The sequence below is a fragment of the Rattus norvegicus genome, chromosome 10, assembly GCF_036323735.1.
Source record: "Rattus norvegicus strain BN/NHsdMcwi chromosome 10, GRCr8, whole genome shotgun sequence".
Taxonomy (NCBI): Eukaryota; Metazoa; Chordata; class Mammalia; order Rodentia; family Muridae; genus Rattus; species Rattus norvegicus.
In genome coordinates this window covers 82,372,994-82,501,557 of record NC_086028.1, presented here as the reverse complement: position 1 = coordinate 82,501,557, position 128,564 = coordinate 82,372,994, and the positions used below count along the sequence as shown (strand labels likewise).

At 50.2% G+C, this 128,564-nt stretch overlaps 4 protein-coding genes and 3 long non-coding RNA genes across 45 annotated transcripts; 4 read left to right on the top strand and 3 right to left on the bottom strand.

Annotated features, from left to right (window-relative positions):
- Window positions 1-19,708: 19,708 nt before the first annotated feature.
- LOC108352124 (uncharacterized) lies at window positions 19,709-26,696 on the top strand. Of its 2 annotated transcripts, none has more exons than XR_001840274.3 (3): window positions 19,709-19,890; window positions 25,414-25,857; window positions 26,335-26,696. It is a non-coding gene; the product is annotated as an uncharacterized LOC108352124 (long non-coding RNA). The 2 variants fall into 2 exon arrangements; XR_010055780.1 differs by having other exon boundaries at window positions 19,710-19,890; window positions 25,673-25,857.
- A 159-nt stretch (window positions 26,697-26,855) lies between these two features.
- On the bottom strand, window positions 26,856-74,201 carry LOC102547955 (uncharacterized). Of its 29 annotated transcripts, none has more exons than XR_005490739.2 (11): window positions 74,050-74,185; window positions 73,094-73,357; window positions 65,082-65,215; window positions 62,907-62,974; window positions 59,362-62,154; window positions 58,583-58,647; window positions 57,286-57,479; window positions 56,848-56,987; window positions 37,344-52,159; window positions 30,908-36,655; window positions 26,872-30,023 (listed from the first exon to the last, which is right to left on the bottom strand). It is a non-coding gene; the product is annotated as an uncharacterized LOC102547955 (long non-coding RNA). The 29 variants fall into 29 exon arrangements; XR_010055762.1 differs by having other exon boundaries at window positions 26,885-30,023; window positions 30,908-31,038; window positions 36,356-36,655; ... (1 more) ...; window positions 39,094-52,159; window positions 58,418-62,974; XR_005490745.2 differs by having other exon boundaries at window positions 26,859-30,023; window positions 58,418-59,533.
- On the top strand, window positions 33,975-64,534 carry Sp2 (Sp2 transcription factor). Of its 5 annotated transcripts, none has more exons than XM_063269117.1 (8): window positions 33,975-34,100; window positions 36,125-36,210; window positions 54,361-54,437; window positions 55,837-56,808; window positions 60,156-60,468; window positions 61,709-61,883; window positions 62,020-62,213; window positions 63,279-64,534. In XM_063269117.1, exons 2-8 carry the CDS (start codon window positions 36,132-36,134, stop codon window positions 63,377-63,379), a joined length of 1,911 nt encoding a protein of 636 aa, XP_063125187.1. In that variant the 5' UTR covers window positions 33,975-34,100; window positions 36,125-36,131; the 3' UTR covers window positions 63,380-64,534. The 5 variants fall into 5 exon arrangements, with proteins under 5 accessions (XP_063125187.1, XP_038942006.1, NP_001386551.1 ...); XM_039086078.2 differs by lacking the exon at window positions 33,975-34,100 and adding an exon at window positions 35,760-35,888; NM_001399622.1 differs by lacking the exons at window positions 33,975-34,100; window positions 36,125-36,210 and adding an exon at window positions 39,961-40,018 and having other exon boundaries at window positions 63,279-64,529.
- A 68-nt stretch (window positions 74,202-74,269) lies between the features above and the next one.
- On the top strand, window positions 74,270-80,531 carry Pnpo (pyridoxamine 5'-phosphate oxidase). Of its 2 annotated transcripts, NM_022601.3 has the most exon segments (7): window positions 74,270-74,539; window positions 75,757-75,881; window positions 77,213-77,312; window positions 78,254-78,307; window positions 78,549-78,677; window positions 78,987-79,057; window positions 79,230-80,531. In NM_022601.3, coding segments are annotated over 7 exon segments (786 nt in total). In that variant the 5' UTR covers window positions 74,270-74,401; the 3' UTR covers window positions 79,399-80,531.
- A 2,129-nt stretch (window positions 80,532-82,660) lies between these two features.
- Window positions 82,661-88,624, bottom strand: Prr15l (proline rich 15-like). Its single transcript, NM_001398943.1, has 2 exons — window positions 88,422-88,624; window positions 82,661-83,806 (listed from the first exon to the last, which is right to left on the bottom strand). Exon 2 carries the CDS (start codon window positions 83,775-83,777, stop codon window positions 83,475-83,477), a length of 303 nt encoding a protein of 100 aa, NP_001385872.1. The 5' UTR covers window positions 83,778-83,806; window positions 88,422-88,624; the 3' UTR covers window positions 82,661-83,474.
- Window positions 88,625-90,438: 1,814 nt separating this feature from the next.
- On the bottom strand, window positions 90,439-98,915 carry LOC134480861 (uncharacterized). 2 transcript variants are annotated; one of them, XR_010055777.1, is made up of 3 exons: window positions 98,388-98,915; window positions 94,243-94,404; window positions 90,439-93,423 (listed from the first exon to the last, which is right to left on the bottom strand). It is a non-coding gene; the product is annotated as an uncharacterized LOC134480861 (long non-coding RNA). The 2 variants fall into 2 exon arrangements; XR_010055778.1 differs by having other exon boundaries at window positions 90,439-94,404; window positions 98,540-98,915.
- Cdk5rap3 (CDK5 regulatory subunit associated protein 3) lies at window positions 98,744-110,713 on the top strand. Of its 4 annotated transcripts, XM_063269932.1 has the most exons (15): window positions 98,744-98,889; window positions 100,826-101,659; window positions 101,846-101,891; window positions 104,348-104,479; window positions 104,669-104,769; window positions 105,105-105,153; window positions 105,719-105,897; window positions 106,106-106,242; window positions 106,446-106,590; window positions 106,953-107,060; window positions 107,412-107,490; window positions 108,149-108,237; window positions 109,613-109,818; window positions 110,128-110,299; window positions 110,394-110,713. In XM_063269932.1, the coding sequence occupies exons 2-15, from the start codon at window positions 101,654-101,656 to the stop codon at window positions 110,457-110,459; spliced, it is 1,515 nt and encodes a 504-aa protein (XP_063126002.1). In that variant the 5' UTR covers window positions 98,744-98,889; window positions 100,826-101,653; the 3' UTR covers window positions 110,460-110,713. The 4 variants fall into 4 exon arrangements, with proteins under 4 accessions (XP_063126002.1, XP_063126001.1, NP_077814.2 ...); NM_024488.2 differs by lacking the exon at window positions 98,744-98,889 and having other exon boundaries at window positions 101,557-101,659; XM_039086923.2 differs by lacking the exon at window positions 98,744-98,889 and having other exon boundaries at window positions 101,564-101,659; window positions 104,266-104,479.
- The last annotated feature ends 17,851 nt before the right edge of the window (window positions 110,714-128,564 follow it).

Here is a 128,564-nt window from a genome sequence, read left to right as displayed (position 1 = left end):
TCCCCGGTCCCCACCACTCCGGAGTTAGGGACTTGAACTGGGAGGTTTTTTTTTCCCCCAAGTTCAGAGACCCGTCCCATCCCTTGGAAATCTAACCCGGAGCTGACTCGGTCTAGGCGGGGGACAGGGTTCAGGTCCTGGATGGGACGAAGGACAGAAGGTCCTGGGGAAGCTACCTAGCCTTCTTAGGACAAGCCTGGCTACCAGTGTCTTTGACCCACCTATCCTAGTCCCGCAGTGTTAGAACTGAGTGGAAAAAAGGTTTGAAGACTAAGTTTCAATCCTGCTCACCCCCAGGCCTAGGCCATGAGAATTGTATCTTAGCTACACGGTTGCCCCCTCTCCACCACCACCCTGCGCCAAACTTTCCTGCTCATGGTTTCCTGAGATCCTTCCCCTCTCTGCGGTCACTGGCCTTTCTGGGTGATCACCATGTTCTCAAGGTCTTCCTCAGTTTCCCGCCTCAGTCGTCCCCAGATTCTCTCAATGTACTCTCACCACCTTCCTTTAGGTGGCAAGCCGGGCACCACAGAATTCCACCTCCTAAACCCGCCGTCTTCCTCCCGGTCCAGGTTGCTCAGCCTGCGCCTGACACCCTCGCTGCCGCGCACCGGGATCAGAGGGTTGGGCGGGCACCTGAATGGCCGTGGGAAGGAACATTTCAGCAACGGATTGAACAAGGCTTTTTGTCACTGGCTCTTTCCTAGTCTCAGCTGAGTATAAGTTTAGAGAAAGGTTTTGGATGGCTTGGAAGAAATACGCGTGTAAAGCCACATTCTGGTATATCTTCAGCACATCCACAGAGCCACGACAAAACTAACTAAACAAAACTCTCAAGATCCGAATTGGTGGAAATCCTGAGACACTGCCCCACCCCCAGCTCAGGTGGGTACTAGAGCCCCCTAACTCTCTGCCCTGATGGTCAGATTGGAAGTAGCTCACGTGCCTTTCCCGCCGCCTCCCGAGCCCGCCATTGACCTCCCGAGGTGACTTGACACTTTTTTTTTACCACAGGATTTCAAAGTGATTTTCGTTGTTAGTTTCGCTATCACTGTTGGCTTTCCCTAGGCACGTTTTACAGTCAAGTTCTGAGAGTTCTGAATTTAGGTGATTTAATCTCTCTCTCTCTCTCTCTCTCTCTCTCTCTCTCTCTCTCTCTCTCTCTCTCTCCCCCTCTCCCTCTCCCTCTCCCTCTCCCTCTCCCTCTCCCTCTCCCTCTCCCTCTCCCTCTCTCTCCCTCTCTCTCCCTCTCTCTCCTTTTTGAACTTGGGTCTCTGTAGCCCAGGCTGGCGTCACTCAGGTGCTCATGCTGGCCTCGAACATACAGAGATCTTCCAGCCTCAACTTGCAAAATTCTAGGATCACAGGTTCTCATTTTATTCCGAATAGTTTACCTGCCCCCTGTTCCCGTTTGAGACGCTTTGAAACAGCTTAACTGAGTCCACGAGGCTTCTGAACATCCATGTACGTGGATAGTTTTTTCCCCAAGGTTTTTTGTTTGCTCATTTGTTTTGTTTTGTTGCACACCTTCCTAGCGGTCAGTGCTCTAACCATTTGAACACCTTTGCATTGACTAAAACTGGGGTCCTTAGCCTGGATAACCTGGATACAGTCTGTGAGGCTTTCCTGGGGCTTAAATAAATTGTGCCTAAGAGAGCAAATTCTGCGAGGTCCCTGCTAGAAACAGAATAAACCCTTAATCATTTTTAAAATAAATTTGTTATGTGCGCAGAGTAAAGCACATTCACAAAGCCCTCTGGACTAGAAATTCAAGAACCTAAGTTCTGAACCGAGCCCCGCATCTACTCCAGTGGTCCTGGAGGATTAGATTTTCCTGTGCCCGTTCTAAATCTGTGCTTCTTCGATTGACCTGGGAGTGATAGACATTTGGAAATGGAAGGCACATTAGGGAGAGATTGGTAATCAGTCAGGAGTTTCCTCTTCCCTGTCTTTGGGATTGCATAACGTAGTCTTAAGAATCCCTTTGGCTCCCTGTGTCCAAATTCACATTTTTTTTTTTATCAACACGGTTGCCCCACCCAGCCTCCAAATCCCGACTGGTGGGGTTTGAATTCTCAGTTCATAGTTACCTCCAGAGCTGGGTTAGAGGTTCATCATGTGGGAAGCAGAGCCTGACCTGGGTGAGTATGGCTCCTGGGGTAACACTAATTAGATCTCTCTCTATTCCAGGCTCCCTCCCCAGTAGGCTGTCATCTGTTGCGTCTACTGTAACCAGTGGTGTGTGAGTCTCAACCCATTTGGGGGTCTCGTTTCAGATATCCTGCACATCAGATATTTATATTATGATTCCATAACAGTAGCAAAATTACAGTTATAAAGCAACTAATAATAATTTTATGGTTGGGGGCCACCACAGCATGAGGAATTGTATTAAAGGGTGGCAGCATCAGGGAGGTTCAGAAACACTGTTCTACTGCTCTTCGGTCCAGGCAGGCATGAGATAACACCAGTCTAAGGTCATCTCAAATCCACATATCCATTTACAGGTGCCAGACTACCCCAGGTTCGCCTTAACACTGCTCCATCCTGGGGCAAAGACTCTGCCACTGTGTGTGGCTTATCTGTATGAGATTCCTGTAGGGAGGTTGCTTCTATGCCTTAGCCATTCCACCTCTCTGTCCTGCCTGTCTCTCTCTCAGACATCCTAGACTTCACTCCCTAGCTTCCAACTCATTCTATTCCCCACTTGCTGGATGTTTCCCTACCAAATGACAGCAGGTGATGTAATATTGTCTTGATACCAAGGTTACCCTAGCCCCGTTCTCATCCTGACTCAAAACTGAATGGAGATGTGCCCAGAACATGGTTCACTGCTATTTCTTTCTTTCGTTCTCTCAAAGTCTTAGATAGATTTTCCCAAGTCTCTGGCTCCTGTAACCTGCCAGCCCTCATCTCAATTATCTTTTATTGTAAGTGATTCATGCCATGCCTATAGCAGCCTCCTTGGCTGGTGCGTTCATCAGAAGCAGCATTTATTTACTTAATACCTAATATGTGTACCCCTGGTCTTACTCCTCACAAACACCCCTAATTCCTAGGGAATGATTATTGCTGCCATTCCCACTGTACAGAAGAGGAAGCCAAGGATCCAAGACGCTGAATGCCCAAGATTACAGACATCTTAAGAGACACAAGAGGAAACTGAGTCCAGATAAGTACAGTTCCAAAGCCCACACCCCACATTCTACCTGCTATTCTATCTGGCTTCACTCTGACAGAAAATGATGACCCTGGGGGTTGCCTGTATACCGTGAGGGGCTGGAGAGGCAGCTCGGTTGGTACGAGCTTAGCATGTATGTCCCCTTGGGTTCAGTCCCCAGCACCAAATAAAACTGGGTGTGGTGAGGAACACTGGGGAGGCAGAGGCAGGGGCTCAGGAGCTTAAGTTCATCCTCAGATATATAGTAAGTTTAAGGCCAGCCTGGGCTACCTGAAACCCTGTCTATAACACAACAACAACAACAACAACAACAACAACAACAACAACAACAAAATTGTTCTAACAGTAAAAATTATCTAATCAAAGTACTGATAGGAAAACTGAATCCTTCGACAGGGAGACAAGTAACTCAAAGTCATCCAGCAAGTTAGAGGCACAGAAGGCTAGAACCTATCTTTTAGTTTCTGGGTTCTTGGTTCCTCACTATTTCCTACTACCTGTGTCTCCCAAACTTCAAGCTGGTGACACCAGCTCTTTCTTCTGTTACTGTCGACTCTCCCAGACTCCTGGAAAACCAGGCAGAGTCAGATATGGGGTCAGACAGTTTTATTCATTCTTCATTTATTTAAAAGACATTGAGCGTCTACTAGGGCCAAGCACTGTGCTGAGTACGGATTCATTGATAAATCCATATGTCACTAGCAATTATTTGTTTTCGATCTAAAGGATGAGCCCCTCTTAGAACAGCATTGTGTGTGTGTGTGTGCGCATGTGTGTGTGTGTGTATGCATGTGTACACCTCTGTGAATCTTCTCCTTTGTGAACCTTGTTCTTCATGGCTCTGTGTGTGTGTGTGTGTGTGTGTGCATGTGTGTGTGCGTGTATAAACCTCTGTGAATCTTCTCCCCTTTATGTGTACAGTGCTCTTCCTTTATAATCTCTGCAGGTGTTTTTCATGGCTTTGTGTGTGTGTGTGTGTGTGCCTGTGCGTGCGTTTGTGTGCATTCATGTGTGTGTGTGTGTGTGTGTGTGTGTGTGCATGTGTATGTGCACCCTGTATGTGTATTCATATTCACTCAGACTTTCTCTCAAACTGAAGTCCCCAGTCTTGAACCCCTGCTCTACACCTTGCCCAGCTCTCAGCCCAACCCACTCCAAAGACCTCCCAGGGATCCTTTCTGGTCCTCCCCCAACCCCCTCTCCCTTTTATCTCCCTTCTTAAATTGAGAAAAGGTATCAAGCTTTCCAGACCCCACTCTATAATCTCTTTAAAGTGGAGACCTGGTCTTCTTTGCAGAGGTCCCTGTCCTAGAAAGGGGGTAGCCTTGCTTACCGGTCCATGGAGCCCAGAGCTAGCAGCAGCAGTGAGGGGCACGTGGGGCGACAGGAGAGGAAGGCTTTATAAAGGAGGTGCAGTTAGAACCAAAGAGGGAGGTGGGAGAACAAGCAGGATGCTGCCAAGTCCTCACGGCCTCAGAAGCTTTTAGGATAATCCAGGAAATAGTGGCCTGATTCTCATGGGGGGAGTGGTAGTGGAGGAGATCTGAGTCTCTCCGGGCTGCCAGGAAAGGAAGCTTTCAGCTGGAAAAGGCAGCTGGGGGTGGGGGCTGAGTGCTGCACAGGACTTCCATCCCCAGGGTCCAGGGTGGACAGTGGGAGACGGACCAAGTGGTTCTTGTGGGATGGAGGAAATGAGTACATTGCTGGGGGTGGGGGGGCATTGGTGGGGCTGGAACTCTCTGAATCCCAGCCTCCCCTTCTCCCCCCACCCCTGCCTCCCCCTCCCTGCCTCCCTGAGCTTTTGAGGTTTTTCTTCCATTGACTTGAACTTGGTGGGAAAGAAAAGAAGTTCTACCGTTTAAGACCCAAAACACACACACACACACACACACACACACACACACACACACACACACACACACACACACAGCTCCAAGCCAGTCTTTCCCCAAATACCCCTAACTAGAGTTCTGGTTTTCTGGTTACTCTGACTGGTCTTGCTTCCTTCCACGAGCCTGTTCTCACCACCCCAACCCCCAGAGTAATTTCTATCTATTTTGTTCGAATCCCAACTTGGAACCCCCCAGGAGAAGCCAATGTAAAACTTTTTGAGCCTGGTATCCCATTCTCAAGTAAACGAGAAGCCCCTCTTTCTCACTGATCAGGGACTGGGTGGCTTGGGATAGACCAAGTGTGTCCTAAGGTTAGAGTTGAAGTCCACCATGGACTTTTACAGACAGCAGGCCACCCGGATCCACCGGAAAGCAAAGAGACAGAGACCGGAAAGACAGCAAGGGCCTGGAGGTGAATCCAGAGGCCCTCCCCCAGCCCCTGCAGTTTACAGGAGCCTAATTTAGGGTGTCCCATTGGCTGACTGGAGTATGTCCTGGAGCAGAGAGTGAGACTCAAGACCAGGAAGAAAAAAGGAGAATAAACAGAAGGCTGTCTTTCTGAAGCTCTGAACTGGGCATGCTGACCCACATAGGAGAACAGCCTGGGGCCTTACCATAGGACATGACCCATTCCCGACTACAGGTCCCCTAGGCACTGACGACCCCCTCTTTCGCACATGTATGCACTGAACCTAGTATCTCAAGGCTTGCTTGCCACCTCCCTCCCAGAAGTGAGCCAGGGAACCCCCACCCTAACTCCTCCCCCTCCATCTCCTCCCAGCAATCTCCAGACTGGGGATTCCCAGTCTGTTCATTAGCTTTTCAGTAATTATTGAGTAAAGTCCCCGGCAGGTTCTTCCTCTCCCCATTTCAGAGATGAGAAAACTGAGGTGGTAGAAAGCCACCCATCAAGCAGGAGAGAATAAAAGTGATGGGGGACCTGGGAGGCAAAGCCACACCTTCAGTCCTCGGCAAAATTAAGAAGACAGGGCCAGCACAGAGGGGGTGGTGTGGCAAGACCCAAGCTGGCTCCAGGGAGGGGCTTCCCTGTCCCTCCCCACCTTCCAGCCTAGAAAATCCCAGTGTGTGGGGGGGAGGCGTGCAGGAGACCACACAGGTGGAGTAAATAAAGTTAATACAGGAGTATTATCACCAGGGCATTTCCTCATGGATAAATGTCTGAAATACCAAAGGATGCCTCCAAATTATAGTTAATTACAGAGTTGATTTGCATAAATTATAAGGTGAGCATACAAATTCTTTCAATCGGTTCCATATGCTTAGGTAGCAGGTCCAGTCCAGAAGAAGGGAGAATCTGGGGCTGGGGGGATTTGAGAGGCATAAGGATTGCAGCTCTGGGCTTAGACCTGCAGGGCCAGCATATCTTCCCCCAAGGCCAGTGGAGCAGGAGCAGAGGTGTAAAGAAGGGTCTGGTGGGGAGGGAAGTAATGAACCCAGTCAGGACCCTGATTGCCAGGAGACCCCTATCTTCCCTTTCCACTTCTCCCAACCATGTGTCTTCTCCACCACCATTGGGATTGAGGTAGGATGGGCTCCATGGGGTTCAAAGGTAAACAGTGGGGCATTAACAATACTCTGGAATCAGCCCTCACCCTCAGCTCCCTTTCTGTCTTCAGGGAAGGACTGTGGAAGGAGCTGGAGGAAGCGAAAGACCAGCAGGGTTAATGGTAGATTTGGTCTGGTCCCGAGGTAATGTTCAGCTCCCACTAAAGCCAGCCCCAGCTCGCTCCTGGAGCCAACCTTCCGCTGCCTACACCTTCCAGGTGGCTCCTAGGTAGCTCAGACACCCAGACTCTTGTCTCCAGAGCCTGGGCCCATTTCCCCTGAGTTTGCCTCCTGTCCCCCTCCCTCCACCCCACCTGCTAAGACTCTGCTTCCTTCTCCAGCTCTCTAATTTGTCCCTCCCTCTCTCCCTCCCTCCACCCCATCATCAGCCCCAGAGGCTGATCTCCAATTCATCTCTGCTCTCTCCTCATTACCCAGCCCCCATGACCTGGCATCTGAGGCTCTCCCTGCATTCAGGGGGACCTTCTTTCCCACTCCCTGGCTGATTGTCTCCAGCCCACAGACCTCTCTCTTGCCTGCTTGTCTCTGAGATTCCTCCACATGCCTGCCCCAAAGGGGGAACGACTAGATTAGCTGGGGAGGGGGGTGAAGGGTGACAGTGGAGTCCATGCTGAAGTCCCCCAGGGGCGTGTGGGTGGAAAGTCACTGTCCTCTCTTCTAGTCTCAGATGGCTAGAGGTGAAGAAAGCTAACAGTGCCTGGCATTTTCTATGTCTTAATTATTTGCTAAATGAATAAATTAAGAGGAACTGAACCATGTCCTGGGGAAATTTTAGGGAAATGCCAACTTGCTACTTGAGGAACTTTAGTTACTAGATGAGTTTCTGGGGTCTCTTGTGGGATCTCTCTGTCTCTCTGTGTCTCTTTGTCTCTCATCTCTCCTTGCTGGGGACAGAACACCAGGTCTGATCAAGCACCTCAACCACTGACCCCCAACCCCTTCTATGGGTTATCTGTCACCTTTATGTCCACTACCTAAACTGTCCTGCAAACCAGACCAAATGAAAAGGCCAGGTTGATTATCCTAAAATGCTACTCCCTTCCTGTTCACTAAACCATCCAGTGCTCTCCTGTGCTGCGATACCGAAGACTCTAATGTCCGGCCTTAACACCTCTGCAGTGCTTGGCTTCCTCTGGTTCCTACTAAAAACCCAATGGCCCTAGCTGGCTGGATCCACTGATGTTCTCCAACACACCCGGCCTTAGATCTGTGACTATCTGCCCTTGCCACCCATCCTTGCCTGGGGAAAGCCCACCATCCTCCAAGCTCCAGGCTCCAAGTCTGCTTCTCTAGGATTCGGCCCTTATCCAAGCATCAGTGGCCTACTCCTGGAATTTCCTTAGCTGCATTGTCTTATACTCTGTTCCCATGGGGCTGTTGCCTTATCTTCCATTCTGGTTGCAGCTCCTTGGGGGCAAGAACTATCTCTCCATACCACACAGGCCTCCTTCCAGGACCTTTTGTTGTGAAGGAAGTGGAGAAGATGTGGCCAAGAGACAGAGAAAGGTCTCCCTGTGACCCAAGCTTCTAAAAGCCCCTCAGTCAGAGAAGGTGGGTGGGGGATGGCTAAAGAAGTCTGGGGCAGATGCACGGACACAGCGGGGTTCTGAAACCTAGAGAGCGATGTGAAAGTGGACCTGCAGCCTCCCTGGTCTCCCTTATCGAGCTAACATCACGTGATGGAGGCAGAAGGACCCAGAGGCTATCAGGGACAGACCTGGTTGGTGGAGGTCTGGAGGTTGAAACCCTCCATGTTGTTAGAGGTGAATGGATGATCTGGGATAAAGGGTAGCAGCCAAGGAGAAGTCAAATCATTTCCCCCTCTGGATAAATTAAAATTCTTCTCCTAACGGTGGATAAATATTGATCATGCCATGGTGCAGCTCAAAATTTTCACTATTTCCCCATTGTCGACAAGAGAAGCTTACTCTTTGACCTAGAGTTTAAGTACCATTCCCCCATCTGCCTCCAGGCTATTGTCTAGCCATATTCCTTCTGCCCTGCTCACCACTGTTCAGTCACAGGGACATTCGTCCCATGCTTATTGACTGTGTGCTTCTGCACCCTACAGTGTCCCTTATATGGCATCCACTCCCCCATTTATCTTTAGGTCTCTGTTGGATGAGCCTAGATAGGGGCCTTGAAACTCACGTCATCGTGTTCCACATTCCCATGTCTTCCCACACCCCTGTACCCCACTCCTGTGAAGCCTTTCCCAGTCTCTCCCGCCAAAACTCCAGAGCTGTCTGATGGCTGATCTGACAGAAGGTGAGCTAATTGAGCGACTAACTCTGCTAGCCTTTGGATCTCCGTGGCTGACATTGGGTGCGCAAGTAACAGCTCTGAGCTCCTTTGGAGTGAATGGGCTCCCTTTATAGAGCATAAGGGCCCGCCAAGTCAGAGGTTGGTGGAACCTTTTCTATGAATCTTTTTGTTACAGCCACCTGTAGGGGCTTCGCTTCCTGTTAATGCACCAGTCGCACCCTATGCTGTGCCCGGTCCCAAGACAGTCTGGGTCGTAACCAGCAAGGCAGAGTCACCAACCTGCATCCAGAGTCCACCCAGAGACCCCCTGAGCTGGATCCCAGGCAGAATCAATTAAAGGGGAGTTGGGTATCAGGAGCTGGCAGGCAGAGTGGGCCAGGGAGGGGAGATCGGGCAGTGCGCTGCAAAGGGGCCGGCCTCATTGTTGTGGTCTGTCTGGGAGATTCCTCCCCTTTTTAATTTGCTTCCTGATTGAGGGGTTGGCTCTGCTTGCCCAGCTCCCCCGTCATTATCTGCTGCCGGTGGCTCAGGTGCTGGCGAGCCTGGCGTGGCCCCTAGGTTATTACCTGGAGCTCTGGGGGTGGCACAGGCTGCCCCTCTGGCCGGGGTGGGGGCCTGTCTGGAATCTGCCCGGGTCCTACCACCCACGGGGTAGCCATCTTAATGTCTGCCACGGTGGACACATTCACACCGTTGCAGAGCTGTTTGGATGGGTCCTCGGTAACTTCCGAGTGTAGAAACTTAACCTACAGAATCGAGTCAGGACTTGGAGCCAGATGAGAATTGGGCAATAAAGTATCCCCAAAAGTACAAGCCATTCCTCAAAAGTTAGGAAAACATCCTGAAGTTAGACATACGGAAGAACTTCCCGGCCATACTAGGAAATGAAGCTTGGTAGTTCCTATCCAGAGTCAGCCCTATTCTTCCGGAAAACTGAGAGAAAAGCTGTGGATCTAAAGACCTAGGATACCTAGAAACCATCTAGGAATTCCCTTTGGGGCAGTGTCAAAGGAATTCGGGCCTCTCATCTTGTTTCCTGAAGCATCAGCCTTTACCTCGACGTGTCTAGAAACTTACTGTCGAGAACACCCTTATCTCTCAGTCCCCAGAGCTGCAGAGATCTGCTCAACCCCTGGACCTGGGGCTCCTATGACGAGTGATGCTATCAGGACAGACAGGAAGTGCTGAATTAGAGACACAGGTTTGTTGTTTTAGAAGGTGCTCTGGGCCAAGCCGTGGTGCCAGGTTGGAGCCTGCTACCTGCCCCCGCTCTGCCACATTAACCTGCCTTTCACACCTTCCAGCCAGGCTGTGCCTGGAGATCCATTGAGGATAGAGACAGGATATGGGAGACACACGAGGAAAGGGTTAATCAAGTGGTTCTTTTCTCCCATCAGCCCAAGGGTCATGGTATCACTTCTGATTCAGAAGGGCATTTAGTCATTCACACCACAATCTTATTAAGTGCTTTCCTTCTCTGTTCCAGGCATGCGCTGGGCACAGCCCCCGCCCTGTGGCCAGCCAGCAGGCTCCCTAGGAGTAAGCTGTACACAGGCAGGTTCTGCTTATGACTCTGCTCACAGGGCTCTGAACAGGGGCTGAACTCTCTGGGTATTGACTGGAGGAGGAAAGGATGGGTGGAGGGAAGACTAGGCAGAAGAGGGTCCTCTTGATTTTCCGAGCCGTTGAACTTTTTGTTTTTAATTTATTTATTTTTGTTCTTTTTTTTTTTTTTTTTTTTTTTTTTGGTTCTTTTTTTCCGGAGCTGGGGACCCAACCCAGGGCCTTGCGCTTCCTAGGCAAGCGCTCTACCACTGAGCTAAATCCCCAGCCCCAATTTATTTATTTTTGAGACAGTTCTACCTACACAACTCCAAGCTGCTCTGGAACTCAGCGCCTAGACCTTCTGAGTGTTAAGATTATAGCTGTATACACCACTGTGGGGTGTGTGCGTGTGTGTGTGCGTGTGTGTGTGTGTGTGTATGTGTGTGTGTGTGTGTGTGTGTGTGTGTGTGTGTGTATACCCAACCTTGGACTTTTTTTTTACTCCCATGTTTGTCTGTCCGATGACCAAGAAGGGGGGCCAGGAGAGGACATCAGACCCCTTGGGACTGGAGTTACAAGACTTAGTAATAAGACTGGGGGGTTGTGAGCCACCATGGGGTGCTGGGAATGGAATTCAGGCCCTCTGGAAGAGCAGCCAGTGCTCTTAACCACTGAGCCATCTCTCTAGTCCTTGGACTTCTTTCTTCTTTTCTTTTTCTTTCTTTTTTTTTTTCTTTTTTCTTTTTCCAGAGCTGGGGACCGAACCCAGGGCCTTGCACTTGCTAGGCAAGCGTTCTACCACTGAGCTAAATCCCCAACCCCTTTCTCTTTCTTTTTTAATCAACCCTGGCTAGCCTGACTTTCTTCAGGTAGACCAGGCTGACCTTGAACTCAGACCTGTCAGTCTATCTCACCACCGCTAGATTAAAGCATGTGCTTCCATGCCCAGGCAGAAATGAGTTCTTCTTTTTTTCTTTTTTCTTTTTTTTCTTTTTTTTTTGGTTCTTTTTTTCGGATCTGGGGACCGAACCCAGGGCCTTGCATTTCCTAGGCAAGTGCTCTACCACTGAGCTAAATCCCCAACCAAGAAATGAGTTTTTCTTTCTTTCTTCCTTTCTTCCTTTCTTCCTTTCTCCCTTCTTTTCTTCCTTCCTTCCTTCCTTTCCTTCTTTCTTTCTTTCTTTCCTTCTTTCTTTCTTTCTTTCTTTTGTTCTTTTGTTTTTCTGGGACAGGATTTCTCTGTGTAGCCCTGGCTGTCCTGGAACTCACATTGTAGACCAGGTTGGCCTCAAACTCAGAGATCTGCCTGCCTCTCCCTCCTGAATGCTGGGATCAAAGGTGTGTGCCGTCACTATCTGGCAGCTCTGGACTTCTTAGTGCACAGATGTTCCATGATTGTATCCTCACCATCCTTCCTACAACCAAGCTATTCTTTTCTTCAGTTCTAAGGATTGAACCCAGGGCCTTGCATTTGTTAGGCAAGTGTACTACCACTGACCACTGAGCTACACCACCTGCCCTTCAGATGCATCTTTGAGTCTTTCTTTCTCTTTCTTTCTTCATTTCTCTTCCTTCCTTCCTTTCTTTCTTTCTTTCTTTCTTTCTTTTTTCTCTTCCTCCTCCTCTTCCTCCCTCTCCCCCTCCTCCTTTTAATGTTTTCTTATAGTCTCTTTATATAGCTCTTGCTATCCTCATTATGTAGACCAAAGAGCTTCCGGGGATCTGTCTGTCTCTGCCTCCTAAATACCGGGATTATTATTATGCTGAGTGTCTGTGCTATCAAATGTGGCTCCTCTTTTTTTTTTATTAAAAATGAAAACAAACAAACAAAAAACTGTGACAGGATTTCATGCAGCCCAGGCTTTCTTGAATTTGATATATAGCAAAGGTTAGCCCTGAACTCCCAATCCTCTATCCCTCACTTCCTAAATGCTGGGGCTATAAGCATGACCACCGTGCCCAGTTTTATGCAGTGCTGGGCTCTAACACAAGATTTCATGCCTGCTAAACAGCCACTCTGTCAGTTGAGTTTCACCCAAGTCCCATCCTTGACACCAGTCAGTGGCTGTAACCCAGTCTCTTGCCCGGAGGCCCAGGGACTTAAGTTCTGGGTTGCTGCCTCAAAGGATGAGGAAGGAGAACCAATCATTTGGTGTGGGTAGGCCACATAGGAAAGCTCCTTCAAGGTATTAAAACACTGGGGTCCCCCAAAGCCCTGGAGCAAGCTGCTCTCCTGGCCCTGGCATGCTGCCTCCCTCTTCCTCCCTGATGGTGCCAGGTAGGGCTTCAGGCATGGCAGAGGCTGAACCGAGAGCCACCCCACCTTGTTCCTGTGGCTCCATCCCCTCATCCACACCCAAGAGGCGAAGATCCTAGGGCAGTTGGCATCTAACAGCCTGGCATCAATTCATGCCAACAGCTTGGAAGCAGAGGTAATTAGAAGGGGGGGGGAGAGAAGGAGAAGGAAGGCAAGCTCCAGAGAGAAACCTTCTCCTGCCCGCCTCAGGGCAAACTACTTCAAACGAATTCGTTTCGCTCTTGTGAAACTGAAGACAATTTCCTTTTCTGTCATAAAACAAATTATTGCTCATCAGGAGCACTGGGCTCCTCTTTCCCTCTGAGAGTTTCTCCTGCTACTGTACAGGGCTGAGGATGTGCGGGCAGATGTGGAGAAATCTGGGAAACAGGCTGGGTATGAGAGGGGATTCTGGGAACCCCCTGCACGGAGGTGGGAGAAGGGTGTGGCCTTCACTCAGGAGTTAGACTGAAGTCACAGTGTCCCCCTCTTCCTCCTCCTCCTCCACTGACCAAGGAAAGGGTCCAAGAAGGCACCTCTAGTCCCGCCCACCAACACCGGATGGGATTCCAGGTGGTCCTCCCGTCTGTCCTCCTACCTGAGGCACCTGCTCACGGTGTGGAGACGTGGGGACAGAAACAGGAGAAATGGAGGGACATGCCAAATATCACTCAGCGAAGTAATTAATGAAAGGATTAGAGCCCCGTGGGTTCTCTTCCAGGCTGAGACTCAAGGGTGCCTGAGGACTTCTGCAGGCATGAGACTCTGTGTGGTTTGTGTGTCAGTAAATACAAACCCTACTGCTAGGCAAGCAGGGGTCCAGAAAGTGAAACCCAGTGGTCCAGGCTCCCTCTGTCCCTAGCCATCTGCCCTTGCAAGGGGAGGTGGGGTGTCACCTCTTCTAGCCTTGGCTTTTCTCTGCTCTTCTGATGAACCCCCCCCCCCCACCTGCCCCTCTTTCTTCGCTTCTCCATCCCAGGAAACTCCTACAGCTCCTTTTCTCTACTCAGATCCCCAAGTGCAGAACTCAGGGGATACATCTCTCACCTCACCTGTCATTCTCTGGAGAATGCCTTGGGTCTCTCTGCTCACTGATCCCATGCCATGGATCCATGGTCATCCTGGACATCGGAGGGAAATGCCAAAGTTTCTGTCCTTGCAGGGACCTCTGACTGGGGTGGAGGAAGAGGCAGGCCTATTCTTAGAGAATATCTGGTTCACCTAAGCAAGCCTGGTCTCTGCCATCCCCCAGGAGAGAACTAGCAGATGTTTGCTGGGAAGAGGCCAACAGTGGGCTCTCTACTTAAAAGTTCCCACAGCATCAGGGCCAGAAACAGGCCAGGAGATTCGAGGAGGAGAAAATTCAAGCCACAGAATTCTTAGAGACAAGCAGGAAGATGGACCCAAGCCAAAGAGACCTAAAGGTTCCTGGGAAGAGGCTGGTAACCAGGATATAGGAGGCACATCCCTGCCAGATGTGGGGCTGACAGACAAACCACCTCTCCAGCCATATAGAGACCCAACTTCCAGCCAGGCCAAATGAAGAAATACTTGGGAAGAGTTATAGACCCCCGAGCGGCCAGCCATTATTGTAAACACAGGCTGGGGGTGGCATCTGGGACAGGAGGGAGACAGAAGTCATCTTGTTGACTTCTCAGTGCCCAGCAGTGTGCCTCTCTTCCTTCCCAACCCACCGACCAGCACTTTGGAAAAGTGGGGGCTCATGGCAACTCCTCCAAAAGTCCTTGCTTGTACTTAACTACAGTTCTTTGGGTGGCCACTGGAGGCTTGGTAAGGAAAAAAAAAAAAAAAAAAAGCTAGAAGAAAGCTGAAAGTGGCTGGGAGGAGATGAGCTGAGGGCAGGGCCGGGAGAGGGATCTGTCCGGGCGAAGACGCCGGCTCATCGGACACGCCACGCTGGAAATCAGAATCTGCGAATCTGCGGTGGGAATGGGCCGGGCTGGCAGGAATAAAGGATGAAAGGGAGGTGTGTGGCGGCCTGGGACACACCCACCCACCACTGACGTACTTCAGTGGCCAGTGACCTCAGCTGGCTCGTCTGTCAGACCCCATCTCACTGGGCTGGAGTGGATCACCCAGCCCCCAGCCCCCAAACAAGACCTGAAAACATTTGAGAAAGTCACGAATGTCCCGAGAGCCAGGACGATGGCCTTTCCTACAGCTAGCCAGAGCCATGGGAGGAGAGATCTCGAGAGTGGCGTGAAGGACTATGGGGTGGCCACAATCTCAGCAACCCCCAGACTGAGGGTATGCGATCTCTTTCGGCAGTTACACACATACACAGCAATGGGCCAGGGTCAGCCTGGGATAGAGAAGATGGAAGGTAGAGAGCCCCAAAACCACTAATGGCCGAATGCTGACCTTCACACACAGTGAATCCAGAATCGTGCTTCCCATCCACAGACATTTGACCACGGGTCAACACAGTCACCTGGTCCCATCATCCCTATGGAGACCCTGTTCTCCTCAGCCAGGAAGAGAATAGAGGATGGTGGTGGTACCCACTGTCTGCCACTTGCCCTGCCTGGGAAGGTGATGGCCTCTTCTGATGTTTCCTCTCTCTGCTTTGAAGTGAGGTACCCGGGGAAAGAAGAATTCCCTGACTGGGAACCATATGCCCTTCTGCAGATCCTCTGCTGTAGCCATACTCAGGAGTTTGTTCCCACCAACAGCACCTCACACACACAGCAGAGTAGAGCGTCCTGTGCTGTCACACATGTAGACCCTCAGCCACCCCTGTAGGCACATTAGCATACCCCTTCACCCAGCCACATACTCCACAGACCATCACTCACCCAGGAGAGGCCCACCCTGATCCCAATACAGACAGACACTCTGGACATGACTGGTTCCTTACAGGCCCTGGGTAAAAACAGGAACACAGCATACTCCCCTCATTGTGTCTCATAAATTCATAATCTTACGGTAGCACTGGGCCTTGTCACCCAAAGACACACAGGGTTCCGAGATCATCCCCCTCATTCCTGTGCCTCTACTGCGCGCTCTCTGGTCTCACGGGGTCAACTGGTGTGGTGAAGTCATAGGCATTGGGCTGATACAGAAGCACAGATAGGTCGGCATGGTACCATGAGATTTTCAGTCACGAGTGGATTGTTGGTGTACTGAGGCTGTGTGTGTGTGTGTGTGTGTGTGTGTGCCCACGTGTGTGCGCGCAGGGTGGGGGGTGTGTGCGGAACTCTGTAACCTTCTTGGGTAATCTTCATACATGCATACACACACAGGCCCTTCCTAGAATTCAGGGCCACTTGTCACTAGAGGAGCCTCTAATTGTCAGGTGCCGCCAGGGTTTTAGGATCAGGCAGAGAGGAGGGAGGGAAGGGCTCCTGAGGCAGGGGGCTTGGGAGCTGGGGGTGGGGGGGGCTGGCTCCAGTGCCCTCTCCTCCACTCTGCAGGTGTAATTAGCCCTGGCAGATGAAAGGGCGTCTTTGAAAGCGGTTGAGATCCTTGTCTGTCAGCAGGGCGCTCTGGGTGGCATCGGCAGCTTATCCTGAAACCACACACGGCACCAGAGCCGGGCTGTCTGGGTGCTGCCCAGGAGGCAGAGGGGCAGACCCTAAAGGGAGTGTGCCCCCTGACTCCTCATTCCCCAATATCTGGGCCTCGGACTCCCTGCCTCTGAACCAGGATCAGAACCAGGAGTCCTCTAGAGCTTGGCATTGCCACTCCCAATAGTCTGATGTCCCATGCCTGGAGCCTGAAGGGACAAGCTGCTCCTTCCCCTCCCCATAAAGCTGGACAGGAGGCCAAGGACAATGGCCCTAGGCAGTCCTTTCATCCTGAGATCTCAAAGCGCCATCTAATTAACCCCGCCCAGGTCGGGGACTTCCTCTGGAGTCCCTTTGGAGGGGTGTGGTCTGGGACCAGCAGTTCCCAGATCTCTGCTTGGATAGGAGCCTCAGGAATCCCAGGTACCCTGTGTTCCCTCTATTTGGGATCTGGGAGTCTTGGAGCAATAAAGTGGGAGTGCCCACTCCAAGATCTGAAAAGGGGCAGCATTGGGGGAGTCTGAGTTTGAGACTCTGGGTGTGTGTGCTATGAGGGTTCTCTTGAGCTCCTAGCCCTCGTGTTCCAGATGAGTTAAGGTCAAACACAGGATGTCTCTCACAACCTGTGCAGGACGCCAGGTAGAAGGAATGAGCATGTGCTGGATTCCAGTTATGGAAGATCAAAAGTAGTAAAGAAGCCACCGCTAATCTATACCCTTTGAAGTCGGAATACAGGCTCCTTCTTGGGGGCTTAAGTAACCTGAGGGGCCAGCACAGCACGGTGAGGCCTTGGTAATGGAGTTGAGTGGGGGTTACTGTCTGGGTGTGTCCACTTTGTGAAAACCTCTTCTGTGGTGTGTGTTTGGGGTGGGGGGTGTGGAACCCAGGGCTCGAGCCGGCTGAACACACAATCGATCACAAGCTGTACCCCAAGCCCGTTCACACTTATGGCTTAGCGGTCACACAGATGTGACACTTTTCCGTACATACCATAGGTCCACAGACATTTACACCAAAAAGACTTTTACAGGTGGAGCCAAGACTGCATTGTGAGTTTTTAAAGGGACTCTTTCCCATCGCCCTCTGTGAGGCCAAAGGGAGGAAACTGAGGGGATCAAATCGAGGCAAATGGTAAGCCTGAATTCCTCCTTTTCCACTGAGCCATACTGCCAACACAACAATAACGCCAATTTCCTCTTCCTCATCCTTTTTTCTTTTTGCTCTCCTTCTTTTTCTCTTTATTTTTATTAATATATATATGTATATATATATGTATATATATATTCGAGAAGTGGCAGTGCATGCTTTAATCCCAGCACTCTGGAAGCAGAGGCAGGCAGATCTCTGAGTTTGCGGCCAGCTTGGTCTACAGAGTGAGTTCTAGGACAGCCAGGGATATATGGAGAAACCCTGCCTCAGAAAAAAAAAAAAAAAACTTTACAAAAATGTATGCGAGTGCTTGAGTGTATACATGTGTACCATGTGCCTGTTTGATACCTGCCCAGTCCAGAGAACACTGTTGAATCCCCTGTAACTGGAATTACAGATGGCTGTGAGTACCCTGTGGATGTTGGGCTCCTCTTGCCTCTGCTGCCTTGGTGCTGGGACTATAGGCTTGTACCATGTGCCTACTTTGTGCATTGTTGGAGATCAACCCCCACCCCACCCCCAGCCTCGTGTGTAGGAGGTTGTTCACTGTTGTATAGGATGGATACAGGGCCCTGTATTGCACTCAGCGTGGACACACTATCTCTCCTACTTTGGGGAAAGCGGATGGGTGCTTTGATGTTAAAAGGATGCCAGCCCTCCTTGGCCCCACCTCCTCTATCTGCTTCCCAAATCCTCAATCGTCCAGTCTGGGTGTCACCCTCTTCTCTCCATTGTCAGCTCTGTCCCTTTCATCTCCCTCTTCTGCTCCAGGGCCTAAAAGAGGAGAGGCGAAGGGTGTTTGTAAAGGATCCACATGTCCCCACCTCATCTAGTGACATCCCTGCTTGTCTTTCCTCAACCCAGGAAAAGGACTGGAACATGACTTTCCTCCCCTGCACAGAGAGAGGTGTCTTTGAGCTGGACTTCCTGATAACCTGGGCATGGAAAAGTGACACCTTCAGGGGTTCTCAGCTTGTTGGGTTCACACTGCAAAGAACCCTAATTCCCACGCAGGAGTGGGCTGCAGGCACCTGCTCCAGATATCAAATTTTTAAAACCTCTGGTATGTTTTGTTTCTTATTTGGCATCCCAGAATTCACAGCTGTTCCAGACACGGACACCCTGCCTATTCTGTGTCTCTTGAGGAAGGGTCATCCCTTTCAGACTCTGAACTCCATGGCCACTTCTGTGCTCAGTTTACCTTCATTGGATGAATGGGACCTTCCATAGTTTTCTGACAAATTCCAACTCCCTGAATATATCACCCATAAACACAGTGAGAGGGACCATTCCTCGGTGAGCATTCTCCTTCGGGAGTCCACAGCCCTCTTCAGTACTCATAAGCACCAAGTGAATCTGATCCACAGTGAGGCAGTCATAAATGCTTTGTGGATGAATGAACTGGTCCTAAGCTTGGAAAGTGCTTGCAGACATCGGTCCTACACCTGTATCACTTATGTTTTGTAGATGTTCTAGTCCCAGAAGAGAGGAACGGTTCCCTACCCTATACCCCAGCCCTATTGTGATTTGCAACTGTCTCTTCATAATTAAAGAGTCCTGGCTGGCTGGATTATGGAGGTGCACACCTTTATTCCCAGCCTTCAGGAAGCAGAAGCAGGCAGAGTTCTGTGAGTCTAGGTCAGCCAGGGCCACTCAGTGAGACCTCTAGCAAACAAACAAACAAAAACAAATGTTTTTGCTCAACCTGTTGCTTCTTGAAGTCCCTTCCCCCTTTTTTCAATTTCATCGGCCCATCACCAAGTAGACTCAATATTTAATAAAACATGACAAGAACAGAGCTTGCTCTGTCGATCTATTTCTTGCTTCCTCTGCATTGGTCTGCGTGTGCCTTGGGCTCCCTCCTTGTGTCTTTTGCATGGCTTTTTGGAGGAGTCTTTGTTTTTCGAGAGCCCCTCAGCTTTGTGATTTTCTGGAGGCACGAGTGTGTTCACAGGCACTCTTTCTCCCCATTACGTCTCTTTCCTTTATAGCAAACAGGTGGCTGGGACAAAGGAAAAGGGGGGGCGGGTGTTTGGCTGGGGTGTGTTTTCCTAGGTATCAGGGTCGTAAGGAGCTCCAGCCTTAACTGGGAACTGGCCCCGACAGGTGCAGCTGCTGTCCAGATGTTGCGCAAATCGCAAAGCGATGCGCGTGCCCCGGACCCAATTTCTCAGTCAGCTCCGGAGAAGACCCAAGTGGGAACTGTTGCATTCAGATTAGAAATACCCTGTCCTGCCGTGCTTTCCCCCAGACAGACAGTGTGTGTGTGTGTGTGTGTGTGTGTGTGTGTGTGTGTGTGTGTGTGTGTGTGTGTGTGTGTTTTGCAGGGGGTTGAGGTTGGGCGGGAGAGGGGTGCAGAAACGTTCTCTGCTGGGAAAGGACAACTTGGACCGGGAGGGAGTTGCCTGCGTCTGGGCCGCGGGGGAGCAGCAGGCCGGCCAGGCGGGGGTGAGTAAGGCCCAGCGGACGCAGGAGGCTCAGTGGCGGCGGCGGCGGCGGCGATGGGGAGGAGGGTAATTACGCAGGGAGGCTCTCGCCACAGCACGTCCCCACAAATGAGAGGCCCCGGGCCCCAGACACCACACAACAAAGCAGGAGGCAATTATTTGGCTCCAGTGGGAGGGGACAGCTCTTCGCCGGCCCACTGCAGCCGAACACCCCGGCCTTGCAGAGGGCGCGGCGGGTTGGGGTTCAGGGTCCACTCTCACCCTTCCTGGAGGGCAGCGGTCAGGGCAGGGCCACTGTCAAGTAGCTCTTCCCCGGGGGTCTCCGCTAGGGAAAGGCAGAGAGGTCCTGCGGAGCGCCCGAGAGCCAGCCCCCGAGTCTCCCACCAGGTCTAAGGAGGCTTCCTGGGATCCGCTCTGGAAAGTGAGGAAGTCGGTGGACCCAGGCCTTAGGAAGGACCTAAGGAAATCTGGTTGGTCTTGGGGAAGCTAGTGGCCAATTTATGAACCCACTTTCTCCAGCTTATGGCCACACAAGGGGCAGCCAAGAGGCTCTCGAGCAGGTGGGGAAACCACAGCCTAGAGAGCAGGAGCCAGGGAGATTCCTGAGAGCACGAGGCCTGGAATTCACACAATTGACATGCAAATCACATGCAAATTTACCTTCTCTTTTCTTTCATCCTTAATCTTTAAATCAAGCTCTTGTGGGAGAAAGCCCCCTTCCTCCCTGGTCCCTGCTTGCTTTGCCATTGTCCATCTATCCACCCATCCATCCATCCATCCATCCATCCATCCATCCATCCCTACCAAAATACTGCAAACCCTGTCAGCACCAGGCCTCTCTGAGAAGAACTTCCCCTCTTTAGATGAAAGCCCAAAGTACAGATGGGGAAAAAGAGGCCTTAAGAGATTAAGGTACTTTCCCCTGCTCAAACAGCCCACCCTGAGGATGACAGGCTTCTGGAACCTTCTGACAATAGCCCTAGGTTAGGTTATCAAAGCATATGCCAGCTGGAGGGGGAAGGGCACTGGGAGTCTTGAAGTCTGGTTTCTGGTTTCCGTTTTGTGGTTAGCTGCTAGGTGATCTCGAGCACGTTGCCTTTCTTCTCTGAGCCTGTTTCTCTAAATGCCAAGTGGACATCTCTGGGGAGTGGGCGGGAGGGGGGGCTCCTACGTGAAATCCTCTCCTGTATCATCACCCTCCAGCATTGCTACCAAGAGGCCCCTTGAGTCTACTGCCCCACTTTACCCTCCCCGCTACAGAGGATGAACCCCCTCACCTCTCAAGTCCTGTCCTTATCTTCAGAACCATGCTCAAGGTGGGTACGGTGACTCAACCTGTAATTGCAGCTCTCTGGAGACTGAGGCAGGAGAATCACTGCATTTTTGGCCAGCCGGGCCTACAGATGGCTCCATGGATAAGAGCACTGGCTGCTCTTCCAGTAGACCAGGGGCCGAGCCTCCGCATGCACACAGGGTGCACAAACGTACACAGAAGCAAAAAACTCAATGCAGAAGTAAAAATCTTGTTTTGTTTGTTGGTTTGTGCTTGGATCATCTCCTGGAAGCCTCCTTTGGTTACCCCTCTGGATTCTGGCTACTCTTGTGTGTCAAGTGCCCTCTGTGTAAAAGGCTCTCTCGTGCTCAGTGCTTGCCTTGGAACACCTAACTTACTGGCAACATTACACCCCCCTGCCACCCCGCTGGAGGCCGACCTGTCTTTCCCATTAGACTCTGACCCTCCCAAAGATGCAGGTTAGGCCTTTCGCAAATACTAGAGCTCTCTCAGAGAGCAGAGTTCCCACCAGGGTAGGATTGTGACTCCATCACCAGGGCAGGACTTTTCCTCCAGGCTGAGGACTCTCTCTTCTCCACCTGCTCCAAGCAGGTTCCATAGGAGCCATTCCACAGGCAAAGGCACCTGACCACCACGTGCCTCTGCCTTCCTAGGTCCTCCACTGACCCTGACAGTTTCTCTAGCTTTCCTCCCAACTCCATTTTCAGGCTTCTGCCACTATTAAAGCTTTTTGCAATCTTTCTCTCCTGGCGAGGAGTGATTCTGTCCCTTTCTTCAGGGAATTCTGTCCTGGCATCTACCTCCCCCTCCCCTTCTCCCACCCCTCCCCCTTTCCTCCTCCTCCTCCTTCCCCCTCCCCTCCCCCCTCCCTCTACCTCCTCCCCCCCTCCCTTTCCCTCCTCTTCCTCCCCCGCCCCTAGCCTGCTTCCTCCTTCATCCCTCTCTAGGGCCTCAAGGCAAGCATTTGCCCTCTGCCATGTAGGTGCATTCCTGGGCTTGACTCCCAGGCTCCCATGGGACTGAGAATCCTGTTCATCCTCCTACACCACCCCCAGAGTGCTTAGGTCCCAGGCCTCCTGGGGCCTAAGGTACTGGGTCTCCTGAGGCTGTCTGTATACCCAGTGCCCTTTCTGCTCCAGAGACCTGCTCCAGCTGCAGGCGTCTCCCAGGGTTTTCCCGCCCCCACATCTTCTCTGTCTTGCCCCCGGGGGAGGCTCCCTACCTAAATTCATTTACATTTGTTGGTCCAGCCCAAGCAAATTAATGTAAATGCAATGCAAACAAAATGTATAACCCTAAGTGGTTCTGACCTATGAGGGCTTCTCTTAGGAAAAGCTCCCTTTTTCTCCGTTGCGGGAACCCATCCAATATTCCAGGAGACAGGGGCTTAGAGGGAAAAGCAACTTGGTTATGCAGTCCTCGCTGGGATGCCTTGGCCTTTAGAAAATATCGAAGCGCAGGACCTGAGCTGTGCAATAGCTATGCTGTCTTGCCCTTTGACCTTGTTCAACTTTTCTTTTCTTTTTTTTTTTTTTTTTTTTTTTTCCCCCGGAGCTGGGGACCGAACCCAGGGCCTTGCGCTTCCTAGGTAAGCGCTCTACCACTGACCTAAATCCCCAGCCCTCAACTTTTCTTTCACAAAGTTTGAGTAGTTTTCTTGAAGATTTTCACCTTCCCTGGCTGACACTGAGGTCAGGGGTGGCACATTCTGACACTGTCACGTGATCAGAAAGCAGAGACTTGGAAATATGTGGTAGATTTTGGAGGTTCTTAGAAAAGCCAGAGTGTGGGGTAGAAGGACTGGACACTGCCTAGAAATGTATTTAACTGGGCTAGGAGCTGAGGCAGCAGGATCATGACTTTGAAACTTTGGATTATCTTGTAAGAAGCTGGTTTCAAAAAGCCTAAACTAGGAGCTGGAGAGATGGCTCAGCAGTCAAGAGCATTTGTTCTTGCAGAGGACCCAAGTTGTGTGCCCAGTACCTACATAACTCCAACTCCAGGGGATCTAGGGTTCTCTTCTGGTCCTCTTGGATACCTTCATGTACGCACGTGCGTACTCACAGGCACACGTAAACATGAATAAGATCAGTTAATTCTTTTTTTAAAAAAACATTTATTTACTTTATTTATATGAGTACACTTTCACTGCCTTCAGACACACCAGAAGAGAGCATCGGATCCCATTACAGATGGTTTCGAGCCACCATGTGGTTGCTGGGAATTGAACTCAGGACCTTCGGAAGAGCAGTCAGTGCTCTTAACCACTGAGCTGTCTCTCCAGCCCCCCAGTTAATTCTTTTAAAAACGGATATTTAATAAATACCCACTGTGTCCTAGATGCTGAGCAGTGCACTAGGCATCAAGCAAGCCTGGTAGCCTTTATCTAGGACAACTGGCTCAATGCTCCCAGAATGCATCGGGATGCTCATCAGAACCTGAGTTCCCAAGTCCCTCTTGATTCAGTAGGAATCAGCTGAGCATCTCCCTTCAATTTTCCAATGAGGCAGGGGGCCAGTGGCCCAAGAGAGCTCTGGGGCCTGTCCTGGAGCTAAGAACAAGGAGGCAGAAAGCAGAGGTAGGGTTCTAGAAAGAGGGGTCAATTGGGGTGGGAGGTGGCACGCAGGATCTTCATAGATTTGCCTTGCATTCAGGGTACCTGGCAGCCAGTTGATTCCTGCCCAGCATGACCCTGGAAGGGTCATGGCGAAGCACATTCCCCTAGGTTCAGGAAGGCTGAGCGCCAGCGGAAAGACTTGGCAGAGATTTCAGGCCACGCATTCCCTAGGGCATCCTTTGACCCCCCAGGGCCCAGAAGCATCCTGGAGCCGGTGTTTAAGTTGAGAGAGATGCGTCTTCAAGGAAGAGCTCTGCAGAACCAGAACTGGAGGTGCAGAAGGAGGGGAAGGGATGGGGGGAGGGAGGGAGGCCAGCCCTCCTTCCAGCGCCTGGCATTTGATGCCTGGGCTGCTGAGACATCTCCTCTACCGGAAACTCAAGGCCAGACAGATAAACACAGATGGAAGGAGAGACTCGGGCTGCTTTATTTATGGGCTGGTGACAGGCCCTCTCCTGTCTCAGTCACTAATCTACCGAGCGGAAGAGACATCCTACCCCCTTGCCACCCTCTTCCCTCCTGCCTGAGACTGGGGCTCAGACAGGCTCCAGGCCTCCCCAGTGTGGGCCTTTAGAGCCAGCTCCTGTGGCCTGCCTGTCTAAGGGCTCAGGAGATCCCCTGCCTCCCCCCCCAACCCCCAGCAGAAGAGACAGCTAGTTCTGCCCTGTTTTGCGTGGGTTCTTAGGACTGCTGGGGAAGTTCACCCCTTACATATTTGGAGACAAGAAGATGCCTCCAGCCTTAGCTCTGGAATTCCTTCGGAAGTTGCACAGTTTACCTGCCTTCGCTTGAAAAATCCCTGAGGAACCTCTCTAGGTTGTCCTAGCTTGGGTCCACCCAGAGCAGGGGGCATAGAGGTTGTGATGTCCTAGTTATGAAAGCCCTGACCCCTGGGTGCTTCCTTCTAATTTATACACCACTTAGCAGCAAGTGAAGGGATCTCTGGGATCTGTGTTAATTTCCCTTTTTCTCTACCTCCACTTTCTCCCTGAACTTCCTAAACCTGCTCCTGGCTCTTTCTGGGGAAGGGTGACTCTCTGGATAGCTGGGGAAGAGCCCTAGTGGGACCCAATGCCTTCTCTCAGCTACAGAAGAGCATCTTCTGGCTCCCTCTCCTACGCCCTGCACCCATCTATGTAGGTCCTCCATGATGTCTCTTATCCAGGCTTACCCCAGATCTCTGGAGTGGGGGAGGAGATTCCACTCTGCCTTATGGAAAGATTGGGTCTCTTGGGCTCCAAGGTCAGAGGTCAGAAGGCACCCAAAGGGCAGGAAAAAAGAAGAGGTCAGAGAAGGGGCAGATCTGTACCTGTCAGTGGTTTTGAGGCTGGACACTTGGAGTCTTTAAGAGATTCCCCAGAGATTCGGGGATTTGGCTCCTAGGATCAGACTGCCCGGCTCCCTGACTCACTGTGGCCAGACCAGGACTGGGACCTGCTCAACTTGCCTCTCTCTCTTTCCTATTTAAGTGACTTTGGGTCATCCCTAGGACAGGAAGGATCTTCACCAATATGACAGGCTTCCCCTGTTGTTTCATCCCTCCCTCCCTCCCTCCTTCCCTCTCCCTTTTCTTTTTCTCCCTCCCCTGATGTTTATACCTTGCCTCAACACAGAAGCCCATGCCTAGGAAAAGGGAGTGACTTGGAATCCTAAATCAGAAGTCTCAAGCAATTTCTCTTTTGGATAATGTCATCATTTGGGGGTAATCAACAACATTCACACGCCTCTCCTCTCTAAATGCCATTTGAAGTCTCCTCTGAGAGGCTCTCCTGCAGTAAACAGCTTGGCTTCTCCCTCAAGCATTCTACTCAGTCCCTGTCTGCTCTGGTCTCTCAGCTGATGACTCAGGGAGGATGTTTGTTACCCCCTCAGACTGAGGGATCTCTGTGGTCAAGAACCATGCTCCCTGCTTCTGGCTGGATCCCTGCAAGGATCTCCACAGACCTCTAAGAGTCTGAGCCCAGGACCCGGCCTGGTGGCTGGGAAGCCAATGGGAAGCCTATTCATCTCTGGACTCAGGGTTGTTACCTGCAAATATCACTCCAAAGGTATGCCAGGTAAGACTAGCCCGAGCAGCTTAGCTTGATGAAAAACAAAAGCCCGAAGGGTGGCTCGGTTGACAAAGTGTGCGCTGTACTAACATGGAGACCTATAGTTCAAGCCTGAGAACCCAGTATGGGGGAGGAGGCGGGAGGGGGCCTGCAGTCAACGGGATCCCTGACGCTCACTGCTCAGCCAGCCGGCTCAACTGGTGAGCTCCAGTTCCATGATAGAGCCTGTCTCGGAAAAAATACACAGTGGGGAATGATTGAGGGAGACACCATTGTTGATCTCTGACCTCCACATCCATGTCCTGTGAGTGCTTCCTTTGTAAGCAGGAAGACCCTCCTGAGTCTCAATTCTCAGAACCCATGTAAAGCCAAGAACCCATGTTGCTGTGTGCCAAGGGTGTGGTGGGAGACAGGAAGGCTGTAACTGTAGCTCAATGTAAAGTGTTTTCCTAACATGTATGACATCTTGGGTTCAATCCTCAGGACGACAATGATGATGACAACAATGGTGATGATGATGATGGTGCTGGTGATGATGGAGGAGAAGAAGAAGAAGAAGAAGAAGAAGAAGAAGAAGAAGAAGAAGAAGAAGAAGAAGAAGAAGAAGAAGAAGAAGAAGAAGAAGAAGAAGAAGAAGAAGAAGAAGAAGAAGAAATAATAAAAAAGATAGGCCCCACTGGGTGGTGGTGCTGTATGTCTTTAATCCCAATACTTGGGAGGAGACAGAGGCAGGAGGATTTCTATGAGTTTGAGGCTGGCCTGGTCTACAGTGAGAGTTGCAAGACAATCAGCACCACATAGAGAAATCCTGTCTCAAAAATAAAAATAAGTCTTTCGATGTTCAACTTTCCTAATCTTATTTGCTTTTTTTCCCTTTTATTTTCCCTAAGACCTAGGATGGAGAGAGGGCACTGCCATATATATATATATATATATATATATATATATATATATATATATATATAATCTCTTGAGTGCTGCCTTCTCCTCTCACCTGCTTGTCAGGCTGCCTGAGGACCCAGGCTCCATGCCAAGTGTCATGTGTTTAGCCCTACCTTGTCCTTCCTCAGGGATGAACTGGCTGAAGAGGCAATACCTCTCCTGAACAGCAGTCACTAGTCTCTAGCCATAGCCACCTCCCCACTACCTAGGGGAGATGAAGGTATTTGAAACAGCTTGTGGACTACCGTGAACCTTGTCTACCTGTGATAGGGAAGGTGGGTGTGTGCTTAGTCCAGGTATATTTTTACTTCCTTGTCCCTTCCCCTCCTTCAGCTAACTTTGGAATCCACAGTCTGGGACAGATCATGGCCTCCATAGACCTGCCTGTGTCCCGACTCTTACAACAAACTGGATGGGCACATCACGCTAGAAGAACCATCCTCCATGCCCCTTGGTCTTCTGAAGCACAGAACCACTTGGTCTACCCACAGTGCATGCTCAGGAGGAAGCCTGGGCTACTCACAGCTCCCCTTGGAACTGACAGACTCAACATAGCCACAGGGTTCTCGACCACAGACCTGCTCAGAGCCTCCAGGTTGGCTAGAACCCCCTATGTTGCCAGAAGCTAGGGGTTTTTCAGGCATGGTTGCCAAGGTCCAGAAATCTGGGTTCCCTTCATGTCGCCCCTACACACAAAGAGAGCAAGAGTCTTCCTGGTCACAAGAAGGTTCAAACTCTCAGGGTTCACAAGTTCAGATGAAATACTACTGCATTCACTGGGAAGGAGATGGGAGCTCTGACAGGTCATGGCTGTCCTTCCCAACCAGGATGTGGGCTCTTAAGGCCACTGTCCATGGACCAGATGAGCCACTCACTGTGGACATAGCTTTGCCCTACACAACTGAGAGAAGGGGAGCAGGCAAAAGGGGCAGAGCCCTCTCTTTTTATTTTTTTCCCTCAGATTTTATTTTATGTGTGTGTGTGTTTTGCCTGCACGCCTGTATGTGCACCATATATGTGTGCCTGGTGTCTGTACAGGTGAGTTGAGGAGGTCAGGTCCCTCTAGAACTGGATGGTGGTAAGTCACCATGTAGGTTCTGGGAACCAAACCCAGGTCCTCTGCAGGAGTAACAAATATTCTTATCAGGTTGGTCATCTCACCAGCCCCTAGTCCTCTCTTGAGAAGACATTTTCTTTTGTTTTGGCTGTTATTGATTTTTGTTTGTTTATTTGTTTGTTTGTTTTGAGGCAGAGTTTCACTGGGTAGCCCTGGCATTCTGGAACCCTCTTTGGAGACCAGGCTAGCCTCACGCTCACAGAGATCTGCCCACCTCTGCCTCTACATCTCAAGTGCTGGGATTAAAGGTATGTATTAACACGGCCTGGCTTAGAAGCCTCTTTAACCAAATGAGCCTAGCCAGCCCTATCCTGGAAAGAAATTGAGACAATTCCTCTGCCTGGGTTACAAACGACAAGAGGAACCCTGGACACAGGGGGACTCTTGCTACAGACAGTATTTGCATAGGCCTATGAACCTCCAGACCCCAGCTTTCTTCCAGAGACCTTCTTGCTGATCTCACGTGGGCTGCGCAGGCCGGAAGCAGTCAAGTGGCGGGGACGATCTTAAAGGTATCTTGGAATTCCATCCTATCCCATTTCCTCTTGTTCCTCCCAGCCAAGCTCTGAGGATTATGACAGCGTGGGCAATAAAAAGTGCCTAATTGGTTGTTGTCCAGCCGAGGCTGCTCCCCGTTTCCCTGGGCGGGGGTGGAAACCGGCTGAGTCAGCTTCACTTTTGCTCTTGCCCAGTCGCTGGTGGTTGCTGGGCACTAGCGGTAGCACAGGAGCTGTGGGAAGCAACCTGGATGCGGAGAGACGACATCTTGGCAGGCTTCTCCAATGCCCAGGGCCATCCCTACTGGCTTCTGTAGGAGGTGAGGAGAGGTGCAGGGGAACCCCTTTCCAGAGCCTTGCTAGGAGAACTTCTTGCAGTGAAGGACAGAAACCCGAAGCCTGGGAACCCTGACTCCTGTGGCTCATCCTGCCGCGTGATTCCTACGTAATCTCACCACATGCCCAGCCTCTCCTTTGAACCAAGGGTGAAAGGAACTGAGGGAAAACGCAACAAAACAAACAAAGAAACCAAAACACACACACACACACACACACACACACACACACACACACACACACACGCACGTGGAGTCTTTGGTGTAGCGTCGCACCTACAGTAGTGTGTCAATAATGAATGTCACACACTGGCACCGCGGAGCTACAGCCTCGGCCCTCATGGGCGCTGACTTGAGCTGCATTGGGAGTGAGGCAACAGGATGTAGGTCAGCTGATCTGGAAACGGCAGGTGTGATGCCCTGTGAGATGACTTCCGGCTCAGACCGGGGTTTCCCAGCATCCTCTCTTCTGTCAGGGAGATCTCTATAAGCCAGATGGTTCATGAGCCCCTGGGGCCGTATCTTCCTCCAGCCCTTTCACCACAGAGATCTCTTTCCCACAGACCACCTCTTCAGCATGAAAACCACTCTCGCCTTTCCACACCTGGTTCTAGGAAGGGTAGAGCTAGGCACCAGCCTCCTACCTTCTAGGTTCCCTCCCCTCCTCACCTCCCCTGTCCGGGCTGCATTCTCTTCCCAGGGACATTTGAACACAGTGTTCCCAGCTGGAGACGCCCAGCTCCTTTTGCTCCCCTCATTGCTTTCGGCAGCACGACACTGGGGTGCAACTGCATTTCTCTCATGCCTGGGCCCTGGTATCAACCCAGTACTTGCCACCCATCCAGGGTGAGGATCTGGGCTTTCCCATCAGACTTGGAAGTTAAGAACTGTGCTTTGGACCTGCTGTGCTGGCATTCCCCTTCAATTCCAGCACTCGGGAGGCAGAGGCAGGGGGAGCTCTTAGTTCACGGCCAGCCTGCTCTACATAGCAAATTCTAGGACAGCCAGGTCACAGATAGAGAAACCCTGTCTTTCTTTCTTTCTTCCTTTCTTCCTTTCTTCCTTTCTTCCTTTCTTCGTTTCTTCCTTTATTTATTTATTTATTTATTTATTTATTTATTTATTATAACTACACTGTAGCTGACACCAGAAGAGGGCATCGGTTCTCATTACAGATGGTTGTGAGCCACCATGTGGTTGCTGGGAATTGAACTCAGGTCCTCTGGAAGAGCAGTCAGTACTCCTAACTGCTGAGCCGTCTCTCCAGCCCTGAAACCCTGTCTTAAAACAAACAAAACAAACAAAAACAATGAAATGTAAAATAAAACAAAATGGCTTTGGGCAGGTGTGATGTGGTATGCAGCTGTACCCTAGCACTTGGGAGGCTAAGACAGGATTGCCACAACATTGAAGCCAGCCTGGGCTACATAAAAAAAAGACCATCTCAAAGCACAAACCGCCTCATCCCTGACTCCATCAGAGCAGGCATCAGTGTGAGCCACCATTACCGTCTTTCCCACTCTTTGGGTTTCCTACTTGGATCCAGGAAAACAGCAGTCTGTGGGCTGTTTGCCACCCTCAACTGCTGCACCTGGGGGCTTGGCAGGTGGAGCGCCACCTGTCTCAGGAGGCTCAGGTGGATGCTGGCAACTGGCCACTAGAGACCCCCGGAAGGCCTTCCAGTGCTGGCAGTTGGAAAGAGACCATTCCATCACAGGTTCTAAGAGCAATGTGGCAGTGGCCGACGCCGATGGTCAGAGAGGGTCCCTTCTCAAAGGCTTCTGTTCCCTGCCTCTGTTCTGTAGGATCTTGGGGGAAACAGAGGCTCGCTGGTAGAGTGTGGAGTGGGAGGGACTAAGCTTGGCCCACAGAGGGGCAGCGAAGATTTATGGGGCTGGATTTTTACTGGCTGGGGAGAGGCCCCAGGCAGGAGCCATGGAGCCTGCCAGAAGCAACACATGCATCAAACCTCCCTGACATGAAAGTCTGAGTAGCAGCTCAGCGCCACCCCCCCAGCCTGTGGGTGGTGAGAGATTTACAGATCTTGCACAAGGCCTGGAGGGGCCAAGGAGCTGCAAGGCCACTTTAGAGTCAGAACAGCTCCCCACCAAGGCCTTCACCTTTCTCCTCTAGGAAAAAAAAAAAAAAAAAAAAAACTTACTCACCCGATAGAACAGGTTGGAGCTGCCAGGACGATGGCTATCGCTTTATTTGGGATCCCGCCCCCTGGAGACGAGGTGGCTCCCAACTTCCTCCATTCCTTGGACTCTCTTCTCTGCCCTCAGGTCAGGGAGAACTGTGGAGGGCATGGTGGATGAGGGACAAGTGACTTCTCAAGGGGTCTTCCCTGTAGTCTGGCAGGCTAGACAGAACTTCTGGGCTCAGATTTATCAAATTGTCACGGCCCCGTCTCCCACATACCCAGACTATGTGTGAGCTGACATGGGACTTGAACATCCTAGAGGAGTCCCAGTGCTTAGGCAACATACTTTCAGAGTGTGTGTGGGAGATGGGGGGCGGGGGTTGGGGGAAGGTACCTCTCTAGGAGGGAGAAGGGTCCAGAGGGCAAGACAGAGATGTGAAAATGTACACAATCTCTGGCTTGGTGGTGTCTCACAATTCAGTCAGAGTCTGAAAATGCTCTAAGGGACTCTGCCCCATGGAGGGTTAAACCCAGATCCCCCTTCTTATTCAGCTAACCTTGGCTGTCCAGGTTTCTCCTAGGACAGACCCCTACTTTGTCCACATCCAAGGAAGCTCTCCAAGGGCTTGTCTTTACTGGGGGCAACTGAACTTTTAGAGAGTTTTACCATCTCCCAGACTCCATCCCCACCTGCATTGAGAAGCCCAGGACCTCAGCCGGGGATGGGGGATGTACACTGCTAACCACTTAAAAGGGCAGGTGAGCATCTCTGGAACAGGTGAGGACCCAGAGCCTTTGAACAGAAGAGGGTGGGGCCTCTGTCTGAGGCTGCTAGGAAACCATGAGCCAGGGCTTTCAGCCTGTATCACTGGGTTGTGGAGGCACCATGAAGCTGGTCCCTTCCTTTCCCCAGCTGAACTTTTCTCCCCACCTGAGTCCAGACTTCTGAGAGAGTCCTGCTGCTGTGGGGACAGAGATCTGAGTAATGTCTCAAGTGCCTACAAGGCTGGGTGGACTTGCCCACTGTCAGGTCCTACCCGGTGTGGTCAGTGGCCACTCCCCAGGGACAGGCCAGGGAATGTAGGGAAAGGATTGAAGTTAAGCAGAAACCCAGCCCAACGGGGTACGAAGGAGAAAAGCCCAGTGTGGGGAGAAAGCACTCAAAGTAGCTGCCTAAAGTTTCCTTCTGCTGGAAGGGGGTCCACACTCTGAAGGAAAAGGAAGTCAGGGAGGAAAGGTGGCTTTGCTCCCATGGCCCCCTCCCCCTGCCACCAGCTTCTCACTAGAGTGGGCCGGGCTGGTCAGGACCTGCCTCCTGCCTGCCTTCCTCCGCAGCAGGTCGAGGGAAAATTGCTCCCCGTGTTACTGCCTCTTGATTTTTTGAAGCCAGATCAAAGGTGGGACCCAGCTGGGAGCCCTAGTAAAGTCTCAGCACTGTGGAGCCTTGGAGTTTCAGAGGTGAAACTAGGAAGCAGGGGAGGGCCCATCGCAGGCTTGGCAGAGGTCAGAGGCCAGAGGGAGAGTGGGAAGGGACCTGGGGCAGGAGTAAGCTAGCTGGTGGGCGGGGGCCCGGCCAGGAGCAGCAATTTAAAGGCTCCAAGCAGAGCGGAGGCTTTGGCTGGCATTGTTGTCCTTTCAGTATAATGACCCTCAACACCCTCAGTGGCCAGGACAAGCAGAAGCTTCTCTCCAGCCCAGAGTCCCACCCTTCCATCACTGTCTCGTTCCGTCACCAGTACTTTTCATAACAGCAAATTCTCAGCTTAGGGCACCTAACCGTTCTCAGCCAGCGGCAAACAGCAGATTGGTCTGCTTCCTGAACTTGGTACAGACCGAAAAGATATTTAGGTCTCATTTTTATGGAGTTGGGGGTTAAACCCTCGCAAATGCAGGTAAACGCGAGTCCTTTCCTTTTTCTCAATCTTTTATATTGGTCTCCTTATGTAGCACAGACTAGGCTGAAACTCATGATCTGTTGTTGCCTGAGTACTAGAGTGCTAGGTGGGCTGCCCGCACAGCACACTCTTCCTCACGGTCTCAGATCCCTCCCAGGTGAGCCGTATGACTGTGCTCATCCTTTGAAAGGTTGTTTTGATTGATTTATTTATTTATAATTTATTTCATGGATATTGGTGTCTTGCCTGCTTATGCACCTGTGCGAGTGTGTGAGTTACAGTGAGCCACCCTGTGGGTTGCTGGAAATTAAATCTGGATGCTCTGGAGGAGCAGTCAGTGCGCGTAACCTCTCAGCCATCTCTCCAGCTCCCTTCGGAAGTCTTCTTGTTTCCCCTGCCTTCTCCTTCTCCCTAAGGTCTGACCTGTCTCTCTTCTTGCTAGGAACTGCCTTGTTGTCTTCTAGCACTGTGGTACGGAAGAGGTTAACTGTCTTGTTATAGCTGCTCTGAAGATCTATCCCTCAGGGGGCTGGGAGATGACAGTGGACAGAGTACTTGCAGCCTAAGCGTGAGGCCCCGAGTTCAGATCTCTAGCACCCATGTCAAAAACAGAGGGTGGTAGCACACATTTATAACCTGGGTACTAGGAAGGTGGTGACAGAGGGGTTTACTGGCCTGACTGGCTGAACCTCCAGGTTCCAGTTCAGTGAGAGACTCTGTCAAGAACTGAGATGGAGGGGCTGGAGCGATGGCTCAGAGGTTAAGAGCACTGACCGCTCTTCCAGAGGTCCTGAGTTCAAATCCCAGCAACCACACGGTTCTCAGCAACCATCTGTAATGGGATCTGATGCCCGTCTTCTAGTGTGTCTGAAGACAGCTACAGTGTTGTTCGTGTACATTAAATAAATATTTAAAAAAAGAACTGAGGTGGACAGTGACTGAGGACAACCTCCACTTCTTATGACACACGCGTGCGTGCGCACACACGTGCACACACGTGCACACACACACGCACACAGAGAAGGCATGCCCTATGCCTTTTTTGTAGGGAGATGCTGGTGTTGGGGGTGGACAGATGTGTGTGTAGGGGGTGCGTCCTGAGACCCTACCTTCCTTTTTTCAACAGTCCTGACTAGAACCATGAAAGCCTGGGAGCCATGCCCATCAGGAATGACCATGTCTTCGATGGGCTTCCACTGCCCGCTGGCTAAACCTTCTTTCCCTAAGGCCTCTGATCTCAGCACTGCAGGCAGCTAGCCTTTGCCCAAGTCCTGAGTCTTCCTGCACTGAGGTGACGGCTAGGCAGAGCCGGGATGGGCGGTGAGTATGTACGTGTGTGTGGATATGGTTCTGGGTACAGAGGAAAGGACAAGAGCGCCATTCTACAAATTATGCTATTGCCAATTCACTATGACCTCAGCCAACTCCAGCATCTTCTCGGGCCTCGGTTTCCCCTGGTCATAAAATATGGGGTTAATTGTCTCTTCTAGGGAAGCTGGAAGGGTTAATTGGGCAATGGCTCTGAAGAGAAGGAGATCTATAAATACAAGGGATCATTAGAGGATATTTCACAGCCGTTTTGTGGCTCCGATGGTATTATTAATATGATCACTGTTATTGTTATCACCACTGTCGCCCACTTCCCGAGTCTCTGCCAGCTGGGTCCTGCTTCTAGGTGACGGGGCTCTGCCAGTAGCCTCTGTGACCCCACCCTCGGACCCTTCAGGAGGTTTTTTCATTGTGGCTTTACAGAGAGGGGCCATGCTTGCTTAGCAAATGCGGCACGATTTTCAGTCCAGGGATTCCTCTGGTCTGCTGTGGGAGGCCTGGACTCTTGGGAGGACTGCTGGCTCTGTGGAAATGTGCTCATGGTTAGAAGAGGGCCAGTAGGAGCTGAATTGGAGGAGCTTGAGGTAGATGGTGTTTTCTGAGGTGCCAGAGACTGGAGGATGGAAACGTGCTCTCTTGAGGAGGTCAATGGTTCTTCTTAAAGGAATCTCTTTGTAGGGGGGGGGGGTCCTAGTATTCTCACAGCCTGGGATGAAGGAGGGCCCAGGCTGGCCAATAGTAGGCCCTGAATAGCCACCTGGTTATCTGTATTTCCTGCTTAGGGCAGGTTAAACCACGGTCAGGGGCTTCCGAAATGCCTTGGGTGCCCTCTGGCGGCAACACATGAAAGGTGCAGAGGCCCAAGGCCTGCCCAAGAAGCACCTCCTCCTGCCCTTCCTTCTGGAAGTGGTGCAGATCCCACCCAGGAAGGATAGGAAGAAGCAGGCAAGAAGGAAGAACCCTATGGGAGGGATGGCTGGAATGCCCTTGCTGGGAGGTTCTGTGGCAGTTGGCCAGCAGCCATCGACCCGGGAGTCAGGGCAAGGGACAGAAGTGGTATCCCTGGGTTTGCAACAAGGGCGGTTGGTGGCTGTATGTGTGTACCGGGATGCAGAGTGGGGGGAGCTAGAATATAAAAGGGAGTCCACCTTTGGCATTCCTGGAAGACTGGAGTGGCAGAGACCATAGAAATCATGGAGGAGAGGGGGAAAAAAAAAAAAGAACCATGGTTCACCCAAGCCCAGGGTTTTCCCATCAAGCCACTGTCAGTGTTTATGCATTGGGGCGTTAGGGGTGTCTGGGAGGGCCTCCCCCTTAGGTGGAGAGAAGATGAAGAAAGAAAACCAGAGGAGGGAAAGGAAGAGGCAGAAGTTTTGGGGAGCATCCTCAGAAGCCTGATGTGGCTCTAATGGAAGGATTATCCTGTCGAGCTTGGGCCGTAGGAGAGGGTGTGACCCAGTGTGGAGCCCAAGGCTGCCTGCCCTTAGACAAAGGCTGCTGGGACATGTTTCTAGACCATAGGCCAAGCGCAATGTTGAGCCCTGCGGATCTTTCTGTAGGAAGCCCTTGAAGCTATCTGCAGCTTTCTGGGGACAGAGAATGCGACTCCATGAGCCTCCTTCAGTGCGCTCAGCAGCCCTGGGGAGTCTGCATAGACAGGGGCGGGTGGCCACATGCAGAAGAGAGCAGGGAGGGCTGGGAAGTTGGGAGAGCACAGAAGGGCTCCACAGGAAGCTGAAGCTGGGGAAGACATGGAGCAAGCCGAACCTGAGGAGAAAAGTGAGTGAAGGCTGTGAGAAGCGCTCAAAGGACCGCCAAGGGCTGTGCATCTACTATTGGGCACTGTGCTGGGAGTTGGGGGGCATGCAGTGGAGGTCGAGGTAAACACAGGCTGTAAGCGGTGGAGAACAAGTAACTTTGCACGCTAGAAATGGGGACAAGTGGAAACGTGGATTAGGAGGGAGCTCGAAGCGGCTGGAGGCAGCACTGACACAACCTGCTTCCGGACCCATCAGGGACAAGATGGCGTCCTGCTCTGGGCGATGTGAGCAGACACAGCGGGAACCACCTAACCACCTTTGCTCTTCAAATGCCACTACAGGTAGGGTGGAACAAGGAGATATTGAGGGAGGGAGGGAGGGAGGGAGGGAGGGAGGGAGGGAGGGAGGGAGGGAGGGAGGAAGGGGCCCGAGCGGATTGGCTCAGGGCCTTTGGTGAAGAAATGTTTTTGTGCCTTGCTTACATACATGGAGTTTCTGAGGGTCTTCTCCATACAGGTGCTTGGTCCCACCCTAGGGACTGACTTCCTGGGGTGAGACAGGAGCCCAACTTCAGAACAGGTGAAAGCTTTCTTCGGAGTCTGACATATTGTCCAGAGTCTGGAGATGTGGCTCAGTGGTTAGGAGGACTTGCTTTGCATGCACAAGGCTCTGTGTTCGGTCCCCCAGTATAGAAAACACATGGCTGGGGAGAAATCAGGCATACTGGGACCTGCTGCCTAGTCTTCTCTTCCTTCTCTCGGGAGAGAACAACTTGGAAATGGAGATCTGTGAGGAAAAAAATGTGTGTGAGTAATAAACCTTAAAACAAAACACACACACACACACACACACACACACACACACGCCTTTAATCCCAGCACTCGGAAGACAGAGGCAGGTGGGTTTCTGTGAGGATGAGGCCAGCCTGATCTACAGAGTGAGTTCTAGGACAGCCAGGGCTACACAAAGAAACCTTGTCTGGAGAAACGAAAAACGAGTAATCAAAACCCCAAATAACAAAGAACTTGACAGGCTTTAAAAGGGCTGAATCGGGGTTGGGGATTTAGCTCAGTGGTAGAGCGCTTGCCTAGGAAGCGCAAGGCCCTGGGTTCGATCCCCAGCTCCGGGAAAAAAAAAAAAAAAAAAAGGGCTGAATCATTCAGTTCAAAACTAATGGTACCTTTTGTGCCTGCGAGCCTACTAGCACTTGAGAGGTAGAGGCAGGAAGATCATGAGTTCTGGGCAAGGCTATTTGAGATCCTGTCCCCAAAACAACTAACCACCCAACCATGAAACTACTGGTGAATTCAAGGTTTCCTCGCTGTCTCCCACACACACTCTCCATGTGTTCTTCACGATAGGGCCTCTGGGAAGGATAGAGCTAGCTACCTCCAGGTTCCATCCTAGAAGAGGTCTCCACCCAGCAGGAGAGTCAGCCCCACCTCCCCACCAAAACCCCTGCACCCTAATGCACCTGAGTCACTGAATCCGGGCGGAGTCCTTGGCTACAAGGCAAAGCCAGCCAAACTGGAAACGCGCCTGGGAACAGAATGTCTGGGCTGAACAAGTCTTATGCAGATGTAAGTGTTCGCAAAGTGATTCATGAACGGACTCCATTTCCCGATCATCGCCTGTAGAAGCGCAGGTTCTTCCACTGTTGCTCAGTCCCTTAGGGCAGTCATGAGGAGAATGGAGCTCAGTGGTAGAGACTGCCTCCGTCGGACGTGGGAGGCCCTGGGCTTGATCCCTAGCACTGAAACAAACAGGAGTAGAAGAGTGGGAGAAGGGAGCCTTTCATATAGGCCAGTCAGTGACAGTCCAGGGCAGCACAGGCTGGGCGGGAGTGAAGAGACCAGATTTGGATCAGGGCCTTTAAGGCGTTCACCACTACAAAGGAAAGGCCTACCTAAGAAGAAAGGGAACTCCTTAGGAAAAGACCTATGTGTTTAGAGACTGTGATTAAGGAATCAAAGAAAGTAGGGAAAGACATGAAAGACAAGAGTGTGGAGGGTATGTGTAAGGGGGAAGGACCCGGCTCAAGCAGAAACCTTTGATTTTATACAGGACAGAGGCCCAAGGAAGGAATGGCGTATGGGCATTCCTGTGCACGCCGAGGCCAGAGCAGGACATACACTGTCCTGCTCTGTTGCTGTGTTTCCCAAAGCCTGGAGCAAGGTTGGCGGCCGGCCAACTGCAGCCAGTCTCTGTCACAACCTCACAAGGGAGGGATGGGGTTTCAGATGCTGAAGTCCAGCTTCTCGCCTGGGTTCTGAGTTCAGGCCTCTTGCTCGTGCTTGAGCAGCGAGTGACATCTTCCCAGCCCCAAGGGAAGGATTTTAGCTACAACACGGGTAGCATCTGATGGCTGGTGTTTCGAAAACAAACCAGAGAGAGGTAGATTGGTGATTCCGAATTACTACATTCTAACCACTTGGCTCTTTACTGCTTGTTTGTTTTTGTGTTTGTGGTTTTTTGTTTAGTGTGTGGGGTGGATTTTGGCTTTGTTGGTGTGTGTGTGTGTGTGTGTGTGTGTGTGTGTGTGTGGTTTTTACTTTAGACAGGGTCTCTCCATGTAGTCCAAGCTATCCTGGAACTCACTCTGTAAACCAGCCTGGCCTCAAACTCAGAGATCTGCTTGCCTCTGCCTCCCTGGTGCGATTAAAGGCCTGGGCTACTGACACCCAGCTTGGCTCTTTTATTTTGCTATCACTTTAGCTCAACAACCTTTCCTTCGAAGTGACAGGAAGGAAAGAAGGAAAAGGAAGATACAAGAGGCTAAGAGAAAACCAAATGGGAGCGGAGGAGCTCAAATGATTAGTTCATGCTTGGTGCTGGGCATTGGATCCTCAGCACCACAAAAGGTCCAACTCAGACCCCAGCAGGGATGTGTGTCTTATCTACCTGTGATCAATGTCTCTCAAATGCTGACTTGGGAAGCTTTGTTATGCTCTTAGAACAAAGTTTACCGGATGTAAAACATTTTTTCTCACTGTGGGTTAAAATAACAAAACAAAACAAAACAAAACAAAAACCAGGAAGGGTACTACTGAGGCGGAGGTGTAAGTGCTCTGGCTTCAACAGGCGTCTAAGGGTTCACTGCAGGTGGGGTGTGGGGTTTCCTGCCCTCGCAGGTCTGAAGGCAGTGTGAATTCCCTCTCGATGCCACGCGAAGCCTGCCCAAGTTAGTCGTTCGCAGAGGGCCTGGAAGAGAAAGATAAACCTACCTGGGGTGCTTGTCAAGCACAGCACCTCATTCGGGAGGAAATGAGGCAGAGACCGAGCAGGACTCCAGCGTGCAATTCCGCCCACCTGAGACGCAGGTTAAAATACAGTTTCTAGGCACCCCCGAGAAGTGGCAAATGTGATTAGGGACGACCCTAGGAATCTGCTTTTGATATAGGCTCAGACATGCCCTTCTGAAGCCGAGTGGATCAGGGAAGCTCTGTGAAACATTAGTGAAGATTAACAGGGGCTTGAGTTGACATGACAGTCCCCTTTAGGAAGTCCCAGGTAACCCAACTCCCGCCAGGTCATCGACTCTCCACAGGTGACGGTGGGCGAGGGGTTGAGGTGAAGGCGATGCTCTCACCGGGCGCTGGGCACCGGGTACCCGATGGCTACACTAGAGCCTCTCCATGCCAGACTGTATTAAGAGATGTATAAGCTCTTTATGGGGCATTTCACAGTAGCACTTCTGATTGGCTTTAGGGCAGATCTATCACTCATCTTCTGGGTTAGAGGTGGGTGGAAGGTCAATTCCGACCAATACAGAAACACTTCTCAGCTAAGCCCCTCCTCATCCAGCTTCCTGTTGCTGTCCATCAACCTCCTAACAGGCGGGACTTTGCCTCCCGCCAGTTGGCTAAAGGATACGTCGTTCATTCCTCAGTTAATTTCCGGTTGGTGACTACTACCGTCTATCAGTGACACTTCGTAGCTCTATTGGCCAGACCAACGTCACTCTAGATGCTTCCCAGTGATTGGTTAAAAATGCTGTCGGTCCCCAATGTACCGAGCGCTTATTGGTAAGAGCTGCCGTCGCTCGGGCGGTGGCGGGCTCCGGGATTGGCGGGTGCTAGGCGGGCGGTGTCAGGCTCTCGGTGGCGGCGGAGGCGGCGGAGGCCAGGGAGGAAGATGTCGTAATGAGCGGTGGGTCCTGGCGTCTGCCGGCGGCGTCTTCCCGGCCCTCAAGGGTCGGGAAGACGGGCAGAGGCCTCGGGGAGGGGAGGCCGGAACCGGGGGTGCCCCCCTGGGACTGGGACTGGCTCCGGGGCCCGGCTACGGGAGGGGCGGGGGAGGAAGGATTCCCGCCCGGAGGAGGAGCGCGGCTGGCCGGCCGGGCGGAGGCACCCGGAAGGGGGCGTTAGACTCCCCGCCCCTCGGAGCCCCGGGCGGGAGGGCGGCGCTTCCGGGGCTGGCAGAAGGCGCGGGCAGCGGGGCGAGCCTGGTACCCCTCCTTCGCCCCTTTGCCCGGGTCCCGCCGGGCCTTCAGCCTGCGCCCGAGTTTGCTCCATGCAGGCGGCAGACGCCCCCTCGGGCTCGTCCTGTGGGCAGCCAAGGCTTGAAATCTAGGTGGTGCCAGTCAAATGGGCCCTGCTGGTCTGAGCTGCAGCCTGCTGGCCGGGCCACCGCAGTCCCAGACGGTGTCAGGACGAGAGGGAACTCCCTAGGCAGTTGACTGCTAAGTGAAAAACCGACTGTTAATGTTTATACCTGGACCCTTGAGCCTGCGGCTAGGTGTCTGCAAGCTCTTGGAATTTTAGAAGTTTGAGAACTTGTTGACAGAGCTCCCAGACTATGGCCCGATGCCCCTTGGGGGGGGGGGGTGGGGCAAAAATGCACTGGAATTCCAAGAAAGCGTAGGCGCTATCGCTCGTAAAGAGATGACCTAAGAAATAAAATAGATGTTCGCTTTCTTCCTCCATCCGCGTTGCTGGCTTAATGGCGCTCAGCTTCTTCCCTTCCTTTTTAGGTTTCTTTCCCAGTGCCTTTCTAATTTTAGTAGAAAAGGAAGTGTCTTCTGCCCTGGGCATTTGAGAAACCTGTCCTCACTACATTCCTTGGTTTTGGTTCTAACAGTCTGTCATGATCAATCGTTTCATAATTAACTTGATCCAGGGGAACTCCGTTTGGTTTTTCTCCTGAACTTTCCTCCTTTTTAGGAGGTTACTGGATCATTCATTACCTATCAAAAAGGTTTGGGTCTGTGGAGGCCTGTCAAAGAGGAGAGAAGCAGACCATAGCTGTGAGCCACAAATTGGCCCGAGGTCTCCTTTATACAGATTTCATTGCAGAAAGGCGATTAACGTTTCAGTGTGTGCTGGCAGGAACGGTCTACAGCTGTTTCATGCTGTGCCCTAGAAGGTCCTGGGCATTATAGAGGACAGAGCCCTGAGTTGACCCCCACCCTCTGTGGTGATGAAGGTTGAATCTTGATTGTCACAAATGTTAGACAAGCATCTCTCTGGCTGAGTTGTCTCGTCAGCATAGAGCTGTCTTGGATGGGATTTTTAGAGCTAGAAGGGTTAGGGTGAGCCAGTCCACGGTGAACTGGCAGAGGGAATGAGGGAGCCCAGACCACAGTAGCATTTTCCATTATTGACACAAAGAAGTCCATTGTCTGTGGTGATGAATGTAAGTGCAGTGTCTTGTTTTCTTTTAAGGACAGTGAACGGAGCTGATCTCAGAACCTTTCAGTGGGGCTTATGTCAGTGTTGCAGTGACTTCTTATTTAGGTGGCAGGGAGTTGAAACACGGTCTTGCTATGAAGCCCTGGTTGTCGAGTATTCGTCCTGTGATCTGTTAGGCCTTGAACTTGAGATCCCTGTGCTTTAGCATCTGCTTGGTCTCTAGTGACCAGACAGACATCAGTACCAGTCAGCATGAATTATCTTTGCCTGAGGTGATCGACGAGTTGTCTACTTCTAGTCCTTCTGCTTGGTTGTACAGAGATTTCTTCTTTGGTTAAACCCATCAGCCATAAGGAAGAATAAGCTTCTCTGACACTGTTAGGAGCTCCCAAGCGAGGCTGCTAAAGACACAGACTCTTTGCCAAAGAAAACTAACTAGGATTTGTCCATAACTGGGTCTTTCCCGGGCACCAGCTGCTCTGAGGGGAAGAGTTTGACATCTCAGCTGATATCACAGAGACAGCCTCTACTTAGATTGGATCTAAACTCTGGGCCAGGATCACTGAGAAGGCCCAGTGGGTAGACACTTGCTGCCAAGTCTGATTACCTGAGTTCAATCCCTGTATCCCACCTGGAAGGAGAGAAACAACTTCAACACTGTTATGATGCACACAGACACACACACAGACACACACACAGACACACACACACACACACACACACACACAGGAGGGAGGGAGAGAGAGAGAGAGAGAGAGAGCGCGAGAGCGCAAAACCAATACATGTATTAAAAAAATAGCAAAAAATTTGGGCCTGTCAAAGCGAAGAGAAGCAGTGAAAAGATTATATGGCAGATGTTTGGGTAAAAAGTCCGTGACTTTCCAGCAGGTAGGGAAGTTAGTAAGCAAGTTAGCTAGTATTTTGGTTTTGAATATCTTAGTTCTTCTGGTGGTTAAGTGTTTTGGAGAAGTTATAGTCTTTTGTACCAAGCAGTGACAGTCTGACCGTCAATGGATATGTGGCAATCCCCGAGCTTTCTTTAAGCAAGTGTTGCCCAACTGTGGCCCTTAGAACAGTGCTTAAAGTTTCTTACAGCCACCTAGTAAACCGTAGCAGTTTTCTAGACCCTGAGCTCTCCCATTTCTACAGAAATGGCATGTTTTTTCCTACGTTTCCTTCAGTCCCATCGCTTCTGTGTTCTGTCTACACTCAAACTGCAGCCTTGGCTTGCAGACACAGAAAACATCAGCCATTATTTTAGATCAAGCGGATGATGGCCACAGAGTAGAAGAGGCAGAGACCTGGCTGTAAAAGTTGTATGGAGTGTTGTGAGCACGTCTGATTGACTGCATCATGTGGCCTAATTTTAAGCCTTGTTGGGCTATGAACTTGGAGTGATCTGTTAGGTCATATACTTCCTTATACGTTTACTGAGTGGCATGTCTGGACTCTGTCTTTGGATGATTTAAAGGATTTGTGAACTTCTTAGGATATTCTAAACCAGGAACCCAGGCTGGGGATGGTTGATGCACCCAATCCTAATGTATTCGAGCTTAAGGCAGGAAGATTGAGAGTTCAAGTCCAGCCTAGGTTACTTAGTGAGTTGCAGGCTAACCTGGGCATAGCAAGACCTTGTCTCAAATGAAGAAACAAACACCAGGAATTCTTTAGCCACAGGGTGGGCCAAATAAGTGGTGTGCTGAGAACTGCATCACACAGGTGCTTCTGTGTACTGCTGTCCCTGCGTGGCCCACCTCCCTCCTGTACTTCTTCCTCTGTTCCTCCCACAGCCAGTGCTGAGGCCTTTGTTTCTGAAATGTAGTTGCAGTTGTGCCTCTCAGGGAGCTGACTTCATAACCAGCAGATGTTTCCGTGAGCAGCTTTCCTAAGGTCCCCGTGCAGAAGGGTCATGGGTTTTTGGAGCCTGGTGGGAAGGGAAAAGTGGCTGAAAGTATGGAGCACACCAGGCTAAGTAAGAATGGGGCTTGGGGGTCATTCTTGAGGAGAAGCTCTCTGATGTTGTGGTAGATTTGTTCCAGTTGACAAATGGTGAAGGAGTAAACTTTTTCTACTGCTTCATGGGACCCTGGAGGTAAAAAACAAAATACCAGAGCAAGCTCAGAATCGGCACCAGCATCTCGGGGCAGCCAGACCTCTCAGTATGTTTCTGGAAGGCACTCCGTCACTGTCACAAGCATCACTGTGCCTCTCCTCGGGGTGCACTCCAGGCTGGCATGCTCTCAGATGAGCCATTGCTTGGTGCAGGGGTTGCAGATGAGCAAAGTATTCCATCTTGCTGCTTTTCTGTGTACCCCAGAGAGAGCTCTTGGCAGCACTGAGACATCACTGTCATATCACTACACAAGCTTGCTTGGAAGCCCAGCGTTGGAGTCAGATGATGTGCATCTCATCTCTTAGCTCCCTGTTTCAGCATCAAGATGGCTTGCTGGGCCGGGCCAGCGGCTGCTACGTTACAGTGCAGAGGCTCAGCTTGGGTGGCCAAGGCTAAGTCCTTTGAGACGCCAGTTTGCCTATGGGTGGTGATTTAGGCCCTTCAGGTGCCATTCATGTCAGCCACGGAGTGAAATTGGGAAGAATTAGCAATCACTGCATGTTTCTAAATGTCTTTCTAGAACTTGCTCGTTGGGATTGTCACCTCCTTGTGGGTTTGGTAAAATCACAGAGTGGCTCCTCTTGAGACTAGGAATAGGGATTAGGAAATAGCTAGTAGGTCACCCGATTAGAAGTGAAATAGTTCTGCCTCTGGTTTATGTTTAATTAGAAGTAGGAGGGACAAAAACAACAAACCAAAAACCAGACACCCAGGTTTTAGAAGAGTGAGTACAAGTGAGCCTTCCCCTCTCCAGGGAAGGGAAGCCGCTACTCATTTCAGAGCTGATCCTGGCCTGGAGGAGCTGAGTGACTCATGGAGACACTGCTGAAGCAAAAAAAGGCAGCTCGTCTGTGTTTAAGGAAATTCTTGGGGATGACTCCTGCTTTTATTTCTCCTGTTCTCTACAACAGAATTCTGAGTCCCAGTAGTCTTTTTGTTTTTCCTAAGATTTATTCGTTTATTCTATGAATGTATAGTCCACTGAAGACTGTAGCTGTCTTCAGATGCACCAGAAGAGGGTATTGAATCCCATTACAGATGGTTGTTCTTAATTGGAAAGGCTTTTCATGATTTCCTGGGGCTGCTTCCCATCATCCCATTGCCCCCAAATTGATGCCTTGTTACCCAGGCCACAAGCAAACTAGGAATGACAGCAGCCATGCTTGGAAGAAAATAATTCAGAATGAGACAGAAGAGTGTTCACATTTAGACGTTCTCATGGTCTGACCGATGTCCCCCCATGCGTGCGCTAACTGGAAATGGTAGAAGTGTAGCCTGGAGCTGTAGTGCTATCTGTGGGGTTGACGTACTTGCACTGAAGTGTTTGACCTGCTACATACAGCTCATATAGGCACGGCCACACTTAACTGTATTGAGTACTGGGGATGGGACTGGGGCTTGGTGCACTTTAGCACTGAGCCACACCCCAGCCCTCCTTGGTTTCTAAACTCCATTTAACATCACTTCCTCTGCATTCCTTCAGGATTCATTTATTCACGAATTTATTAAGCAAATATATAAAGCTCCAACTGTGTGCTAAGTTCTAGAGGTACATCAGTGAGGAAAAGAGAAACCCTTGCCTTTAGGAAATTTGCATTCTTAATAAGACAGTAATTAAGTAACTAATGAGTACTTGCTGGGAAGTGGTAAGTGCTAGGGATAAAAATAGAGAGGGAGGGAGGGGGGAGGAAAGGAGGGAAAATGTGTGGGAGAGGCAGTTTCCACAGGGCGTTCAGGGATGCCTTAAGATGGGGACTTCATGGAACCCTGAAAGTGATGGGCATTGTTGAACCAGTTCTGTCTAGAGTGAGGGAGAAGGCTGAACCCAAGCAGATGTGGCGGCAAGCAGAAGAACCTGGCACAAGGGCCCAGGAACTTTGGAGAGGACAGGAAGTCAGGTCACATAGACCTGTGCGTGGTGGTTGGAGCTCTGCTGTCTGATGGGATGCTCTTGATGGCCTCTGAACAGAGTAGTGGTGTGGCTTCATGTATGTTTGATGTGTTGAGAACAGACTGGCAGATCAGTGGCTTCTCAGCTGCCCAGGTACAGATGTGGATTTAGGTGATTTAGGTGTTGAGATGGAAGCTTCATGTTTGGAATGTGGTTTGAAGTTAGAGCTAGAAGTGTTTGTTCCCACATGTGGAAAAAAACAAAATCAAAGATAAGTCCAAGGTCTTAGGGTTGGGCAGCCGGAAGGATGGGGTTAGCATTTGCTGCAGTGGGGAATATTTGAAGAAGCATGGAATTAGGAGCTATAAGAAACACGATTCAGGGCTGCATATATTCAAGATGCCCATTAGTATGTTCAAGTGAGAACGTCAGCAGCAGGCAGAAGGCAAAGGCTGGAGACGGAAACTCGAGTCATCATTATAGAGACTGTGCAGCGATTGTATTGAAAGCCATGAGAGGGGTTGGGGATTTAGCTCAGTGGTAGAGCGCTTGCCTAGGAAGCGCAAGGCCCTGGGTTCGGTCCCCAGCTCCAAAAAAAAAAAAAAAAAAAAAAAAAAAGGAAAGCCATGAGAGTTGGAGAAATCACCAGAAAACATATAAGACAGAAATATAGGTCCTGAAGTGGAGTCTGGGGCTTAGAATGTAATTGCCTAGAATTTGAAAAGAGAGGAAAAATCATCAGAGATTTAGAAGTAACCTGCAGGGTAGGAGGCTGTCGTGGGAACCATAAAATAACTATTTCTAGGACCAAGAACAGTCAGCTGTCCGATCACAAATAGATGAGGGCTCAGGTCTAGGAGTTAGCAGTTAAATTCAGTAATACGAGGTCTGGTAGCATTAGCAAGTTTGGTTGGATGAATGAGTTAGTCCAGCCTCACTGGAGCAAGTTGAGGAATGACTGTGGGGAGTAACTAGAAACACCTAGTGCAGAGCCTCCTGGCCTTAGGATGAAGCTATTTCTTGCATAGTTTTTTTGTTTGTTGTTTTTTCAAGAAGGGTTTTATTGTATAGCCCTAGCTGTCCTGGACTCTCTTTGTAGGCCAGACTAACCTCGAACTCACAGAAATCTGCCTGCCTTTACCTTCTGAGTGCTGGAATTAAAGGTGTTCAGCACCATACCTGGCTTCCTTGGATAGATTTAAAGTAAACTGAAAAGACTGGAAGTTAAACATGCATTTTACTATATCTAACCTTCCAGTACGTTACATTGGTTTAAAAACCAGTGTAGCGATGTCCGTCTGTATTTACAGCACTACGGACGTGGAGGTGGAGGAGCAGGAATTCAGGGTTATCCTGGGGTTCACAGTGAATTGGAGGCCAGCTTGAACTTTTTGAGACATTATCGCAAAAACCAAAGACTGCGTAGGTTTGCTGAGAGTCGGACAAAGTCATTTACCACAAAGTATTTTATAACGAAATGTATATCACGTAACTTACTGAATACTGTACTAAAAGCAGCAGACACCATTATGAGTATGCTTTCGTGTGCTCTGATGTTGAAAAGTTAGGTTGGAAGCCTGCCGGTTAGCTTAGTGCTTCCAGGGGTTAGCCTGTCATGTCAGGCTGTCTGACAACATGGGTTCAGTCCCAGCACCCACATGAGGGAAGGAGGGAAACACCTTCCAAAAGGTGTTCTCTGACCTCCACCTGGTGGCCATGGCATATGTGTAGCCATACACAAATGTGCACCCATGTACACAGAAATAAAATGTGTTTAAGATGTAAAAAATAAAAAAGGTAAGTTGAACCACAGGAGTAAGGAGTCAAACTACTTGGTGACTGAGGAGTTTGAGAGGTTAGGAAGCACCGCTCAGAAAGGAAGGGTAACTTCTTTTCTTTTTTTTTTTTTCTTTTTTTCTTTTTTTCGGAGCTGGGGACCGAACCCAGGGCCTTGCATTTGCTAGGCAAGCGCTCTACCACTTAGCTAAATCCCCAACCCCTGGAAGGGTAACTTCTTGATAAAGTCCTATGTACATCCCAGGGTCATGGCTGAGTGGTGGGGTCAGGGTTGGGATGGAGAGATCTGTTCTCTCCTTTTGGCCTGTGGCATTAGTAGCCTCTGCTCAGAGTTCTGCAATGAAAGGCGTGAACGTCATCTTCCTGTGTGAGATTGCTGGGTGTTCAGTTTTCCGGACAGCCCAGCCCAGCTTGCTCCCTCCACCCTCCATCCAGGCTGATTCATTCACCAGTTTCCCTGGAGGTCCAGTTTTGTTCTTTAAAACCAGCCGTGGCTTGCTTTTCCCTCACCAGCTCTGAATTCTTCCAGGCTAGGCAACTGGGAAAACCTGGCCTTAGGAACTGCTTTACTGGCTTCTGGCCCAGCCAGACTGACCAAAATAGCCACCAGAAGGACTGTTTGTGCAGAGCGAAATTCCTACTAGGGAAATACCATAGTGGAGGGCTAAGGAAGCCATAGCTGGGAAGGATTTAAAAAAAAAAAAATAACGGCCCAGTAGCCTAGGGTCCAAGTGTGGACTTTGAGCCAGTCCATCCTAGGACAGCCTGATAACCAGGGCTCAGGGTCCTTCCTGTTAATGTCGGCCAGAGAAAGCCCACCCACCCCTCCAGCATAGAGCCACCTAAGCTCCCTACTCTATGGTGAGGCCAGCTTTGCCAAGGGTGCCACAGGAGTGCGCACTGGCACCCAACAAGGTCATCTGCTTCTGGAGAGTAAGTGAGAAACAACCTTTAGGGATTCTAAATGGCCAAAGGGACAGTGCTGGCTTCAGGCTCAGGAGAGAGAATGGCAGACAAGGAGGGAGGAGGCTGGGTGCTTGGTTCCTCTCAGCTTATCAGTGGAGCTTCCGCAAACTAAGGGGGAGGTGTAGTCAGGGGAGAGGCTGGGTAGGGCTCCGAGTTTAGTCTTCCCAAAGTGACCTGACTGGATAGAGTGGGCCAGAGGTTGAAAGCTGCCCTGGAGGCTGAGGGTGGGAGTTCTGCCTGAGCTGAGAGGTCATTTAAGCAAGGACCATGCCATGGATTAGCGAACAGAAAGGAGAGAAACTGGTACCAAGAATGACGAGGCCCCAACTGTCCACCAGGAGGGTAATGCTCAGGGTCCTGCTGACATTACAACCACACATTCCAAAGACTATTCTTCCTCCTCTCCCAGAACTGTACCAGGAACCAGAGCTGGTATCAGCAGTTCAGTGAAGACCAGCACAGCTTACTCAGAAGAGCAGGTCCTTACCCCATCCATACCTTAGGCCTGCTCTCACTGTAATGGGTGCTGGATGCTAGCAAAGTCCTGACTTCATCTCAGTCCAGAAAGGATCCCAAAGACATGATATACCTGTTACAAAATGGCTGTCAATAAATTTTGCTAGGGAGGAAAATGAAAACTGGCCTAAAGGTCCAAGCATCAGCTAGAAAGGACAGAAGAGCCGTAAGCAAGGGAAGGGCAGCAGAGATAAGCTCCTGGGATCCAAAGGGAGGGCCATGGAGGCTGGGAGGGAAGAACAAACCGGTCAGGAGGGAGTGCTCTGGGTTGGGAGTGTCTGGCCGACCCAGGGAAGGGCCACTGAGGGCTGGGCTGAACACAGACCTGGGAATGAACCCGTGGAAGCTGTCTGAAGCCATGTGAACAGACACAGTCCCCTAAGGAAAGAGATCTTGGGTGAGAAGGGACACTTGTTGAAGAATGTCAGTATTTTAGTGATGGAGTGAATTGGCAGGGGGGCAGCCATGAGCGAGGTCTGGTGACCTGGTAGAAGCAGCCCGCAGAGTGGAGGGAGGTTTGGAGAGGACAGCAGGGGGCGAAGGCTGTACTAGAGGGATATGAGGGAGGCAGATGCTATGAGGAGTCTGGGAATTAGGTGCTTTTCTGTCAGCTTTGGGTTCTGTCGAGTCCCTCAGTTACCTGATACTCCTTCCTCCTTGCCACCTTATTCAGCCCCTCAGGACTTCTTGGGGCCGAGATGTGCTGGTCATTTTGCTTGTATCAAAGATGACTGCCAGCCTTCAGCCTGGAGACTTAGGGAGTGTTAGCGGAAATGAATTAATAATAAGATCCAGATTCTACAGCTGAGAGACGTGCATGCTTTTTCTTTCAAGAATATTTGGTAAGGGTGTGAGATATGGTTCAGTGGAGGATAAGGTGATTGCTGCCGAACTTGATAACCAGGGTTCAGTACCTGGAGAACCCACGTGGTGGAAAGAACTGGTTCCAAATTGTTCTGTAACTTTCATATGTGTTCAAACACACACAAAATAAATAAATGTAAAAAAGGAGAAATATACAGTAATTCTTATTACCTATATTGCTAAATTGTAGGTTTCAGCGACCACATACCGTGGGATTATTAAAAAATGTTGGATGAGCTGGAAATAGTTCACATATATATATAGCATTTGCCGTACATATGTGAGACCCTGGGTCCGGCCCTCACACAGAAAGAAAACTGTGTAGTGTAGTGGAAGTGGTGTGAAGCAATTGCAGAATTACATGTGAGCCCCTCTGCGGCTTTCTGTTCCACTCGGTGCTTTCAGTGGTGTGGAGGAAGGGTCAAGCATGACTTGCATCCACATTACAAATTCTTTTTTTTTTTTTTTTTTCCTTTTTCTTTTTCTTTTTTTCAGAGCTGGGGACCGAACCCAGGGCCTTGCATTTGCTAGGCAAGCGCTCTACCACTGAGCTAAATCCCCAACCCCCACATTACAAATTCTAAACACAGGGTTCCAGACGAAGAGAGGCTGCTCGGAGAATCTGCGGGTGTGTCTCTCCTTAACCACATCCACTTACACACCAACCAGAAGTACTTCTCTCTTTCCTTCTCTTTCTCTTTCCAGAATACAATTCTGCAGTGGCAGGGAAATGTTTCTCCCATTTGATTGCCCAGGGACCACACAAAGCTCTCAGTGACAGTAGGAGACACCCATAGTGGTTTTAGACTAAAGAAGTATTTTGAGAGCCAGCTGGGGAGGAAAATGCAACTAAGATGAGGCATGCAGCCGGGAGCAGCAGCCCGCAGCCTCAGCGGGAGAGCAGTTCCCCTCTGACCCAGTGGCTCTCAACCTTCCTAGTTCTGTGACCAGTTGACATGGTTCCTAAGTGTGGGGATTGCTAACCATAAAATTATTTTGTTGCCACTTCATAACTGTAATTTTGCTATTATGGATTATAATGCACATATCTGATATGCAGAATATCTGGTGTGAGGCTCCTATGAAAGGGCCAATTGACACCCCTTCAGAGGGGTCATGACCCACAGGTTGAGAACTCTGAGCCCAACCAGGTTTCCAAACTGATTGATCCAGGGCTACAGAGGGAGAGAGGTGATTAGGAAGCCGGTGAGGAAGTCCTGGTCTGTCTTTGCTACACTTCCTTTTACTCTGCTCCACTGCATGCCTCTGTGTTTCATAATGCAGGAAGGGCATCATCATTCACCAAGCTTTGTTAAGTAAACGAATCTTGAGAGCCTCCTAGGAGACCGACTGCCTGCCTTCCTGGCCCTGCCAGCAGCTAACTTGTCCTATGCTTTTATCAGCACAACATGGTCTGAAAATGCTTAGTTTGTTTGTTCTGTTTTACGTGCTAGGTATGTAACCAAGGCCCTTGTACATGCTAGGCAGGGTCCCTCTCACCTGATCTCCCTTGCATCTCAGAAGGATAACATTTGAAAGAAAGTTTAGTCCAACTTTTTACCCCACTTCTCTGTCCCAACTCCAACAGAATATACACCTTGTCTCTGGTTAAACAATTTTAGAGAAAGGGAAACATCACCTCCAGAGGCATGCAAAGGTATCTTTGAGTTAAACAGAAACCTGGCTTCTTGAACATCCACACAGGTGGCATGGTTTTGTTCTTTGGACTTACAGAGTAAGTACCATGGTCAGAAGCTTGAAAGTCTCTCACTGGAAATACCCCTAAGAGTGGGCCCAAGTCTCCAAATATAGCCCAGTGTGGGGAATACTATATGAGGAACGTTATTTTTCTTACCTATAATTGAATTTTTTAGTTTTTCTTAAATAGTTTTTGTTAACTAAACATGCATGCTTTAAATTCCAGCAGTCAGAGGCTAGACTAATGTGATACTCAGTAAGTAAATAATTAAAATAAGATGACAATTACCAGAAGGAAAACATGTCAGTAAAAAGACCCAGGATGCCTGTGGTCCCTGGTCCTGAGCCCAGGCTGACTTGGAGGTACCTTGGCTTATACCCACCACCCTTAGCCCCAAGTAAGATGATCACCCAGCCTTCATTTCCTCTTTCTTGTTCACAAAAATACTATGAGCATTTCAGTGTCAGTTGAAACAAAATGCATGGTGCCTGCTTTTTGCCGATGACTCCATCTAGAACCTTTAAAAGCAACTGGCTGTGCCTACAGGACTGGTTTTTGCAACTGCATACTTTTATTTGCAGCTGTCCCTTCATGGCTACAGTGATTCTGCAGAGATCTGTGTCTGTGATGTCCTAGAATCTACGTGTCCACTTTGCAAGAGCCGTCTGTCCTCTGGTTTCACAGTTGGCAGCCTCTGCAGGATCTCCCTTGCTCTGCAGCATTTCACGGGCTTGGAGCCTGGTGACCACTGAAGGCACTGTGTTGCTTCCTGGCCAGCCTGTCTGTTTCTCTTTACCCTTTATCTTTCAGGGACCTGGGGGGAAAAAAAAACATGAATGGTTATGCTCTCTCCCTGACCTCTGTCCTCACTAGACTCCTGACATGGGCTCAATTCCTGAGCTTTTGTCCCTCGAATCTCCCACACATCCTTCCCTATCTCTCTGTTTCCTGGAATTTGCTTTCCTAATGTCTGAGACACAGCCTGACTTCCCAGTTGCTTTGCCTTAGTGATGTGAGTCTATCATGGCGGTGTCTTTCACCCCGAACTTTTAGACTTCCATTTTTCCTTTGTTTTTGTTTTTGTTTTGGAAATGGGCTCAGTGTGTAACCCTGGCTGGCCCGGAACTCACTATGTAGACCAGGCTGGCTTCAAACTCTGAGAGATCCACTTTCCTCTGCCTCCCATGTGCTGTGCTGAGATTAAAGGTGTGTACCACCACATCAGCCTCTTGTTTGCCCTTTATCTGTTTAAAATTTTATATGTATGGGATTTTCTTTTCCTGCATGAATGTTTTACACCATTTGTGTATGTGCAGTGTGCACTGGAGGCCAGAAGGGGGCATCGTATCCCTTGGAACTGGAGTCACAGAGGATTGTGATCACCATGTGGGTGCTGGGAATTGAACATGGCTCTTCTAGAAGAATAGCCAGTGCTAACCACTGAACCATCTCTCCAGCTCCCAATCTTGTTTACCTTTTAAATCAAACTTAAGTGCAAGGTAGAATTTCCTTTCTTAGTTTCTCCCTTATTAAAAGCAAGTGGCTGGGCTTGGTGGCACACACCTGTAATCCAGCCCTCGACAGGGTAACGAATGAGTTCCAGGCCAACCTGGGACGTAGTGCAAGACCTCTGTCTCCAAGTAGAAGGAACACTTAAAGACTGTAAGAGGATACAGTGACCCTTAGTTCCCGAGGGAGATCAGCTCCAGGAGCTCTGGAGATACCAGAATCCATGGATGGTTTATCAAGACCTTTATGTAATGGGTAGAGCTCACACATCTCCTGCATGTCTTACATCAACTGCAGGTCATGTAGCACCAACATTTTTTGATGCATGGTTGATTGAATCTGTGGCTACAAACCTGTGGGTATGGAGGTCAACTATCCCAACTGTGGGGAAATGAGGAAATGCAGTAAAATGAGAAAAATTCTGCCAGCTATTACTATAAATACACAAAAATGAAATTCACTCACTGTTCAACTTTTTTTTTAAAAAAGATTTATTTTATGTGAGTACACTTTCTTCAGACACACCAGAAGAGGGCATCAGATCCCATGACAGATAGGTGTGAGCTACCATGTGGTGTCTGGGATTTGAACTCAGGACCTCTGGGAGAGCAGTCAGTGCTCTAACCACTGAGCCATCCCTCCAGCCCTCACTGTTCATTCTTGTGTGTAGTTGTTGGCTGTGTAGTCTGTGACCTACATATCAGTTCGTATCATATCAGTTGTTCTGTGTAAAGGTGTAAATCCACCTAAAGCAGTGCTTCTCACCTTCCTGACGCTGTGACCCTTTAATACAGTCCTCATGTTGTGGGAATCCCTGGACATTAAATTATTTTTGTCTGCCACTCCACAGCCTTTACGTTGCTACTGTCACGAAGTGCAACGTAAATACTTTTGGAGAGAGAGGCTTGCCAAATGGGTCCTGGCCCATAGGTTGAGAACTGCCGACTTAAAGGATTTGCCATCTACTGGTTCCTAGGGGCCCTTGTGTCTGGGTGTGAAGGTTGTGCAGACAGCCTTTAGAATAGGACAGGAGTGTCCTGCTGCTCAGGAATGCTGGCCTAGCCTTTCCTCACTCCCAGACTAGTTTGCTTTTAGCTTCAGCTGGATTGAGCTGGTAGCCTTAGCACAAGACTTGGCTAGAGGCTCTGCCCCAGGAGGAGATTCAGAATCAGAGGGCTACCAGTGTCCACCAGGGGGCACTCTGGACTCACCACAGCCAGTCCTGACACAGGAGTCTCCCAGTTTTCCCAGTCTTAGACACTTGTGGGGACAATGTGAGAAGGCAGGCCTGGCCTGAATGGATGAGTGTAAGCAAAGCAGAAGTCACCCAGACAAACCCCGGGCTGTGATGCTAGATGCTAGAAAGCCCAGGGCCTTGCAGGAAATGCTGTTAACCTGTTGGAAAAGCAGCAACAGAGGCAAAAAAAAAAAAAAAAAGCTGAGGCAAGGGGCCTTGGTTTCTCTTCAGGTGTTTGTTTTTATATCGCTCCATCTTTCTCCCGACAGATTCACAGATGAGCATGGCCGCCACTGCTGCTGTCAGTCCCAGTGACTACCTGCAGCCTGCTGCCGCTGCTACCCAGGCAAGTGCACAGTGGGCTCTGAGGCAGGGCCAGAGCCTGGGTGGGTTACTGAAGTGGGTTTTCTAGCTCACTCAGACCTGTCCTGCAGACACCCAGGGAGATTTGCTTATTCTCATTTCTGAACTAATCAGGCAAAATGAGCAGTGTTAGACTTGGCCCCTGGTGGCCGGGGCCACGGCTGTTAATAGAGTCTTTGCTGCACATTGATGAGTACCTGAGTTCAAGCCCAAGTACCCATGTCAAAGCTGAGCTGGGCTTGGTAGTACACACCTGTAATCCTAGCACCAGAGAGGCAGACACAGAGCCGCCACTGAGGTGCACTGGTCAACTAGTCTTGCCCAGTCAGTAAGTTTAAGATTCAGTAGGAGACCCTGCCTCAAAAATTAAAGTAAGGGAGATGGAGAGACGCTCAGTGGCTTAAGAGCACTGGCTGCTTTTCCAGAGGACCGGGTTTGATATGGCAACTCAGACTCCATTATCAAGTGATCTGATGCCCTCTCTGGCCTCTGAGAGCATCAAGTACAAGTACTTGAGTGATACATAGACACACACGTAGGCAAAACACCCAAATACATAAATAAACAATTTCGCAAACAGGGTAGAGTCATAGAGTAAGAATTTAACCTTAGGGACTGGAGAGATGGCTCAGTGGTTAAGAGCACTGAGTGCTCCTCCAAAGGTCCTGAGTTCAAATCCCAGCAACCACATGGTGGCTCACAACCATCTGTAATGAGATCTAATGCTCTCTTCTGGTGTGTCTGAAGATAGCTACAGTGTACTTATATATAATAAATTACAAAAAGAAAAAAAAGGAAAAAAAAGAATGACTCAATAAACTGGGAGATTTAAAAAAAAAGAAAGAAGGGGCTGGGGATTTAGCTCAGTGGTAGAGCGCTTGCCTAGGAAGCACAAGGCCCTGGGTTCGGTCCCCAGCTCCGAAAAAAAGACCAAAAAAAAAAAAAAAAAGAAAAAGAAAAAAAGAATTTAACCTTAGGCTCTGGCCTCCACACACACTGACTCAGATATACCTATGTCCTTCACACACATACGTGGATTCAACACACTCCAGAACACAACCAGAAACCCCTTACGAGAGCGAGTTCATATGCTCTCCCTCCCTGTGCTGAGTTGGTAGACATCTGATGCCTGGGTGTGTACCTATCCCTGCCAACACTGGGCCAGCAAGGCCTGTGGGAGAACAGCCTATGCTGTTGGTCTGTCATGTCCAGGGCTACTGCGTGCGTGCGTGTGTGTGTGTGTGTGTGTGTGTGTGTGCATGCGTGTTAGTTTGCCACAGGGGTGGGGAAGAACTCATAGGGTTGGGGAGCTGCTGAGAAGAGAGGATGACAAATCTAGCTAGTGGACTCATCTCACTCCTTACTTCTGCTGATTTTTGCAGGACTCCCAGCCGTCTCCCTTGGCTCTGCTTGCTGCAACATGTAGCAAAATTGGCCCCCCAGCTGTTGAAGCTGCAGTGACACCTCCTGCTCCCCCCCAACCTACCCCAAGGAAACTGGTCCCTATCAAACCCGCCCCTCTCCCTCTCAGTCCCTGCAAGAATAGCTTTAGCATCTTGTCATCTAAAGGAAATATACTTCAGATTCAGGGCTCCCAGCTGAGCGCCTCCTACCCTGGAGGGCAGTTTGTGTTTGCGATCCAGAACCCCACTCTGATCAACAAAGGGAGCCGATCAAATGCAAGTATCCAGTACCAAGTCCCTCAGATTCAAGGGAACAGTTCCCAGACCATCCAGGTGCAGCCCAATCTCACCAACCAGATCCAGATCATCCCAGGCACCAACCAAGCCATCATCACCCCGTCAACATCCGGTCATAAGCCTGTCCCCATCAAGCCAGCTCCTGTCCAGAAATCAAATACGACCACCACCCCTGTGCAGAGCGGGGCCAACGTGGTGAAACTGACAGGTGGGGGTGGCAACATGACGCTCACCCTGCCACTCAACAACCTGGTGAACACCAGCGATATTGGGGCCCCTGCTCAGCTCCTCACTGAGAGCCCCCCGACCCCACTGTCTAAGACTAACAAAAAAGCTAGGAAGAAGAGCCTTCCTGTGTCACAGCCCTCAGTAGCTGTGGCTGAACAGGTGGAGACGGTACTGATCGAGACCACAGCAGAGAACATCATCCAGGCAGGAAACAACCTGCTGATCGTCCAGAGCCCTGGTGGGGGCCAGCCCGCTGTGGTCCAGCAAGTCCAGGTGGTGCCACCCAAGGCCGAGCAGCAACAGGTGGTCCAGATCCCCCAGCAGGCACTGCGGGTGGTGCAGGCTGCCTCTGCCACCCTCCCCACCGTTCCCCAGAAGCCCTCCCAGAACTTTCAGATCCAGACAACTGAACCAACACCAACCCAGGTACCACAGCCCCTCTCCCTTCCCTCCCTCTCTGCTCACCCCTTTGGCTTGCTTTTGAAACAGAGGCAGATCAGCAGCAGATCTGATGGGAAGCTGGAGTCACCATCATTTGGGGTGGCAGGAAATGGCTTCTGCCCTGAGATCTCTTCAGGTCTTAGGCCAAGTAGACATAGTTCCCTCTGTAGAAAGCAGATGGAACAGGGAAAACTGGTCTGTTTTTTCTTTCCTTATGGAGTAGCTCTGGGGCCATAACAGGCTAGATATGTATACTTTCATAATAAAGTATTTTTATTGTAAGATTACATATAACGGCAAGAGTGAGAATTTGAGCCAGAACCATAGAATTTGGTGTAAAGTAAGAAAGTTCAGGAGGAAAAAAATGCTGGCCACTGCTAATGACAAGAAAAATAACAGGTGCAGCCAGACCTTTTTCCTTTTTTGAGACAGGGTCTCCCTGTGTCCCAGGTAGGCCTTTACCTCACTGCACAGCCAAAGCTGGCTTCAAACTTGGAATCCTCCTGCTGCAGCCTCAGTGCTGGGATTACAAGTGAGCTCTATCCTTGCTTCTCTCCACCTCTGCTTCTCCCTGAGAGATGGTTTCTTGTGCTTCATTCATTGTGTGTGCACGTGGGCATGTGAGTATGCGTTTTCCCCTTCAGTCTAGACTCCTCCTGAAGGAGAAAACAAACTTGTTTTCCCGACCCTGTCATTCCACTCAACATGATGACCTCTGGTTTCTTGGAGTACGTTCACAGCTGCTTCTACTTCTGCAGCTGTCAAGGCAGCTGGCCATTCTGCCAGCTGTTCAACTCTTGTCTTTTTAGCTGCCAAGTGACCGCCACCTTGCTGCTTTGTAGTCTGCCCTGCCAGCTGTGCGCAGCTGCTCCTGTCACTTTACAATGTCTGCTGCCCCTTCCTTCCTTCCTTCCTTCCTTCCTTCCTTCCTTCCTTCCTTCCTTCCAGCCAGGCCGGCCTCAGACTCAGAGATCTGACTGCCTCTGCCTCCTGAGGGCTGGGATTAAAAGCTTGCACCACCATGCCCAGTTGCTGCTCCTTTCTGTTACCAGCTCAGCCCACTGTAAAGCAGACAGGAACAGACAGAGCCTAAGGTTGCTCAAGGCAGACAGGGCAGTAAAGGAGACTCCAGCACCGTGGGAGTCAAACTCCGTTCCCCAGTGTCTCTGGATCCCATTACAGATGGTTGTGAGCCAACAGATTGTTGGTGCTGGGAAATGATCGTGAGAAGGAGTGCTCAAATGAACGTTTAAAAGTTGACCCAGGGACTGGAAAGATGGCTCAGCGGTTAAGAGCACCGACTGCGGGGCTGGGGATTTAGCTCAGTGGTAGAGCGCTTACCTAGGAAGCGCAAGGCCCTGGGTTCGGTCCCCAGCTCCGAAAAAAAGAACCAAAAAAAAAAAAGCACCGACTGCTCTTTCCAGAGGTCCTGAGTTCAATTCCCAGCAACCACATGGTGGCTCACAACCATCTGTAATGAGATCTGATGCCCTCTTCTGGTGTGTCTGAAGATAGCAACAGTGTACTCATATACATAAAATAAATATTAAAAATATTTTTTAAAAAAAGTTGAGTTAGGTGCAGTGGTGCACACCTGTAGCCATATTCAGAAGGCTGAGGCAGGACTGACATGTGTGTTACCAGGCCCAGTGATTTTAGCAGACTTGAGCAATGTTCATCATGGGGCTGGAGAGCTGGGTCATGGTTCAGAAACTGGCTGCTTTTTCCAGAGGCTCCAAGTTTGATTCCCAGCACTCACATGTTGGTTGTCAACCAGCTGTAACTCCACTCCCAGAGGACTCAGCGTCCTCTTGTGGTCTCCATCTGCACACATGTGATAACAGACATGTAGACAACACATCCACACAGCATGGTAATAAAAATCAAGCAGTGCCTAGCACCCAGCACCCACCCAAGGAGAGCGACCCCCCACCTGACTCAGGCTGTCAGAGCTTAGCAAAAGGGAAGACAGAAACGGACAGGTCCTCTCCTCCCGCCCCCCCCCCCGCCCCCCGGTTAGTGAGCCTGTTTACTACCTCAGAAAGAATGAGTACATGGCAACATGCTACAGATTGGGGAAGATATGAGGCCTCTGTATGTATTGAGGGATGGCAGGTTTATATGTTGTCACTTAACTAAAAGCAGTCTTCAGTAACCAGGAATTAAAAATATCCCCAATTAAAATCACAGTTTTACAAAGGATTTTTTTTTCCTGGATCATTTAAGCATAAACTGCCACCATGGTCGTCCTCCCACTTCCAAGTGCTTTAATTCTCCCACACAAGCACAGTCCCTGTACACATCGCATCCATCAAGCCTGAAACTCACTAGTGAAATGCTGGTGTCCAATGGGGAGGCACCACTCAGGTTTCCTGCATGCTTTGCTTAGTAATTCCAGCACTGCCCATGGGCTCTGTCCACCTCATGTACAGTAGTCACACGTCTCTGGTCAATCTCTCTTTCAGGAATAGTTCCTCACACCCCCACCACCATGAAGCTGGAGTTTAACCCAGGGCTTCGAGGATCGGCACTTTTTACCTTGACAGTCATGGCCTTGCTGCTTTCGAAGGCCACAGGCAGTTGTTTCACAAAATGTCCTTGAGTTTATGTGACATTCCCATGAGCGTGCTCACAGAAGGGTGTGCGCTGTGCCAAAGCAGTTCAAGAGTTCTGTTTGTCCTATTGTTGGTGACAGTTACAGTGGCAGAGCCTGACAAAGGAGAGAAGCAATGATCCTCTATATCTAATTATGAACTTGTTTTTCTTTCTTTTTTTTTTTTTTCCGGAGCTGGGGACCGAACCCAGGGCCTCTCTACCACTGAGCTAAATCCCTAACCCCTTCTTTTTTTTTAAGATTTATTTTTATATATGAGAGTACACTGTAGCTGTCTTCAGACACACCAGAAGAGAGCAGTGGATCCCATTACAGATGGTTGTGAGCCGCCATTGTTGGTGCTGGGAAATGTGGAACCTCTGGAAGAGCAGCCATTACTCTTAGCCACTGGTCCACCTCTGCAGCCCCCTCCTTTTAAAAGATAATTTTGCTTTGTGGTTAAGCTGGCCTCCATGTGACCGTAGCCCATGCTGGTGTTGTGCTTTTTTACTAGTCTTCCGATTTTGAGATTTAGCAGTTAATATTTTTCCATGCTAAGCAGAGTAAAGGTTGGGTTACAGGTCAGTGACCACTCATGCCAGTTTAGTGTAGGGCATCATTGGCCTTGTCAAGCATCAGTAGTGCATAAATATGTTCTTGGGCTTGATGAGATGACAGAGGTGTCCCAGCCCTCCCTTGGACAAGGTCATGCTGCCAACTCTTTTCTCTGGCCCCTCAGGTTTATATCCGTACACCTTCTGGTGAGGTACAGACGGTCCTTGTCCAGGACAGCCCCCCAGCAACAGCTGCAACCACGTCAACCGTCTCCTGTAGCAGCCCGGCGCTCCGAGCTCCCCATCTGAGTGGCTCCAGCAAAAAGCATTCGGCTGCAATTCTCCGAAAAGAGCGACCCCTGCCAAAGATTGCACCTGCTGGGAGCATCATCAGCCTGAACGCTGCACAGCTGGCAGCAGCTGCTCAGGCCATGCAGACCATCAACATCAATGGTGTCCAAGTCCAGGGTGTGCCTGTCACCATCACCAACACTGGCGGTGAGAGAGAGTCCTGAAGCCAGGAGGGCCCTGCAGCCGGGCTTTGCACTCAGCCTATGGGAATCCCAGCCAGGCCCCTGGGATCTCCAGTGTCAGCCATGAGGATGCTGGCCATCCGAGATGATGCCTGGTGTTTGCCTGGTCCCCTCCTGCCTCAGGGCACATCTGTGTGTATTGTCTTCACAGTTGGTCCTTACTGTGAGATAGCAAGTCACATGACCACATGATAACTGCAGATGCTGAATATGATGGAGAAAACAGATGTGTTCAATAATATACAAACTCAGTTTATTTGGCTGGTTACTTGCCCAGCTCAGGTGACTAAGGACCATGCCTTGTAAAGGAAGTCAGGCTTTTCGGGGGCAAGGGATGTGTGTTTTGAGACAAGGTTTCTCTGTAGTCCTGGCTGTCTGGAACTCACTATAGATCAGAACAGCATCTGCCTCCTGAGCGCTGTGATTAAAGGCCTGTGCCAGTACGGTCCACTCAGGACAGCTGAAGGAGGGCGGTTGCTGTTGAGCGTGGGAGGCAGGGAAAGCTGTCCCAGGCAGCAGGACAGCTTGTACTGCACAAGAGCTGATGATCTGTGCTGTGAGTGCAGCCCTGAGAAGAAGAGGGAGGGGCCTGGGAGATGATGGCTCAGTGCTTAGCTGTGTTTAATTCCCAGCACCCATGGTGGCTCCCAACAGTCTCTAGCTAGTCCCACAGGATCTAATGCCCTTTTCTGGTATGTAGACATACATACAGACAAAACATCCATATGCATAAATATATAAGTAAATCTTAGAGTTAAGAGGAGAGAGGGCGACTGAAGCCGCCTGGCAAAGCAGGCTGCATTCTGCACCTGGGAGCCGCTCAGCTTCCCGGGTAGCAAGAGATCATGGCCTTCCCCATCCCTAGTGAACTTCTAGCAGTTTATGTATTTGGTTTGTCCACTTTTAGGAGACACAGAGAGAGAGGACAAAGAAGCCTAGAGTGATTTCTCCAAAGCCCATGAACAAAACTTCTTAGGCAAGTTTGCCTCTAGCGGAGTAGAATCTCAGGGAAGCCTCTGGCCCTCACTGCCCTCCAGTGTATTAGGCCCCATGATTCTTCAGAGAGAGAGAGAGAGAGAGAGAGAGAGAGGAAGAAGAAGAGGAGGAGGAGAGGAGAGAGAGAGAGAGAGAGAGAGAGAGAGAGAGAGAGAGAGAAGGGCTAGCCTGGGCTTCCTTTCCTGAACATGCCCTTCTTTTTCCCACAGGACAGCAACAGCTGACAGTGCAGAATGTTTCTGGAAACAACCTGACCATCAGTGGGCTGAGCCCCACCCAGATCCAGCTGCAGATGGAGCAGGCCCTGGCCGGAGAGGCCCAGCCTGGGGAGAAACGGCGGCGCATGGCCTGCACATGTCCCAACTGCAAGGACGGGGAGAAGAGGTAATATGCTCGACCCAAGCCAAACCCACACCCGCTCCACAGTTCACTCAGTGGGACAGGTCTTGACCTGACCTCCCATGGCTTCTCTCCCTTCCCTCTTCCCCTTCATTCCCCTACTCTAAACCCAACCCCTCAGGTCTGGGGAGCAGGGCAAGAAGAAGCATGTGTGTCACATCCCGGACTGTGGAAAGACTTTCCGGAAGACGTCCTTGCTTCGGGCCCATGTCCGCCTGCACACTGGCGAGCGACCCTTTGTCTGCAACTGGTTCTTCTGTGGAAAGAGGTTCACACGGAGTGACGAACTCCAGCGGCATGCTCGCACACACACAGGTCAGTTCCCCCATGCCCCGTCTGGCACCCTTGCTCGTTTGGGAGCTTCTACACTGTCCACACTACCCAACCCCGAAACAGAACCCCCAAGCAGTGAAGTGCGCCCGGTGCCGTGCTAGCATTTTCCGGTAGGTTAGTCCCAGTAAGGCCTTGGGGGTTACCTCGTGACATCCACTTTGCTGAGGCTTGGGCAAGTGGCTAGTGGTGATGCGCCAGTTTGGCTTAGGACTTGAGGTCCTTCTGGCTCAGCCTCTCTACGGCACGGTAAACTAAGCCCCCAAGCTTGCCTCCCCTCTTGGCCTGCCCCTCTTTGCTTTGGAGAGGGGGCAATAATAAGATTTAGCTAAGTGCTCCGGGCTGCCCTGGCAGCAGTCCTGCCTCAGACTTCCAGCTGTTGGGATTACAGTATGAATCACCACACCCAGCTTCTTTTAAAGCATTTTGCCCTGTAGCCTAGGTTCACCTTAACTCATGGCACTTCTCCTATCTCCTAAATGCTGAGATTACAGGCCTGCTCCAACATGCCTGGCCTACTGAAACCTGCCTCGATGGCACCCTAAGTTTGCTATGAAGGTTGCTGTCACTATTACGTGCTCTAATGCACACTACAGAAAGTGCCACACCATAGAAGACCACTCTATAGAAGGTGCCTTAAAGTTGTCCTGGGCATGCCCAGTGGTCCACAGGGCTCACCTTGCTGAGCAGACACAGGGTGGGTCACTGTGGTCCAGTCAGTGGGTGCTCAGGACTGAGATGTCTTCCTGCAAGAGGAAGGTGTTGATCAAGGTTTAAAGTCCACCGGACAGTCTAGAATGGAGCAGGTACACAGACTCAAGGACAGCAGCCTGGGCAAGGACCGAGGAACAGGCTGGAGCGAGGTAGATTAGGTAGGGTAGATGGGGCAGAGAGGTGTGGCCAGTAGACAGCAGGAGGGGCTGTTAGCAGAGTGTGGAGACAAGGCTGAGGTGGGTTCCCAGGGGCTCTCACGGTCTGGGGCTTTTCCTTTCTCAGCCTGGGGCAGGGACGCTGCATCTCTCTTTGGTAACAGTTACTTCTTCTTCTCAGGGGACAAGCGCTTTGAGTGTGCCCAATGTCAGAAGCGCTTCATGAGGAGTGACCACCTCACCAAGCATTACAAGACCCACCTAGGCACGAAGGGCTTGTAAGGCCAACTGAGGCAGGAGGCCCTGAAGATGGAAACCATCCCCCCATCTGATTGGCCCTGGGTCCGTGATGGACAGGTGCCACAATTGCCCTGGGCAGCCCTCACCCCACTCCTGTTCTGTGGCTGTGTCCCCACAGGGAGGGACTCTATTCCTGTGTTCTTCTCCTTCCAAAGGCTCTGCCCTTCTTACCATGAGCTCCTGGCCTACCCAGGCTATGGACACAGGCCATGCCCAATGAGACGTTCTAAACCAGGACGCGTGGGGACCCTTATTTCCAAAGGAAAAACATACATTTCACTCCGTCGAGGAGCAAAGTGAGCCCCCTATCCCCACCCCACCCCACCCCCCTCCTCAACACTGCCGAGTCCCATTGTGCCATGCCCCCCTCCCCCCCACTGTGCCTCCTTGTCCCCCTCAATTAACTCCTCCCGGGCTGCTAGGGACACCCCGGGGCCCTGTACCCGGCCTCCCACTGACACCCACCTCTGTGGAAGTGGGAGGCTGCCTCCACTCCACTGCCCAGCCCCACCACGGCTCTCCTCCAGACATTCCAACTTCCTATGAAAGGTCAGATGCCGAGGACCCCACCCCTCTTTTCTACGGAGAACGTTGCCTTATACTCAACTTCAGATGATGAACACTGTGTACGTGTGCTTTAAAGACATTTTATTTCATTGCTCCTTCCCTCTTTGCTAGTCGCCTCCCCGCCTGCGTTCAGCTTAGGGATGGGGGCAATGCTGAGCATAGGAGGTCTCTCTCTCTCTCTCTGTCTCTCTCTCTCTGGTATTTTTTTCTCACTTTAACAATTCTTTTCTAAATGACACATTTCAACTCAAATCTGGACTCACATGAAAACACCTCCCATCCTGACCCCGTCCACGCCTTCATCACCCTACCTGCCCAAGCTCCATTGTGTACAGTGTATATTGTATAATAGACGATTGTGTCTACGACATGTTTTAAAAAACATATTGCTTGTTATTTTTGAGGCTTTTAAATTAAACAGAAATCCAACTTTATTTTTTGTTGTAACTGCTTGAGGATGTTTTATTAATTAAGTGAAGGTTTGTTATCCTTTATTAACGATGTATTTTGTTGGTCAGTACTGGGCTGACAAAGGGTTTCTTGCTAATAAATTTAGTTGCCCGAGGCAAAGTCTGCGTTTGGCAGTTGGGCTTCCTTTGTCTGTTATGTCAGAGGTCTTACAGAAGGAGCTGCTGAGGAGGGAGCGGTGGACTCAATTTACCCTCTTGGTCCTGGTCCCAAAGGAGCCCAGCTCTCAGAGCACCTCTGGGGACTTCCAGAGCCCAGAGACTAATGCAGTCTCTGCTCTCCTGAGCTGGCCGACTATTGTACCTCCCGCCCCAGCCCTGAGGAAAGCACTTGCTTCACAGTCAGAAGCCAGAGTCAAGAGCCTTGGCCCACAAGGTTGGGTTTGCAGAAAACACTGTTCCCACAGAGTGGGAGTGGGAGGTCTTGGACCGGATAGACAGGCTCCTCAGGGTTTGAGTAGGGTTGCAGAGCGGAAGTTGTGTTGAGGACCCTTTCATTCTGGCAGAACTACAGAGAAGTCAGGGATTGTGGTTTATTCAGATTTAAAACTCAAGTGTGCAAGCCTTGGCGGTCTGAGAAGCAGCAGCCAGGCTGGAGGAAGAGGCCAGTCTGCCTCAGACATGTAGGAAACTGGACTCTTTCTACTTACCCTCAGAGCAGCCAGGACCGCAGCTCCTGAGCGCTGAGGCTTCTGCGCTGCCATCCTGTCACCAGGCCTCACACTCTATCCTTGTCGCCAGCACTGCCAACAGCTCTTCCCCAGAGCCAGTCAGCCCCACGTTGCTGAAAAATAAAACAGACACAGGCCTCAGATGGATCCAGGCTCTCTGCCCTCCATCACTTCAGCAGCAGCAGAGGGCAACCTTTCTGCCCAATCTCAAGCCCTGTGGGCAACATTAGACTAACAGCTGATCACCCTGGCACAGAAGCCTCATCAGCCCACCAGCCTGCATCTCAGTGTGGCCTTGGCACTGGGAAAGCCTTGCTGGGGCATATTGATCAGTTGACCTTTTTTTCTGCCTCAGGCACAAGGCTTACTCTTCCCTGGGGGCTGACCCCAAGTTCTCCATGTTATGCTGAGCTGACTCCTTTGCTTTTGTAAACAAAATGGTGTCAGTCCTCAGCTATGTGGAAGCAAGCTGGCGTGTGGGAGTTCCCTTCTCAGGAGCCATGCAGCCATTGCTAGCTATGGGATGCTACCTGTCTCTCACAGGATGCCTCAGTGTTTTGTTCACGATTTATTATTTTAGATTATGTTTAGGGGTGTGTGTGTGTGTGTGTGTGTGTGTGTGTGTGTGCGTGCACATGGGTGTAGGTGTCCTCAGGCCGGCGTTGGATACCCTAGAGCTGGAGGTAGACAGCTGCGAGCCTGTGGACTGAACCCAGGTCCTCAGGAAGAACAGCATGAGCTCTAAACCACTGGGCCATCTCTCCAGCCCCTGGATGCCTGCATTTTACAAGGAGAACAGGTTTCATCTTGCAATGATGAGGTCAAGTAGTAGGAAGACTTTCACTTGGGAAGATGGCTTAGTGGGTAAAGTGTTCGTTGGGCAGGCCTGAGAACCTGAGTTCAATCCCGCGCCAAAACTCAAGCCTGGTGATGTGTGTGTTATCCCAGTCCTGGGATGCAGACACAGGCAGACCCCTGGGACTGACTAATCAGCCAGCCTACCCCAATCTCCAAGTCGGGTCCAAATGAGAGAGAAGCTGCCTCAAAAACCAAGGTGGACATCTCCTAAATAAAAACATTTATGTTGACCCCTGGCTTGTATACTTTTTGCAACTGTGTAAGCACACAAGCACACACAAGCACGCACATACACACACACACACACACACACACACACACACACACACACACACACACACACACCAGATACTTGCTGGGGCCCTTGATTACAGGCTAGGTACAAGCCATACCTACAAGTTTAAGGGGACCCCTACAACTCATGGTGGCTCCTCTGCCTGGTTCCTTTCTTAGGTCATCTGTCCCAAAGCTCCCACTCCCATCCTTGCCTCTCGACACTGCAGCTCATTAGCCCAAGCACCAGGACCACTTCCTAGAGAAGGGGTAGCAAAGACCCACTTCCTGAAGGCAAACTCAAGCAATGTACTATTTTGTTCTGTTTCCTTTTGTTTGGAGACAGTTTCACTGTATAGAGCTCATGGGTCCTGAACTTAAGATCCCCCATGGGGCTGGGGATTTAGCTCAGTGGTAGAGCGCTTACCTAGGAAGCGCAAGGCCCTGGGTTCGGTCCCCAGCTCCGAAAAAAAGAACCAAAAAAAAAAAAAAAGATCCCCCACCACCTCAGACATTTGCTACCATATAAAGTCTTCTGTTTTGCTTTTAAATAAGCATTTTGTCTGCATGCATCTGTACCACATGCGTGCAGTGCCCACAAAGGCCAGAAGAGGGCACTGGATCCCCCTGGAACTGGAGTTCCAAGTAGGTGCTGGGAACTAAACCCTGGTCCAGTGCAAGAGCAGCCAGTGCTTTCCGCTGTCGAGCCATTTCTTCCCCCAACCCCCTTTTTAATTGGAAAACCTTTTTTTTTTTTTTTGGTTCTTTTTTTTGGAGCTGGTGACCGAACCCAGGGCCTTGCACTTCCTAGGCAAGCGCTCTACCACTGAGCTAAATCCCCAACCCCTAATTGGCAAACCTTTTAAACTACCCTGTCTGTCTTTTTAGTGCCTTTGTGTATTAGTTACTACTGTGGCTGCAACAAAGGACCTGAGCTTAAGGAAGGATCTGTTTTGGCTCAGGGTTTGAGGGAACAGAGTTATCAGGATAGGGAGCTGGTACCGGTCACACTGAGCTTCTAGTCAGGAAGCAGAGAGAGACAAACACCAGTGCTCAGATGGTCTTCTTCAGATACACCTCTCCAGGAACTCTGCCTGATTCTAAAGTTAGCCAAGTTAGCAAGATTAACCATCACCTCTGATCAACTTGACACTCAAACGCATCACTCTATAACATCCTACCTCTATTATATGAAGGCGTCTAAGCCATCTCTAAAAAGTCTCCAAAGTTTTAACAGTTCTAACATCAAAAGTCTATGTTGCCTCCATTGAAACTCAGGAAGTCTCTTAACTGTGAGGCGCTGTGAGATAGAAAATGAGCCATATATTTCCAACATAAAAGGTAAACTCCCTCATTCCAAAAGGGAGGCCTGAGGGAAGCACAGGGAACAATCAAACCGAAGTAAGAGTGACATCCAACACAGAACACCCAAAGCTTGCTAGGCAGCGGTGGTGGCGCACACCTTTAATCCCAGCACTCAGGAGGCAGAGGCAGGTGGATCTCTGAGTTCAAGACCAGCCTGGTCTACAGATCAAGTTCCAGGACAGCCAGGGCTACACAGAGAAACCCTGCCTTGGAGGTTGGGGGAGAGAGAAACAAAAGGAGGAGGACAAGGAAGAAGAAAAGACAAGGAAGAGAAAGGAAAAAACCCCGCAGATCCACACTCAGCATCTGGGACTCTTGGTAACATCATCTAGGCTCCAACTCTGCTGCCTAAATCACACAAAGCCTCTCTTTTGGGCCTGGCTCCACTTCACGCCTGCAGCTTTCCTCATTCAATGTCTCATAGTCCTAGGATCTCCAGCATCCCAGGGTCTCCACTGTAACTTAGGCCTCACCTCCACATCATCATGCAATGGCCTCTCGGAGCCTCCTTGTAGGGAGCCAACCCTACCACACAGTGCCTGCCTTGAGGAGCTGTCAGGAACACTGGTGCAAGTCTCCTTGACCTTGGAACTCTTGCATTTTGCATGTCTGCAAAGCCACACAGCAGTGCTGCTAACTATGCTCTTGCCCTCACTGCCACAGCTGCCGCTGGCCTCTGTGCATGTTGGTGGTCTGGGGAAACCCTTCCCAAGCAGCAAACTCACTTCAAGCTTTCTTCTTTCAAATGAATGTGCATTTCCTAACTTGGAACCTTTGGTGGTCAGGCTTGTGCCCTCGGCGAACCTGTCCTATGGCAGAGTGAGATTTCTCTAGTTAATTTAACAGTTTGTCCGAGGTACTGTTTTATTCCTGTGAAGAGAAACCATGACCAAGGCAGCTCATAGAAAAGAAAACATTTAACCGGGGGCTTGCTTACGCTTTTAGAGGGTTAGTCCTTGATCATCATAGCAGGAAGCCGACAGGAATGGTATTGGGGTAGTAGCCGAGTTTTACATCCTGATCTTCACACAACGGGTAGAGGGAGAGGGACACTGGGCCTGGTATGGGCTTTTGAATCCCACCCCCAGTAGCACACCTCTCCCAACAAGGCCACACCTCCTAATCCTTCCCAAACAGTTCCACTAACTGGGACCCAAGCCTTCAAGCATATGACCATTTTCATTCAATCCACCACACAGTTAATCCAGTTTATGTAGCAGCTGCTTTTCCCTCTCTCTGCATCTGCCCTGTCCACAATTTATTCACCTCCCCCGTTTTCTTCAACAAACTGAACATTTTCCACATACTTCTGACTAAGAGCAAGATGTTTTGCTGTCTTAAAACATGGCCTTTAAATTCAGTTCCACTTAAATTTTCAAGGTATGGGCAGAAAGCGGCCGATTTCACTTATTTATTTACATATTTATTCATTTTACTATAATGGAATGTGAATGGTCTCTAGCAGGCAGATTTTATTATTTGTTCATTTATTTATTTTGCTGTGCTGTGATGTGAGTGGTCTCTGAACAAGAGGCTCCTTGTCTCTGCAAACACCCATAAACAGGGTTAGCAGTCTGCCTACTGGCGTTCAGTCCTCCATTCTCTACAGAGCACGCTAAGGTTCTCCTTAGCCTCCTGCTCGCTTACATGATGGAAACGGGTACTGGTCATCAATGTGCACACTTGTCCCCAACTTTCTCTGAAGCCTCACATTCTATGACCTGCCGACACTCAGTTTCAAGCCACATGCTTGCAATCCCAGAACTTAGGAAGTAGAGGAATGAAGGCCAGGAATGAAAGGCTAGCCTTGGCTACACAGAAGTCAAGGCTAGTCTGCGTGAGACCCTGTCTAAATCTATAAAATAAATAAATAACCTGGTAGTGGTGGCACACACCTTTAATCCCAGAACTCAGAAGGCAGAGACAGGCAGATCTCTGTGAGTTCCAGGTTAGCCTGGTCTACGGCCTGAATTCCAGGGCAGCCAGGGCTCCACAGAGAAATCCTGCCTCAAAAAAAAAAAAAAAAAAAGTAAAATAAAATAAAAAACAAACAAACAGAAAGAAAGAAACAAGAGTCTCTCCTGGACCAGGAATGTAACTCAGTTGGTAGAGTATTTACCCAAAACTCACAGGTTCAATCGTGCCACCGTGAAATAACGAAAAACAAACTTAGTCTCTTCCTAATTTCCAGGACCTAGAAGAGCTAACTAAGGACAGGCACAAGGTGACCTCTCCCTAGTGTTGAAGGCTTCAGGGTCAAAGGGCTCCATCTACCTTCCCTTAAACAGCATCTTTGAGGTGCTCACAGCAATGCAAACTCCAGGGTCTTATCAGGCATCTTATACACTGTCGCACAGACAGACAGTTGCCTCATCATCGCAGGAGCCCTCAGGACATCGGCCCCAAGCCTATAAGCTACTGATGACTGGGAGGTCACAGTAAGGGACCACCTAGGCGCTCTAAGAGATGGAAGGAAAATGAGCTAGGGGCTGGCATCTCCCTCTGCCCTGCAGAGCTCAGACAGATACCACCGGATTAACATCCCTCAGAACGCCAGGCGAAAGGCTCAATGGCAGAGGCTTCTGCACACCGTCCTTAGAAAAACTCCTCCTGCCCAAGGTCTGGCTTCCAGACCAGTCTGTCGCACCATTACCACAACAGTGGGAATCCCTTTAGTTCCCTGGACCACAACGCAGTTTACAGATGGAGTGCAGCTAGGTCTGGGTCCCTTACTCCACCTCAGAGAAGCTCCTAGGCTCGTGGACATTACCAGCCACATTGAATGAACACCACAGACTGAGTCTGAGGGAGCTATCGAGCTGTATCAGGAAAGGCTTAACCACAAAGCCCCACAGGGACGGCACTGACAAGGTCTGGCCTTCGCACGTACGACCCAAGCAAGTCCCCAAACTAGGGCCTCCGACAAGCTACTGGGAGGGAGCCGGGAGAGCAGCCACCTACTGGTAGGAAGTCAACCTTCATTCACCCTTCCATGGGACTTGTCCCTCTAAGCTTAATTCATCAAGGCTGAGACTTCCTGGATCTTTAGAGGCCTAGCTGATGAAGTCATTTTTTTCCCAAAACTTCTCCAACTGATAAGCAGCAGCACTCACACAGCCTAAAGTCCTGGCGAGCTGATCCTTCTCAGTATTTATACATTAGCCACTGCCCCCGCCCCTCACTCCCTTGTCATCCACTTGGTCGCCAGAGTCTGGAGGCAGAGGCAGGTGGATCTCTGTGAGTTTGAGGCCAGTCTGGTCCATAAAGTGGGCTGCACAGAGAAACCCTATCTTAAAAAGCCAAAAATAGATAGATAGATAGACAGACAGACAGACAGACAGACATATAGGTGTGCTGGGCATGGTGGTACATGATTATAATCTCAGTACTAAGGAGGTAGAGGCAGAAGGATGTCTGTAAGTTTATTGTCAGCCTGATGTACACAGCAAGTTCCAGAAAAGACAGAGGAGCTATACAATGATAAATGGTCTGTGTTTTTTTTTTTTTTTTAAAAAAAAAAAAAAAGAAAGAAAAAGAAAAGAAAACCTTAGAGGCACATGGTCAGGACACAGCCCCTGAACCCTCAACTCTGCTTCATCCTGAGAAAGCAGTGAAGTTCTCTGTGCGATGCCATTTTCCAAGACACTGCTTATTGAGTTAGGCCTGTCTCAAGAAAACAAAACTAATACAAAGTCGGAGGGTGGCAAATACAGTGCCAGTTCCAAAAACAACGAAAGGGGGCATCTCCAGGACTTTGTCCTGCCTCTGGTTGTGCACCCCAGCTTTGCAGTTTAGACACCAAATCCCACTTAGCAGAAAAGCAAAACACAAGCCTACTTGTTAACTCCCAGATGAAAGGAAAAGACAGGAAAGGAGTCAACAGCAAACTTCCCTAGACTGTTGCCAAGGAAGAGAGGCTGCTGGAATCCAGCTCTTGTTCCTTTCCCATCGGGTTTGGCTTGGTTTCTATGGAGCCTGGTGGAATCCAGATCCTGGTGCATGGGATGCAAGCGCTCTGCCACTGGGCTACACCCCCAGCCCTTTCTTAATAAAGCCTCTCTTAGGAGACAAATTCTTGCTCAGCTGCCCGGGCTGACCTCAAACTCATAATCCTCCTGCTTCAGCCTCTTAGATAGCAGGCTAGCAGGCACATCCCACCACATCTGCCCCTCCCCCCAACCAAGGTCTTTTTTTTTTTTTTTTTTTAAAGATTTATTATACGTAAGTACACTGTAGCTGTCTTCAGACACACGAGAAGAGGGCATCAGATCCCTTTACAGATGGTTGTGAGCCACCATGTGGTTGCTGGGAATTGAACTCAGGACCTCTGGAAGAGCAGTCAGTGCTCTTAACCACTGAGCCAGATCTCCAGCCCCCAACCAAGGTCTTAAACAAAAACACCACAAACCTAGACTACTAGCCACACAATGTCATAATATATACAATTAGAAACACTGCGTCTAAAAAATGGGCCGTTACCTTCAGAGGTGGGACTTGTGTTCCCCAAGGAGTGGCAGGTTGCTGCTTGAGTATCTCACCTGCTTCTCACTGCCTGGCTTCAGCAGCATCTCATGGTTCCAAGGTGCATGGTCCCAGATGCACCTGCCGTTACTGGCCACCTTCCCTCTTCCTGAACACCTGTTCCACTGCCCCTCTGGTAAATACCCTTTAAGACAGTTCTAGGATGAACTGTCAGCTCCCAGGACGAATGAAGCCTTTCTGCACTGATTGTCCCACTTTGGTTTGGGTTTTCCTTTGTCTAACAGGAATATGCTAACCACCCGCTATCCTCTCTGACTCATAGACCTGCCACTGTGGACAGGAACCATGCTACGGCCTTCACTTTGGTACTATAAGACCTGGCTCAATGCCTGGCCTAAAGGCAGTCTCTGGTAAACGTTTATTGAATGGATAGACTATGTAAGTACACATCCCATGGTTATTTTTTTCCCCTTTTAAGGCAGCGCTCACTGTGCAGGTGGTCTTAATCTCATGATCCTTTCCCTCTGTCTCCCAAGGGCCGGAGCCACAGGTGTGTGGCGCCACATACAGCTCATGCTCTTGTTTTTGAAGTCTTAGTACCTATGAAGCCCTAGCTCCAAGGTAAGAGGAAGCAGGAACAAAAAAAAAAGGAGTGAACCTTATAAAGGATGCTAATGACTACTTTAGTCAACTGCAAGAGCCAGACAACTCTCCCCATCGTGATAATGGAAGGAAACGACGATGGCACCAAAAATTCCCACCAGTGAAGAACTCACAGATTCATCAGATTCATATAATTTCCCCCCCCCCCCTCTCTCTCTCTGAGACAGGATCTTAGGAGTCTAGGCTAGCCAAGGCTGGCCTTAAATGAAGTGCTGGGATGACAGGCATGCACCACTTTGCCCAGCAAGCTTTGTCTTGTTTCTGTGTAGCAGGTTCCATTGGCTCAAGCTGTAAACACAGGATGATCACTCCCACTGCAGACACCTAGGTAGGGCAAGAAGGTCTCTTACCTGGCACAGTGCTAGGTGCCTGTCTACATGGCTCTTGTGGCTCCCACTCCAGATGCTGGTAGACACCAAGGCTATATAGAGCCATTTCCACCACAGGCTGCTCCAGCCGGATCAAAGCCAGCATGAGCACTGTCAGGGTTTCCTACTTCTCTCTCAGCCGTACATCCACAGCCTGAAGTCAGTTTGCCGGCACCGCACCTGTCCCTGGTATTCTGGATTGGCTACTGCTGTCTCTCATTGACTAAGAATTATGCCTCCCACTACCTAGAAAGGAAAAAAAATAAAATAAAAACAACAAAAACATTAAGAAGTAAATAACCGGGGTTGGGGATTTAGCTCAGTGGTAGAGCGCTTGCCTAACAAATGCAAGGCCCTGGGTTGGGTCCCCAGCTCCGAAAAAAAAAAAAAAAAAAGAAAAAAAAGAAAAGTAAATAACCAAGTTAAAAGAGGCTTGGGAAAGGGACATCTGTTAGAGTGGTGGCTAGTATTCGCACCATCGCCCAGAAAAAGGATGCTCTGTGGCCAGTCCAACCCTTAGGAAAGGGTTCCAAGGTCTAAGGGAAAACCAATCTGCTCTGGGATAGCCTGATTCCAATTTCCACCCTTCTCACTTCAGTGTCTCCTCCTGACCCCAGAGCACTTCCCCAGCCCCCAGAGTATCAGCCCACCACCACAACCCTCAGCACCTGTGGTCTGCAAGGCAGTTTCAGCCTCTCCTTACTCCCCTCAAGCCACAATCTTCTCCCTCAGTCTCTCCCTCTGTGTCCCCATCACCTTTGCTTCAGAGTCTGGCCCCAACACCATGTTTGCTTCCCCAGTCTTCGAACCTCCGCTGCCAGAAGGTGATTCCTGCCCATCTTCAGTAGCCCACCACAAGCCCGCCACTTTATGCAGACCCCTTCCTCTCCAGCCCCGGGCCTTCGCCCCGCCCCCGCCTTGGCTGCGGTCCCCTATACCTTTAACAAACCTCCACGTGCTTGTTAACGGCGGTGACAGCATTTCCTTGTCTCTCTGCTCCCGCCCCTGGAGGCGCTGCTCATTGGCTGCTGGCTTCCTCCATTCCCGCTCTAATTGGTCTCGCTTACAGGAAACTCAAACCAATGAACTCTCCGCGCATCTATAGCCGTGCTCTGGTCCTGGACAGCTATTGGCTGATCCTGGGCACCTTGGTTCCGACAACTTAGGACTTAGTAGCTTGTCTGGGCCACTGGCAAATTCTTCCTTCCCAGGCTAGACACACAGGCTGAGCAATTGGTTCCGAACCCAGAGGAACCCAGGCGACGCTAGGTCACGTGGCCGACTGCTTACATGACCTGCGGGCTGCTGAGCGTCACTGTGACGTTCAGGAGACCTGCGAAGTGGCCCGGCTACTTCCGTCACCTGTGCTGTCGGGGTGCTGTCATGGACCTGGGACCGATGCGCAAGAGTTACCGCGGGGACCGAGAGGTGCTGCCGCCGGGACACGGAAAGGGGGTGTCCCTAAATCATCTACCAAAGGGTTGGAGGAGCGCCTGTGGTCTCAGGGGCCACTTACAAGGCAATAGGATTTAGAGGTCACCCTGATGGGAGAAGGAGGTTTCAGAGAAAACCACTGGGGAGGACCTCAGGGGAAACGCGGATTAACATGTACTCATAGGTCCCTTGTTGCAGTGGTACTGATAGTGGATACTGACTTCAGAGCCCCCCTGTGTTGGAACCCAGCCCTTTTCTGATTTTATCGTCACGGGCAATTTATGCTCTCTGGGCCTCAGTTTACTCACCTGTAAAGTGATAATACTTACTTCACAAGGATTCTGTGGGTTTAGGGGGTTTTCTAATTTTTCTGTTTTTATACATTTAGAGTGTGCATGTGTTTGTACATGTACGTCAGGGAACAACTTTTAGGAGTTGTTTTTTCCTTCCATCACGTAGGTCACCAGGAATGAACTCAGGTCGTCTGGTTTGGTGGCAGATGCCTTTACCTGCTGAGCCATCTCACCAGCCTGTAGTTAGGCATTTGTAAAATGCTTAAAACAATCATAAATGTGGTATACAATAATAAAGGAGTGGAAGGTGGGCTTGTATCTCAGTTTGGTAGTCTTGCCTAGTGTACAGGAGGGTTCTGGATTCTACCCTTAGCTCCAAATGAACTAGGCATGGTGAATCCAGAGTTCAGGGTCCTTCTGCTACACAGTGAGTTCAAAGCTAACCTGGAAGCTCTTCATTTTAATCTCCGTCAGCATTCCCCTCACCGGGGGGGGGGGGGGGGTGTCTTCTCCCTCCTCAGGTCAGGGACCAAGAGATCAGGTTCAGAACTGAGGTCCAGAATTACAGTGCTTGTTCGTGAACATTTGCAGGAGTGTTTGACTGAAATGTAGGCTTTCGTGAAACCTTAGAATTACTTCATAAAAATGAGGTGACCCACAGGTACTTCAGCACCCCCCATCCCTGGTTCATCCCTCCCTTGTTAGGAGACTCAGACTTTCAGGCCATTTTATACCTGTTTCATCGTCTGTAAATGGCCACAGAACCTACTTCCTGGCTAGTGTTTTGTTTGTTTTTTCTTTCTCAAGGTCTTCTCTAGGAAGGCTAAATGCATTTACATTTGAAAAGCACCTCAAGCCATTACCAGGCACGAAGTAAACATTGTATGCTCATTCAATGAAGTCAAATTCTCTTTCTAGGCATTTGAGGAGGCTCATCTGACCTCTCTGGATCCCATGAAGCAGTTTGCTTCCTGGTTCGAGGAGGCTGTTCAATGTCCAGATATAGGAGAAGCCAATGCTATGTGTCTGGCTACCTGCACCAGGTATGCACAGCCAGGGGTCCCTGTGTGGGTGGCTCCAGATGGCCTTGGAGAGACCCAAATTAGGTGCTCTCAACATTATTCTATCTTCAGTCCCGTTATTAAAGCCATAGTCTTCTCTGAGCCCCAGTAAACCACTCGATAACTGGTAAACCGAAGCCAGATCACTGCGTACTCTCTAGTGATGAGATGCAGTTCCTTATACACTTACACATCTTGATCACTGATTTATCCACTCACAACCCTTGGTCCCCCTCAGACTCCTATCTGCTCAAGCCCTGTCTTCCCCTTTGGAGCTAAATCTGCTGGTTCTGCCCCTGAGGCCCTGTTCCCTCTCTTGAAACCTAGCGTGGGATTTACCAATCAGTCTTACCCTCTGAGAAATCTCTAAGGTTAGGTAGGCTCTTACTCAGCTTCTCTTGTCCCTTCTCACTAAAGCACCAGGTATCAAGATGGGGCTTTGACACTCTCTGTTACTCAGGGCTCTGAGCAGAGGACCGTGCACCTTTGCGAGATCCATTGGTTCGATGTGTTGTCGTTGGTCAAGTCTCTTCCAGCATTAACAAGGTTTTCATCAGTGTCATGGCAAAGGTTTATGGGCTAGGTGGCTTAGGTGCCAGAAGTCACACTTCGGGAGGCTAGAAGTCCAAGAGCAAGTAGTTATCAAGGGTGATGTCTGGTGATGCCTCTGAAGATAGCCGCCCCCTCACTGTGTTCTCAAGTGACCTTTGAGAGACCACCCACTCTGTCGTCATCGTCGTCTTCTTCTTCTTCTTCTTCTTCTTCTTCTTCTTCTTCTTCTTCTTCTTCTTCTTCTTCTTCTTCCTCTTCCTCTTCCTCTTCCTCTTCCTCTTCCTCTTCCTCTTCCTCTTCTTCTTCTTCTTCTTCTTCTTCTTCTTCTTCTTCTTCTTCTTCTTCTTCTTCTTCCTTCTCTCTCTCTCTCTCTCTCTCTCTCTCTCTCTCCTTACAAAGACACCAGTCTTACTGGATTAGAGAGAGTCCCACCCCACGGACCACATTTAATTTTCATTGCCTCCCTAAAACCTCTGTCTTCCAAAAACAATCACACAGTGGTTAGAGCAGTGCGCCATACATCCCTTAGGGGGATATCACGCTTATACCTCCTGGACAAGTTCCCAAGGGCATTGTTTGAGGGCATTGGACCCCACAGCTCAACTCTCTGCCTTTTTTCCTTTTCAGTTTATGTCCACGCGTTTGTTTACGTGATTTACACAGTTGATATTTGCCGTGATAAGGGGGCGTGGCTGAAGGGGCTGCTCAGGGGGTGAGAACACTGGAATGGGTTCTGACCTGGTGCTCTGCTGTGCCCCCAGAGACGGAAAACCCTCTGCCCGCATGCTGCTGCTGAAGGGCTTTGGCAAGGATGGCTTCCGCTTCTTCACTAACTACGAGAGTCGGAAGGGGAAAGAGCTGGTGAGGGTCAGGGTAAATCCTCCCAGGGTGGACAGGGCTAGCCTCGGCCCTGGCTTACATCATCCCTGCTCAGGATCCCTCCCAGGGAGTCCAGGCCTTTGCATTGTGAATGTATAAACCACGCCCACCTCCATGTCTGCTACCCAATCAGCACCTGTTCCTTCAGGTCTGTGAGGTCCCACGTTAGAGAAGCCTTCCTTACCTAACACTGTGCTGGCACCTGGCACTGTCTGCCAGCGGTGCACCTTACAGCATCGCTTTGTGTGCGTGTACACACATACACACACACACACACACACACACACACGTACATATGTATTTTGTATTTTTTTGTTTCCAGTCATGCATCTGTTTACTTGATTACATGATTGACACTTGTCCCCTCTGCTACACTGTAAGCTCTATTGAGCAAAGGTTGCCACTTTAATCTGTTTTGTCCCCAACACCTGTTGTAAGGTATACAGGAGTTGGCATTTCACATGCATTTGGTCAAGCCACGCCAAGGTGCATTTCACATCGACTCTCAAAACCCATGTGTGAGCTGGGTGTGGTGGTTCATGCCTCCCCGGTATTCGAGGAGGCTGAGGCAGGAGGATTAGCACAAATTTAAGGCAGTCTACGCTACAGAGTAGGACCCTGTGCCAAAAACAAAAACAGAAATCTTCAAAACCACAATTATGGTGATTGGAATGGCCGAGCCTCACACTGGAGTTAACCTGGCTTACACCCAGCTCTACCACTGGCTGTGTAAAATTCTGCATGTTACTTAGCCCCTGAGGGCCTGACTTCAGGTGTGTCACAGGAGGCTCGCCTTTGAGGGTTTGAAAGAGATGTAACAGTGACTGCATCTGTTGATGGTATCCAGGGAATCTTGCACCTTCCTCCTACGTGCAGGAAGTGTTGATTTCCCATGGTACCTATGGCTTTTCTCTTGTTTCCAGGACTCTAACCCCTTTGCCTCTCTTGTCTTCTATTGGGAGCCCCTGAACCGTCAGGTGAGTGACTGTCCCCATGAAGACTTCCAGTGGGCTAGGTGGGCAGGGGTGAATTTAAAAATGAATGAAGAAATCCTATTCTGCCTAGGCCTGTCCACTCTGCCTCTCACAGAGCTTTCAGAGAGTCTAGTTGGGGCTGGGAGTGTTGGGGCAGCTGATAGAACGGTGAGAAACGGGACCTGTGCTGGTAGAAAGGGTTAGTAGTGTCAAACATCACCTAGCCAGGTTCATCCACGAACAGGTGCGTGTGGAAGGCCCAGTGAAGAAACTGCCGGAGAAGGAGGCTGAGAACTACTTCCATTCCCGGCCCAAGAGCAGCCAGATTGGGGCTGTGGTCAGTCGCCAGAGTTCTGTGATCCCCGATCGGGAGGTAAATAGGGCTCCTGTGTGAACCTCTTGATGAGCCAGGCCTTTAGCTCATCCCCAGAGGCTGTCTCCAGGAGTTGCCAGGGTCCTGTCAAACTCCCAGAAAAGGATGATGTCCCTAGGGGAGAGGAGCAGGGGATGATGGGAAACAGGCCTCCTCTGTCTGCCCTCCTCTTGACCAGTCCTCAGTCTACTTTCATCATCCCCTGTCACTAACACCCGGCCTGGCTCCTGCCCCAGAGCCTATGTTTGTAAGTCCTTAAGTGGATCATTTCCCGTGCCTGGCTCTTCCTCTCTCTTCTTCTTTGAACAGTACCTGAGAAAGAAAAATGAGGAACTGGGGCAGCTCTACCGGGAACAAGAGGTGCCCAAGCCAGAGTACTGGTAAGTGATACCTATCTTGGTGACCATCCAGAAAGGGACCCTGTGGCCCTGTCTGTGGAATTATAGATATTGTTTTCTGAGAAGCCCTCAGTTGTATCCCAGGAGCTCCCTGCAAGAGAGCTTGGGGATCAGAGGGGAGGTGGGCACAGTAAACCTCTGCTTCTTCCCATAGGGGTGGCTACATCCTATATCCCCAAGTGATGGAGTTCTGGCAAGGCCAAACCAACCGCCTGCATGACCGTATTGTCTTCCGTCGAGGCCTGGCAACAGGAGACTCCCCTCTGGGACCCATGACCCACCACGGGGAGGAAGACTGGGTGTATGAGAGACTTGCACCTTGACACTGGACTCCAGAATGTTGGGGGATCATCATAGGGAAGAGTGGGGGAAGGGAAGGAAAAAAATGGAAGCCAGGTATACCTTCTGTGTGTGTGTGTGTATGTGAGACATTGGGTTTAAACCTCGCTCACACTAGGTAACACTTTACCACTGAGATAAAGTCCCAGCATTTTTTCTTACTACCTTTTATTTTAAGACTAAGTTGCTTAGTCTGGCCCTGAACTCACTGTGTATACATCCCAGACAAGTCTTGGCTTTGAGTTCCTCCCCTCAGTCCCTTGAGTAGCAGTATTATAGGCTTGTGCCACCAGGCCCAGTTCTAGTCCTGTTTTTAAGAAGCCCATTGCCTTTGTTTTTTTTTTTTTTTTTTTCCTTCGGGGCTGGGGACTGAACCCAGGACCTTGCGCTTCCTAGGCAAGCGCTCTACCACTGAGCCAAATCCCCAACCCGCCCATTGCCTTTGCCTTTGTTAACCCTTCTACCTGCATTTCTCCAGGACTCACCCTCAAGTTCTCTGAACTCGGGATCGGTTTAGTGGCTGGAACAGAGCGCAGTAGTGTTGTAGAGAGTCACAAGTAGCAAAGAGTCTCATAATTATTCCCTTGATTTTGCTCCTGGTTTGGGGGGACGCCCGTCTTGGGAGCTGCAGCTGGTCTAACTCTGTTTCCAGTAACAGACTAATCAGGCCGCAGATATACAAGGGCTCGCTGGCTATGGAAAGGAGCCAGACCATGTTTGCTGTGACTCAGACAAACCATTATATGTTCTGGTTGGCCTTGAACTTGTTACTCTGGACTCCTGTCTTCTTTTGACTTTGTGGCTGTGTGCTTTAGCCTCTGTCACTGACAAAAGCTTCTCCCAAGGCAACTCTGTCCTGTGTTGTTCCCCCATGTAAGCCTGGGTCCAGGAAGGACATTGACCCTGTGGCCATCGACCAGGCACCCTCACACCTACCTCACCCCTTTTGCTGACATGCCATGGACTGTGACTTTATTAGTATATGTAGATGAGTTGATGAGAAGTGTTGTACCCCATCGCTGTTAGGGGGCTGTGTGTGCCCCCCCCAGACTTTTGCAGTGTGATCTCAGCTGTCAGTCCCAGTGTACAAGTGTGTAATAAAAACTTGTCAGCCGTATGTGATATTAATGTTTAACCTGCACCACAGCAGACAGGATAGTTGGGGAGTCAATTTACAGGCCTCTTCTGCTTGGATCCAGCAGAGGGAGCACAGTGGCTTGTCCCTTACTGGGCAGTGGTGGCCAGTATCGGGCAGCCTCTGTGCCTCCCCCTCCCTCCGCTTGGGTTGCTTCCCAGTGAAACTGTGGTTGATAACCGTAGCCTCTCCCCGTCTCCTGCCCATATTTACACTCTCAGTTCCTCCTCCTAGCGGCTCCTACAAGTGTGCAGCTGCCTTGCTTGGGACTCCCTGGGGCAGCTGGATCTCTCTCGACATCCAGGCCTCCAATTTAGGGGACATGCACTGTCTCCCTGGAAGATTCTTGCAGAGATCTTTCTGGGACTCTGGTGCTGCATATAAAAAGTTTAGAGACCAGGGAGCCCATGAAAGGAAGTGTTTGGGATACAGCATAGCAGTAGAGTATTTCTCTAGCATGTGTAAAAGATAGAAGCCAGGCAGCATAGATCATCCTGCCTGTAATCCCAACACTTGGGAGGCAGGATTGGGAGGACTGTAGTGTGTCAGTCTGGGCTACAAAGTGAGTTGCAAGCCAACCTGGGCTGCAGTGAGAGCTCCTGCCTTAAGCAAAACAAATGAATCTATGCCTAGTACCCATCTTCATTCCCTACCTGAGGTTAAGTAATCTTGGGATAGGCTGTTGCGAAAGGGACCTATGATGTAGATCCTAGAGGACACCCAGCCGATGGGCTAACCTAGGTTGGCGCTCTCCCATTGGTTCCAAAGCCTGTACATTCCCCTTGGTGACAGTCACCTCCCAGTGGCCCAAGACAAACTTTCTTGCCTCATCCCAGTCCCATTCTGTACACGATAACCGATAGTTCCTGCCCGTGCCACACCAACAGACAAGTGACATTCAAGAATAGAAGGTGCTGGGTGGGCAGGGCATAGTGGTTCATACAAACAGAGCAGCTCTCTTTAGCCAAGTGCCTGATGTCTCTGACCCTAGCTGGAAGAGTACTTGCCTCGGTGATGGGGGATTAGAAAGACACTGTCATAAGCAATGGACAAGGTAGCTAACAGCAAAGTTGTAAGATTGAGGGACGTCTCAGCTCCTTCTGGGGGACCTTATGAACTGAGTAGTGAGACCCAGAAAGTTCTGGGGAGAAGGGAAGGGTGCAAAGGCCAAGGTAAAGGCAGGGCATTGAGTCTACTTTCTGTTCAGCCCCTGGTCTGCCTCCCTTATCCCCTGGCCTGGGCGAGGCACCTAACAAAGGTCTCCTTGTATAGGTATGTTTGTCTTGGCAATAGACTTCCTCAGCAACAGCTCCCTAGGGTGGGGTGTCCCAGCACACTTTGAAGAGTTGACCCAAAAACTGCTGGACCACATAGCAGAATAGCCACCTTGCTCTTTCCCTGGTCCCAACATGAGCTCCAAAGATTTGGATGGTGGGTTTTTTTGTTTTTTGTTTGTTTTTATGGTTGTTTGGGTTTTTTTGTTTTTTTGTTTTGTTTTGGTTTGGTTTGGTTCTTTCCAGTTCTCAGGCCCTGTAGCTTGAGCAAGAACAAGACTTAACATTACAGGGTGAGAACTCTCTCCTAGTCCTTAAACTAAAGCAGTCGGGATGGGAGCATCCTGTAAGAAAAGGAGGAGGAAGGAAACGGTCTGCAGCCCTGAGGAAGGAGCTTTTGGTGTGTTTCTTGAGATAGGGCCTTGTTGTATACCCCAGGATGACCTTTGAACCTGCAATCCTGCTCCCACCCCCTGGAGAGCTGAGGTCACAGAGATTCGCTCTCATACCTGACTAAAGAGAAGTCTCTCTTTGATGTTCCCACCCTCATTATGGTGGCACCAGAGTTTAAATCTAGGTCCCAAACTGAGCCCCTGAGAATGTCGGAGACTTTGGGTCTGTTACCAAAGGTCTGCCCCCACTCTTACAGCCCGCTCGGCCTCTCTGTTGTCTTTCTCCCCTGCTGTGTTTGATGATGGAATTACTAACACAGTAACACGCTGTCACACTTAGGGGCTCCTTCCTAAAGTTTGAAGGGCCAAAAGGTCCACTCACATGAAGGTAGGGGCGTGGAAAATCCATCTGCATTCATGTGAGATAAGAGTGTAAACGAGACCATGGGTTCTACAGCCTTGTTTATTCCTAATAAATCTACTTTTCCAACAAAATTCAAGGCTCCAGGATTCAGTCCTGGAGATCATCTATCTTAAATACTATCAGGGAAGGAGTGGGGAAACCCATCCACTCCTCCCGTTTGGACCCTTGGGCTGGCCAGTGAGGCCTCAGTTTGGGGGTATGTAATTCAGCACCCACACAAGTGGTAGTCAAGGTAAGAACTCAGGAGGATTTCTGGTCTGGCCTTCAGTAGCGCCCCAGGGAGTGCCCGTGTCCTTCGCCCCTCCACTCTTGGGAGCAAAGTTCCAGGAAGTTTGCTCCTTGAGTTAAGAGGTGATCTCAAGTTTAACAACTCTGCCTCTGGCGCCAAGGAAACCAAGGTCACGTGACTTCCGGAAACTCTGCTCTCCTTGGATTGGTCCAGGGAACAGTCACCGGATGTGAAAGTAGAGGGAGTAGTGATTCAAATTCACCCATGACCCCCTGGCCCAGGGAAAGAATGGGTGGAGTCCACCATGTTCTCTGCCTATTCTGTGCCATGCCACCTCCCTGTGAGCCAAGCCACTGTGTCAAGGAAAGCAGTACTTCTAGGTCACGATTTTCATGCTGGCCCAGAGTGCCTTTGTATGTGATCATGAGGAGGAGGCTCTTCATAAAACTGGGGCACACAAATACAAACCTAAGAACCGGGTGTTCCTGCCAGCAGGGATCAACCACCACCGTGGCTGTGACCAAAGAGGCCAGCGTGGCAAGCTCCTGCCTCAGACCCCACCAGTGGCAGGGAGCAGGGCGGCACTATTGTCTTCTTCCGCTGCCTTCATTGTCCTTTGTTCTCCCTGTCATCAAAGAGGGTGGGGTTCTCTGCCAACATGGCCCGGACTCTTTTTTTCTCTTTGAAGCGGCCTGAGTTGGAGACTTTGACATGCTTGCCTTTGGTGTTCTTGTCCACAATCTTCTCCAGGCGGCTGTTAAAGTCGCTGTGAGGATCTCCTGCATCAGGTCCTGTGGGCTCTGCACCTCCCTCTGTTTGAGCATAGGTGTCGGGGATTTCGTAGAGCACTTTGGGAGTGGATTTTTTTTTCCGGAGGAAGGTCAGCTTCCACCAACCAACCTCAGTCATGGCGGTTCCTAAACCCAAGGCGGAGCTTTCTGTTGGACCAAATATGGGAGAGACAAACTCAGTAGGTGGAAATAGCCCAGCCCTGTCTAGGCTCATTCCTAGTTACTGGATATTTTAAGAGATAGAGGCAGGATTGCTGGTTAACGCCTATGATCCCAGCACAGAGGCTGAGCTGGAAGGGTTGTGAACTGGATGGAGGCCAGCCTGGGCTACATAGTGAAGGCCTGTCCAAAAAAAAAAAAAAAGTAAAACTATTGAAAATATGGGGTTGGGGATTTAGCTCAGTGGTAGAGCGCTTGCCTAACAAGCGCAAGGCCCTGGGTTCGGTCCCCAGTTCCGAAAAAAAAAAAAGAAAGAAAGAAAATGTATTGAAGGTAGGACAGAAGGGCTGGAAAAAGAGCTTTCAAAGCAGCCATGAACAGAAAAGACACTGAGCTAGGCAGAGGGACAATGAGATAACCCTACCCCATGGCCTCACGAAGCAGCAGAGAGAGCTTTGAAGTCCTTCCAAGTATACAGGTTAGAGAAACCCCTTGCCTAGCCACACTTATTCTGGTCTTTGCCACCATGACCAAGTCCTTCCCGCCACTGCCCAGTGTTGGCAGACCGTTGACAGGTCACACGGGCATAAAAAGCATAACAAAATGAAATAGAATTTGGTATAGTTCCAGCCATTCGTCATTCCCAACAGTAATGACCAAGTCTTTCCTGAGGAGAGGGCTGCTGCCATTTAGCACTGGGAAATCCTGGGCTCTTGACGTCTAGCCAAGTTCCGTCTCTAGGTCTCAGTGTGTTTATCCATCCCATGCAACCCTGACATTCAGCCTGACCACCACTGCCCGTCTACACAGGTAGACCTGCTTTACAGAGCAAAACTTAGGAGGTGGGATAATCGTTGGTGCACCACCAGGCTGCCATAGCACAGGTGACTGAAGAGAGGTAAAGATTCACAAGGCAGTGGTGGGGCCTGTGAGATGCTACCCTCATGGATTGTACTGTACGGCTAAGGTGGGACCGGGGGTTGAAATCCAAGCTTCTCTACTCATGAGCCATGTGTCCAGACCTGGAGAAATCTCTACCCAGGCCTCGTCTTTTATTAATTCCCACAAATTATCCTGTCCTGTGCTTATGAGCCACAGGACAGCCTGGGAACGAAGCTCTCTGGCATTGCTAATGTCTGCAGCATGGAAGACAGGCAGAGGGGGCGGACGCCTGGAGGAACTAACCTCTACAAGAGAGGTGACTGACATAAGGGAAGGCAGCTCCGTGCCCGGAGAGGTTAGCAGCCTGGTCTTATGAACCTAGGCCTGCACTAGGCTAATTCTAGGAAGGAGGTCTCATAATGGTGAGTTCTAGACCAACAGCCCAGGCTGTGAAGTGAGACTCTGTCTCAAACAAAAACCAAAACGGAAATGTATTTTTTTCTAAAAGTTGATGATGGAAAAATCCAGGGGGCATAGCTAAGTTATAGAGCTTTTGCCATGTAGGTACTGGGAATCGAACCCGGGTCCTCTGGAAGAGAGCAGCCAGTGCCCTTAACTGAGGAAATGTCTCTGCAGCCCAAATCCCCCAGTCCTAATGGTCTTCAATGCCTTTTATAAAATCACCAGAAAGAAAGGTGCAAATTGAATAGTAGGTGTTTTTTTTTGTTTGTTTGTTTGTTTGTTTGTTTGTTTTTCTTTTTCTTTTTTTCGGAGCTGGGGACCGAACCCAGGGCCTTGCGCTTGCTAGGCAAGCGCTCTACCACTGAGCTAAATCCCCAACCCCTGTTTGTTTGTTTTTAAAGATTTATTTTTATTTTATCTATATCCACACCAGAAGAAGCATCAAATCCGATTACAGATGGTTGTGAGCCACCATGTGGTTGCTGGGAATTGAACTCAGGACCTCTGGAAGAGCAGTCAGTGCTCTTAACCGCTGAGCCATCTCTCCATCCCTTTTTGTTTGTTTTTAATGAAGAAGAAATATAGGGTACTGCTTTCTGCCCTTCTGGCGCTCTGTTTCCATAATTCCCATAATGCATACGAGTATTTGGGGTGAGGAGAGCACATCAAATTCAGGAAAAAAAAAAAAAAAAAAAAAAAGGAAGACATTGGCCTAGGCTGAAACAAGCTGAACACCTCTTGCTGCTGTCCCTGTGGTGTCTCCTGCCCCTCTGCACACTGCCCCCCCCAGCCCCGAGGCTCTCCTATTACTTTATCCAGGAAGCAGACGCCCACTGCCCACTCTACCCCTTCAGCTGGGCTCAAGTGACAGAAGCTCAAAAGAGATCTCCTACTTAGAGCATGGGGGAGCGGGGAAGAGGGCTGGACGGTACTTCCAGGCGCCTGAAGAGCTGAGAGCACCAAGGGACAGCCTGAGAGGTTTGTCTTGGCAGCGTGCCTCGCCTGGGCTTAGCACAGCCTTGCACAGGACTTGGTGTTCCAAAGTGGGTTACTGGAAGGAGCTGTGGGAGGGCAAGGGAGGAGGGCGAGAGGGCCACTCAGTGGCTGCCTTGCCAACCCAGCACGGCCCACCTAGCACTGCCCATCTGGAAGCTGCCAGAGGCTTGGAGAATGGAGGGATGGCTGGTCCAGTTCCTGTATCTACTCTAAGCACCTGATCTCCTAGCCCTACATTGGGAAACGGACTTCAGCCCATGGCAGTTGAAATGTAACCATTTAAACAACTTGTACTGCATATCAAGATGGCATTCCCAGAGCCTACCTCTCCTTCAAGTAGAGGGAGACGCAGGTCACAAGGAACTGACTAGAAGATGGTAAATGAGAACAGTTTGGTGCCTTCCTTGGTGCCCTGCGACCTGGACTTGTACCCTGAACACACACACACACACACACACACACACACTCACTCTCTCTCTCTCTCCCTCCCTTCCTCCCTCTTCCCCTCCCTCCCCCCGGCCCCCTCTCTGACACAGGGTTTCTCTGTATAATAGAATATCCCTGGCTGTCCTGGAACTTGATTTTATCAGGCTGGACTCGAACTCACGGAGATCCTCTGCCTTCCTGATGCTGGGATTAAAAGCATGTGCCACCACCATCCAGACAATACCCTGAACTCTTGAGGATGCTCTTTGCTGGCCTTTGTTTGTCCTCTCTGCCCAGGACACTTAAACACTTGAACAAAAGTGTTTGTCCCTGGAGGCAAGCCTAACCTATGCAAATCTGAATTGGAAAAACATAAATTTATGGATTACTCTTTGTTTTTCATAATAACTCAGCTCCAAGAGCCATTAGTCCCCACAGAAGACAGTATAAAATCTGCCTGGGCTGGTGGCACCCTCCTTTAATCCTAGCTCTCAGGGGGCAGAGACAGCAGGATCTCGGAGTTGAAGTTCAGCTTGCTCCACATACAGAACTCCAGAACAGTTAGGACCACGTAAAGAACTTGTCTGCCAGGGCAGCAGAGGTGTAGTCCATCCATCCCAGCACTCAGGAATGAGGCAGAGGCTGGTGGCTCTCTGAGTTCGAGGCCAGCCTGGTCTACAGAGAGAGTTCCAGGACAGCCAGGGCTACGCAGAGAAACTCTGTCTCTAAAAAACGAGAGAGAGGGAGAGAGAGAGAGAGAGAGAGAGAGAGAGAGAGAGAGAGACTAAAGACAAAGAACATGTTGTTATAAGTCAGGTCTGGTGGTACACACTTGTAATCTCTTAGGCAAGAGACCAGTGAGTTCAAAGTCAGCCTGATTTACCTAATAAGTTTGAGTTCCGCCTGGCCTCCAGAGTGTGATCCTGGGTTCAAACCAAACCAAACCTAGCTAGCTAACCAACCAACCAAGAAGCGCCATGGTGTGTAAGTGCCCCAGATCTCCAGAGTTGTAAAGAGTAAAATGTTTCTAGCCACATGCCCATGAGTGATAGTGGAAAGCCAGGGATGGGGGTGGGGGGTAGGGGTTGGGGGCGGGGGCACCTGGTGCTGGAAACACAGATCTTGCATGTGGTGAGAGCTGCTAATGCTAACACACAGCTCAGAGATGCCAGGTTCAGGGCTAGGCCCTTGCCCTAGGCCTTGCAATCGTGGGATAAGGGAAATCAGGCCCCAAGGATGCCAGCTCCAAACTGCTGTTTGTGTAGCTCCAGGGCTCATGAAAGGCCTTTATGAGACAATTGGCCACCTCCTGCCTTGGGAGGCTAGCACCAGGACATACTCATACGCACCCGAGACAGGTCTCATCACCCCCACTGGAGCACTTTCTCAAGGGTTTTGCCCAGCTCCTTCTGAGTTGGCCAAGTTAACCATTGACTGAGGCAGAGGTGGAGGTGCAGGGGAGAGAGGAAGGGAGTCAGCTCTGTATTGTGGAACCTGCTCCCCTCCCTCTGTAAGGCCCCCAATGGCCCTCGACTACCCTGAATGAGACTGGACAGGAAGTGGGAGACGTTTCTACCAGATAGCCAGACACATGCACGGTCCAGGTTGTGGGCCCGAGGGGACCGTCTCGAGCTGAGTAAGAGTGTATGTACATACATATTGAAACTTTCTCAGCAGGAATTCTTTTGGAGGCCTGGACCTGCTCCAAGAGTCCAGTGAGGTGAGACTGCATGAAGTCAGAGTCTGCTGAGCTTTTCCACCATGGAGGCATGAGTGGGAAACCCTGGCCAGAACCTATGTCTAGGTTTCCCCACCCACCAGTCCCTGCCGCCTGTACCTGTAATCCGGACTGCTATGGGCTGGAGACGCGACTTTCCCTAGAGGAGTTGAGTGTAGGAGCTGACCAGGCAGGTGAGACTGGAGGAGGAGAGGGTGTCTCCAGGGTGTCGCGCTGGCCAGACTCAGCCGGGAGAGGTGGGTAGGAGCAGCTGCAGGGCAGGTGAAAGAGACAGGTGCAGAAGCAGGTACCTGCTTGCTGCGTGTGCTGCGGCTCCAGGAGTCAAGGTGAACCTGAAACCCGGCCCCGCCCAGCTAAGTAAACAGAAGCAGAGGCTGGCTCAGGGTGATGAATATTCATCACCCCAGAAACCCAATCCCAGTGCCCCTGCATCCACCCAGAAGCCAGGGTCCTCCTGGGATCACCAAGCTAGAGGACGGAATCCCAAGGGACGTCTGGGATTGGGACGCACGGGAGCCTCTCTCCTCAGTTTTCCAGCTCTTTAGTGTCTGGTTGCACTCTGGAACCATCGCCAAAGCCTCTCCCACCCGTTTTATCTTCCAAAGAGGCTTAGACCCCCTCTCCGGTATGGGCCACCATTTGGACGTTGCCAAGGCACACAAGAGAAAGGGTTAAGGGCTATAGCAGGCTGGGCATCCCAGCTCCCTTTGAACTCCCGGGGTTGAAACCAGTCTCTGGTTGAACTGGTTAGCAGACCGGTTCCCAGGCTGTCTGCTCTCCCCCACCCAGAGCTCCTCTGCAGGCAAGGGGACTGGGATTCCCTCCTGACTTGGTTCAAGATCTCACTAGAGGAAAAGGGGGCAGACAGGTGTGTGGACAAGGCTTTAGACCCCTCACATAGCCTCTTCCTGCTCAGAGGTGGGTTATGGAAAGGGGGGGTTAAAATAACATGCCAGAGCCAGGTGTTATGTAACCCCAGGACTCAGGAGGCTGAGGCAGGAAAATTACAAGTTCAAGGTCAGCCTGGGCCACAGAGGGAAACTGTCTCAAAATATTGAAAGTTGGGGTTGGGGATTTAGCTCAGTGGTAGAGCGCTTGCCTAGCAAGCGCAAAGCCCTGGGTTCAGTCCCCAGCTCTGAAGAAAAAGAAAAAAAGAAAAAAAATATTGAAAGTACACAAAGAATTTCCAATGGGCAGGTGTTTCTCAGACTCCCAAAACGTGTAGAGATAGAAGAGGAAGAGTAAGAGGAGGAAGGGAAGGGGAGGAGGAGGGGGAGGAGGGGAGGAGGGAGGAGGAGGTGTGGTGATAGGTATAGCAAACAGAAAGGTAGACTGTGTACACAGTCACCTCCCACAAACCCACCTCGGCCTGGCTGCTGGCCCTGGGGAGTGTTGTCGGGTGGCTGCCCCGAGGCACCCAGGCCTTCAGATGGTTATTTCTCCAGAGTGAGACACAGCTGCTGCATCTCCAGGGTTCTCACAGCTTCTTGTACCCAATATATTCACAGATGCGTCCCTTCCTCTCTGGACCGGGTATGTGTGCCCAGTACAGAGCAAGGTACTAGGACTAAAAAAGGAAGCATAAAACTTCCCATTACCCTAGCTCCAACCCCAGGCTATGTTTTGACTCTGACCAGCTAACTCTCAAGTCTTCTCCATCTCCAGCCTTGCTTCTGATAGGTCCAGCAGCTTCCTCCTCTCTTCCTTCCTCCTCCTCTTTCTCTTCTTCCTCCTCCTCTTCATTCCCCCTCTTCCTCTTTCTCCTCCTCTTTCTCCTCCTCCTCCTTTTCCTCCTCTTCCTCCTCCCCCTCCCCCTCTCCCCCTCCTCCTCCTCTTCTTGCCTCGGATCCTATTCCTCTCATCCTTAATAGCCCTTGGATGGACAGACTTTCAAAAGCTTCCCATCCCATAAGCTGTGCTGGAGCTCCCTTGCCCCAGGTTTTCTTAAGGAGAAATCTCTAGAACGGCAGTTCTTTACCTGTGTGGGTTGAGACTCCTTTGGGAGTCACATATCAGGCACCCTGCACAGTAGCAGAATCACAATTAAGAAGTAGCAACAAGGGGCTGGGGATTTAGCTCAGTGGTAGAGCTCTTACCTAGGAAGCACAAGGCCCTGGGTTCAGTCCCCAGCTCCGAAAAAAAAAAAAGAACCAAAAAAAAAAAAAAAAAAAAAAAAAGAAGCAGCAACAAGGGGTTGGGGATTTAGCTCAGTGGTAGAGCGCTTACCTAGGAAGCGCAAGGCCCTGGGTTCGATCCCCAGCTCTGAAAAAAAGAACCAAAAAAAAAAAAAGAAAAAAGAAGTAGCAACAAAATAACTTTAGGGTTGGGGGTGGGGGTCACTACAACGGGAGGAACTGCATTAAAGGGTGGAAGTGTTAGGAAGGTTGTGAAGCAGTGTTATAGCTTTTCAGATCCTTTCCCATCCTCCCCACCCAACTCTCCTGAGCCCAGGCTCTTCTTCACCCACCCTAATGGGTATGAGGTTTACCTAAGGAGGTGAATTCAGGAGCACCAGCCAGGCTCTGAGCTCGGCATAGCTTCCTTGCCCACTCAGTTCCCCAAGACAAACTCCTATTCATCCCTCAAAACATGAACTAATCATCACATCTCCCAGAAGAGCAAGGGTTTTCTTTTACTCCATAGAGGTTGTGCATATATTTTTGCTGAGTAAGAGATAGATAACAAGATTGATAATGTATACATGTGTGTGCCCACACACAAGTAAATAATACCATATAGTAAGCTGCACTACTGTTACTCTGCCTTATAAAAATATTAGCTCCTTAAGCCCAGAAAGACATATCACCAACATCACCAATATAGCTGATGCACAGTAGGACTTTTTTTTCCTTTTTTGAAATAGGATCTCACTATGTGCCTCTAGCTGTCCAGGAATTCACTATGTAGACCAGGCTGGCCTCGAACTCACAAAGATATACCTGCCTCTACCTCCCACAAGCGCTGGGATTAAAGGTGTAGGCCACTGTGCCCAGCAACGTAGTATGACTTTAAAGGCATTAGTGAGAAAAGGAAACATGACTGTTATCTGCAGGAGCTCTCCCAGCAGCCACTTGCTCATCTCGAGGAGCATCTTGGTCTTCGAGGAAGAAGAGGAAGAGGAGAAGGGGAGGAGGAGGAGAAAGAGGAGAGGAGGGGGGAGGAGGAAGAGGAAGAGGAGGAGGGAGAGGGAGGAGGAGGAAGAGGAAGAGGGGGAGGAGGAGGAAGAGGAGGGGGAGGATGAGGAGGAGGAGGAGATCCTGTGAATTTGGCCTCTGCAGTTCTATACAGCTGACTTGCTCTCGGTTTTTCTTCTCCAGGGGTGAGGGGTGTGGGAGTTTGAGGGTGTTATTTTGCAAGGTTCCCCTGTCTCTAGTGCAAGGCCCACACGATTGTCTTAGTAAGGCATCCACAGCTTTCTAGGTGGATCACTTTAAGAATTCCCAGGCTAGGGTTGGGGATTTAGCTCAGTGGTAGAGCGCTTGCCTAGGAAGCGCAAGGCCCTGGGTTCGGTCCCCAGCTCCGAAAAAAAAAAAAAAAAAAAAAAAGAATTCCCAGGCTATCATCTTCCCAGAAGACAATAGAAGCTAAAAACCTGCAGTTCAGACTTTGGGAAGACAGTAGGATCAGGTGAGGTGCACTTTGGCCTGTGGGTAGTCTGCCCCAGTCTGCTCACCAGTTCCCATCGCTGTAGGAAAGGGTCTTGTCCTCTATGACAGGTCTGCCTTCCTCCTACCTCTGTGGTGTTTGAAGCATGGGGGAGGTACAGACCCTACTCTTCTGGCTCTACAGTGAAGATGGAACCCCTCATGAGAACTGCAGTGTCAGGCCTGCCTGTGCCGACCTCTGCTGAAGGGCAGGCAGGTGCAGGCTCTTCCTTCTGGAAAGATCGGACTCTGAGAAGCCAGGCCCACCTTGTGGCCTTCAGGACACTTATTCTAGAAGGTGGACATCACTACTCTCTTTCACTGCTATGTAAAACTCAGCACTGTTAAAGTACATCTCTGAAAACTAGGTTCAAGTATAATGTGCCCTACACAGCCAACACTGTGTGCTTTTAGAAATGTGTCCTTCCTGAGGTAAGTTCACCAAGGGAGAGCTGAAGACCTGGGCAGCAATGAACACCCATTAGATATCAAATCTAGCCTCGTCAGACATTTTCCTGAGCTCTGTCCAGGCAACAGAAATTGGTTCTAGGGATATTTTATAAGAGAAAGAAGAGGGGAACTGTGTTACCCCTCTTTTCCTAGGTAACTGGAGCTTCTGAGAGAGTGCAGGGCCTGGCACACATGACCAACAGAGAAAGGCGGAAGAGACCGGATCTTGAGGTTACTTAGCTTGGCCCATGTCACAAGCACAGAGAACAAAGATCAATTTCTGATGGGCCACACCTAGGGCAGCTGGGAGGCAGGGCAGGGATAGCATCTGCTGCCTTCTGGTCTGAGGTGGGCAGTGGAGTTACAATGTGGGCAACAGGTTCCTTTCTCCTATGGCGATGCAGGAGGCTTGGGTGCTCTTCCAGATGACCTCCACTTCCCAAATGGGAATTTGTGTCCTCTCAACACCTCACAGGTAGATTCTGTTATATATTATATATATAATACATATATATATATATTCCCAGTATATATATATATATATATATATATATATATATATATCCTCAATAACTTTTTTTTTCATACTAGAGATTGAGCTTAGGACTTCTACCACTGAGCAATGTCCCCAGTATTGTTCTCTTGGTTGTTGATTTTGTTGTTTTGTATTTTATTTTTTGAAGCCAGAGTACTTACTTTGTGACTAATTGTCATAACCCTCAAGATGAAGCCGAAGCTGCAATGGCCACTGGTTTAGGTGTTAAACCTTCATGGAGTCCATGTCTGATCTGTGCCAGACAACCGGTCTGCCCCATTCTCCAGTCACTGTGGTGTCTAGTCTCTTAGTGGCACTCCGGTAATACGTTCTCTCGTGCTTGGCATGGGACCCGTGTTTGTTGCAGTTTGACTCTTGAAAGTGGTGGGCCTCAGAGCCATAGCAACTGCACAACGGTGGGTGCGGCTTTTACAAATTCTTCCCAAGAGTTGCTCATCCCATCTTCCTTCTGCTGCCGAGGTCATAAAGGTTAAAAGAGAAAGCAGGTACTCCAGCTGTCTGTCTTTTTCTTTCTTTTGTTTATTTTAAGACGGGCTCTCACTAAATTGAACAGGCTGATTGTAACTCTCTTAGTAGCCCGGGTGGGACTTGAACTCGAGACTTGAACTCATTTCAGTCTCGAGTTGCCAGGATTACAAGCTTGTGCCACATAAGCCTGACTCCCACTTACATGTTGCCCAATTGTTATTCCTAGTATCTATCATCTATGGCGGTCACAATGAGGTCACCACAAACTTATCTTGCATGTCCCATCATAAATAGATTCCCCTATAGATATGGAAGGTCAGAAGTCCAAAACCAGTTCCAGAGGGCCACATCAAGGACTTGGCAGGATCATGATCTTCCCAGTGAGCTCTGCTCCCAGCACCCACCAGCTTTAGTGACACTCAGCTAGCCTGGCCTGTGACTACTCTGACTCATATTGCCTCCTTCACTCAACAGAGTCTCACTATGTAGTTGAAGCTGGCCTAGACATCCCCCTGCCTCGTGCTAGGGTTATGGGCTTGTGCCACTCTGCCCATCATGCCACCCTTTCTGGCTCAGCTCCCTCTGCACACTGAGAACACTCAGCACAGCCCTTAGGACTCGCCCCAGTGAGCCCCAATTATCTCCTTATCTCAAGGTCGTCAGTGTAAACACATCAGCAAAGATGTCTCTTTCCAAATAACATCACTATTGCATGCTCCAGGGGGTGGATGTAGATATCTTTGGATTCACTTCTCGGTGTGCCCCATCTTTCATTCTGCAGGCTAACTTTGCATTTTCCAACCTGTGGCAGACACTGTGCCTTGAGGTCCTCCACCAAGGAGAGATTTGCTGACAAGCCTGGGAATGTGGCTAGCAGCTGGCAACCAGTTAAGACTCCTTTGGGATCTCCTAGGCCACAGGAAGCATCAGTTCAGAGGCCATGTTCTTCTGGGAACATTTGTGTCTATAAGGGAAAAAATTAGTTATTTCATCCCCACAAAGGGCGCTCTGAGGGATAACTCACCCCTGAGCTCCCCCCCCCCCCCCCCCCGCCTCCACCTGCAGCCCAGTTGCTTTGTCAGACTGGCAGTCCCTACCACAGTGCCTAGAGGCACACACATAGTCCTAGTATTCAGAAGGCTGAGGAAATACTGTTGAGTGTTTGAAGCTAGTTAAGTGTGGTCTACATGACAAGATCCTGTCTCAAACAAACAAACAAAACAACAACAAAACCCACAAGATCCAGCCAGTAACGGTAGTGAATGCCTGTAATTCAAATGCTTGGGAAGTAGGAGATCAGGACTTCAAGAATCACCTCAGGGCCAGCACTGTTGGTTACACTCTCAATCACCACACTTAGAAGGCAGAGGCAGGTGGATCTTTATATAGCAAAACCTTGTCCCAAAAGGGGGGGGGGAATCACACTCAAAGTCTAGAGAGATGACTCAGAGGTTAAGAACACTGGATGCTCTCCTAAAGGAGCCAGGTTTGGTCCCCCACACCCGCAAGCAGCTTACAATGAATTGTAACTCCACATCCAGAGGGTCAGACACCCTCTTCTAGCCTCTGAGGACACTGTATGCGTTCGAGACCAGCCTAGTCTATAGAGTGAGTTCCAGGACAGTCAGGGCTACACAGAGAAACCCTGTCTTGAAAAATCAAAACCAAACCAAACCAAACCAAAAACAAAAAAATCTAAACTAAACCAACCAATCAAGCAAACAAAACAGATGTACAAGTGTACAAGGTTTGAGATCAGCCCAGGTAGACTACTTGAGACCATGTTTCAAAAGGGAAAGAAAGAAAGAAAGAAAGAAAGAAAGAAAGAAAGAAAGAAAGAAAGAAAGAAAGAAAGAAAACGATCCCAGGAAACACTCTTGCACTCCTGAAAAAGGCCACTTGCTTCTGGAGTACAGTCTGTGTCACAGACATGGCTGTTTTCCAAGACCATAGAAGTGAATAGTATCTTTGTGTCTCTTGTATTCGAGTTCCCTGGTGTGCTATATTGATGACTGTCCCAACATTCTTGTCCACCTCAAACCCCAGAATACAACCCTGTTTGAAAATTGTCTTTCTCAGATGTATTTAGTTAAGATGCAGTCACACTGATAAGCCCTGAATCCAAAGCCTTGGGTCCTTGTGGGAAAATAGACACAGAGGCACACGGAAGGTCTACCACACAGGCTAAGGAGGGCATCAAGGCCAGGGGCAAGGCCCACAGGCCACTGCCAGAGGCAAGGGAGGCACAGGACAGCTTGTCTCCCACGAACCAGATGGACTGATACCATGATTTCCAGCATCTGTCGTAATCTGCTGTATTACCACTTAAAAAAACAATACACCTGGTTTCTTGTAAGGTTGGACGTCTCACATAGGTATTTACTGGACATTTGGGCTTCATGTGCGTAGAAGTGATCCTTGATGTAGAAAGTCTGCACTTGTATTCGTGGGCAGGGGGTGGTTGTGGAGGAGGAGGTGGTGGAAGAGGAGGAGGAGGAAGAGGAGGAAGAGGAGGAAGAGGAGGTGAAGAGGAGGCGAAGAGGAGGAGGTAGTGGTGGAAGAGGAAGAGGAGGAGGAAGAGGAAGAGGAAGAAGAGGAGGAAAAGAAGGAAGAGGAGGAGAGGAAACCCATTTACAGATTGTTCGATCTTTTGGACTTTCTACAGTCCTTGGGACCTGCTGTTTACTGGGTGGAGTCTCGTGTTCACAGGATTCAATTTCAGCCCAACTGTTGGCCTGAGGCTCCTCTTCATGACCTATCTTTACAACCTTTTCCAACATCATTTCCCTCTGTTTCTCTGGGTGATAGTTCAGATTTCTACTCCCCTTGTGCTCTGAGCATGCTCCACAGTTGGTCCGTCTGGGATTACTTAAGCCCCTTTGATAAATGGACACAGCCCAAGGGTGGATTCCTAAATTATAGAGTGTGGCAGGCCCATCACACAGAACACTGTATTTTTTCCAGGGCTAGAACTGTGTCTTGTGTTGAAGGCCTCAGCAGTGGTCCTTGGCAGATGTGGGCTGCGTGAGAACGGAGGCTGATGGTCAGGTGGCTTAGTGACTTTTCTTCCTCTCAGCAGACTATATTCACTCCCCTGTCACAATGAAGGTGCAGAAATAAACACAGTGTTGTAGTTGAGAGGAGGTAGACAGGGCCAAGTTCATGAGGCCACTCAGGCATGGAAGGCACAGTCAACCAAGACATTCAGGGTACAGTAGAAGCCCTAAGGACAACTCAGCTGACTGACTCTGTGTGGCCCTTGTGAACCCATGCTAACCTGGGAAACTAACCATCCCCAATTTCTTCCCAATTCCCCACTCTCTGACTCCTAAGAGGCTCATGAGGCAGTTGGCTCTGTATCCTGACCTACCAAGGGGAGGGAAAGGGAGCTGGGGACCTTGAAGTCCTTTCCCCTAGAACATGAATCACAACCGCCATTAAAACCTCTGTGTAAACAGCACACCCTTGTTCATCCTTCCTTCTTCTCTGAGCAACTATCACTGCCTGGCAGGCTATGGAGGTGAACAAGTCTGAAACCTTCCCACCGGTGCTCATAGGTCAGCTGAGGGCTAAACTGAAAACAGTAACAACGTAACAACGTGAAGATAACACCCCAGACAGCAAGATGCCCAGACTTAGGGCTACTAAGTTTCCAGGGCTTCCAAGAAGATTCATTCATTCATTCATTCATTCATTCATTTATATTTCTCTCTCTCTCCCCTCTCTCTTTTTTTTCTTTTTTCTTTTTTTTTTTTTTCCGGAGCTGGGGACTGAACCCAGGGCCTTGCGCTTCCTAGGCAAGCGCTCTACCACTGAGCTAAATCCCCAACCCCTCTCCCCACTCTCTTTCTTCCTCTCTTTCCTTTCTCCTCTCTCTCCCACTTTCTCTTTCTTTTTCTCTCTTTTCTTCCCTCTCTTTCCCTCTCTCTTCCCCATCATTCACACTTACACACACACTCACACTCAGTCACACACACACACACACACACACACACACACACACACACACACACACACCAGTTTGCAGACCATAAATGTCATTTGGATGTCAAAAGTAAAGCCTTGGGGTTGGGGATTTAGCTCAGTGGTAGAGCGCTTGCCTAAGAAGCGCAAGGCCCTGGGTTCGGTCCCCAGCTCCGAAAAAAAGAACCAAAAAAAAAAAAAAAAAAAAAAGTAAAGCCTCATTTTACAGATATTTTTTTTTTCAAGATAAGCCGTGGGCACTGGTCCAAAACCTGGTGTGGTGAGGAAGAACCTTGTAAGTCAGAAGGGATTTCAAGGTGACAGCACCAAGTCTGACGAAGCAACCAGGGAGAAAGTGAAAATCACTCTGAAGGCAAATGGAGGGCACAGAGATGGCCACTGCAGCTAAACCAGCAGGGCAGGCGAAGGATGGGCACCGGTGTGTCACACGGAGAGCAAGAGTGGACGCTAAGGAGATTTGACATGACCTGGGTTTGAATCCCAGCCTCCCCAGGACCAGGTGTGTTGACGGTGGACGAGTAATCATCTAAGCTTTGGCTCCCTCACCTTTAACTTAGCTACTAATGGACTCCGCCCTGTCCGTGAGTTGTTTTATGGATCAAATTAGATACAGCTTATAAAACCATCGGTTCTACACTGGCAGGTGGTTATCACTTAATAAACAAGCTAACAGTAACAGAGGGCAGGGCACCTGCTCTGTGGGGGCTCTGTCCTTCCACATTGCAAAGCCTGGCTGGCCCTTCTCACCATCCCCTCTTCTAGATGAGCAGAGACTTTAGAGATACATGAGCAGAAACTTCCTGTAGCCTCTCCTCGCTGAGAGTTCCACGAGCAAAGTCCTCCCTCCACCAACCTCCCAAAGCTGGCAGAGTTAATGACTTGGACAACCTGGCCCTAAGTCTACCCTTAGGCCTCGAGTGCCTCGTGACCTTGGAAACATTCAAGAGGCCACCAAAATGCCACCTGCCTGTGTTCTCTGGGCCAGTCTCCCCCCCCCGGGTCAGTGGTTGGGCAGAACTGTTATCAGAGATCCTCGAGTTCTTCATGAGTCATCGTGGGAGCTGTGGGTGGGGGTGAAGAGCTGGTGGTCTCTGTTTCCCAGACTCCTGACTCACGAGGGCTGGGTCTGCCGGGCCCGCACAGACCCTGCTGTGCTCCGCTGTCTGTTCAAGGAGGAGAGATACCCTTGGAGGGTGTGGTAGCACCAGACCTCTTGGGATGTCCCAGGGAACTTGCAGCACATTATTGGAACCCAGTGTTTGTTTAATCATAGGGGAGTTCGAGCCATTCCATTTGCTTGAGTCAGCACCCTGAGATGGGAGCCAGGTTCCCAGGAGAGCCCTGAAGAGGCCCTCAGTTCCTCCCTGTGGACTGTTTCCAGGGATGCCTGTGTATTTTATTTTTTTTGGGGGGGGGTTCTTTTTTTCGGAGCTGGGGACCGAACCCAGGGCCTTGCGCTTCCTAGGTAAGCGCTCTACCACTGAGCTAAATCCCCAGCCCCGCCTGTGTATTTTATAATAATAATGACTACATATAATATTTTATATATACGTATAGCTCACAAACTATGAGATTACGTATCTGCAATATGTTGTCAACTCTATAATGTTCTGAACATTTAACATTTTTATTATTTTTATTTTATGTGTATGAATGTTTTGCCTGTGTGTATGTGTGTTAGATTCCCGCTGGATCTAGAGTTACAGATCCAGTTACAGCTGCGAGTGGCCATGTAGATGCTTGGGTACTGAGACCTGAACCCAGTGCTTCTGCGAGAGCAGCCAGTGCTCTTAACTTCTGAGCCATCTCTCCAGCCCCCTAATTCTTTTCTTTTCTTTCTGTTTCTGAGACTGGATTGATGTATCCTAGGATAGCCTCAAAATCACTATGTGTTCCCAGATGACCTTGAATATCTGAGCCTCCTGCCTCTATCTTCCACATGCTGGGATTACCAATCTGCCACCACACCTATGTGGTGCTAGGGACAGAACTCAGGGGTTCACTCACACAGGCAAGCACTGGAACCCAGGGGTTCACTCACACAGGCAAGCACTGGAACCCAGGGGTTCATGCACACAGGCAAGCACTGGAACCCAGGGGTTCACTCACACAGGCAAGCACTGGAACCCAGGGGTTCACACACACAGGCAAGCACTCTACCAACTGAGCTCCATCCTTACTTGAGCTCTGTACCTTTCTGTGTTTATTTATTTAAGCCCCTAAATAGAAACACCCTGAGATAGGATGGCGTTATCTCCACCTTGAAAGAACCATGGCTATTGGAGAAGTGTGGAAACCGTCCAAAATCTCACAGGGCCAGAATCTAGGTCTTCCCACTATAGCAGCACACCAGGCAGTCCAAAATCTACCAAGCCCTGGGTATTGTGTTGCGTTGGAAGGTAAATGAAGAAGGAAGACAGCATTTAGAAATGCCATACCGGGGCTGGGGATTTAGCTCAGTGGTAGAGTGCTTACCTAGGAAGCGCAAGGCCCTGGGTTCGGTCCCCAGCTCCGAAAAAAAAGAACCAAAAAAAAAAAAAAAAAAAAAAAAAAAAAAGAAATGCCATACCCAGACCTGCAGGGTCCCTGGGATTTCTTATGGCTTTCTCTCACCCTCTTCCTTCAGCCTTTCCACATCTCGTTCAAATCTGAAGGCCTCCCTTGAACGGAGTTGCCACTGTCCCAGGACAACTCAGTGTGTGACTTTCCAAGCTGTCCTTCTTTCCAGCCTGTCTGCAATCTAAATACAGACCCAAGTACCTTCTATACACTTTCCATTTGACGGTTTCCCAGCATTGCCAACTCCACAAGTTCAAAGCCCCTCTTCTCCAGCACATGGTCCACATCCAGTGTCGCTGTCTCAGGAGAGGGCACTCCCACTCAACACTTAAGTGGCGTGCACGTGTGTGTGTGTGTGTGTGTGTGTGTGTGTGTGTGTGTGTGTGTGTTTTGTTTTTGGAGACAGGGTTTCTCTGTGTAGGTCTGGCTTTGCTGGAACTAGCTTTAGACCAGGCTGAATTTGAACTCAGAGGTTTAACTGCCTCTGCCTCCAGTGCTGGGATTAAAGGTGTGCGCCACCACTGCCTAGCTTGAGTGTCATCTTTGAGGCCTCCTCAGGCATTTGGCCAATCCATTACCAACCCCTGTCCATTTTCCTCCTAAATGTCTTTCAACTTCTGCTTATCTTCTCCCTACAGCTTCTGACTAGAGGCCCCAACCTCTGCCTTACAGGCTCCTAATTGCTCTGTCCCCAGTCTTATCACCCGTTAACTGGTTCTTCTAACCAATATATGTATGTCCTTCCTTGTACCGAACCCTTCACTGGTTCCTCGATGTCTGCAGGGGTGAAGTCCAAGCTCTTTAATGAGGCCCTCTTTGTTATGATTCTTATATTTTTACAGCCTTCTCCCCGGTCACTGCCTTAAACATTTAACTGCATAGAGGTGGACCTGAGATCAGTCATAGGCCAGAGACCTGCGGCATAGTGTCCTCTTGAAATCTGTCGTAAACAAGGAACCTTGCATTTCACTTTAAGTTGGACCGTGTATATTTTGCCAGTCTCCCTGTCCTGTCCCTGAACCACTTGTGGCCTTAAAGTTTGTTCAGTCTCTTCCATCAGGAACACCCTTTCCAGGCATCGTCCTTCCCTCTGCAACTTTTCCTCTAATAATCAATGCGAGTGTTACTTCCCTCTCCCTTCCCTTTCCCGGTCGTCCAATGGGAGGACAAAATGTGTCAAGAGCCTCAAGAGACCCACAACGTTCTATATGTGGTAAAGGGAGAAAAAGGTGGGAAGAAAGTATTGTTTTAACTACTTTCAAACGCCATCTGGAGGGCACTAGGACCTGTCTGCGGACGAGTTCGTTCTCTAACAGAGGAATCCGCGCTTGACAGCGGAGAAAGCAGACTACACCGGCTCTTGGGCGCCCTCTACTGCCATCGCGCAAGCGCAACACCTCTTCCTGGAAATCACCTAGCCCGTACCCGCCTCTCATCTCCCATTGGCTACTCCCTATTCTCCCGCCCTCCGGTGCTCAGCCAATCAGAACCTCTTGGTGGGCGGGGCTTTCGGCAGAGGGGCGGGGCGTAGGCTTGGATTGGCTCCGCTGAAGACGGCGACGTGGCTGAAGGAGGCCGGTTTGTTTCTGAATTGAGGCTCAGGCACGCCGGCTCAGGATTGGTGCTGGGCCGGGCCGGGGTCTTTGGCCGGAAGCGGAAGTGGAAAAAGGATGCAGGTGTGGGGACCAGGGCTGGAGAAACTGGGTCTGTTATGGGACTCCTGTCCTGCCTCTTGATGCCCTCCCGTCCTCAGTCGGGCGCTCTGCCCCTGAAGGGTGGCGGTTGGGTTCGTGGAATGAGCGCGCGCGAGGCACATCGCCTGCCTGCGTTCACGCCTCCCTCCCGGTTGTATTTCCCACCAGGACCATCAGCACGTGCCCATCGACATCCAGACCAGCAAGCTGCTCGGTAGGAGAGGGCGCCCCCGCGCGTTCGGCTGTCGGGGGAGGTCTGCTAGTTGCCCCCTGTCACTAGCAGCCAGGAGCTGTCAAAGTTCTGGTTGAGATGCCTTAGTCTAGCGACCTGTTTGCTCTGCAAGGAAGGAAGCATGGAAAGTCTGTACTGGCTCCGTATTTTCTACTTTTTTTTTTTTTTTGGTTCTTTTTTTCGGAGCTGGGGACCGAACCCAGGGTCTTGCGCTACCTAGGCAAGCGCTCTACCACTGAGCTAAATCCCCAACCCCCGTATTTTCTACTTTTAACATTTATAACGTAGTATCAAAACGTATTCAGGAACACAGGACGAGTGGATAGTGTTAAAGATGGACAATTACCAAATGGCTGATCCGTTTGGAACTTGTCTGTTTGGTTCTGTCTTCATGCTTTTTGCATTATTTTGGGTGGGTAAACCCTTCCCACTTATTTAATAAATTTCTATCTCTCTTTGGATTTAGGGAGAAAAGGGCCTTCAAACTCAGATACAGACCTTTTATGCCAGCCATGGTAGCTCATGCTGGTAACCATAATACTTGGGAGACAACTGAGGCAGGAGGATTGGGCAGTTCTCAAGACAGCCTGGTTTACATAGCAAGTTCCAAGCTATGTATTTGCTAACAATGAACACTTACCCCGAATTCATCCCCCAAAAAGCCTTTAGTCCTAGCACTCAGGAGGCAGAGCCAGCCTGGTCTCCATAGCAAGCTCCAGGGCAGCCAGAACTACATGGAGAGACCCTGACAGAGAGACAAGAAGACCCTTTAGTGGCCAGGTTGTCTCTGCATCTGGTTTACATCCCTTAATCTGTCACTTCTGGACATGTGCACAGCCCCTGGCACTCGAAATGTTTACAGATTCGCCAGTCCACTGTTAATCACATCCTTGAGAGGGTGTTTGCGGACCTTAGCCCCTTGTAGGAATTCTGACGTGGGCTGTCTTCCTTTCTGACCACTTGAGAGGAACTCATCAGAGACAATTTCTGACACTATAGTTGTTTGAGATAAGTTGACCAGTTGACAGACTTGTTAACAAGGCCACCTTTGAAATTGAGAGGGGGCGTTCGGTCCTTTGACGGGCACTGTCTTAGCCTCCCAAGTGCAAGGCACCCAGTGTGTGGACACCCGCTGTGTTTACCCTAGTGTGGGAGCTTGTCCTCAAGTCCTCAGAGGAACCAGTGGGACAGCATGCACTGAGCATTTGTTCCACACCCCCTGCCACTTTTATACTTGTCCCTTTCAAAACGAAATCCCTGAGGTTCATTGAGTCACTGTGGTACATGAGGCACGGTGCATAGCACATCATCCTATGTGTGGGGAAACGGAAGCACAGAGAGATAGAAACTGAAAGCCAGCAAGATGGCTGCACAGTAGGTAAATGTTCTTACCGTCAAACCTGATGACCTGAGTTCTGGATCAGGACCCCGTGATGGAAGGAGAGAACTGGCTCTCGGAAGTTGTCGTCTGATCTCCACTTGTGAGCCGTGGCACATGGGTACACACACGCATATGTGCACACTGAATAACTAAACAATATAATTAAGTTTTTAATTAAAAATGTCTTTAAGAACTTGATAATTAGACCCCAGGACCATCTAACCATAAAACCTTGGTTTCTCTCCTTAGGAAATGATCATAGCTGTTAGCCCTCAAAACACATAAGCTACAGTGTAGTCATGTGGCAGAGTGGTTCTTCAGAGTTAAAAACAGACCAGTGACTAGGCCGGGCAGTGTAGTGTACTCCTTTAACCCAGCACTGGGGAGGCAGAGGCTTTCCGTGAGATTGAGGGCAACCTGATCTATATAGTGAGTTCCAGGAGGACAGCCAGGGCTACACAGAGAAACCCTGTCTCAAAAAAAAAAAAAAAAAAACAAAAAAAACTAACAGGCCAGCCTTTGGGGCGAGGTAGTGTTACGTTAGGGGCTTTACAGTTGTTCGTTCATCCGGTACTTGGCATAACCACCTTGTGTTTTCCATTGTCGTGGTTAATCCCAGCCCCGAGGAAATGGAAGTTGAGCAGCACCTCTGTCAACAAGAAAGATATAATTACACAAGAAGCGAAAATATTATGGAGAATTTAGAATGGTCAAAAGTGGCACTTTCATGTCAGGACCAATTTAAAGTTTTTCTTTATCCCCGTGTTAAGGCGGTTGCTCTGTAAAACTCATACCGGGGATAAAGTTGGGGCGCCAGAGACTGTTTAGCCCAAGCATCTCTCTGAGTCTGTCTGTCTCTTCATCTCTTCCCATCCCCTTCTCTCTCTCTCTCTCTCTCTCTCTCTCTCTCTCTCTCTCTCTCTCTCTCTTTCTCTGATACCTCAGCCAATACAAAGACTTTTGTTCAATATCCAGTAGGCCGACACTTGAACTGATGAATTCCCAGTGGGGAGTTAGTGGTATGGCGGACCATGGTGACCTGCTGGTTCTCATGCAGATTGGCTGGTGGACAGAAGACACTGCAACTTAAAATGGCAAAGCCTGGTGCTGACCATCCGGGAAAAGATCAACACCGCCATCCAGGACATGCCAGAGAGCCAAGAGATTGCCCAGCTGCTCTCTGGTTCCTGTGAGTGATTTGGAGCCCCCTCCTTCCGGGAGACATTCCCTTGTTGAACCTCCAGGGCGGACCCCAGAGCGAGAGTTTTTTTTTCTGGGTCAGAGATGCTGGCGGCAGAGCACAGGGGTCAGCCACTCGTAGCAGTCAGAGGAGGAGAGGAAGGCGGTGGGATTCTGAGAGCCCCTTTTTGCTTTCTAGACATCCACTACTTCCACTGCCTAAGAATAGTGGACCTTCTTAAAGGTACCGAGGCTTCCACCAAAAATATTTTTGGCCGCTACTCTTCACAGCGGATGAAGGTGAGTATGGCCAAGGACTGGTAACATGCAGGTGGGGACATCCATGGCCTCTCTAGTCTCACTGGTGAACAGGTCAAGATGCCTGATCTTTCTTTGTCCCTAAAATTATACCAAGGTGGACCTGTCCTCTGGGCTTCCATGTCCTGACCTTTGGGGATCGCTGTTGGGTATCACAGTCTCATAATCACGTGGGTGGTCCAGCCAAGATTAAAGCTGGAGGAAGGCGAGGAGTTTGTGTTCAGTATGCTAGGATGCCTGGGGCAGCCTTCTCTGCAGGGATTGGCTGGGAGGGAGCCGTGGATGATCCTCTGGCTGATTTCCTCTCTTCTTCTCAGGATTGGCAGGAGATCATAAGCCTGTATGAGAAGGACAACACCTATTTAGGTAAAGTCACCCTAAAGGGGCTAAGCATCCGTGGGGGAGCCCGCTGCTGTGGTTCTGAAACAAGAGCTCGTGGGGAGCTTGGAAGGAAGTGGGGTGTGCCGCAGATGTTGCCTGATTGTAGGTGTGGAACACAGTTCTGCAAGTGCTACACAAGAGGGAGAATCAGGCAGGAAAAGCGAGCCTTCGTGTGCCCTTCTGAGCAGGCATCTGGCCTGTCTCTCTCTCTCTCAGGGAGGTAGTGTGTACTGCCCCACTCTCTCCAAATGTGTGGGTCATCCTGGAGGCAATGCTGGGAGCCTGAGAGGAAGCAGCTAATGGGCTGATTGTGGTTGGATCGTGACTCTGAATAGTAAATATTGTGACGTGAACATATCCCGAGCACTCTGGGTTTTGTTCTGTGCATCCACACAATAAACACTGTAGGCCCTGTCTGGCAGCTAAGGATTGAAGCAGAGAGGGGACACAACTTCTCTCAGGCCCCACAGCTTGGAATGGTGAGGCTAGGGCATCTGTGTGTGCCTTAGGGCAAGGGTGTCCTACAGTAAATCTCCTGGGCCCTCCTTAGTGGAACTCTCTAGCCTCCTGGTTCGGAATGTCAACTATGAGATCCCCTCTCTGAAGAAGCAGATTGCCAAGTGCCAGCAACTGCAGCAAGACTACAGCCGCAAGGAGGAGGAGGGCCAGGCTGGGGCTGCTGAGATGCGAGAGCAGTTCTACCACTCCTGCAAACAGTACGGCATCACGGTGAGCGGGCGCCTCATCGCGCGGGACGGTCTCTAGAACTGGCTCTCTTCCAGGGACTCCGCTGCCGCTGGCGGGCTTCTTTCTCAGTTGGACTGTGCCAGGCCTGGGTCTGCCTCACTTTTCTGTAGTCGATGGATGTTTTGCTTGACTTGATAGTTCCCATCTCCCACCATGCGTAACCAAACCCTTCCCTTGTCTCTCAATCTAGGGAGACAATGTCCGACGAGAGCTTCTGGCCCTGGTGAAGGACCTGCCAAGTCAGCTGGCTGAGATAGGAGCGGGAGCTCAGTCCCTGGGGGAAGCCATCGACCTGTACCAGGCCTGTGTGGAGTTTGTATGTGACAGGTAAGGAGAACTATGGCCCCTGAGTAAGGGGGGCTTTCTGTGGTTCCTCTGGGTCCTCTCCACATGCGTTGTTCCCACGCGGCATGCCGCCTGTGTCGATACACTCTGACCAGTGGAGATGTGCTCCTTGGACCATGTGCTTAGTGGAGCCTGTGCTGGCTTCCCAAGCGGCCGTGGAAGGCTCAGCCAATGCCCTCTTGAAGCCCCACAGAGCAGGTGCTGCCCATGCTGCGGTACGTTCAGAAGAAGGGAAACTCCACGGTGTATGAGTGGAGGACAGGGACAGAGCCCTCTGTGGTAGAGCGGCCACAACTGGAGGACCCTCCCGAGCAGGTGCAAGAAGACGAGGTAAGACGGGGCCGTTGAGGGGCTTTGGGAACTGTTTCTATCCTCACAGAGCCCAAACCCTGACCTGACTTCCCACAGCGGAGAGTGAGGGAAGCCGTGCAAGCGAGACTCGGGTCGGAAGACCTGAAGGCCCTTTATTTTCCTGGCTTTCTTGAGACCAGAGTGCAGACAAATGGTAGACACCTCAGTCCACTGGCTCCTGTTGACCTGGGGAGTCCTTCTGTGAAGCACTCCTTTCTTGTGGGAGCTTGGAGGTCTGTGCCGTCGACTGCATGACTGCATAGCGCTGAGACCTAAGAAAGGCAAACTCCCTTCCTTTCTCTGCCCGCCTTGTTTGTACTAACATATTTTTTGCTTTCTAGATCGACTGGGGCGACTTTGGCCTGGAGGCTGTTTCTGACTCTGGAAACATCATCTCTGCTGAGACCCCTGGGATAGACTGGGGTATCTCCCTGGAGTCAGAGTCCAAGGTTAGACCTTTCTTTCTGAGTGGTGCTGCCTCAGCCATAGAAAGACATCTGTGTGAGGGACAGTTCACAGTTGTAAGGCCAGGTGCATCCCGAGGGAAGCAGAACCACAGAGGTGAGGCGTCAGCATAGGCTCTTTTCTGCCGGGACTTGGGATGTATGAATGAGGCACCTCACCAGTCAGGAGGGAGGACGGTATCACCAAAGCCACTACCGTGCTTACCACTGCATCAGAGCTGTAGACCCTGCCCCCCTGGATGTGCAGTAATTGAACCCTTCAGGGGCCCTAGTCTGCTCTGGCTCCCTGTGCTGGGGAGACGTTCCCAACCTCACTGAGCCTTTGCTGTTCTTCAGGATGCTGGGGCTGACAAGATAGACTGGGGTGACAATGCTGTTGCTTCGGAGATCACCGTGCTGGAGACAGGAACGGAGGGTAGGTGTCCCGTCCCCTACAGCCCTGGAGAATGGAGAAGCCGGAGTTCAAGGTCACCTTAGCTACAGTGAATTTGAACAACATGTGAGATCCTATTTCAAAAAGTTAAAGTGTATCTTGTTTAGGGTGTGAATGGAGGGGATGGAGAGGAGGTGGCTAAATAATGTCTGGAAACTCTTGGCTCCCTTTCTTTTTAACTTGAGACAGTATCACTATAGCTCTGGCTAGCCTGAACCTCTCTGTGTAGACCAGGCTGGCCTCAAACCCAGTCCCAGTGTTGGGATTAAAGGCCTATCCACCAATTCCCATATGTTTTAGAGACTGAATGTGGGCCAGTCATTTTGGTAGATTGTTTAGGATCAGTTTGGCTCCAGGTTTGACATGGACCTCCACCCTCTCTCAAGCCTTCTGAGAGGCTGTAGCAGCCACTTGTGTCACTAGAGGGCAGTGCAGGATGACATTTTACCTCCCTTGCTACCAGCTGCCTCTGGTTCTGCCTGGGTGTTTACAGGCCAGACCTGAATAGGACTGAGAGACATGAACAGAGAGAAAGGGCAACTTCCCCTTGGGTAGGGCTGAGAACAGTCTGTCCGTCTGTCCATAGTACTCCCCAGGCTTCTCAGACCCATCGTCATGACTCTGCCTCTCTTTCTGACAGCTCCAGAGGGTGTTGCTAGGGGCTCAGACGCTCTGACTCTCCTTGAATACCCTGAGACTCGGAATCAGTTCATCGATGAGCTCATGGAGGTACTGCCTTCTGGAAGATGTGATGTCTCTTGTAATCCCTTCCTGCTGATATGAAGGGCACTGACTAATTTCAGTGCCCCGGAACAGAGTTTTTCAAGTTAGGATTCCTTCCCCCACCCCCACCCTACCCCATCCCCATGTTCTCATAGTTATGAGACATCTCCAAAGTCCTGGCACCATCTTGGGCAGTAGAGATGGAGCAGTGACTCAGACGTTCAGAGGTCTTGCCTCAGTGGGGCTTATATTCCAGCAGGAAGGGCAGGCAAGAAAGCGAGCCCGACATCACATGGTAACCGGGTGCCACAGATCATCAGGGCACAAGGCTGGCGTGTAGCGCAGTTGGGAGGGTCTGCCTAGCATTCAGGAAGCCCTGGCCCTGATTCCCAGTGCTGTACACGAGTAACTGGAAGGTCAAAACTCAAAGGTCAGCCTTAGCCACATGGCGGCCAGCCTCCTGAAAATCCTGTGCCCATCAGGTCTCCTACAGTTTCCCCTTGAAGAGATATCTTGTAGCCATGAGGGGAGAGAGGGGGACAAAAGATGCCCAGGGTTCATGATATAGTAAGATTTCTTTTTTCCTTTTTAAGACTTTTACTTATTTGTGTGTGCACATATGCACATGTGTACTGAGCACACAGATAGAGATCAAATTGGGACAACTGTAGATGTCATTCTTGTGGCTTCTTGCCTTTTACCATGTGGGTTTTGAGGATCAAACCTAAGTTCTCAGGCTTGGCGTCAGGCCTTTTAACCAGCCCAACGTGAACTTACTCATGAGGACTGCATCTTAGAGATGTGGCTACTACTTGTGTTCTTTCTAGACTTTTCTTTTTTTTTTTTTTTCTTTTTTTTTTTCTTTCTTTTTTTTTTTTTTAGACTTTTCTTTTTTTTTTTTTTTTTTTTTGGTTCTTTTTTTCGGAGCTGGGGACCAAACCCAGGGCCTTGCGCTTCCTAGGTAAGCGCTCTACCACTGAGCTAAATCCCCAGCCCCAGCTAAATCCCCAGCCCCTAGACTTTTCTTAATCCAGAGCTCTCAACCACTCTCATTCCTCCCTTGGAGAGAAAATTAGTCCCTGCCCTAGGAATTTTAGTGTGTCCCCATAGGCCGGGGGAAAGGAGAGAGCTGGGGCTAAGTAAGCACCGATCAGCATGGGAACTAGAGGACCAGCAGGGCGGCTGCCTGCTCCGTGCTGTAGGTGTCTGTGCCAGAGGTGCTCACGGGGAGGCGCCCGTGCTGCAGGCGCAGGGTCTCCAGCAGCGGAGGTAGGCACGGGAGACTTCCCTTCTCCTCTGGAGCCTAGCCTAGCTCTTCATGTGGGGAGCTCGGCTTCTGAGTTCCTCTCATGGTTTGAACCAACTCCATTTCCCTCCTCAGCTTGAGATCTTCTTGTCTCAGAGAGCAGTAGAGATGAGTGAGGAGGCTGACATCCTGTCCGTGAGCCAGTTCCAGCTGGCTCCTGCCATCCTTCAGGGCCAGACCAAGGAGAAGATGCTCAGCCTGGTGTCCACACTGCAGCATCTGATTGGCCAGCTCACCAGTCTCCGGATGCAGCACCTGTTTATGATTCTGGCCTCACCGAGGTCGGCTTTTCCTGATCCTGCATTTCTCTGTCTTGAGTGGAGCTCTCCCCTTTCTTCTCCCTGTTCCGGGATTCCTCCTTCCTGTGTACATGGGCTTTCTCCTGGGAATAGCACAGGATAGGGTCGATTAATGTCTGTAGACAAAAACCTGCTTCCTAGGTAGGTAGGAATCTGGCATGGCTTATATTCCCTACCAGAAAAAGGACTGAAGCCCATGAGGGGAGGGGAGGCCAGAGAGGGAATTAGTTTCCCGAGCCTCGTCTGGTCCAGCAGTCACGCGCAGACAGCCTCACAGCATACTCCGCACAGGTATGTGGACCGGGTGACAGAGCTCCTCCAGCAGAAGCTGAAGCAGTCCCAGCTGTTGGCTCTGAAGAAGGACCTGATGGTGGAGAAGCAGCAGGAGGCGCTTCAGGAGCAGGCAGCGCTGGAGCCCAAGCTGGACCTGCTGCTGGAGAAGACCAGAGAGCTGCAGAAGCTGGTGAGACTTGCCAGGAGCCTGCCCGTCCATTCCACAGAACGAGGCCCTGTGCCTGCCTGTCCGCTCCCTGCCCACTCCGCTCTCTTTCTCTCAGATTGAAGCTGACATCTCCAAGAGATACAACGGCCGTCCTGTGAACCTGATGGGGACCTCTGTGTGACGTGCTCCCTCTGTGTCCTCCACCCAGCTTCCTGGTGGGGGGTGGGACAGCCCAGGCTGGTATTGCTGGACCTCACCAGCAAGAAGCCAGCAGACCTGGAGGCAGAGCCACAAGGAAGGGCCACCTGAGTGGTGGCACCAGCATTCATTGTGACCTCTGCAAGAAGTCTGAGTGGCTCTGTGGCTCTCAGCCTAAGGCACAGTTGCTTCTTCTGGTTATCAAGGAAGGCTTAATAAAAAAAGGAAGTGACTCTCTTCATTGTTGGTGGTTACTTGACCACCTTGTTGAGCCTGCCTGAAGTTGAGCTAGGCACATGTTCTGGATTCTTAGGAGGCCTTGAGCAATTGTAGAGCCCCAGGTTAGAGGCTTGTCCTCCTTGCTTTGATCGTACCAGACCCCATAGGCATTTATAAATGGTTCAGCAGGTGGGGCTGGCCAGTGCAGCCTTGCCCCCTCCTATAACCTGGCTCATGCTGCCCCACCCCAGCCAACAGCCCAGGGAGAGCAGTCAGCCAGTGCTCTTGTACCCTGCAGAGTTGTATTTTTCCTCTCAATCACAGCTTACCGTCCAGTCAGAGGGGAGATGTGGTTTGGGGAGGCAGGGTCTGATAAACAAGGTGGAGACAGGAGTTATCACCTTTACTAGCTGCCTGTCCACTTCCTGCCCATAACTGCCTGCTCTGGGATTGGGTAGAACCCACCCTAGGATAGCACCCCTCTCGCAAGCCACCTACCCATCCCTATTTCCCAGGAAGGATAGGGGCTGGGGGTGGCCAGCAATTCGATTTTAATTTCATAGCAGAGCAGTTGATTCATGGCTCTTTGTCGCCAGCGTTGACTCCCGTAATGACTTTCCATCAAAATGAAAAGTGGAGTGACACCACTCATTATTCCTGCTGCTTGTTATCTCAGTTCTGGGGAGGGCCACCCCTCCCCACTGCCTCTCAGCCGTCCAGGACAGTGAGTGATGGCCCCTATTAATCACCGACCCCGCGGACTCCGGCGGACACACGCTATCCAAAGGAGAGAGAGATAAGGCCACATGAACTGCTCAGAGACACTCCTATCGATTAATGTCAGCCCACCGCTTCCCCCCAGTCTCTGCCTGGTCACCTCCTTTTGGAGGAATCAAGTAAGAGGCCTAAGAGCTTAGAGAAGATACTGGTGTCAGAAGACCGTCCTAAAGCTAGCAGGACCTTGGGGTGTGTGGCTGGGCTGTATTCTGTCTGCAGTCACCCTGAGGCCTGGGCAGCTGTCTGCTCCTCTTGGTTCCAAACCTTCCTGAAGTTTGAGCATATCCAGCCACTTCCCTCCCCAACCCTTGGTCATCTTCTCCAAGTGTTGCCTGACTAGCCTTATGCATCAGCTATCAGCTCCCCGAGGCCTGCTACCCTTGCCCAGTCTCATGCCCCTGCCTAGTCACCAGCTGTTACAGACTACTGCATACAAGGCCCAGGCTGTGGGGAGAAGCCCAGAGGATCATGTGATCCTGCCAGGCTGGATTTGGCCTTAGAGGCTCCTGTTCCTTCCAGATATGAACACCTGACCTCCCACCAGGGGGCAAATGGTATTTTCTGAGATTCTAGATCTCCAGGAAGGGAAGCAGTTTAGGTCAAAGGGCCTTTCAGCAGATGAGAACACTGTGGCAAGCAGAGGCAAACAGGCTGGGCCTGTTTCATAAGCTCTCCCTGACGTCTAGGCTGAGGTAGACCGTTTCCTTCAGGCCCCTTTACTGATCGTACTGTGGTGGTTCTTCAAACCCTTCTGCTTGCTTTTCCTGTGGCTCTACCACCTTGTGGGCCGCCCCTCTGGGCCTCACCAGAGACACTGAAGCCCACCTGGTGTGGGCTATGAGAGCAGTTCCAACTGATTCTGGGGTCAGCTCCTGAACCCCTTTAACTTCATGCTGGAACATTTTGGTCCCTGTTCCTCTCCCCTCAGTGCCACAGCGATGACCTAAGGGTTAATGAGCTAAACAGCACTGTGCTTTCAGTGTCTGCTTAACACCAGGGCACCGCAAAGGGCTCTTCTTTCTGGCCTGACCGGTCTTCTTGGAAGGGAGGAACAAGGGCTCCTTGCAGAATTGAAGACCAGGTTCCCAGCAGCCAGCTGTCAACGTTGTAAAAAGCCATTCGGGGAAAGAGAGAGGCCACAGGCCAAGTTACATCCTCAGCTGTCTCCTCTTAGTTTGATGTGAGTCTATGGCCTAGGGCTTAGCATGGATTGATGTTGACTTCTCTCCTGCTAGCTCTCTGCCTAACCCCATCTCCCTGATTCTTGTAAGGAAACAGGACTCCCTTGTCCAGCATCCTTTGCACGGTTACCTGCTGGCTGACCATGAACGTGGGCTAAGTGGACCTGCTAAGGATTGTTCATCAGCTCCGCCAGCCCAGTGTATGCACCCCTCACCCCCAGGGCCCACTGAGGGCTCATCAGAGCCGTGTGGATCCTGCACAGGTAGAACCCACCGGTTCCCTCTGCCAGGGCAGGACTGGAACGATCTGCCTTATTCAGACCAAACACAAGCTCACTCCTCACTCGCTCCAGAGTGGCAGCCTAGAGTCCAGGACAAAAGAGAAGCACACCCGGCTGTGGGGGGAGGGCCCGGGACTGTGGCCCTGACACTCACATGCACTGAGCCAACACCCCAGATGTTGCTATGGCTCTCTCTGCCTTTTCATGTGCTCCTCTCTGTCTTGTTGCTAATGTCTATTTCCTCTTTTTTTTTTTTTTTCCGGAGCTGGGGACCGAATCTAGGGTCTTGTGCTTGCTAGGCAAGCGCTCTTCCGCTGAGCTAAATCCCCAACCCCTCTATTTCCTCTTTTGACCACCGTTTATATATTCTCTTCCCCACACTGGTACAAGAATATTTAATACACAGTGGGAAGACACCGGGGACAGCTCTATGATACAGCCATTGCCTATGTGCAGAAGAGTCTGGGTTCCATCTAAGCTCCAAAAATCCCATGAACTGGATACAGCAGCACATGCCAATCATATGTGGGTGGCACTGAGGAGGTGGAGGCAGGAGGATTGGAAGTGCAAGGTAATCACTGGCGTCCTTGGCTATGAGAAAGTACGAGGTCAGCCTGGGCTACTCCAGACCCTGTCTCAAAAAACAAAACCATAATAACAGTAGTGGAAGTAATGCATTGTGGCTGAGGGCTCTGGGTCACCTGGTGGCTTTGGCCTGACTGCCCTGTTCTTGCTGCTTGTGTGACCTGAGACCCAAATGCCAAGCATGTAAGAGTGGCATAGGGTGGAAATACCCCAGAGCAGTGGTTCTCACCCCCCAAACCATAACAATTATTTTTGTTGCCACGTCATAGCTGTAATTTCCATACTGTTGTGAACCATAATGTAAATATCTAATACTGACATGGGACCCCTATAGAAAGGCCATTCAATCCCCACAAAGGGATCGCAGCCCACAGGTTGAGAACCACTGTCTTAGGCTGAGGCTGGAAACTTGTGTCTGGTCCTGGTCTTGTGTTTCTATGATATTCTAGTGTGTCCCACCTAAACCCACTATCCACATCCATACTCCATCTCTGGATTCCCTGTCTCTCCCAGTCTGTTGGTTTTCCCTCTGAAGCTCACCTCTTCTGTTACTATGCCCTCCTTTTGCCCTGTTGCCCCCTTTAGACTTCCCTGCCTCAGCTTCCCATGGTCTGGGATCACAGGTGGATAACCTCATATTCTGATGTCCCAGACAGATGGATTGTGAGTTCAAGGACAACCCAGACTACAGAAGGAGACCTTGTCTCCAGGCGTTAGGAGTGTGGGAGATGCACAGCCTTGGAGGTACTGCCATCCATCCCTGCATTCCAGAGGCAGAGGCAGAGGCAGAGGCAGAGGCAGAGGCAGAGGCAGAGGCAGAGGCAGAGGCAGAGGCAGAGGCAGAGGCAGAGGCAGAGGCAGAGGCAGAGGCAGAGGCAGAGGCAGAGGCAGAGGCAGAGGCAGAGAGGCAGAGGCAGAGAGGCAGAGGCAGAGGCAGAGAGGCAGAGGCAGAGGCAGGATCTCTCTGAGTTTCAGGGCAGTCAGGATTCACATATGAAGAACTTGTTAAAAAAAACAAGAAGGGGAAGGGCTAACAGTGGGGGAGGGATATAGCTCAGTCATGGATGGAGTTTTTACCTAATTGTTCCATCCTCAGCACCAGCAAAAGTAAATAAAACACTCATTGCCAGCTTAGACTATAGAGTGAAGTCCTGTCTCAATGCCCCTGACAACCCTCGGAAAACACACAAGCCACCCAGCCAAACAAATACAAACAAACGAACAAGACAACTCTCATCACCAGGAGGGAAGGGAGAACATCCTCTGTGAACCTTCAGGGCCTGACTCTCCACCCCTCTCCCTATTTGAGGAGAGCAAAGGACTATTGCTTGTTCCCCTGGCAATGCTGGTTCGTTACAGGCCCAGTTCTGCCCGCACAGCTGGGCCTCGTGAACGCCACCCACACACTGGGCTTTGGCCCGACTGCCCTGCGCTCTGAGGTGTCAGGCCCCAAGCTGTCTTCATGTTGCCATCCTGCCTGGCAGAGCCCAGCTCAGCAGGAGGGAGTGTCAAAGCTGCAGCAGGACTGCCGAGCCCAGGAATACCAGCTGACCCAGATTCTGCCTGTGTCCTCCAGATGCCCTTCCTCTCTGGTGACAGGGTCGAGCCTCTGAATAGACTGGCCCTGAGTAAACTCTGCCTTAGCCACCCTCCTCTCCTTCCCCAGGCTCCAAAGAAAACCAGTTTGAATATTTAAACTTCTCCTGTGTGTCTAATAAAAAGTTCTGCACTATTTAATGCCCCAGCTATCCATTACTGTCTGGAGCTGCCCTCTCCTCTCAGTCTCCCCCTCCCTTCCTCTTGCCCAAACCATGGCGCACAGCAAAGCCATTTGTCAAACTGATCCTGCCGCCGGCTGCGCTTGGCTGTGTCTGAAAGGACATGCTGCCCGCCCCACAGGGGAAGGTGGGAATGAATAAAGGAGCTATGCAAATTGCTGCTTAATCTGCAGAGAAACACCCAGGCTTTGGGGAGACGCTCATTACTTCTTTTAACTGTGATTAACGGGCAAATTAAACTCAAGCCCTTAACTCTCTCCTGGCAGAGGATTTGAATGCAGAGCCCTGCGCTGGTGCCAGTGGATGGGGTCTCTTCCCCAGTTGCTTGTGTCTGAGGTGAGGGGCGTGAGCTTGCCCCTGAGCTCAAGTTGCCTTGCAAGGCAGGCATGAGGAGGGCAGGCCTCGCCAAACCCCCTTTCCTCACCAGAAGGAAGAACTTAAATATTCCTTGAAATCTGTTTCATACTCAAAAAAGAACAGCCATGGGCCACTGGGCTTACTGGAATTCTTTGCCTCTAGTAAAAATTGCCAAAATTTAAAAAAAAAAAAGAAAAAGAAGAGGAAGAAGAGGAAAAGGAGGAGGAGGAAGAAGAAGAAGGAGGAGGAGGAAGAAGAGGAGGAGGAGGGGAAGGAGAAGGAGAAGAAGAAGAAGAAGAAGAAGAAGAAGAAGAAGAAGAAGAAGAAGAAGAAGAAGAAGAAGAAGAAGAAGAAGAAGAAGAAGAAGAAGTAATAGTAGTAGCAGCTAAGAGAATCCCTAACTCCTGACCTTTAAGAGTCTGCTGGGAGTGGGGCAAAAGACCAGTTCCAAACCTGGGTCTGGAAAGAGGCCTAGAGAGCCTCCAAGTACATGACTCTAAAGCCATCCTTGAGACCTATTAACCAGGGAGGCGAGGAAGGGACTGGGGGGTGGGGATGGGGGGTGCTGGCAGTGGGCAGAGAATATGAATGTGTCCCTGGGAGGGCCTTGCTACAGAGTACACAGGTCATAGGCACACATGGCCAAATGCACCCACTGAGAGGGAGTGAAGGCACCAAATATCTGTTATTTATTCCATGTGGGGGGGGGGCTTCCGTTTTGATGTAGGTTGTGCGTATCATAAAACATGTGGGGGTTGGGGATTTAGCTCAGTGGTAGAGCGCTTGCCTAGCAAGCGCAAGGCCCTGGGTTTGGTCCCCAGCTCCAAAAAAAAAAAAAAAAAAAAAAAAAAAAAAGAAAAAAAAAAGAAAAAGAAAAGAAAAAAACATGTGACATCACTCTTCAGGGGCTGTCAGCTCAATGGTGTCCTCGCCGCTCTGCGATGGTTCTTGCTTTCCACTGTGCCTTTTCAGAACATCTAGCCGTCCTGTCCAGTCCCTATCAGTTCCCACAAACAGCTCCCCTGAAGGGTTGGGGCTGCAGTTCAGCTCTAGAACACTTGCCCAACAGGCCAGAAGCCCTAGGTTCAACACTTGCACTGAGTCAAGGCTCTCTACAGAAGAGTGACCTGTTTGAATTTAAAAAAAGAAAGAGAAAAAAGAAAATCAAAAATGCTCACTGGCGCTTAGGGTCGGGGGCTGTTTGAAAGGGAAGCCTGCCTTTAAGGTAGCGTTTGAGGAGAAAATACTGTAGGGACTCCTTGTTAAACACAGGTTTCCTCTAAGCCTGAGTGATTAGGAGGTGAAAGATGATATGCAGCGGTGACAGACTGTCTGTCAGCCTGACGGGCCCGAGGAGAGACGCGGCCCCGTATTTTATTTTGTCGTCCAGTCGATCAGTGGGTCTGTCATAGAAACCAGGCCTGACAGCTCCCTCGGCCGCTCCTTTTTCCTTTCTTAACTCCAGAAGCCCCAGTTCCACCATCTATTAAAACATCCCGGGCTGTCAGGGATATTAAAAGGCTCTGTCACTCCTTCTTAAAACAGTCATAAATACAATCCGGACACAAGCATTTGGGCAGAAGCCTCCGTGTTAAATGAGAAGGAGCAAACAGCAGAGCCGCCTGCTTTTCTTGACAGCCCAGGCACCTTACAGCTCCTCTAGAAGGCTTCCCCCTACACCTGCTGCCACTGGCGCTCTGAAGCGCCATGCACAGGATGTCGCTGGCCCTACACCCACAAGGACCGACTCATCTCTGCCTCTTACAAAACACCATACCTCTTCTGCCCAAGGAGCCTGCCTCCGGGCCCTCTCCAGACAGTGGGACCCAGGGAAGAAACGGGGAGGAAGGTCTGAGTGTTCTCCACGTTTATGTTTATGTGTTACGTTTATGTTTGCTACCTTTTCCTCTTCCACTTTCCGCGTGCCAGCTTGCCGCAAAGTCTGATGGAGACCACAGACTTCCCTCAGACTTACTATGTGGGTTTCCCAGAGAGCAGGCAAGAGTCTGTCCTCTTGCTAGTGAGAGACCGCCATCACTTATGAATTCTTGAATGCCTCCAGACCAGGACACCCTCATTGTCAGCCCAAGAGTCACCATCTCTTAGGATAAATCCCCTGCTCTTCTACCCCCAATAAGAGGAAGAAGCTAGATGCTAGCTAGCCAGGCTGTCCTTCCAAGAGCATCCCAGTTGAGGCCACTGAGGCTTCCCTACCTCACAGCTAGGCTACTGAGGCTCAGAACCACAGAGCAGCCATGATCCTCTGTCAAGTCCCTGTTGGTCGGACTGTACACTTACCTGAATATCCAGTTGGTGCAATGCATGGAGTCCCTGTCCAGGACCTTCTATGTTCACACTGAAGCAGAGCCCAGGATCCTGGCATCTTCAGATGACTTACCTGTGACCCACCCAGTGTCAGGCCATACGTGACTATGGCCACAATCACTTCCCACTCCAGAACTTTTACTAACCTTTAGATATTTTCTCAGCTGTGGACTATGACTCCTCACCCCCAACAATGGTCTTCCCAGTAGCTCCCCACCCCAAATCCTTCATTTCAAGAACTGTCAAACTTTGGTCGTTTTCTACGTTAGGTACCCAGCTTATCCCACTGTGCAGGGCCCAAGGGTTCATGCAATAGCGGGAGACATGTTTCCCCCTCATAGAAGGACCCTCTCTGACAACCAGAGGTGCCTCAGAAAAGCACAGGTAAGTGGAACTTAGGCTGACGTCATATGAGTATTTGTGGGTACCTAGAAGATGGGTGGGGGTCAAACGCCTTGAAGAGTCAATGATTTGGGACACTTGGTGTGTCTAGGAGCCGGGTGAATCCTAACAGCTGGTCACCAGCTGTCCTCCATGTAGCCATTTTGCCGTTTAATCCCAGAGAGTCAGACCCTTCATCTCAAAGGTCACGGGGCCTAGCTACAGAGTGGGGAACAAACCATTCTTCGCCCTCACAGGCCCCGGGCAGTGTCTGACCCAGCAGGCAGGATGTGGAGGGGAGAGGGGGTAAACTTGGGGACCCCCACCAGCTACTCCAGTTGAGAAGGGCTCGAGGCTGGACTCTCCTGCTTCTCTCCCTGCCCCGCCTCCTGCTGGCTCCCACCCCTCCCTCCCTTCTCCTCCCCTGCCTCACCTGCCTTTCTTTCACTTCTTTTGGCTCTCTACCACCCAGTGCCCACCCCTCATCTCCATGGCAATAAAAGGGGAGGTGGGGTGGGTTGCGCCCTGTATTTTTAGCCGGTCCATAATAGCCCTTTTCTCTGGAGACACAGGCACTGCCTGTGGAACTAATCTCCGCCTGTTCCTCTGCTCACAAAAGGCCAGGGGAGCCCCTCCCTCTGCCTAGGCCGCCCTCGGTGACCCCAGCCCGTTTCCGGGTGTGCTTTAGCCCTCCAGGGCCTGCAGCTGGGCCTCTCTCACGGGATCCTACACACAGGCAGGGTCACTCCAGCTGACCTCCCCGGAGGACAGAGGTCAAGCCCCCTCTGGGGTCTCTGATGCGATTGGAAGGGAGTTGGGGCGGGGGAAGGAGGGGGAGGAATGTGGGGAGGAGGGGACCTTCTCTTTTAATGTAGAATTAAATGACTCCTTGTGCCTCCCCTGTCTCTGTCTCTCTCAGGCTGGGTCTCAGGGCCCAGAATTCCACACTTAGGAGTCCAGGCAACTTAGAAGTGGTTAAACTCCTGTACCGGAGCTTGGTCTAGTTAAAGCCTGAGCTATGAGAATCTTCATAAAGTCTTGGCAGGGAAGCGGAGAAGCTATAAAGGGTGGTGGGGTCTGCATAGGCAGCCCTGCCTTTGAAGCTAGGCTTCGATTGCTTTTGAGGCTGGAGAAAAAAAGAAGAGAAAAAGAGAGAAATGTAGGGACTTGGAAAAGAAAAGGAGCCCACAATCCAACCCAGCACCTTCTGAAGCCTCCACCAGCTGAAAACCAAACTCCCACACAACTAACATTTGCTGTGGAGGTTACAGACATAGGGAATATATATTATGTACATGAGTACACTGTGGCTGATCTCAGACACACTGGAAGAGGCATCAGATCCCATTACGGATGGTTGTGAGCCACCATGTGGTTTCTGGGATTTGAACTCAGGACCTCTAGAAGAGCAGTCAGTGCTCTTAACCACTGAGCCATCTCTCCAGCCCCCCCCCCCCCGCAATGTCTATTTTAATGCAGAAATATTTTAAGATAAAAATGTTAAAATAGGGCTGGAGAGATGGCTCAGTGGTTAAGAGCCCCGACTGCTCTTCCAGAGGTCCTGAGTTCAATTCCCAGCAACCACATGGTGGCTCACAACCATCTGTAAAGAGATCTGATGCCCTCTTCTGGTGTATCTGAAGACAGCTACCGTGTACTTACATATAATAAATGAATAAATCTTTAAAAAAAATGTTAAAATAGCTGGGCTTAGTGGTGGCACATGCTTGTAATCCCAGCACTTGGGAGGTGGAGGCAGGAGGATCAGAAGTTCAAATCGACATCACCCTAGGCTACTTAACAAGTTTAAACCCAGCCTGGGCTCCCTAAGAAAGGTTGCCACAGCAATAGAGCAGGTTTATGCCCATGACCTTGGGTAGGGTCTCCTGCTGAGTATATCTCTGGGAGTCTTTCAAATGAGGGGTCTAATTTCATTTGCAGTGAAAACACCCGGACGTCCTGCATCCCTGTGGCCAATACCCGGCTTGAGACACCTCCCGCTGCACGGCATGCTCACCTGGAAGTGGGAATGAGAGCCGCACATGGTAGTGTGTCAATGTCCCAGCCAGATCCTCAAAGTCCTCACCTCTCAGAGAGTCACATCCCCCCAGGTGCCCCAGTTAGTTAGGAATGAGTTCTTTAGGGAAACCAAAACCAACACCAAAAACATTTTGGCCTGAAAAGACAGCTCAATAGTTAAGAGTACTGAGTGCTCTCCCAGAAGGCCTGAGTTCAATCCCTATTACCTACACCAGGCAGCTCCCAACTGCCTTAACTCTAGCTCCAGGGAGAATCCACACCTCTGATCTTCACGGGCACCAGCACTCATGTACACAGTCAGACAGACAGACAGACACACATGTAACCATAGTTTTTTAAAAAAAGCATTTTCAGTTTTTTTATTCGTGTGTGTGTGTGTGTGTGTGTGTGTGTGTGTGCGCGCGCGCGCGCATGCGGGTGCGTGGGTGTGCATGGTGTGCATGGTGGGTGTGTGGGTGTGTGGGTGTGCATGGTGTGGTTGTGTGGGTGTGCATGGGGCGGGGCTTCACCTCCTGAGCCATTTTGCCCGCCCCCAGGAAGGAGTGCTGACGCTTCATGTTGTCAGTCAGGCCAGGACATTCTCAATAATTACAGATAAGGTTCCTTCCCTAGAGAAGCGTATTCCAGGCCATCCAGTGGGTGGAAACAGAGACCAGCAGCCAGCCAGCCTGGACCAACCACACCTCGGGCTCCTGGGCTCCTCACTCCTGGCCGTGAGTGTGGCTCTCCTCAGGTTAGAAGCAACTGAGAGTAAGAGTACCTACTGCCTACAGTGAGAGGATCTGCAGCTCCCACCTGGGAAAACACTCAGAAAAGAACCTGTCCACCGGCCCTGCCACTCAAGGGTCAGCAGTTGTATTGATTTCTCATCATGCCTCCGTGGATCTGATTTCCAGAACAGCGCTCGTTCCAAATATTCCAAACCTTTGTCCCCATGAATCCTTCTTGCTCTCCTGCCCTGCGCGTGTTCCGATTTTGCATAAGAAATAACAAACACACAACCACTCTTGTTTGGAGGATGGGAAATCACCCATTCTGTCCATGTAGACTGAGGCTCTTAACGCTGAACACAGTTGGCCCAGGAGGTTTTGGCCCAGTGCAAAACAGGACCAGGCAAAAGATGGGTCGGAAAGGTCAGAGGTGGGCTGGTAGGCAATGCTAACAGCGCTTCTAACTTGCCCCGCTTATTACTGGCATCATCTCAAGAGCTAATTTAACCTTCTCCTCTCTGGCTCTCTTTGCTCCTGACGTGAGAAAACGACAACAGCCAACGATACAGCCAGCCTGTGCTTTACGTGAGCAGCACAGCTATTACTGTCCTTGTCCTCTGGAGCTGATTACCAGTGAATCATGGGCCTTGATTCCTAGTCCCCATTCTCCATACTCCCGCAGGAGGAAAGAATCGAACTCTCCTCGGCAGACAGGATGCAGAGCCCCGGATGGGCGCCCATGTCCCCAGCTGGGAGCACAAAGAATATGGGGGGCAGGACTGAGTTAAGGAGCAGGAGAAAAAGGGCCCTTCCCGTGCAGTCTGGTGGTGAGAAGCAGCCTGGACGGAGCTCCTGGGAGACTCCTCTTCCAGGTTTTAAACTCTAGGATCTCGCTGGTCTCCTTGTTTTCCTAAATTTCACTGTGAAGCAGAAAAATGCTAAAGATCTTCCTTCTCTGAGCATTCGTGTGTGTGTGTGTGTGTGTGTGTGTGTGTGTGTGTGTGTGACGGAGAGTGAGTGAGAGAGTCAGAGGGCAACTACTGAGAGTTGGTTCTTTCCTTCCACCATGCGGATTCCTAGGGTTGAGCTCAGGCTATCAGGCTTAGAATGGTGGATGACCTTACCTGATAGCCTATCTTACCAGAAATAGAATTTTTTAAAGAATCTAGCCTTTGCATTTCCCTTTAATTGTGTGTGTGTGTGTGTGTGTGTGTGTGTGTACGTGTGCGTGCGTGCATGGTGCGTGCGTGTGCCATACCTTAAGTATGTGGGTTTCCTTGGGGACCAGAACACAGTGTCAGATCCTCTGGAGCTTGCGTTACACAGGTAGTTGTAAGCCACTCAGCTTGGTATTGGGAACAAAATCTCTGTTCTCCAGAAGAGCGGGAAGTGATTTTAACTACTAAGTCATCTTTCCAGCCCTCAGCCCTCAAAATAGAACATTTTTCCTTTTCCCTTGATCATTTTAAATCTCTCTCTTTTTTTTTTTTTGGTTCTTTTTTTCGGAGCTGGGGACCGAACCCAGGGCCTTGCTCTTCCTAGGCAAGCGCTCTACCACTGAGCTAAATCCCCAACCCCCATTTTAAATCTCTTATAATGTATTAGACTCCATGCCGAATATATCCATATATCAGGATATCCATATATATATATATGAATATATCCATATATGGATATATATATATATATATATATATATATATATATATATATATATATATATATATATATCCATAGACTCTGATTTCTCTACAAACAGCACAGCACTAGAGCTTCTCACACTTCAAAAAGCTCGGATTATGGACCTGAACTACCCTGTCCAACTTTTATGGATTAAAAAAAGAGATTTATTTATTTCTATTTTTTATTCAGGTGTATGTGTGTCTGAGTGTGTGCCATGTGTGTCTGGATGCTCATGGAGCCTAGAAGAGGGCCCTGGATCTCCTGGAGCTGGAGTTACAGGCAGTTTTGAGCTACCTGACATGGGTGCTGGGAACTGAACCCAGGTCTTTCTGTAAGAGCAGCACATCCTCTAAACTTAGACGTCTCTCCAGCCCCCCCATCATACAAGATGACCGCTGTATATGATGCTAATTTAATACTTGTTTAGAGTACTCAGATTCTGGGCAATTAAGAAAATTACTTAAACTGGGTATGGTGGCAGACTCCTCTAATCCCAGTACTTATCCCAGTACTTAGGAGGTAGGGGCAGGATCTGGAGTTCAAGACCACCCTGAGCTGTCATGAGACCCTATCTCAAAAAACTAAATGCTTTCAGGTGTAGGGGTATAGCTTGGTGGTAGGGTGCCTGCTTAAAAAGCACTGGGTCGGGGCTGGAGAGATGGCTCAATGGTTAAGAGCACCGACTGCTCTTCCAGAGGTCCTGAGTTCAATTCCCAGCAACCACATGGTGGCTCACAACCATCTGCAATGGGATCCGATGCCCTCTTCTGGTGTGTCTGAAGACAGAGACAGTGTATTTATATACATAAAATAAAATCTTAGGGGCTGGGGATTTAGCTCAGTGGTAGAGCGCTTACCTAGGAAGTGCAAGGCCCTGGGTTCGGTCCCGAGCTCCGGAAAAAAAAAAAAAAAAAAGAACCAAAAAAAAAAATAATAAAATAAAATCTTAAAAAAAAAAAGCATTGGATCTTGGGTTCCCTCCTTCAGCACCATATAAAGATGCTTTCAATGATTCAAGTGTATAAAAATATCACGACAGGGGGCTGAGGATTTAGCTCAGTGGTAGAGCGCTTACCTAGGAAGCGCAAGGCCCTGGGTTCGGTCCTCAGCTCCGAAAAAAAAAGAACCAAAAAAAAAAAAAAATATCACGACAGAACCCATTGCTTTGTATATTAGCTTAAATTTTGGGGCTGGAGAGATGGCTCAGTGGTTAAGAGCACCCGACTGCTCTTCTAGAGGTGCTGAGTTCAATTCCCAGCAACCACATGGTGGCTCACAACCATCTGTAAAGAGTTCTGATGCCCTCTTCTGGTGTATCTGAAGACAGCTACAGTGTACTTATATATAATTAATAAATAAATCTTTAAAAAAATTTTTTAACTAAAAAATATTAAAGAATTCATTCAGTTGGGCATAGAGGCACACATGTCTGTGATCCTAGCATTGAAAAGGCTGAAACAAGGCTCGTGAGTTCAAGGCCAGCCTGGGCTCTCTGATTAGACCTTGTTTTATAAACAAACAAGCAAAAAATAGATGTACACTTTCTTTCATGTGGCAGTTGTGCTTAGAGAGAAGGGATGGGTGTCCTGCTGTTCTGGGTCTTCCCAAGGATGCGGCTGGTTCTGATCTTGCTGGATCATGCTGTGTTCTGAGGTGGTGGCAGCGGCAGCAGCAGCAGCATTAAAGCAGCACCTCTGGTCCTCTGTTAGGAGGGATGCTGCTGTTTCATGCTCCTAAGTCCCTGGCACCACACAGAGCTGACAGCTTGAAAAGGTGAGACCAGAGGAAAGTTGGAACAGGTAAGCTAGCAGGAGAGGACCCAGGATCAACAGAGGTCAGGGACTGAAGGCCCCCGTGTCTTGCGTGGTCCAGGCTGAGGGTGATCAGTGGGCTACTTGGTATTCTGTTCAGAGACAGGCTTGCAGGCTTCCTGTCCTGCCTCCTGGCTCCCCTACCAGCGGGGCCTCCTCCCCTACCCCACCAGGCCATGCATTATCCTCGCAAGACTGAGGACCTAATGAAGGTGATCAGCACCCTGTGGGAGCCTCTCCATCCAGGATGAGGAGGAGGGCACAGCGATGCTCATGGTTACTGAGTCCATCCTGAAATGGGGGTGCTTTTGAAGGGACCCCTAAAACTGAGCTGAGGAGGGGTTCCCAGTAACCCCCGCCACACACACACACACACACACACACACACACACACACACACACACTCACACACACACACACAGAGACTGGTAGGGGTCTAGACAACTTCAGTTCCAGAGGCTGCCTAATAGCACCCTTTCCGGGGCTGGGGATTTAGCTCAGTGGTAGAGCGCTTACCTAGGAAGTGCAAGGCCCTGGGTTCGGTCCCCAGCTCCCAAAAAAAGAACCAAAAAAAAAAAAAAAAAAAAAAAAAGCACCCTTTCCACACAAAACTTTGAACATCCTGGGTTCCCCTGCTCTTGGCCAGCTCCCACTTTCAGTTAGGGGTGAAGGCTAGGGAGAAGGCTAGGCATTGGAGCTAGCCATTCACACCCATTGTTCCTAAGCCCTCCTCCCACAGTGCTGGGCATGCGAAGCTCCCTAGGTCAGGGGTACAGGACTGCACCTCTCCTTCCCCTCCCCAGGCTTCAAAGGATCTAAGGGACTAAGCCTTGACATGGTGGGCCTCCATTCTGGGAACCAGGACAACCTCTCCCCACCACCAGGCAGCACTCAGCAAATCCCTGGGAGTGAACAGAGCAGACCCCCAGGGGTCCTGGGTAGGAAAGAGGCCCAGGGAGGGAAGCCCGGAAGAGTGCCTGGGGAAGGACTGGGCCTGGGACATATCATGGAGGATGGGAAGAAGACTGCTATTAAAGGCATCTTCACCGTGTCCCAGTGCTGTGTTCTCCATGTGTCACTATACCATGTTACCTTCTTAGGAGCTAAGAACTAAGCAAATTGGAGATGGAAATCTTCTCAGAGTGGTTCAGTAACATACCTGGAGTCACACAGCTGAATTAGACTTGACTCTACATTGTGGATTCTAGAAACTTCTTGTAACCTCAGTGCTGGGCCACTAGGCTAGGTATCTAGCTGCGAGTGAGGAGGACAGACCGAATGGTCACAGGTACTCATCTCCAGACACAGGGCTGGCTTTCTACACATCGATAATATAGGTGTTCCTTCCCAAAGACCATGTGGAGATCTAATAGGTTCACTGAGCTCGAACAAACACAAGGACTCCTTCTTTCCAGCTTTTCTTCAGTCCTCGTCCTGGGCTAGCACAGTCTTCCACCATCTGCTCCCAATATGGTCAGTCTGGCCTACCTTCCTTCCCTGGGGATAGAGAGGGTCTGGGGTTCACCCCTCCCCCAGGTGCTGTAATTTGAGGGGCTGCCCAACTGGAATGGACCCAGGGTGTCCCTGGACTGCCCTCCCACCACTGTGAGTTTGCTGGCCTCTGACCTCTGCCATTAACCCTGTCACCTGCTGGACATCAGCCTCCGGGCTCAGTCTGTCATCTGAGGCCAAAGATGGATGGGGGGCGGCAGGGAAGCATAAGCAGCGACCCCTTAATGAGATCTGGCGGGGGAGGGCTGGGCTCTATCAGGCAGCAGCAGCGGCCAGCCCAGGGTGGCCATAACAGGCTCTTGTTGAGTGTAACCCATTTTCTTCCTGTGGAAAGGAGACCCGAAGGCTCGGAGGTGAAGGACTCCTTTGTCACCAATCCCCTGTCCCAGCAAGCCAGGCTGGGATGAGATGCACAAGAGCTAGAAAACAAGTTGACCCCTCCCCTTTCATTCCATCTCCTGGGTGTGGTTACCGGGGCTCCAGGGGATGGTTCACAAAGGATCATGAGGAAACACACCAGCTGCCTGGCCGGGCAGCCCCATGTGCATCCTGGGAGACTCCATGGCTCCTGATCACATGCAGAGACATTGGAGGGAGGGAGTCAGAGTGATGGGGGAGGCATTGTCTGTCAGATGGGGGACATCTTCGGAGGTGAAAGGACGAGGTGCCTGAAGAAGGGAGAGAAGGAGTGAGGGCTGAGAAACAAAGGCCATTGACAGCTCCTCACAGTTTTCCTCAGGATGGTTATTGGAATTGTATTTTTTCATATATATAAATAATAAAGTGTGTGTATATGTATGTATGTGGAAAAGTATATATGAATGATATATAGATATACACATATCTATATATACACTTTATTATTTATTTTTTGAGATAGGGTCTCACTATGTAGCCCCTGACTGGCCTGGGATTCACTATGTAAACCAGGCTGGCCTTGAGCTCACAGAGATCCACCTGCCTCTGCCTCCCCAGGGCTGGCTTTAAAAGAAAATACCACCGTGCCCACTCATGTTGGTTTGGATTTTTGTTTGTTTTCCCTTCCTTTTTTGGTTTTTGAGACAGAGGGTTATGTAGCCCAGGTTGCCCCCAAATGTACTACGTGGCCAAAATTGGCCTCGGATTCTTTTTTTTTTTTTTTTTTTTTTCCTCCGGAGCTGGGGACCGAACCCAGGGCCTTGTGCTTGCTAGGCAAGCGCTCTACCACTGAGCTAAATCCCCAACCCCTGGCCTCAGATTCTTAAACCTCTGCTTCTACCTCCCAACTGCTAGGATTACAAGTGTCTGCTTCATGCCTGGCTGCAGTTTTTTTTTTTTTTTTTTTTTTTTGGTTCTTTTTTTTTTCAGAGCTGGGGATCGAACCCAGGGCCTTGCACTTCCTAGGCAAGGGCTCTACCACTGAGCTAAATCCCCAACCCCCTGGCTGCAGTTTTAAAAGCAGGGGCCAGGCATGGTGGCACAGGCTTGTAATCATAGCACTGAGGAGCCCAAGATGGCAGAATCATGAATTCCATGCCAGCTTGGATGACATATTGAACTGTAGGCCAGCCTGAGATACATAGCTAGACACTGAGTTAGAGTGAGTGACAGACAGATACACAGACAGACGCTGGGGATGGCTCAGCTGGTAAAGTGTTTGCCTTACAAACATGAAGATATGGATTTGGTCCTCAGAACCCACATCGGGTGTAGTGATGTTCCCTCATAATCCCACCTCCAGGAGGATGGAGACAGGAGGCTCTCTGAGGCTGGCTTGTCAGTCTAATCTAACTGGTGAACTCCAGGCCAGTGAGTAACCTTATGTCAAAAGAGGACTGTGTTCCTGAATATGTTATAAGAGGTTGTCTTCTGGCTTTTGCCAATGTTGAGTAGTCACGACTATCTGTAACTCTAGTTCCAAGAGATCACATAGCCTCTTCTGGACATGTGCATACCTACACACAGATATATCATGTGTTAATAATCAAAAAACAATAAAAAGCTAATCTAAAACTATGATTTAAAAGAGGGCGAGGCAAGGACCGGGCCTGGTCACATGTCACATGCCTCTAACCTTGCACTCAGTAGGCAGAGACTGGTGGATCTGTGAGTTTGAGGTCAGCTGGGTCTACCTAGTGAGCTCTATGAACGAGTTCTCTATGAACGAGTTCTCTAATGAGAGCTTGTCTCTCAGAGTGATGAAGATATCTAACATCAATCTCTGGCTTCCATAAGTGTGTACACACACATATTATACACACACACACACACACACACACACAACATCAGTCCAGCATTTGAGGAAACCGAGGCCAAAGAGAGACATTCACTAGTGAGTAAGTAGCTGGGCCAGAACCAGAATCCGGGTCTCTAACAGAGCCAGTCCTCCCTTAGCACTGCACCCCCACACACACCCCGCCTTGCCCCTTACTCTAGAAAATTCAGCAGTTGTTGAAGTGATCAGTCCTG

Bases quoted from the DNA above. Each gene is read 5' to 3' on its own strand.
- Cdk5rap3 (XM_063269931.1), top strand. The intron at 106,591-106,952 runs GTAAGACGGGGC...TTTGCTTTCTAG, and splicing joins AGCAGGTGCAAGAAGACGAG to ATCGACTGGGGCGACTTTGG. The intron at 108,238-109,612 runs GTACTGCCTTCT...TTCCCTCCTCAG, and splicing joins TCATCGATGAGCTCATGGAG to CTTGAGATCTTCTTGTCTCA.
- Sp2 (XM_063269117.1), top strand. From the start codon at position 36,132: ATGGCGTCCTGCTCTGGGCGATGTGAGCAGACACAGCGGGAACCACCT. The intron at 36,211-54,360 runs GTAGGGTGGAAC...TTCTCCCGACAG, and splicing joins CTCTTCAAATGCCACTACAG to ATTCACAGATGAGCATGGCC. The intron at 61,884-62,019 runs GTAATATGCTCG...CCAACCCCTCAG, and splicing joins TGCAAGGACGGGGAGAAGAG to GTCTGGGGAGCAGGGCAAGA.
- Pnpo (XM_063269818.1), top strand. From the start codon at position 75,831: ATGTCCAGATATAGGAGAAGCCAATGCTATGTGTCTGGCTACCTGCAC. The intron at 75,882-78,253 runs GTATGCACAGCC...TCTTGTTTCCAG, and splicing joins TGTCTGGCTACCTGCACCAG to GACTCTAACCCCTTTGCCTC. The intron at 79,058-79,229 runs GTAAGTGATACC...TTCTTCCCATAG, and splicing joins GTGCCCAAGCCAGAGTACTG to GGGTGGCTACATCCTATATC.
- Prr15l (NM_001398943.1), bottom strand. From the start codon at position 83,777: ATGACTGAGGTTGGTTGGTGGAAGCTGACCTTCCTCCGGAAAAAAAAA.